The following is a 129,496-nucleotide window of genomic DNA, read 5'->3' on the forward strand; positions in this document are numbered from 1 at the left end:
TTTGAAGTGCTTCCAGCCCAGCAGGCCCAGCCAACGAGAACCTGAAAGTAGAGGTGATCACATGAGTACACACCTAGACCATGTTCTCCCAGCCAAAACCCCGTGAATGGCAACCCACACCAGCAATTTAATTAAAGCTTCTTGCCCACTGATTGTACATTTAATCCTGATTTTAATAATATACATATAAAATATAAATACATGTATATATGTAATTAATATATATTTATATAAAATATAATATTAAAAAGTGTGCCTAAGAATAAAGGAAATGCAGAGCAGGTAAGCATAAATGAGTCTGCTTTTATGTGCAATTTCTATTTTTAAGTGGAAGGCAATGCATTAACCATCTTGCAGACCCCATGAGATGGGTAATTTTAGACCCATTTTACAGATGATGAAATGAACTTCGGAAGGTTAAGTGGCTGGCCCAAGATCTGGTGATTGAAAGAGGTAAGAATTGAAGTTGGCCTGCTTGAGCCCCCCCACCCCCATCCCCCGCCTGTGGCCACCAGGTTCTACTGCCTGCCTGCTACGGGACAGATCCAAACCAAGAATGGGGAAGAAACCAAAGGGGGCTTCCTGGGGGTGGGGGCATCTGACTAGGCCTCAGAGGGAGGATAAGATGTCCCATCAGAAAGCTCTCTTGGGGCCGGGCAGGGTGGCTCACACCTGTAGTCCCAGCACTTTGAGAGGCCAAGGTGGGCGGACCACCTGAGGCCAGGAGTTCGAGGCCAGCCCGGCCAACATGGCAAAACCCCATCTCTACTAAAAATAGCTGCATGTGGTGTGCATATCTGTAATCCCAGCTACTCTAAAGGCTGAGGCAGGAGAATCACTTGAACCCAGGAGGCAGAGGTTGCAGTGAGCCAAGATCAGGCCACTGCACTCCAGCCTGGGAACAGAGCATGACTCCATCTAAAAACAAACAAACAAAAATGAGAAAGCTCTTTTGGAGTTGCTGGCAGTGGCAGAATCTGCAGGTTGAGAATCCTACCCGGAGGCCAAAGGCCAGAGGCTGAGAGAGGGAAAGCAGCCCAGCCCAGCCCAGCTGAGGCCGCTGTGTCCCAGCATGCTGACACCCCCTCTCAGTCTCCAGGGACTCTTTGCTCATCAAAGAGTGTCAGAGCCACATTCTGTGCCACCCAGGGTCCCCTCCAAATGACAACTCAGAGAAGAGCTGGACTTGCCCAGGGCTCACAGCAGGGATGCTAGAGTCCTAGACCACATCGGAAATCTTCCCAGCAGCCATGGCTTGGGGACAGTCCAGCCTCCATGGCCTGACCCCAATCCACTACTGTGGCCCTTTATCCCAACATGAACTCCCCTACAGCCTCCTTGCAGTTCCAGAGGCTCTGGGCTTCTGTCTGCCTCCAACCTTTGTTCAAAGCCTTCCTTTCACCAGAAATGCTTTTCCCCCACCTCTTCCTACCCAAATCCCACCCTCCATTCCAGGCAGGCTACTCTCAAGTCCTCCCATCTCCCCCCAGCTCTTCTCTCAAATCACAAAAACAGGGACCATAGCTGTCCTCGGGGCTAATTCACGCCCTCTGGCCCACCCTGGGCTCATTCACTGGCTCCTTTTATTCTAACTGGACCTGGGGCTCAGGAATGGGGCCTGTGGTCTTTTCCAGAACCAACACACCAATCAGGACTAAATTAACTACTACAGAGCTATAGTAGTGTCGAGTACAAAATCACCTGAAAAATGATGTCCTAACCCAGGGCCTGGGGCTGGCAATGGGGAGGTTCAGGGATAGGGTGAGGGTCCAAGCTGCGGGCAGGGGTGGGGCAGGGGTCAGGGAGAACTCGTGAACATCATATTTTGTACTAGATATCAGCAGTTTTGACATCTTTTTACTGTACCTTTTGATATACAAAAACCTCAAAACCGTCTCACCTGAAGTTCGTGCCTTGTGCCCTGTAGCACCTGCTCAGTGCCTGGCAAACAGTAGGTGCTCAGTAATGCTTGTGGATGAACAAAGGCAGGAAGGCAGACCCAGGGTGGGGACAGAGATACACAGTAAAGAAGGAGCCATCCCCTTGACTCCATTTCACAGCCCTGAGGAAGACTGTGTATTCTGGCTGGAATCTTTGTAGACGAGAAAATCAATAGTGGCCAAGGCTTTTCTAGGAAGCACCACCTTCAAGAAACCAAGAAGCCACCTGCATGAGGATCAGATGTGGAGCTCGTGGGAGAGCCTGGCCCTCCTTAGTCTGGGGGGCCTAGGGCCTTTGTGGCGCTACTTCTGTACATCTGGGAAGATGGAGCGCAGTGGCTTTGATTGTTCAAAGAGTTGAGAGAGGGCCAGAGGGGTTGGTTACGCCATCTGCCTGCTGCTGAAGAGCTTTTCTACTGCCCTGGCCAGCCCTGGACTGGTCCCGGCTATTGTTCCCGGCTTTCTGGCCAGCAAAGAGTGAGCAGGAGCTCTACATGGCTCAGACCCCACTGCCTCTCCACCTGTGTGCAGGTACCAGGCTCACCTGGCCAACTCCCACAATTCCAGGCCACTTTCATCACTGCATGGCTGTGAACAACCCCTGGACTTCCTAAGCATCTGCCCTGCCACCTTATAAGTATGGAATGAGGCTCAGACCTGCTGACGGATGGGAAAAGGCTTCTGTACGGTGTATGGCAAGGCCGATGGGAGGGCTCTCAGATGGGAGGGCTTGGCTGGCTTGCTCTTGCCTCTGACCTCCCAGCACTAGTCCTTCTGCGTGGATACTACGTGCCAAACATGTCACACAAATCATTCCACTGTGCCCTTACCCTAAACCTCAGAAGACAGCATTATTGACTCCATTTCACAGATGAGGACATTGAGGCTCAGAGAGTTTCAACAGCCTGCCCAAAGTCCTGGAACCAATGAGTGGTGAAGCGGGACTCTAGCCAGGGCTGCTGTGGTGCTCTGAACCAGGACACCACACTCAGTCTACTATTGTTCATGAGTACAGGTTCCACCCCCAGAAAGCAGCATCCTCTCCCCTGTCCCCTGCAGAGCTAAGCATGGAGCAAAGCCAGCGCATGGTGGGAGTTTGGAAAAGCTGTCAGGATGATGGGCTTCCTAAGAACATCCCCTTTGGTAGCCCAGCCTGCCCTGGCACCAACTTCTAGGACCCAGGAGAATGGCCCCCTCCCCTTCCCACTCCTGGTGTCTCTTTCACTAGCCAGGGGGAATGACTAACTCCCAAAGAGGAGGCTGTGACAGTCTCTCCCTCCTCCTTCCTGCTTCCTCCCAGCCCTGGCCCTCATCTAGATGTCACCCTCATCCTAAAACACCACACTTCCCATCCTCCCAGTGGTTGGGCCAAAAGGAATGATTAGCCAGAGACTGAAGATATAGTACTAGTTTATATTCGTAGTCACAACATCTGAAGCTTCCCTTTAAGATGCTATGCTTGGCCGAGTGCAGTGGCCTGTAATCCCAGCACTTTGGGAGGCTGAGGCGGGTGGATCATTTGAGGTCAGGAGTTCAAGACCAGCCTGGCCAACATGGTGAATACCTGTCTCTACTAAAAATACAAAAATTAGCCAGGCGTGGTGGCATGTGCCTGTAGTTCCAGCTATTCAGGAGGCTGAGGCAGGAGAATCACTTGACCCTGGGAGGCGGAGGTTGAAGTGAGCTGAGATTGCGCCACTGCACTCCAACCTGGGTGACAGAGGGAGACTCGATCTTAAAAAAAAAAAAAAAAAAAAAATGCTGTGCTGTAAGAGAAGGAGACACTCATCAGGTCTGGGAAACAGGAAATTGGCTGTCCTGTAGGTCAGCATTCCTGGGCCTATTGGTGGGAGAAGTACGTGTATGGCCAGGTGCAGTGAGCAGCTGCTTAAGCCGGTTTGTGCTGTTTCTGCCACTTACAACCAAGAGAGGCTAGTCCGAGATACCAGAGGGGAACAGGCTGGAGGCCAGGAGGGGCAGGGAAGGGAAAATGGGCCATGGGTTGATCCTGTCGCTTTCCCAGAATCAGAGCACCAGGCCTGCTGGTGGGGCACTGAGATGGGGAACTGAGGCCTGAGAAAGGGGCAGACAGAGGCCTCAGGCCATGTGTTACCAAAGGGCCTGGCCTTGAACCCAAACATCTGGGCTCCCAGACCAGGGCCCCATTGGCTGCCCTGGTTTAGGCCCAGGCTGGAGCCTAGAGGCTGAGGACCTGGTGGAGGTATAGGAACCCCACTGCTTTGTGAGGCAGGTAGGGGTGGGGACAAAGGAAGAAGAAGTCACTGCAGGCTCCACGTGAGCTCAGCCATGTCCAGCCAGGGCCCTTCCTATCCTGACCCATGCATGTTGTCAACCACTCAGGAGGGACAACCTGTGGCGGTAATTATAAAGCCTTACACACATGCTAGCACTTTCCAGGGGCCTCTCAGGATAGGTGGGTTTTGCCTAGGTCACATGGCGAGAAAGCAAGCTGGGGCTTGAGCCTGGCACGCAACCAAGGCCCTGGGCATCCTCTTCCTGGGAGGTAGAAGCCTCTGGGAAGGAACCACATGGTTTCTCAAGGGCAGGGTCCTCCCATGACCACCCGGAGGGAAGAAGAGGAACATGGGGTCTGGGTCACATCTGGGTCCCCTGGCCTTTCGCACCTTCTGTACCCAGCTTTCGGGCCACCTGCAGTGTAGGCAGCTCCTTGTCCTTTTAACTCAGGGCAAGGGGCCCCTACTGACCACTTTCCACTGGCTCTCAGGTACCCAGGCTTGGGAGGCTGTTTTTCCCTCTCTCTCCCCAGCCCCATCCCCACCTTTGAACAACAGACAGAGCCTGAGTTGCAGCTGGGCCATTGGGGCAGGGAAGGGGTGCAGGAGGAAAGGTGTGCTGGAGGGGCTCAGGTGGGAGGCAGCTGGGCTGGCCATGTAGAAGGGTCACTGTGAGACAGGGTGGGTGGTTGTGGGTGACAGCAGGTCCTCCCCCTCCTCTGGGGCAGGGCAGGGCTGGCTGCGTCTGCTACTGCTGCAGGCAGGCCCTTGGTTTTCCATCAGGGCTGAGCAAGCTCTCATGTTCACCAGGCCCAGTGCCTGGCTTCCAGCCTTCCATGAGCTGCTGCTCTCTCACAGGTCAGCTCCCACTTCAGGGGCTGTGATTAAACCCAAAGGAAGTCAGGAGGCCTCGGGCTCATTCCTGAAAGCCCTAGGTGTCCTGGAGTTGGTACTGTCAGCATCTTCAAGCGTCCCCACCAGGGACTCTCTATGGGGCTCTATTTAATTCTCAAAACAACCAAGCAAGGCAAGGTGAACCTCCCCATTTTACAGATGAGGCAACTGAGTCCGAAAGAGGTTCCCAGGGCCACACAGCCAGAACATTCAAAGCTCAGGATTCAAACCCAGCCCTATGCCCCAGTCCCCAAGCCGCCACTCGGACCTGTGCCCCCCTCTGCCTCTCCATGTCCATTGTTCCCCTGTGGAAGAAGGAGCAGAACAAGCAGTGCACTGGTCTCTGACGGTCAATGTCTTTACTTCTAAAGCATACATTGGACTCACTATATATTAACATCAAAAGTGGCTATCTAAAATGGAGTCATTCTTTTTAAAAATCCAAATCCTCACATTTTTATATAAGATCCAAAATGACATGAAATTAAACTCTACAGTGTTATGAATAGTATAACAAACTGCTTTCAGAAAGCAAAATGAAAGGAAGAGAATTAGCAGTTGGGACGGTTGTAGGCCTGGGTTCCGTGTCTTTTGAGGCATTGTGACAGACAGCCAGCACCGAGGGGAAGGACCAGCCCCTCCCTGTGGCCACAGGAAGGAACTCAGTCAGACAGAGGAGGTGGACGTGGCTGGTCAGCCTTACGGTGACAGAAAAGCACGGTGGCATCTCCCTGCCCCTCGGGGCCCTTGGTGTATCCACTGATTAGTCTTCTTTCAAGACCAGGGAGGGGTGGGGCTGGAAGAGGGCAGGGGATAAAGCAGGGTTAAAAATGATTATTTAATAATAAAGGTCCTTCTGGGCTTCCTAAGGAGGGCCGTGGCCACCCAGCGATGTTGGTCAACTCCATCCACCAGGTCCCCCACAGGCTTCCATAACCCACTTGCTCCTTCTGCTCCCTATGACCAGGACACCCTCTGCTCCATGAGCCTCATGGGCAGCCAGAGACCTAGGGGGACTCTAGGAGGACCCAAAGGACACTCTGGCCTTTGAAGTAGCTGGATGTTGTCCAGAACATCTTGGCAGCACCAGACCCCTGGGGTCCAGGCCAGCAGCCACATTGATGTAGGGAGGGTACTGGGGGGTCCCCACCCTGGCCTGGTCTTGGCTCTGAAGCAGGACTGGGGTGAGCTGACTGGGGCTGTGCCCCAAGCCCCTGACGCTTTGGTTCACACAATTCCGGGGAGGATACTTGTTCGCATCTGCTGGGGAGATCCTAGGCCTGGTCCTACTTCCTCCCAGCCTCAGGTGGGCTAACGATCCCTGCCTTCCACACCAGCAGTTCTGTCTGCTGAGAGCACACCGCATTCCCCACCACACCTAGGAACCGCGCTACAAAGGTGGGAGGGGCGCGTCCAAAACCGGAGGATTTGCCCTTAGCACAGACAGGCTGCTTTTCCTCCTGTCCCCAGGGATGGCACTGTCCCTTGGCCGAGGGTATCACAGGAACTTCTCAGCTTTCCCCCTTCCCCCTGAGCCCACTGGTCTCCAGGCAGACCTAGCCCCAAGACCCACCCTGCACATCTCCCCTGCCAGAAACCTGGGGACACATGACCCCTGGCTAGAGCAGACAGAGAGGGCTGTGACTCACCCTCTGCCCTCCCAGTCCCCAGGACTACGTCTTAAAGCTGGTTTTCTCCTCAACACAGCAACTGATGCCTCACACCTAGCCCACCTCTGGGACCCCAGCCCCACCATGAACCTCCGCTTTCATAACCTATGTGGCTGCTAATTAGGTTGAAAGATATGGGAAGGCTGGGCTGGCATCGCACTCTCCTTAGGGCAGGAGAGGCCACTTGATTTCCAGCCTGGTTCCAGTGCCCCGGAAATAAGGGGGGCTGATGACTCTCAAGAAAGCGAATCTTGTGATGGTAAAGAGGTTTGTGGAATCAGGATGGGCCACAGCAATCTGGCTGCCCACACTGCCTGCTGGTGCCTGGAGTACGAGCACCACACCCTCTCCCTGCCTCGTACCCCTGTGTCCTCACTCCCGAGGTCTCAGAACACCGAGCTGGGTGTGGACCTTGGTGCAAGGCAGCTGTGAGGAGCTAGGCTGCGTGAGGCCTGCGGGGCCCACGGCGCCAACTCAGGTCAGGCTGGTAGGGGCCACAGCCGCAGACTCAGGGCAGGCAGGCGGCTACCTGGTAGGCGCCCTCCGCTGCTGCGGCGGCGGCACTATGCTGCGCGCTGTGCTCCTGCAACAAGGCCACGTCTAGGAAGCGCTCCCCGCACCATACGCACTTGAACTGCTGCTCGCGGGCGTGCACGCCCTGGTGCTTGTTGAGATGCTCCCGCTGCTTGAAGGCCTTGTCGCAGTTGGGGCACTTGTAGGGCTTCTCGCCCGTGTGTACCCGCCGGTGCCGCTGCAGGTCTGACGCGTACTTGAAGCGTTTCTCGCAGTCCGGGCACTTGAGTGGCTTCTCGCGGGCCGGGTCGCAGCGGTGCTGCACGAACTCAGAAGAGGAGAAGAAGCGGCGTTCGCACAGCGTGCAGCGCAGGGGCTTCTCCGCCGCCGCACAGTGGGCCAGCTGGTGCTTCTGCAGGGCTGATGCCCGCTTGTAGGCCTTGTTGCACACAGGGCACTTGAAGGGCCGCTCGGCCGCGCCGGGCAGGCACTTGTGCCGCAGCAGCTCGGCAGACTGGTCAAAGCCCTTCTGGCACACGGGGCACTTGAAGAGAGTCTCGAGGGTGTGCACGTGCTGGTGGTAGAGCAAGTGGCTGGGCTGCCCAAAGCCCTTCTCACACAGGCCGCATTTGAAGGGCTCCTCGGTCTTGTGCGTGCGCCGGTGCCGCATCAGTGCGTACTGTTGCTTGAAACCCATGGGGCACAGGTCGCACTTGAAGGGCCGCTCAGCGCTGTGTGTGCGCTCATGCTGCCGCAGGTCCGAGGGCCGCTTGAAGGCCTTCTGGCACTCGCCGCAGCGGAAGGGCCGCTCCCCGCTTGGCGTGCACGGGTGCTGCAGCAGCTCCGACGACTCCTTGAAATGCAACTCGCACACGTTGCAGCGGAACAGGTGGTGCTCGCCCGAGTGCGCATACATGTGGCGCACCAGGTGAGAGCGGTGCTTGAAGGTCTTCTCGCAGACTGCGCACTTGTAGGGCCGCTCGGAGCTGTGCGTGCGCTTGTGGTGCACCAGGTGCGACGACTGACTGAAGCTCTTGTCACACAGCGTGCACTTGTAGGGCTTCTCACCGGTGTGGATCCGCTCATGCCGAGAGAGCTCCGACAGGTGCTTGAAAGGCTTTTGGCAGATGGGGCAGCTGTAGGGCTTGTCAGCCTGTTCAGCTGGGGTGACAGTGGAAGGCGGGGGTGCTGCGGGAAGCGACGGGGCGGCAGTGGTGGCCGGCTCCGCTGCCTCGGCTGGCTTGTAGGTTTTCTCACAGATGGAACACTTCACCAGGCCACTGTGGGAGCTGTGGTGCTGCGCCAGTGAGGTGAGTAGTGAGAAGCCCATCTTGCAGACCCCACAGACGAAGGGCTTCTGCTCGGCCTGCACGCACTGGTGCTCCAGCAGGTCAGTGGCCTGGTGGAAGATTTTGAGACACTGTGTGCACTGGAATGAGCGGTCATGGCCCGCCAGACACTGGTGCTCATGTGGACTGGACAGGTGTGCCAGGTCGTGACCACACACGCCACATTTGGGGCCTGGCTCTCCTGCTGCCTGCAAGGGCGGGTGTTGTGGGGGCTGCAGGCCCGGGTCTGGCTGCAGGAGGATGCCATAGACGGCACAGCCCAGGGGGTTCTCCGCCGTGCCCGGGGGCAATGTGTGCTCCGCCAGGGCTGGCGGTGGCTCTGCATGGTGCTGAGGCTGCGGTGGCTGTGGCTGCTGTGGCTGCGTCTGTGGCGGCTGTTGCCAGCTTTCCGACATGCTTGGGAAGATGAAACAGGGTTTGGAGAGTAATGGCTTCAGTTTCCCGCTTCACGTGACCCAATCCAGAGAGAGAAGCTGCCCGATCACAGAGATGGACAAGGACCTCAGACAAGGCACAGAAGAGGGGCTGGTCACACAGCCCGAGTCAGTAACCAAGTGAACAAACTACAAGGCTCTGCCTGCAGGACATGGGGGGGCTCTTCAAGGGAGGGTCCCAGCAATGCTGGGGAGGCTCTGCCTTCCCCAGTGATCTGTTCTGTAGAGAAGAGAGAAAGTATGAGATTGAGGAAGGGACAAGCAGCAATTTCCTGGGCTGTCTCCCTGTCCTGCCCGCACTCACCACACCATCACAAACCATGCATCGGGTAAGGCAGAGGTGCTCAGGGCTGCAGAACTGCTCCCTTCTTAGGCGATCAGAGAGGTCTGCAGCCAGCTCAGCTCCTCCAGGCAGTGGAAATGGCAGTGGCCTCCACTCCCACCCACCTCAGTGCCCCGCCCCTGGGCCAGGACATCCCAGCCTCCACAAGTCCCCTCCAGCTTCCTGCCAACCCTTTAGCTGAGACTCACAGGTGAGAGTATCTGCCTACAATACAGATCCTCCTTGAGGCCCGCAGCTCCTCTTTTGTCGCTACCCTGAGTCTCAATCCGGGACACCACTACTTACACCTGAGGAGGCCAGACCCCCCCAGGTCTGAGAGCCCAGTGGCAAATGGCCTCTGACAGTCAATATTTAGGATAACTTCATGGAACCAAGGACCATTTCAAAAACGCTCACCTATGAGGGAACTGACCACACCCCCTCAACTATCCCTGACCACAGGCCCATTCTCTCCCCACATGACAGGATGGTGGCCCTGCAGAGACCAGAGCCCATAGGTGATGGCGGCTAGATGACAGGGCCACAGAACCACCCAGGCTTGATGTCCACACAGCAGAACTTCCTCACTCTAGTTCTCTCTCAGAACTCACACACACACACACACACACACACACACACGAAGTCCTAAATCCTCTGAATCTCATAGTGTCAAGGCCTGCAGGAAAATGTAAGAAACTGCACTGGTCTGCCTTGGCAATGCAGGATGCAGCACGCTAACCACAGAGCATTTCTCATCACCTCTCTAGAGATAACTCCATTCTCTTACTCCAAGCCTATAACGTTCTGGGTAATTGTTGGAAGGTAAAGCCCACCCAGCCCAGGCAAATCTCTAACTCACCACTTTGTGGCAGCATACGGTAATGCCAGCGAGAGGGAGGAACTTTCAGAGTCAGATGCAACCCACTTCCAGGTTCCCAGCTCATCTGCCTCTTACATTTAAAAGTTTGTAAGTTTTCTCCTGAGCAGAGGAAGAAGGAAGGAGAAGCCTTCACAGGCCAGCCTGGCCTCTAACTGCTCTGCCAAAGAAACGTAAGAGTCAGGCTAAACGCTGTCATCCTCAGCATCTTCCGGAAGGGAGGGAAGAGAGGAGCGGCTGCTCTGGGTGGAGGCAGCAGGTTGCTTGAGCAAGCAGGTACCACTCGGTTCTCTAAGCCTTCCCGGGACAGAGAGGGGAAAGGTGGGCTTCTCTGAGCGCCTCTAGGTCCGCTGTGCCAACCCACTGTTTTGTTTGCTTTTTCTGGCATGAATGGCTGTCAGACAGTGTCCCCTGGCTTGGCCTGCAGCTCCCCCTGCCCACCCCAGCCCTCCTGCAGCAAGGTGCAGCCAGGAAGCCTCTGTGATCACTCCGCAAAGGGGAGAGAGGAGGCGAGGAGAGGCAGGGGAGGCTCCCCACCTGCGCCCCACCCCGGCTCTTCCTCCTCCCTGAGAAACCGAATGAAAGCCGATCACCTCCCGCCGGCCCTGCCTGCAGGCCCAGCTGGGCTGCGTCCTGTCAGCCCTCGCCCGGGATGGCCCGGCCGCTGCGACCCGAGGGCGGGCCCCGAGGGCAGCCGAGCTGGAGAAAGGCCCCAGGGCTGCAGGCCGGGCTCAGGAAGCGGCTGCGCGTCGAGGCCCGGCCTGGGCCTCCCAGGAGCTCAAGAGGCCGCCAGGTCGCGGCGGAGGGGCGCGGGGGGGCGGCCGGGCCTGCAGAGGAAGGGGTGCGGCGGGCGCGGGGGTGGCCCCCAGATGCGGCCCCGGGCGCCCCGCCGCTCACCTGCTCCAGGCCGCCTGCAAGGCAGGCGCGGGGCGAGCGGCGACCAGCTGCTCTCTCGGCCGCCCCTTTATTCCGGCTCCATCCGCGGCGGCGCGGCCTACGCGCGCTGCCAATCCCCGGCCTCGCGTAGCGGCGGCGGCCGGACCGGGGGCGGGGGACGGGCTAGCGGCGGCCGGAACGGAGGAAGCGACGCGCGCTGCCGGAGTAGCGGGGCCGGGGCGAGGAGCGCCGGGAGGGCGGGCGGACGGACCGATGGCCTTGCGGAGACGGGCGGACGGGCGGGCGGCGCGGGGGCCAGGGAGGCGGGGCCGGGGGAGGAGCGGCATCCCGGGCGGCGGCGGCGAATGCGGGAGGAGCGGGCGGCGCGGAGCGAGGCCGCCCCCTGCCGGGGACCCCGCGGCCGGGCCAGGTCGGACAGGCCGGGTGCTCCGGACGGTTCTCGAGTCGCCAGGCCTGGGCGCCTGGGCTAACCGTGGAAGGAAGCTCTGCTTCCGGCCACCCCATTCGGGCTTAAGGGAGGGGACTCCCGGTGACCACCCTCGGCCCGGCTATGCGCAGGAGAGGAGGGGCCTCCTAGAGTCTCTGGTCTTACACTATTGACCCGCCCCTAACTGCTCAACTTGGCTGTTAGGGGCTCCGACTTTGGGCTGGTTTGAGGAGGGGGCTCCAGGACCTCTGATCCTGGCCGGGCTCGGGGTAGGTGGGGGTCTCCGCTGGGTCTAGTGCGCTGACCCGGGACCGTCGTGTCTGGGATGTCTGGTCCCAGGTAGTTGCAGAAAGAGCAGCGGGCAGAAAGGTGACGGCCCTGAGCGATCTGTGAAATGGGTACACGAAGGCTGGGGGGTGCCGGGAAGCTGCAGGTGGCCAGAGCCGCGTGCGCAGCCTGCAGGCAGCGTGGAGTCGGTGGGCTGAATCTTGGTCCCTGTCCTGCCGGGTTCCGCCCCTCCGGCCCCGCCCCGAGGCGGGGGCCCCGCCCCTGGGAGGGCGCTTCCGGCACAGCGGAACTCCGGGTGCCGGATAAGGCTGCTGGTGGACCTCCTCTGTGGTCTTGGATGAGGCCCCATGAGCGCGGCGCCCCTGGTGGGCTACAGCAGCAGCGGCTCCGAGGATGAGTCCGAGGACGGGAGGCAGACCAGGCCGGAGGATGGGAGCCACCGTCGGTGAGGAGTGAGGAAGTCTCTCCGGAGGGCGCGCGCATTCACCCTGGACCCAGACAGGACCCAAGTGTCTGGGGGTGGAGTGGGAAGGGAGGGTGCGGGGCGGCTCCGGGAAAGGAAAAGGGGACGCAGGGAGAAAGGGGGATCCAGAAGGTACCCCCAGACAAAGCCCCAGAGTGGCCCCACCTGGCTAGGGCCAAGTTGGGAGGCTAGACCTGCGTTCCGGTCCGGCCTCCGCGCTGGCCCACTCTACCGCCCGGCACACATCCCTGTCCATCCTAGGTCCGTTTCCTGATTGAACACAATTGCGATAGTAATACTTGCTAAAGCATAGGGAGAGCCTTTTCATTCATCCAGTAAATATTCACTGAGCACCACTCCGTGCCAGGCTGGGGTCTGGGAATTCAGCGGTGAACAAAACCATCGGCCTCTCTTGCTTCCTGGGGCTTAGGTTCTTAAATACTAGGCCTTATCTTTGCTGAGTGCTTTACAAGCAGTAGCTCAGTTGATCTCACAATTGCTCTATCAGATAGACATATACCTTCAGATGAGGCATTTGAGGCCCAGAAAGGGGACATAACTTGCCCAAGATCACAGAGCTAGAAAGTGCCACTCCAACCTGTCCAGCTTGGGAATGTGACCCCTGAACCACATTGCTGCATGCTCCGTTGTTTCCCATGGGGACCTCGTGCCCCAGAGTTGGAGACCCCAATGAGACAATACTGGAGAAACAATTTTGCTGTCTAGAAGCTGCTTCCAGCACCAGGCTGGAAACACACCCTCAGAGCCACCATATATAAGGGGTTACAACTTTTGTGGTATGTACAAAGGTAGAGAATGCTAAGAGGATAAATGTCATTTTTCTTTTTTTCTTTTGCAGTGGCCAGAGCCCCCTTCCCAGGCAGAGATTTCCAGTACCTGACAGTGTGCTGAATATGTTCCCGGGCACCGAGGAGGGGCCTGAAGATGACAGCACAAAACACGGGGGACGGGTGCGCACCTTCCCCCACGAGCGGGGCAACTGGGCCACCCACGTCTATGTACCATGTGAGTGATGTGTAAAAGGAAAGTGGCCAAGACCCATAGACCCATAGGTGCTTCATGAAGGGTAGAATCGCCCCAACTAGAAGAAAGAAACCAGAAACCTCTAACACTGGTTGTGGGAAAGTCATTGACTTAGCAGAGAAAGAGCAGGTTTCAAGAATTGAGGATTTTTCTGTCATCTTGATTTTGAATTCATAGCCTGAAATAGTATTACCTCTGGGTATAATATTCTCCCAGTTCGTGAGGAGGTGACCAAAGGAGAATCTGGAGCAGGGTGTCAAGGTCATGCCAGGGCACGGCAGGCACTTTATTTCTGAGAGGGCCCTGGGTACGCTGGGTGTGCAAGGTTCAAATCCCACCCTAGCTCTGATCAGCAGGTGGCAGGCAGAAAATGCCCAGGCTTCAGAGTCAGACCTCACTCTGCTGCCCACTACTCTGGGTGCCCTTTATAAGATACTAGACTTCTCAGAGCTTCCGTTTCTTCAAATCTAAAAAGGGGGTAGCGCTGGCTAGACCAGGTAGCTCACGCCTATAATCCCAGCACTTTGGGAGGCAGAGGCAGGCAGATTACTTGAGCCCAGGCGTTTGAGACCAGCCTGGGCAACATGGGGAAACCCTGTCTCTACCAAAAATACAAAAAAATTAGCCAGGCATGGTGGCACACGCCTGTGGTCCCCACTACTTGGGAGGCTGAGGTGGGAGGATTGCTTGACCCTGGGAGTTAGAAATTGTGGTGTACCAAGATCGTTCCACTACACTCCAGCCTGAGTGACAGAGTGAGACTCCATCTCAAATAAAATAAAATTAAAATAAATAAATAGATAAAATGGGGAGAGTAGTAATACCAGTCTTCTAGGACTTTCATGAAGATTAAATCAGATAATCTATGTCAAGTTCTTAGCAAAGTACACAGAGTAAGTTTAGGTCTTGAAACCTCCATTTCCCCATCTGCACAAGGAGGATGACATGATTCTCTATGCTGCCTATCCACCAGGGGATTTGGGCAAATTGAATAGGATACTGGGTGTGAGAAGACTCTGGCTTTTTTTTTTTTTTTTTTTTGAGACAGAATTTCCCTCTTGTCGCCCAGCTGGAGTGCACTGGCGCGATCTTGGCTCACTGCAATCTCCACCTCCCGGGTTCAAGCGATTCTCCTGCCTCAACCTCCCGAATAACTGGGAGTACAGGTGCCCGCCACCACCCCTGGCTAATTTTTGTATTTTTAGTAGAGACGATGTTTAACCATGTTGGCCAAGCTAGTCTTGAGCTGCTGACCTCAGGTGATCCACCCGCTTCAGCCTCCCAGAGTGCTGGGATTACAGGCATGAGCCACCATGCCCGGCCGAGAAGATATGCAGCTGCAGTCACATATTTGGTAAATAGACAAATAATATGTGAACATACAAGGGTGGTCATTGTGGTATACATTGTGAAAAATTGGAATCATGCTAAATGTCTATCAATAGTAGACTGATTAGAGAAATGCTAATCTATTCTGATTAATAGATTACTATGGAGCTATAATAATGAACTTGACCTCTCTATACTGAGGGGAAGGATGTCCAACATGTAATGTTATATGTAGAAACTATTTCCAGAACAGTTTAAATGGTATACTCTCTGTTTTTTTTTTTAAACAAATAAGATATATAAATTAGTATATGCATATGGAAATAGGCACCAAAGTTTAACAGTCTTTATCTCTAGGGTAGTTGGTGTTGAAAGGGGGGTATATGCCACTAGGGGAGAGGTCAAGATGATCCCATACTTTAGGGTGTAGGAGAAAATTATTAGAACTTTTAAATGTATTTCTTTTTATCTCATCTTTTTATATTTCTGTTTTTGAGAGTGCACATTTTATAACACATAATTTTACAGAGTAGCACACACTTGTAATTTATAAATATATGTTTATCAGAGTATACATGCAAACTTGTTTTACTAATGGGCTGTGTGATCACAGTAGTTGGGAGACCATTGCTTTAGGTGACAGAATTTCAGGGGCTCCTGCTTTTTCCTTTGCATTTTTTAAAACATTTTTTTGTCTTAATAGACTTTATTTATTTGTTTGTTTGAGACAGTCTTGCTCTGTCGCCCAGACTGGAGTGCAGTGGCACAATCTCGGCTAACTGCTACCTCTGCCTCCCAGGTTCAAGTGATTCTCCTGCCTCAGCCTCCTGAGTAGCTGGCACTACAGGCATGCACCACCATGCCCAGCTAATTTTTTGTATTTTAGTGGAGATGGGGTTTCACCATGTTGCCCAAGCTGGTCTCAAACTCCTGAGCTCAGCCCATCCACCCAGCTCGGCCTCCCAAAGTGCTAGGATTATAGGCATCAGCCACGGTGCCCAGCCTAGACTTTATTTTTTAAAGCAGTTTTAGTTTCACAGCAAAATAGAGCAGAAGGTACAGAGATTTCCTCTGTACCCTGTACCCCCACACAGGTGTAGTCTCTCTTTTTATCAACACCCCCCACCAGATTGGTACATTTGTCACAATTGATGAACCTACAATGACACACCATAGTCACCTAAAGTCCATAGTTTACATTAGGGTTCACTCTTGGTGTTGTATATTCCATGAGTTTGGACAATTTTATAAAGACATGCATCCACCGTTATAGGACGATACAAAGTCGTTCTACTGCCCTGAGAATCCTCTGTGCCCTGCCTATTCATCCTTCCCTCCTTTTAACTGCTGGCAGCCACTGCTCTATTTCCCCTGGCGGCAGTTCTGCCTTTTCCAAAATGTCATATATTTAGAAGCATACAGTATGTAGCATTTTCAGATTGGCTTCCTTCACTTAGTAAGATGCATTTAAGGTTTCTCCATGTCTCATCATGGCTTGATAGCTCACTTCTTTGTATTGCTGAATAATATTCCATTGTCTGGATGTACCACAGTTTATTCATTCACTTACTGAAGGACATTTTGATTGCTTCCAAATTTTGGAAATTATGAATAAAGCAATCAAAACAGTTTGGTATTGATGAACAAAAACATGAATGGAACAGAATTGAGAACCCAGAAATAGACCCATATCATAATAAAGATATCCATGTGTGGGTTTTTGTATAGACATAAGTTTTGTTTTGTTTTGTTTGAGACGGAGTCTCACTCAGTCACCCAGGCTGGAGTGCAGTGGCACGATCTCGATTCACCACAACCTCCACCTCCCAGGTTCAAGCGACTCCTCTGCCTCAGCCTCCTGAGCAGCTGGGACCACAGGCGCGCACCACTACACCCAGCTAATTTTTGTATTTTTAGTAGAGATGCAGTTTCACCATATTGACCAGGCTGGTCTCAAACTTCTGACCACGTGATGCATCCACTTTGGCCTCCCAAAGTGCTGAGAGAACAGGCGTGAGCCACCGCACCCAGCCTGGACATAAATTTTTAACTCCTTTGGACAAAAACCAAGGAATGTACTGCTGGATTTTATGATAAGAGTATGTTTAGTTTTGTAAGAAACCACTAAACTGTCCTCCACAGTGGTTGTGCCATTTTGCTTCCCATCAGCAATGAATAAAAGTACCTGTTGCTCTGCATCCTCGTCAGCATTTGGTATTAGCAGTGTTCTGGAGTTTAGCCATTCTAATAGGTGTGTAGTAATATGTCACTGTTGTCTGTTAATTTGCATTTCCCTGATGACATATGATCCAGATTATCTTTTCATATGCTTTTTGCCATCTGTGTATCTTCCTCAGTGAGGTGTCTGTTAAGGTCTTTTGTCCACTTTTTAATCATTTTTGCTTATTAATATTGAGTTTTAAGAGTTCTTTAGGCCGGGCGCGGTGGCTCAAGCCTGTAATCCCAGCACTTTGGGAGGCCGAGACGGGCGGATCACAAAGTCAGGAGATCGAGACCATCCTGGCTAATACGGTGAAACCCCGTCTCTACTAAAGAATACAAAAAACTAGCCGGGCGACGAGGCAGGCGCCTGTAGTCCCAGCTACTTGGGAGGCAGAGGCAGGAGAATGGCGTGAACCTGGGAGGCGGAGTTTGCAGTGAGCTGAGATCCGGCCACTGCACTCCAGCCTGGGCAACAGAGCCAGACTCTGTCTCAAAAAAAAAAAAAAAAAAAAAAGAGTTCTTTATATTTGCGATAATAGTCCTTTATCAGATATGTCTTTTGCAAATACATTTTTTTCCCAGTCCATAGCTTGCCTTTTCATTCTCTTGACGTTGTCTTTCACAGAGCAGAAGTGTTTAAGTTTAATGAAGTCCAGCTTATCAATTATTTCTTTCATGGATCTTGCCTTTGGTGTCATATCTAAAGTTATCACCAAACCCAAGATCATCTACATTTTTCTCCTATGTTATCTTTCAGGAATCTTACAGTTTTGCATTTTACATTTAGTTCTGTGATCCATTTTGGGTTAATTTTTGTGAAAGGTGGAAGGTCTGTGTCTAGATTCTTTTTCTTATATATGGATATCCACTTATTCCAGCACCACTGGTTGAAAAGACTATCTTTTTCACATTGTATTGTTTTTGCTCCTTTGCCAAAGATCAGTTGACTGTATTGATGTGGGTTTATTTCTGGGTTCTCAATTCTGTTCCATTCATCTATTTGTTCACCAATACCACACTGTTTTGATTGCTGTAACTTTACATAGTAAGTCTCAAAGTTGGGTAGTTTCAGTCCTCCAAGTTTGTTCTTCTCCTTCAGTAGTGTGTTGACTATTCTAGGTTGTTTTTTTGTGTGGGCAAGGAGGGGGCTTCTTTTTTTAGAGGTAGGATCTCATTATATTGCCCAAGCTGGTCTTGAATTCCTGGGCTCAAGCAATCCTCTTGCCTCAGCCTCCCAAAGTGCTTGGATGATAGGGATGAGCCACAGCACTTGGCCTATTTTGGGGTTTTGCCTCTCCATGTACACCTTAAAATCTGTTTGTCAGTATCACCAAATAATTTGCTAGGATTTTGATTGGGATTGCATTGAATCTGTAGATCAAGTTGGGAAGAACTGACATCTTTACAATATTGAATCTTTCTATCTATAAACATGGAATATCTCTCCACTTATTTATTTCTTCTTTGATTTCTTTCATCAGAGTTTTATAGTTTTCCTGATATAGATCTTATACTTATTTTGTTAGATTTATACTTAAGTATTTCATTTTGTGGGGGTGCTAACTTAAACCCTGTATCTTTTATTTCAAATCCTACTTGTTCGTTGCTGGTGTATAGGAAAGCAAATATACAGAAATTGACTTTTGTGTGTTAACTTTGTACACTGCAACCTTGCTATATATAATTTATTACATCCAGAAGATTTTTTTTTTTGTCAATTCTTTTGGATTTTCTCCATAGACAATCATGTCATCTATAAAGAAAAACATGCTGGGCATGGTGGCTCACACCTGTAATCCCAGCACTTTGGGAGGTCAAGGCAGACAGATCACCTGAGGTCAGGAGTTCAAGACCAGCCTGACCAACATGGAGAAACCCCGTTTCTACTAAAAATACAAAATTAGCCAGCCGTGGTGGTGCATGCCTGTGATCCCAGCTACTCAGGAGGCTGACGCAGAAGAAAGGCGGTGGTTGCGGTGAGCTGAGTTTGCACCATTGTACTCTGGCCTGGACAACAAGAGTAAAACTTTGTCTCAAAAAAAAAAAAAAAAAAAAGGAAAAACAAGCCAGATGTGGTGGCTCACACCTGTAATCCCAGCACTTTGAGAGGCCAAGGCAGGTGGATCACAAGGTCAGGAGTTCAAGACCAGCCTGGCCAACATGGCAAAACCCCGTCTCTACTAAAAATACAAAAATTAGCTGAGTGCAGTGGTGCATGCCTGTAATCCCAGCTACTCAGGGGGCTGAAGCAGGAGAATTGCTTGAACCCAGGAAGTGGAGGTTGCAGTGAGCCGAGACTGTGCCATTGCACTCCATCCTGGGCGACAAAGCAAGACTCCGTCTTGGGGAGGGGAAAAAAAAAAGTCTTATTTCTTCTTTGCCTATCTGTATACCTTTTATTTCCTTTTCTTGTCTTATTGCATTAGCTAGGACTTCCAGTATGAGTTGAAAAGCCATAGTGGGAGGAGGCATCTTTACCTTGTTCCTGATCTTAGTGGGAAAGCTTTGGAGTTTCCCATCAGTTAGCTATAGGTATTTTTAGACATTCTCTATCAAGTTGACAAAGTTCCCCTCTATTCCTAGTTTTCTGAGAGTTTTTATCTTGAGTGGGCATTGGATTTTGTCAAATACTTTTTCTGTATCTATTGATAGGATCGTGTGATTTTTCTCCTTTAGCCTATTGATTGGATGGATTACATTATTGATTTTTGAATGTTCAGCCTGCTTTGAATACGTGGGATAAATCCCATTTAGTTGTGGAGCATTATTCTTTTTACAGGTTGTTGGATTCAATTTGCTAATATTTTCTTGAGAATCTTGCATCTCTGTCCATGAGAGATATGGGTCTGTAGTTTTCTTGTAATGTCTTTTTCTGGTTTTGGTATGAGGATAATGCTGGCCTCATGGAATAAGTCAGGAAGTATTCTCTCTGCTTTTGTCTTCTGAAAGACTGTAGATAATTGGTTTAATTTTTTCCTTAAATGTTTGGTGGGATTCTCTAGTGAACCGAACCCATCTGGGCCTGGAAGGTATTTTTTTTCCAGAGACAGAGTCTCATTCTGTTGCGGAGGATGGAGTGCACTGGCATGATCTCGGCTCACTGCAACCTCTGCCTCCCAGGTTCAAGCTATTCTCCTGCCTCAGCCTCCTGAGTAGCTGGGATTACAGGCACCTACCACCACGCCTGGCTAATTTTTGTACTTTTAGTAAAGATACGTTTCGCCATGTTGGCCAGGCTGTTCTCAAACTCCTGACCTCAGGTGATCCACCCGCCTCGGCCTCCCAAAGTGCTGGGATGACAGGTGTGAGCTGCAGAGCCCAGCCGGAAGGTAATTATTTATTCAGGCTGGGTGCAGTGGCTCATGCCTGTCATCCCAGCACTTTTGGAGGCTGAAGTGGGTGGATCACCTGAGCTCAGGAGTTTGAGACCAGCCTGGGCAACATGGTGAAACCATGTCTTTACTAAAAAAATACAAAAAAATTAGCCAGGCGTGGTGGCAGGTGCCTGTAAACCCAGCTACTCGGGAGACTGAGGCAGGAGAATTGCTTGAACCCGGCAGGCAGAGGTTGCAGTGAGCCGAAATTGTACCACTGTACTCCATCCTGGGCAAAAGAGCGAGACTGTGCCTCAAAAAATATATATATGTGTGTGTGTGTGTGTGTGTGTGTGTGTGTGTGTGTGTATGTGTGTGTATATATATATATGTATTCAATTTGTTTAATAGATTTAGGCCTATTTAGATTATTTCTTCTTTTTTGAGTTTTTGCAGATTGGGTCTTTCAAGGAATTGTTCCAGTTCATCTATGTTATCAAATTTGTGGACATAAAGTTATTCATGCTATTATTTGATTAAACAACCAGCTTTTGGATTTATTGATTTTCTTTATTGATTTCTAGTCTTCAATTTTATTGATTTCTTCTCTAATTTTAATTATTTCTTTACTTCTACTTACTTTGGATTAAATTTGCTGTTCTTTTTCTACTTTCCTAAGATGAAACTTGGATGATTGACTTTAGACTTTCTCTCTTTTTTTTTTTTTTTGTGAGGGAGCCTCGCTCCGTCGCCCAGGCTGGAGTGCAGTGGTGCAATTTCTGCTCACTGCAACCTCCGCCTTCCAGGTTCAAGCAGTTCTCCTGCCTCAGCCTCCCGAGTAGCTGGGACTATAGGCACACACCACCATGCCCAATTTTTGTATTTTTAGTAGAGACGGAGTTTCACCATATTGGTCAGGCTGGTCTCAAACTCCTGACCTCTGGTGATCCACCTGCCTCGGCCTCCCAAAGTACTGGGATCACAGGCGTGAGCCACCATGCCCAGCTTAGATCTTCTTTTCTAATATATGCATTTGATGCTATAAATATTCTTCTAAGCACCTTTTACTGCATTCCACAAGTTTTGATAAGTTATGTTTTCATTTTTATTTTGTTCAGAATATTTATAAAGTTTTCTGGAGATTTCTTCTTTGATCCATGTGTTATTTAGAAATGTGTTGTTTAACCTCCAGGTATTTGGAGATTTTCCAGCTACATTTCTGTTACAGATTTTTAGTCTAATTTCATTGTGGCCTGAGATCAGACATTGTATGGTTTCTAGTCTTTTATATTTAAAGGGTTCTGATGCTTACTATTTTTCTTCAAATTGTATTTTTGCCCTCTAGTATGTCTTATAATTTTTCCTCGATAGCTGGACAGGAATACTATGTGAAAGGAACTGGTAAACAGGCCTATATGAATGTGGTGGTGAGGTGGTGGGGGACGAGAATCATTCTGTACTCCTGTGATTGGGTCTCAATCTTTTGGTGAGCCGGTTCCTCTGGACTGGGAACTTCCCACATGCTTCTCAGAATTTTCGCCCCCTAGGTGGGACAGGATGGCCAGAAGGTGCTACAGTTTGATATTTCACGTCCCCCAGGTCAGTTATGAGTCTGATAAAATGCTTTCAGGTTAGGCTGTAATTAAATAAGTTTCTCCAGAGGGCAGACCTTGTTAAGAAAAACTGAATGCTCCCGGCTGGGCGCGGTAGCTCAGGCTTGTAATCCCAGCACTTTGGGAGGCTGAGGCAGGCAGATCATTTGAGGTCAGGAGTCGGAGACCAGCCTGACCAACATGGTGAAACCCTGTCTCTACTACAAATACAAAAAAATTAGTTGGGCATGGTGGTACATGCCTGTAGTCCCAGCTCCTCGGGTGGCTGAGGCGGGAGAATCACTTGAACCCGGGAGGCAGAGGTTGCAGTGAGCAGAGATCGTGCCACTGCACTCCAGCCTGGGCAACAGAGTGAGACTCCTTCTCAAAGAAAAAAAAAAGAAGCGGGGGAGAAAAACAGGATGCTCCTATATGTTTCCAAATGGTTGCCTTCCCCCTTCCCCAGCCAGAAGCACAGGCTATTTTTTCCAGTATTCACTGCGATAACCTGGTAGACCTCTAGGAGGTAAACCTCACAAAAATGTGGGTCCCCCCACCGACAGAGTTCCCCTGGCGTTTTTAACTCAGATTTGTACACCCTGAGTCTCCAGCAGGTTGTCTTTTACAGCTCAGGTTTCCCTACCCTGCTGCTGGTTCCTGCAGAGCTTTCAGCTTGTTGTAGGTTTCTGCTCTGGTAATTTGTGAGTCTCTGTATTTGCCTGTTGGTCTCTCTGATTTGGGGGGCAGCAGTTTGCCCTGTGACCTCACGTCTCTTATACAGCTAAGAATAGTTGTTGCTTTTTCAGTTTGTTCAGCGTTTTGCTTGTTGCTAGGATGAGGTGGCGACTTCTAAGCATCTTACATGCTGGACCGGAAACTGGAAGTCTCCTGCTTATTGCTTATTAATTTCAATTTTTTGCTATAAGCGTGTGTTATTTCTATAACCAGAAACACCTATTTTTTAAAGAAAAAATAAAACTTTAAATTTTTTTATTTTTAATTTGTTGGGTACATTGTAGGTGTATGTATGTATGGAGTACATGAGCTATTTTGATACAGGTATGCAATGTGTAATTATCCCATCAGGGTAAATGGAGCACCATCATCTCAAGGATTCATAATTTCTTTGTGTTATGAACATTCCAGTTGTACTCCTTTATTCTAAAATGTACAGAAAATGATTGCTGAGTGTAGTCACCTGTTGTGCTATCAAATACTAGATCTTATTTATTGTATTTAACTATATTTTTGTACCCATCAACCATCCTCATTCTTCACCCTACCTGCCCCACCCCCACTATCCTTCCCAGCCTCTGGTAACCATCCTTCTGCTATCTCCGTGTGTTCAATTGTTTTAATTTTTAGCTTCCACAGATGAGTGAGAACATGGAAAGTTTATCTTTCTGTGCCTGTCTTATTTCATGTAACATCATGTCCTCCAGTTCCCATCTGTATTGTTGCAGATGACAGGATCTCATTCTTTTTTTGTGGCTGAACAGTACTCCATGGTGTATATGTGCCACATTTTCTTTATCCATTGTCTGTTGATAGACACTTAGGTTAATTCCAAATCCTGGCTATTGTGAATAGTGCTGCAATAAACATGAGAGTACAGATACCTCTTCGAGACACTGATTTCCTTTCTTTTGGGTACAAACACAGCAGTGGAATTTCTGGGTCATATGGTATTTCTATTTTGTTTTTTGAGGAACCTCCATACTGTTCTCTATAATGGCTGTACTAATTTACATTCCCACCAACAGTGTTTCTCTACATCCTCACCAGCATTTGTTTTTGCCTGTCTTGGATAAAAGCCATTTTAACCGGGGTGAGATGATAGCTAGTTATAGTTTTAATTTGCATGTCTCTGATGATCAATGATATTGAACACATTTTCATATGCCTGTTTGCCATTTATATGTCTTCTTTTGAGAGATTATCTATTCAGATATTTTGCCCATTTTTAAATTGGATTATTAGATTTTTTTTCCTATAGAGTTGTTTGAGCTCCTTATATATTCTGGTTATTAATCTCTTAGCAGATGGATAGTTTGCCAGTATTTTCTCCCATTCTGTGGGTTGTCTCTTCACGTTGTTGTTTCCTTTGCTGTTCAGAAGCTTTTTAACTTGATACGATCCCTTGTGTCCATTTTTGCTTTGGTTGCCTGTGCTTGTGGGGAATTACTTAAGAAATCTTTACCCAGACTAATGTCCTGGAGAGTTTCTCCAACGTGTAGTAGTTTCATAGTTTGAAGTCTTAGATTTAAGTCTTTAAGCCATTTTGATTTGATTTTTGTATATAGCGAAAGATAGAGGCCTAATTTCATTCTTCTGCATGTGGATATCCAGTTTTTCCAGCACCTTTTATTGAAGAAACTATCTTTTTCCATTGTATATTCTTGGCACCTTTGTTGAAAATGAGTTCAGAGTAGATGTATGGATTTATTTTTGGGTTCTCTATTCTGTTATATTGGTCTGTGTGTCTGTTTTTAGGCCAGTACCAGGCTGTTTTGGTTACTATAGCTCTGTAGTATAATTTGAGGTAATGTGATTCCTCCAGCTTTGTTCTTTTTGCTCGGGATGGCTTTGACTATTCTGGGGTCTTTTGTGGTTTTATATAAATTTTATATTATTTTTTCTATTTCTGTGAAGAATGTCGTGGGTATTTTTTTTTTTTTTTTTTTTTTTGAGACGGAGTTTCGCTCTGTTGCCCAGGCTGGAGTGCAGTGGCTGGATCTCAGCTCACTGCAAGCTCCGCCTCCCGGGTTTACGCCATTCTCCTGCCTCAGCCTCCCGGGTAGCTGGGACTACAGGCGCCCACCACCTCGCCAGCTAGTTTTCTGTATTTTTTAGTAGAGACGGGGTTTCACCGTGTTATCCAGGATGGTCTCGATCTCCTGACCTCGTGATCCGCCCGTCTCAGCCTCCCAAAGTGCTGGGATTACAGGCTTGAGCCACCGCGCCCGGTATTTTGATAGAGATTATATTGAATGTGTAGATGGCTTTAGAGAGTATGGACATTTTAACACTATTGATTATTCCAATCCATGAACATGGAATATCATTTCATTTTTTTGTATCCTCTTCAATTTCTTGTGTCAGTGTTTTATAGTTTTCATTGTAGAGATCTTTCATTTCTTGTTAGGTTTATTCCTAGATATTTTATTTTATTTGTAGCTATTGCAATTGGGATTGCTTTCTTGATTTCTTTTTCAGATTGTTCATTGTTGGCATGTAGATATGCTACTGATTTTTGTATGTTGATTTTGTATCCTGCAACTTTATTAAATTTATCAGTTCTAATAGTCTTTTGGTTGAGTCTTTAGGCTTTTCCAAATATAAGATCAGGCCAGGCACAGTAGCTCAGGCCTGTAATCCCAGCACTTTGGGAGGCCAAGGTGGGCAGATCACTCGATGTCAGGAGTTCAAGACCACCAGCCTGGCCAACATGGTGAAACCCTATCTGTACTAAAAATAGAAAAATTAGCCAGACGTGGTGGCACACACTTGTAGTCCCAGCTACTCCGGAGTCTGAGGCAGGAGAATTGCTTGAACCTGGGAGGCAGAGGTTGCAGTGAGCTGAGATCAAGCCACTGCACTCCAGCCTGGGCAACAGAGTAAGACTCTCAAAAAAACAAAAACAAACAAACAAAAAAGACAAATAGATCATATCATCCTCAAGCAAGGATAATTTTACTTATTCCTTTCCAATTTGAATGCCTTTTGTTTCTTTCACTTGTCTGATTGTTCTAGCTGGGACTTCCCAGAAATACCTATTAAAATACTATTAGAAGTGGTTCATGCCTGTAATCCCAGCACTTTGGGAGGCTGAGGCGGGTGGATCACCTGAAGTCTGGAGTTCGAGTCCAGCCTGGCCAACATGGTAAAACCCCGTCTCTACTGAAAATATAAAAACTAGCTGGGCATGGTGGTGGGTTTAATCCCACCACCCAGCTACTCGGGAGGCTGAGGCAGGAGAATTGCTTGAACTTAGGAGATAGAGGTTGCAGTGAGCCGACATGGTGCCGCTGTACTCCAACCTCTGCGACAGAGTGAGACTCTGTCTAAAAAAATAAATAAATAAAATAAAATAAAATTATATTAGAAGACATAGACATAGACTGCTGTCCAAGTAATTTTCTCCCCAAACCCAGAGTAATAAGGACTTCCGTCTGCCTTCTGGGCTTCTTCATTCAGCCATGGCACCTTGGCTGAGAGAACGGCCCGCCCTCTTTACTCTTCTCCTCCAGATGAAGCCAAGGAGGAGTTCCTGGATCTGCTTGACGTGTTGCTCCCCCATGCCCAGACCTATGTCCCCCGCCTGGTAAGGATGGAGGCGTTCCACCTCAGCCTGTCCCAGAGTGTGGTTCTGCGCCACCACTGGATCCTCCCTTTGTGCAGGCTCTGAAAGCCCGCATGGCCTCCTTCCAGAGGTGAGTGCTTCCCTCTGCCGCTCCGCTCCCTCCCCTCCACGGCTTCTCCTCCTCTCCTGAGCTACTGTGGGCATTACCCCAGCAGACAGGCCAGACCTAAAGATAGAACACGGCCCCTCTCCTGGGGCTGCCTGCTCTACTTCTTGTCCTGCGTGACCTTGGGCATGCCGTGGAAGCTCTTGACACCCCTGATGTCTTATCTGCTCTGTAGGAAAAGCCAGCTGTTTTTCTGTAAGCTCTTGCTCAGTATTTCCAGCACTTCTGTGACCAGATGTGTAGAGTTTTTTTCCGCACCAACAAATTATCCAACTCTACAGACACCCACTGGGTGTCCTATAATCGAACTCAATTCTGACACTAATAACCCAGGGTTAGTGCAGACTTCATAGGCTAAGGGCTCAGTCCCACAAGACTGCGCTCCATGTCAGACACCATCTGCAGTGTTGAGCTCTCAGGTTACCCACAACATCTGTCTGATTTCACTACAAATCAGAGATTCTATGGACCCCCTCGTCAGGTTTGATCATTTGCTAGAATGGCTCACAGAATTCAGGCAAACAGTCCACTTACTAGGTCGCCAGTTTATTACAAAGGATATCTTAAAGGATACACATGAACAGCCAGATGAAGAGAGAGGTAGGGTGAGGTCTGGAAGGGTCCCGAGCATGGGAGCTTCTGACCCTGTGGAGTTGGGGGTGAGCCACCCTTCCAGCACATGGGTGCATTCTTATTCACCAGGGGAAGCTCCTCAAATCCTATAGTTCCACATTTTTACAGAGGCTTCATCATGTCGGCATGATGGATTATTAACTCAGTCTCTAGCTTCCCTCCCATCCCAGGAGGATAGGGGGTGGGGCTGAAAGTTTCCAGCTTCTAATCATGCCTTGCTCTTTCTGTGATCGGCCCCCATCCAGGAGGCCACTGAGAGTCGCCTCATCAGAAGCAAAGATGCTCCTGTCACCCAGGAAATTCCAAAGGATTTAGGAGCTCTGTGTCAGCAGCCAGGGTCACAGACCAGATCATAGAACAAAAGATGCTCCTAGCACCCCCACTGCTTAGGAAATGACATAGGTTTTAGGATCTCTGTGTCAGGAACTGGAGGCTGAGACCAACACAAACGTTATCATTTCACAATAATAGGTCAAACAGGTCATGGTAGTGGTGGGGGCTACCTCACTGGGGGCTTGTGGGGGTGAAAGGAGATCATGGGTGCCCTCAGCACACAACTTGGGTGAAGGCTTAGTACCAGACCCCACTTCTGATTTTGTCTGCCAACCTGGGGCTTTTTTTTCCCCCTTACCTATTGCATTATTTTATAACTCTTTTCCTAGTAGAAATGCACCTCCTGCTAGACTGGTCCAGATCAAAATCCTGCTCTTTCACGGAGGCTCTGCCAGTTAGCATCTCCTGCAGAATCCCTCCATCCAGAGATCAGTCGGTCCTGTGGTTGTTTACCCCTGGTGGTCATTTCACTCACCCTCATATGCAGTCATTCCTGTGTCCATCTTCCCTCCTGGAAGCCACATTCCTCCAGGCCAGGACTGTGGCCTCTCTCTGAATTACCCCACAGCTTTTCCCTAGTGCTGTGCTCACAGAGACATCAAATAAATGCTTGTGGAGTCATGAGGTGGGAATGAGGGAACCCAGAGAATATCCTTCTGGATCCTCTACTGTTGGTACTAGAAGGAGCCTAAGAAGCCGCCCAGCTGGTGGTTTTCTGACCCTGCCTTTATCAGCAGAGCCTTTTTTCAAATGAGGTGTTGTACAAAAGCCTGGTGTGTGGCTGTGTAAAACAGAAATAAACAGTCTTCTAGCCAAAGCCCTACTCCCACAGTTCAGGGGGCCATAGGCCCAGGAATTCCGTAGGATGTCACTACCCAGCTGGGAAACTGCTCAGTTAGTTGAACCCCTTCTGAGGGCCAGAGGAGGACAGGGTTTGTCCCAATCCGGTCACTTGGCCAGGGAATCAGGACTGAAACTCATCTCTCAACCTAGTCCAGCCCTCCCACTCTTTGGATTGTCATTATCAAATTGATTGAGCCGTATGTACATTATCAGGACTGTCTTAACCACAGGTACCAGAAACCCAACCCAAAGTGGCTTAAACCAAAGAGAAATGTATAGGCTGGTATAACTAAAAGATTCAGAGGTAGCACTGGCTCATGCATGAGTGTACCGGGGTAACAAGATATCAGATGGCACCTGACTGTCACCATCTCAGCTCTGTCCCCTTCCTTTGTCACAATGATGAAGCCACTGCATCTCCGGGCTGATGGTGTACCAGCCTGGAAAGACAGCCTCCCTCTCTGATTGGCTTCAGCACAAGTCACAGAAATGACTGCCTGGTCTGACCCGGCTCCTGTGCGCTTTCTTTGGGAGTAAAGAGTTAACAGGCCCTTCCGCCTTCCACACAGAGTGCTTCCCTTATCCTGCAGAAGCAGCTTCCCTGGATGAAGGAGGAGAGCTAGTGCTGATGACTGGCATACTGCACCTGCGCTGGGAAGAGGCGTGAACTGCGCCCCTGCAGGGACGCCATGGCCTGGGCTCCCCTGCATACAGTGGTTCCTTAACTGGGCACGAGTCCCTTGCTGGGACTTCTGACCACTCTGCCTAAAGTCCATTGCAAGAAATTCTGATACCTGTGGGATGTATATGTGGCTGATTCCCTTGCTCACTAGGAGACTAGAAAACAGCACCTGGACCGGACCCCTGGGCTGGTTCCCTCTGAGGAAAGGATCTGTAGCGATGAGTGAAGCCTGGCCAGGTGTGGTCTCTTCAACTTTGATCATCTGGTTGAGCCTAAGGTGACCAAGAGTGGGCAGTGCAGCCCTGATTCCGTTGCTGTGACTGAGGAGATGCTAAGCTCTGCTTGGCCAGCCCTGGGCAGCCTGCCTCTGGAGTAGGGATGGAGAGCCATCCTGCAACAGGAGGTTACCAGGAGAAGGGGTGTTGGTTGGGCACAGACATCCAGTGTCCACTCCAGGATGTTTGGGAGACACCTTGAGAACTCTTCCTAAAACTGCGCTTAATTGAGCTCCTGGTGGTTCTGTGATCCCTTACATTTTCCCCAGAGGCAGAGAGTTGGCTGACTGACTTTTGCCCTTGTGCAGATTGTGAGACTCTCCCTAGCATGCTAGTATATTATGTTCCCTCAAATGGGGGTGAGCCTCTTGGCCTGGGGGCTGTAAAATGATCTGTTTCTGTGACGGGACTTTCCACCGTGAGATTGCTAGTGTCTCAGAGAACAAAGGACAGAACCAGTCCAAGTCAAAGCACTTACCTGGCTGAGCCTGACTCTCTGTGTTATTGATCTGAGGGGTGGGTGGGTGGGGGCATCTGTCTTGATTTCACACCAACAGAGACCTACTTCCCCTCACTAAAGGGTCATAGGTGACAGCAAGGACTCTGGAAACAGGCAGACTGACTGTGCAAATCCTGGCTCACCAAATTCAGCTTCACCATGCCTCCGTTTGTCTGTAAAATGGGCATAATTGCAGGCCTGCTCACAGAGTTGTGTGAGGATTCGAGAAACGGATGTGTGCAAAGGCTTGAGCTCAGCTCTGACACACGAAGAAATGTTCTCGTGATTGCTTAGATGAAATCGGAGTTGTCTATTTTTTTAAAAAACTGCAAGAAATGAATCAGCTATTAAGTGGTCCATTATCAACTACTTGATAAATAAGGCTTTCTCAGTTCCCATCAGTAAAGTTGAGATAGTCTCAAATTGTTTATCAAAATGAACTACTATTAACAAAGTAAAATTTTTATTAGCACCTGGATGATGTTGTGTATTACCCGGACTGGGTGATTTCAAGGTCTTGTCCAGCTCTAATGTTTTAGGATTCAGTATACTACCTGTATAATGGGGTGATAATATTAAGTGCAAAATGAGTTAACTATATTTTCAAACTGCTGTTTGTTTGTTTTTTTTTTTAACATAAGCTGTTTTTTCTGCTTTTTTTCTTATGATTTTTCCTGAAATATGGTCTTCTACATTTCAGATTCTTCTTTACTGCCAACCAGGTAAAGATTTACACCAATCAAGAGAAAACCAGGTGGGTCCTCCCAACCCCCAATCACTATTAGAGGAAGATTCTTTGGTGCAAAAATTGAGTGCTTTGTTTCTGGACTTGTTTGTCCCATTTTTTGTTTGCTTTTAACCAACTCAATGACAACAAAGGCAGCTATCCCCAAATCTGAACCTTTCATTAAGAAAAATAACTGGGAGATCCCAGGTGCAGTAGCACATGCCTGTAATTCCAGCACTTTGGGAGGCTGAAGCAGGTGCATAGTTTGAGCTCAGGAGTTCCAGACCAGCCTAGGCAACATGGCCAAACCCTGTCTCTATGAAAAATACAAAAATTAGCTGAGTGTGGTGGTGTGTGCCTATAGTTTCAGCTACTTGGGAGGCTGAGATGAGAGGATCACTTGAGCCCTGGAGGTCAAGGCCGCAGTGAGCCACGATTGCACCACTGCACTCCAGCCTGGGCAACAGAGTGAGACCCTGTCTCAAAAAAATAAATAAAAAGGCCAGGTGCAGTGGCTCACGCTTGTAATCCCAGCACTTTGAGAGTCCAAGGTGGGCAGATTGATTACCTGAGGTCAGGAGTTCAAGACTAGCCTGCCCAACATGGTGAAACCCCATCTCTACTAAAAATACAAAAAATTAGCTGGGTGTGGTGGTGGGCGCCTGTAATCCCAGCTACCGGGGAGGCTGAGGCAGGAGAATCACTTGAACCCTAGAGGAGGAGGTTGCAGTGAGCCAAGATCATGCCACTGTACTCTATCCTGGGCGACAGGAGTGAAACTCTGTCTCAAAAATAAATAAATAAATAATGACTGAGGGAGCATGTGGGGGGTGTTGCACAGAGATTGAGAGAAGCATCTTGGTTTAGTGAAAACCTGTGAAAGTCAGAAAACCTGTTTCTGCCCAGCTCCATCCCAGTTGTGGTGTTTGGTCCGTGTCTTCATCTCTGTGACCTTTTGTTTTCACACTGGCATACACCTCCCAACATCCATTGTTGGGCAGTTGTAAGGCTCAAGTGAGCCCCAAGGCCTTTGAAAAGTTAAAAGTATTAAAGTGTTAGATGAACATAAGAAGAAATGATTATCCTGCCTTCAAAGCGAGCCTCCCTGTCTGACACACTCACTGGGCCACCTTCTCTGAGCACTTCTGAAAGGGGCCTCATTTATTCGTTCACTTATTCCATGCTGCACAAGTTTGTTAAGCACACACTTGTGCCAGGCATTTGCTGTATGCCAAGGATTCATCAGTGAAGAGGTAGACACAGCCCCTGCTCTTTTCAATCTCATATTCGGAGGGGAGACAGATAATAAGTAATGAGAGTGTTTGTTAATAACTGTGGTGTGATATGATGGTCAGGAGTGGGTAGTCTAGGAGGGTACCAGGGAAGTGACCAGGGAGATGGCATTTGATGGTGACCTGAGAATGAGAAGCCAGTCTTGGGAAGAGCTGTTGCAAGAGCTTCAAGCAGAGGACATAGCAAACTAAGTGACTCCAAGGCAGGGAAGATTTCAGTGTGTTTGAGGGGGCCAGTGAGGCCAACCCCAGAGAGCACGTGGGAGAATGATAGGAGATGAGATGGGCAGGGTTCGCCCATCCAGAGGCTGCAATGTCAAGTAAGGAGTTTGAATTTTCAGTATAATGGAAGCCATTGGAGGGATTTGAACAGAGGAGAGGCATGATCTGATGTGTATCTGGGGTTGTCAGTCTGGCTAGATGGTGTGTCTGTGGCCATGGAGTCTGGGGGCAAGATAGAAGGGAGCAAGACTGAATGCAGGGAAACCAGAGAGGAGCCAAGTGTCATTGTCCAGGTGAGGGACCATTGGTGGCCTAGATTAGGGTGATGGCCGTGGAAGACCAAGAGGTGGACACACTGGAGATACACTGAAGCAGAAGCAACCAAATTACCAATGGGGTGGATTTATGTGACGCAAGGGGAAGATGAACATTGATTCCTGGGTTTGAGGCTGGAACAACTGGCCCCATTTTCTGTGATAGGAGACACTGGTGGGATGAAAATCAAAAGTTCTACTTTGTACCTGTTTGTTTGTACCTGTTAGGTTTTGCTGCCTATTGGACCCCTAGGTGGAAATGTCACATATACACATATACATTTACACATATACATATACACATACACTCCTGGGTGTTCAGGAGTGGGACCAGCTGGAGATAGGAATGTTGGCCAGTGTGGGAAGCGGGGCTGGGTGAGAACAGCCTCCTGGAGAGGGCAAATGGAGAAGATCCAGTGATCTTCACCATGGGGAGGCTGGAGAGGAGAGAGGGTGGCAGAGGACACTGAACCGGGAGACAGGAGGCAGGATTAAACCAGGACTGCGTGGCAGGTGGTGTCTTGGGAGCCAAGAGAGAAAAGGGTTTCAAGGAGGGAAGAGTCCACTGTGTGAGATACTGATGAGCAGGTACGAGGCAGACAGCAAAGTATCCCTTGGATTTGGTAACGTGGAGGTTGTTGGCAACTTTGACAAGAGCACTTCCAGCAAAGTGGGTTGAAGATGGGAGGTGAGAAAGAGATAGTGATGGTGGACAAATTGTCTTTTTGAGAAGTTTTACTGAGAATGGGATGGGGACTGGCTGAAGCCGTGGGTTCAGGGGAGAGTTTTTAAAGATGAGAGAGAGTATGTGTGAGTGCTTGTGGGAGGCGTGGCAGATGCCAGGAAGCAAAGTCCTTGAGAAGAGGCCTCCTTGAGGACAGGAGTCGTTTGTAGTTGGAACGATGATGGAGAATGGAGATGGAGAAGCTTCTGGGTTTGTGTCTTGGCAGTGGTGGGTGAAGGCATTCCTGGAAGGGTTACTAGATCCAGGAGAGGGAGGAGAGCTGTGTGGGTGAGAACTGGGAAAGGAAGGTTTACAGACAGAGAATCTGAGGACTGAGAGAGTTGGCTCATGGAGCAGGAAAGCGAGTGTACCAGGGAGACAGGGTGAGACCCATGGCCCAGATCTCTTGGCTTTCTGCCTGGCTCCTCCTCGGCTGCATAGATGGCTGGTGTTCTCAGAGGCTGCATCTCATGCCTGTGTTGTCTTCCTCTCCCCAGGACCTTTATTGGGCTCGAGGTCACTTCAGGGCATGCCCAGTTCCTGGACCTAGTTTCAGAGGTGGACAGAGTCATGGAGGAATTCGACCTCACCACTTTCTACCAGGTAATCAATGGGGCTGCTGCTTCTCCATTGACCCATTTCTAATGAGAATAAAACTGTCTTTAAAGAGGCCCTCATAAGAGGCAAACTGAAGACCCTTCAGAACCTCCCGTGTCAGTGCTCTGAATGCCAGCCTTCTGAGGATGCACACCTTGGGAGGTGAGGGCTTTGAGGTATAGTCAGATGCAGCCCACCCAAAGTCTACCATTTCTTAGAAATCTTGCTTTATATCATAAATATGCCCGAGATTTGTACCTTCTGCTCCATAATGTTCCCATGTTGTTTTCACATTTTTAAGTAGATGTCCCTAATAATTTTTGGTCAAATTGACCCTCAGAGAAGAGTCGTAGCTTCACACACCTTCCTGCACCTTGCCCAGGCCCTCTAAGGGCACTTGGGCTCTAAGTCAACTATCAGGGCTTTGAAGGGCCATTCGTTTTATTTGATATGTGTTTTTAAACCGTGCTGAGGGAGGTAAGTATGAATTTGAATGGAGACAATTATTGTTGCTTCAAAACTTGAGACTTTGGGGATTTTGTTCATGTCATCTGAAAAGTATGGTGTATACTGGAATGTCCTAGATCAGAATAGAGGGTGGATTTTCTTTCACGTCACAGATGTAATGACTCTCTATGATACTTCAAGGAAAGCCTCTGTGAATAGGACTGTCTTAGCTCAGGCTGTCATAACAAAATACCATAGACTGGGTGGCCTAAATAACAGAAATTTATTTTTGCACAGTTCTGGAGGCTAGAAGTCCAAGATCAAGGTGACAGTGTGGTTGACGTCTTTCTTTTTTTTTTTTTTTTGGAGACAGAGTCTCATTCTGTCACCCATGCTGAAGTGCAGTGGCGCATTCTCAGCTCCCTGCAACCTCCGCCTCCCATGTTCAAGCAATTCTGCCTCCGTCACCCGAGCAGCTAGGACTACATGTGTGCGACACCACCCCAGCTAATTTTTGTATTTTTAGTAGAGACGGGGCTTCACCATGTTGGCCAGGCTGGTCTCAAACTCCTGACCTCAGGTGATCCGCCTGCCTTGGCCTCTCAAAGTGCTAGGATTACAGGCGTGAGCCACTGCGCCCGGCCAAGTGTGGTCGGTTTCTGGTGAGGGTTCTTCCTGGCTTATAGATGGCTGCCTTCTAGCCATGTCCTCACATGGTGGGGCAGGGGTCGGGGGCTGCAGGGAGAGAGCAGTGCCCAAGCTCTCTGTGATTAAAGGGCACTAATCATGAGGGTCCTGCCCTCATGACCTCATCTAACCCTAATTACCCCTCAAAGGCCCCATCTTTACATACTATCACATTGGGGGTTAGGGCTACATGAATTTGGGGGAGGGGACATGATTCAGTCCATGGCAAGGACCAGTCCTGTGCTATTTTGTCTGTGGAGGGTGCTTGGGATCAACACTGAGGATCTTGTCTCCCACTGGGCAGGCCAGGGATCCAGCAGGGATGTCACAACAGCTCTGTCACAGACCTGCTGTGATGGCAGGGCCTGCCAAGGTGTCCAGGTGACCGCCTGCCTCTCGTTTCCCTCCCCAGGACCCTTCTTTCCACCTCAGCCTTGCCTGGTGTGTGGGTGATGCACGTCTCCAGCTGGAGGGGCAATGCCTGCAGGAACTACAGGTGAATTTCCAGGGCAGGAGCACAGAGCGCACTGAACTCTAGAAATGACGGGACAGATGCTGGGGAGGAAGAGGATGAGGCACCCAAACCCGAATCCCTGGGAAACAAATGACATGGCAGGAGACCCCAACACCTTCCCTTGCAACTCAAGGTGTGGCCCCTGGACCGGCAGCTTCAGCATCACCTGAAGCTTATTAGCAATACAGATCTTTACCCCCCTCACCCCCAACCTAAGAAATCAGAATTACATTTTAACAGATCTCTAGGGATTTGTGTGCACATTACAGTTTGGGAAGCACTGCCCTAGAACCCTGATCTGCGAGAAGGCTGCAGGCTTCCCCTGAAGTCCTAGCCACTTGCCCAGGGGTCAGAGGCTTTGGCCTGGCACTGCAAATGGGTGAAATGTACCAGGTGTAAGGAATATCCAGCCCCCAGAGTCTATCAAATTTCAGTAAGTAGCTGAAAGATTCCACTTTCCCATGTGCGTTCTTAGAGGAGAACCAGCAGGTTACATGAAGTGGTAAGTGGTGGCTGATACTCCAGCCCTGGATGGGGAGACAGTAGGGAGTGTGGCCATGCAGGAAGGTTGGCCTAGAGTTGCCAACACTTCTGCTTCATAAGAGAAGCCAGAAACCTAGATTTTTACATGTAATCTTGTCAGTTTTCAAATGTCAGCAACTAATTTGGATGTTTAAAAAACATTTTGCAAGCCAAACCAAACATGTGCAGGCTGGATGCAGCTGTGCTCCCTCATTAAGGAGCTGCCTTGCTGTTGGCCTGATGTTGCTGGAGGTGGCAAAGAGCTCTAGTTTGGGCTCCGGCAGACCTGGGTCCCAGGCCTGGTTTTATTGGTTTCTGTAATCCAGGGCTCTGAGCGTCTGTGTCCTCATCTGTAAAGTTGGGATGATAGGACCAACCTCAGATATTACAGAAGTGATCAGACAAGATCAACAGTGCAGAGCCTGGAGCCTGCAGCTTCAGCCTCGCCCAGCCTCTGAAGTTGGGTGAGCTGGTTTTGTTTGCAGTGCCCTCTGGGTCCCAGATGCCCCTTAATGTGACTGTCCTCCCCTGGCTGCTGTTTTAAGGCAATCGTGGATGGGTTTGAAGATGCTGAGGTGCTGCTGCGCGTGCACACTGAGCAAGTCCGCTGCAAGTCTGGGAACAAGTTCTTCTCAATGCCTTTGAAGTGAGCACCTGAGGCCTTCCTCCTCCAGGGCCCTCTGCAGACCAGGCTGAGATGGAGGAACCTGCTAAAATCAATGGAGATGCTTCTAGCCTCCCAGTAGGAGGTCCTAGCCATGCCTTCAGCCTGGCAGAAGGTGTAGCCACTCCTCATCCTCCCTGAGTGTTCGCTCTCGCTCTCTCCCGCTCTCTCTCTCTCTGTCTCCTTTCTCTTTCTCTTCCCCTCCCTCTCTCCCTCTCCTCTCTCTCCTCTCTCCGCTGTTGTGGGTTGCAGGTTGGGTGCGGCTGTGTTGTGGTCCTTCCCAGAAACTGCCAGTAGAGGGCAGCCTGGGCATCCTAATTCTTACTCTGGTTGTTACGCAAAGAAAATATTGGGGTCAGTGGTGAGCCCACCCACACTTGCCAGAATCTCCACTGTAGTCCCCCTAACAGACAGCCCTTCACTCCCTCTCCCACTTCAGCAATTTGTATTTTGATGCCATTGGCCTCAGATCAGAGTGTTTTAAATCATCACGCCCTGGCTTATCCCTGGCCAAGCCAGGACACGGGGTGCTTCAGTGGGTCTGTCACCCTCTCTCCTTGAAGCATGTCGCTTTTATTTATTTACTTTTACTCTTACCCTGCTCCTGTGCCAGCAGGGGCTACTTCAAGGCCAAGGTCCAGGATGAGAACTTGTGACCCAGCCTCAGTTTTCTCCACTTCTTTCTCCCGCTTACCCTAGCAAGGTGCCTGGGGAGACTTGAACAGATGTTTCATTTTGGCCTGGACAGTGGCTGAAAGCCAGGCCTCCAATGCACTGTGACCTCTGGCTTCCCCAGCAGCTTTCCCAGAGAGGCAGAGGGGCCTTCTACAGCCTGGGTTCTCCTGCTCCCTCCTGCCTGCTGCAGCTGCAGCATTCTGAGGGGCAACGTGGAGGAAGGGCCAGGGATGCATGGGATTTTAACTTTTTCATCAAACCTTCCGCGTGGCAAGGAAACAGTCAGTCCTCTTCAGGTGTCTTCTGGATTTCTGGTGATGGATAGAGAAATCTTTTTATGTTACAGTTTTAAATTATGTTCAACAAATAAAAAATTACATTTTTTTATTTTGGATCTCTTTTGGACTACTTGTATTTAACCCAGTGAAAAGATGACTTTCACCTTCGCCTACCCTGTCCAGCTGTGTCTCACAGCTTGGGGGGACTCTTGGAAGTCTCTGCTGTGACTTCCAAGGTGGTCTTGAGAGGCATTAATGATGCTTCGGTAAAATAAGGGTAGGGAGGAGTCACCCGGCCTGCCAGGTCTACACACAGTTCTCACATAGCACATCTAGCCTGGAGCTAGGCGCGTGGCAGGGGTCACCACCCTCATCCCTCACCCACATAGGCAGACATTGACACCTTATACTGCTGTGACACTGAGTGCTTCCCGGAACCTTCTCGTGTCTTCCTCCCAGTATCCCCCCTGAAAGGTAAACAGGATGGCTAGTCCGCTGTTAAAAGAACAGGTTAAGTGACTTGCTTGACTTGCTTGTATGAGAAATCACAAGGAAGGGCTGTACTCAGCCCTAACCTCAGGTCCTGTGCTGGGGCAGCCTTGATCCAGCCCAGCACACCACCTCATGGTCAGGCCTGGCATCTGAGTGCGGACACAGGGCTTGAAGGAAAGGTGTGGGGAGAGGGGCCTGTTGCCCAGGCTCCCATGGTGGCCCCCACTGCCCCGCCTTTCCTGAAAGGGGCAGCCTCCCAGCCGCTGCACTGAAAGACCCAGGCACATTCTGTGCCTTGTTCCTGCTCCCCACTGCATTCATCTGCTGACTCCAACTCATCATTAGGTTGGTTCTTCTGGAGGGGAGGAAGATGCTGGGCATACTTGCTGGCTTGCAAGCAACACGGCAACTCTGGCTGTGCAGCCTGTACTTGACTGACACCTACCCTGTGCCAGGCCCTGAACTGGGAACTTGGTGAACCAGACTATGTCTGCCCTCTGGGTGCTCACAGCAAGGCTGAACAGGCAGGGAGCACAGAGAAGAATCCGCATCCTCAACATGGCACTTCCCCAAACTTGGGTACTGGCTCTTATTGGGAGGGGGGTAGGTGTGAGGTAAGACCTCCATCAACAAGCCCAGGAAGAGGGACGGGGCCATTCCCCCGGGGGAGGATGTGGCTGGGGAGTCCGTCTGTGCTGAGGATGGAATTTGAGTGCAGCAACTTTGAGAAATGGGCCAAGATCAATAACCGGCTCCTCAATGGAGAATGGAAGGTGGCAATGGAGGAAGGAAGCAGGAGCCTCGCTGAGGGGGAGGGGTGGGCAGGCTGGGCCTGAGGAGGAGGCTGGCGGCAGGAGCTTGGCGGGCACCCAGACACTGAGTGTGCCTCTGGAGCAGAGTGAACCCGTTGAGCAAGCGCTCCCGCTGACAGTGCAGAAGCAGCCGGGGCTCTTCCATAAGAGGAGATACTCCATAAGAGGAGAAACCTCGGAGACAACTCTGGAGACACAGGGAAGACCAGAGCAGGCTGCAGTCCCGGCCAGGCAGGCTGGCCCAAAGAAATGCTCTTGATGAGGATTTTATCACACCAGGGAGAGTACAAAATCAACACATCTGGCCTCGGTGTCCTCAGATGTTCCCCACAGGGCAGGGAAATCATCTCACGCCTGTTTGGCTGATTTCCACCTGGCACTCTCCAGCGCCTCTCCAGACCACCCCAGCTTTGTTTCCAAGGGAGAGGGAAATTACCTTGGCTTGTTTGTTTATTCCTTGTCTTGGCACCAAGAGTCCCAAGGCCTGCTTCACCTTTGATGGTGTGTCGGGTGGGTGCATCGCCTGAGGGGCCCCTGGAGGGGAGAGCTGGAGGAGGGGGTGTCCTGGGCCTAGTTCCAGCCCACAGCTACTTTCCTTCACTGAACAGGAGACCTCCCCTACGACCTCAGAACTCTCCTTTTGCAAATGAGGAAACAAACCCAAAGAGGGGAATAACTTGCTCCGATTGCCCAGTAAATTACAGCTGAGGCAAAAACCCAGGGACCTGGCTTCTGATCCAGAGCTTTTTACAACCCCTCACACCACATTGGGACCTCTAAATGAAACTGCTGTGAAACACCATGTCTGGGCTTTCATTCAAAAGACCAAGAAAAAAAGGTGTGTGGTGGTGGGCGGGGGTGTCAGGGCATAGATGAAACGATATTGGCAAAATATGGATAAGGTTTAAAGCTACTTGATGGAAGGGCTGGAGTTCACACATCTCAGTCCCACTGACTAGTCCTTTCAGGCTTTGGGTGCTGGCCAGACCCAGTAGAAGCCCAGCTATCTTGGGTTGGATGTGGGTGCAAATCCACCTTGGATTCCCAAAGTACCTATAGGAGCCAGACCCAATAATTGGGAGCTTCAAGATATGGTCACAGGGGATGTCATTTCCTTAAGGCAGGATTGGACCCCAAGAGAGGAACCTCCAACAGAGAGAAAATCACCAGACTTGACTGACCCAGGCCTTTAAGAATGTTGCTCCATTCATTCCTGGGCTCCTCTCACTAATAGCTAGCCCCTTAAGCCCCACCTTTTTTTTTTTTTTTTTTTTTTTTTTTGAGACAGGGTCTCGCTCTGAGTCAGCTGGGTTGAAGGGCAGCAGCATGATCATAGCTCACTGCACCCTCAACCTCCTGGGCTCAAGTGATCCTCCCACCTCAGCCTCCCAAGTAGCTGGGCCTACAGACGTACACACGCCTGGCTAATTTTTGTATTCTTTGTGGAGATGGGGTCTTGCCATGTTTCCCAGGCTGCTCTTGAACTCCTGGGCTAAAGCAATTCTGCCACTTCGGCCTCCCAAAGTGCTGGGATTACAGGCTTGAGCCACTTTTCCTAGCCCCAAACTTTTTTAAATTGGCTAATCGGAACTAAATATCATGAAAGAGTGCAACGTGGTCGGTTAAACAAGGACAACCCTGTTGTCTGTGTCTGAAGACCACTGCACATTTCCCAAAAGCAAATTTCAAAGTGGAGAATTTAGAAACCCACTTCCCAGATGAGGGATCCTACAGAGAAGTGAGTCCGTGGAAATGATGAAATTGCCCGGTTCCTTTCTCTAAATTCCGACTTCCTTTCCCCAAGGACATCCCAGGAGGGTTCAAATGCGCGCTCTCTAAGGCGCTCTGCCAGGTCTCCAGATTTCCAGTTTCGGGGAGGTGAGGCCGGCTGGGGTGCCCCGCGGGCCTGCTCTAGAGAAAACCGCCCTCAGGTGAGGACAGCTTCCATTTCCGGGTCTGAAGATAAGGAATACGGTCTCCGCCCTCCTGCCTGCCGCCCTCACCCACTGACCACGCCGGTCAGTCTCCAGGGTTGCCCTTGGCCTGGCCCCCGGGTCTCGGTGGACCTTCGACCCGGGCCTCCCAGCTCTGGCCTCCTGCATCCACCCCGCCCCGACCTCAAGCTGCTTCCGGAATAGAATGAACGCCAGCTCATTAAGTTTCGCTGGGAGGTGTGTCCACCCGCCCCGCGCCGCGTCGGGCCGCACTGTAGCACTTCACTCGCACTAGCCAGTGGCCAAAGTGCTTAGGCACCTATTACGCCAGGCCAAGAACCAGAAGCCTTACCTCGCACTCACCCCAACTCTTTGCCCCACGTTCCCGATAAGAACATGGAGACTCGGAGAGATTAATTTGCCCACGTGCAAGCTTCAGCTAAGGGGCGGACTCGGAACTTGAACCGTGTCCCTCCTAAACCTGCCCCTTGTCCGCCGCAACGCGCCCTCGACGCGCACAAAACCCTCAAGATACTGAGGAAAGTTACTCAATGGCCAGAGACACCCTGGGGCTTTTGAAAAGAGGTTTCGGGCTGACAAATTTCCATATATATATATATAACGATTCTTTGGTCCCTCCCCTAAGACCTCCTTCCCGACCCCCTCGGCCTCAGTATCCCCCCCACCCACCAGGTAGGATCCCTAAGGAGGAGTCTTCATTCCTCCCAGGCAGGGAGACCACGCCTTCCCTGCTTCCTCCCTCCGCGGGGGGTCGCGTTGGAGGACACCCCTGTCCCTCAGACGCTGGGTTGAGAGTGACGCGGGGTGGGCTGGAGAGGTTTCCCGCCGTCTGGGAAGAGTAAACGGGCCGCCCACCTGCAGGGCCTCGGCCGCCCGCACCTGCTCGTGAGAAGCCTCTGGCTGGGGCACCGCCCCCGGTCCCCGCCCGGGTCCGCGCACTGGGAGCACGCTGGCCCTTTAAGAGCGCGGCGGCCGCGGCGCACGGGGAGGAGGGCTGGGAGCGCCCGGAGCCGCGCTGAACTCGCCGGGGACGTCGGGCGCCCGCTCCTTGGCTGGCTGGCTGGTTCGCTCGCTCGCTCTTTCGGGTGGGCTCCCTGCGCCTCCTCCCCGGACTGCCTGGGGACCCGGGCCCGGTCGGGCGCGGCGGCGAGCAGAATCCCCGGGCAGGAGGCACGCGCTCCGGGCAGCGCCCGGCCCCAGGCATGGACGGAGGGAGCTGGGCGCGCAGGGGGCGCCGCGGGACCGGGCGGCCAGAGCGCTGAGCCAGACAAAGGCTCCGGAGTTGCGCTCGCTCTCGGGAGCCGGGCCCCAGGCTCTGGGCGCCGAGGCTGCGGGACGCCGCGGGGGGTAGCTCCGGCCGGCCCCCTTCCCTCCCGCTGATTCCGAGCTCCCGGACCTGCCCTGCCCGCTTCTCCTCGGGCTTGGGAATTTGCCGAGCCGACCCAGGCGGCTCCAGCGGGGACCGGGAGCCTGAGGTGTGCGGCGCGCCCGCCTGGCCAGGAGCCAGGGAGCGTCGCAAGTTTCCAAGGCGCGTGCGAGGACCCGGCGTGCAGTGTTCCGGGCCGGGCTGGGCGCCGAGAGCATGGGCAGCAGCCGGAGCGCGCCCGGACGGCCGGGCTGGACTGGCAGCCTCCTCGGCGACCGGGAGGAGGCGGCGCGGCCGCGACTGTTGCCGCTGCTCCTGGTGCTTCTGGGCTGCCTGGGCCTTGGCGTAGCGGCCGAAGACGCAGAGGTCCATGCCGAGGTAAGACCCCCGCCCTGCCCTTTGGCTGCGGGCTGGGGGCTTAGAGAGGCGCCACGCCCGCAGCCTGGGACGTGGAGGTGGAGGGAGCGGAGACGCGCCCCCTGTTCTGGGCCTTGGCGGGGAAGAAAGGGGACTTGGCAGGCTGCCCCTCCCCGGCTCGCCCTCTGCAGCGCACCTCTTCCCAACCCTGGAGGGCGCAGGGCTCGCGCCTCCCCGCTACTCCGAGTACAGCCCTGTTCTGGGCACTGAGCCCCCACCCCGACCCCCCCACATTCAGCCTGTGTCCCGGGAGCCGCTTCCGCCGCCCCCAGCCCTTGCGTCCCCTCCTTCCCTCCAGGGCAGCCGATTCCTCGAGAGCCCGGCTGGCGCGCAGTGGCGCTCTTTGCGAGTGGGGAGGGGGCTACTCTCGGGGACAGCCACAGGCGGAGCAGGAGCTGGGCAGCTGGGCAACAGCGCTCCTACCCAGGTAGCCTCTCGTCTGGATGATACCGAGGCGCACACGGCGGGCCGGGATGCGGGGGGATGGGTGCAAACAGCTGAGGCAGCGGACTTGGGTTGCGGGGGCGCTTTGGCTACTTTCTTGCGCTCTTGAGAGGAAGTCTAGCCACGCCCGGGCGGGGTCCCAAGGACGGACCCTGCCTCCCACAGCGCTTCCTTCCAACAGCGCCCCTACGTCGAAGCCCCGGGTGGGAGAGGGTGGACCCCGCGCCTCTTTTCGCTAGGAGCCCGCTAGGCGTCCCTCCTGGGGCCCCGCTGTGGATGGCTTCCGCGGGTGACCAGGCGCGGCATCCCGGCGTAGAGCCGGGTCCAGCCAGCGCCCCAGCTCCATGGTGTCTCCCGAGCGAGGACACTGAAGGCGCCAGCTCTGTTGCCCCAGAGCAAGAGCAGGGTCCGCTCTTCCCCGACTTCTAAGACCTGCTCCCTGCCCCAGATAGGCGGGGAGAGGATTGGGCCGGGAGTAGGGAGAAAGAACCACCCCGGAGCCGCTTCTGCACGGTGCTCAGGCCGTGCCCTTGGGCTGCCCCGGCTGCGGGCCTGAGCGCCGTTTCTATTTGCAGCTAGGCTGGTGCTCCCTCCCTGGCCCACGGCGGCTTTCCCATCTCCCCGGGCTGCCTGGGAGATTTTTCCGATGGAAGCTTGCCCTTCCCCGCCCTACTTTAATAAAAGCATAGAGGAAGGGCAGGGAATTCCTCCTGGGCTCGAGTTACACCTCCCAGCCAGTTCCCCACCTGCTTTGTCCTCCCTCCCTGGCCAGGCCAGGGAGAGCTGCAAGGAGCCAGGATAGGAGCCCCGCCCCGACCCAGTCTGGCCACCCTCCCCCACCCCATTCACACAGGCAGGCAGGAGCTTTAGGGGGCTCCTGTTGGTGAGGATTACCCCTCAGCCAGTGACCCAAGTCGTGGGCGGAGAGTGCCGTTTGGGCCCACCTGCCACTCTGGGCTGGAGTGCCAAAGAATTTCAAGTCACAATCCCACTCTTGAGTTTCTCATTTACTTAGGGATGGTGTCTGTACATAGGAAGCAATGATGGAATTTGATGGCTGTGCATTGCTAATGGCATCCTAGCTGGCCAGGAGCTCTGGGGTGCAGGGACCTGTAGTCGGAGGGGGCTTCACTCTCTCTCTCTTCTGCTTTTCCAGTTCCATCTCACCCCTACCCCAACCCCCCAGTTCAGGAAGTGCCCACAGCTCAGTGCTGCCAGGGAAGAAGCTGTGGTTGCATTATCACAGACCATGCTCCTGATCTGGAGAGTGTGACTGTCCTGGAGCCCTACTCCTGGGGAAACACTTTGGTTGGACCTGGGCAGTGGCTGGAAGAGACCCCGAAAGGTTTAGGGAGCCCTGAATGTTGGCAGCCATGCAGATAGAGGGCTAGAGACAGGTGGAGTATCCCAGCTCCTACAGTTGGCTTTGGGTACAGGCCGCTTCTGGAGTCCCATCAGGTCTGGCCACATGTGGGCCCAAAGAGTCAAATGGCCTCAGCAGCCAGCCCATCTGCCAGGAGGCTGTGGCCTCAGACTCCTGGGCCTGGCCTACACCCTGTGTTGAGCCTCCCTTCCTCGGAGAAGGGCTGGCTCTCTCATCCTCACCCCAGCATCTGCACAGCTTTAGGCCTCCAGCTGGGTCACGACTGGGACCTTCTCAGAGCAGCTTGGCAGTTGAGCCAAGGCCAGCCCCTCTCCACTTCCTCTCGCCCCTCCCAGGGTGGAAGCCACAGGAGTTGCACAAGGCTGAGACATCAAGGAACCTGGCACGTGCTAGGAACTGAGAAACACCTGCAACCTGCCAGGCCCTAACCCACCACTGAGCTGCCTTGCCCTATCCCACATTCTCCCTTAGATGTCCGGTCCCAGTCTGTAGTCATTCCGGGCCAGATCCCCACCTGGCTGAGGTGCCCACTGTTGTTCCTGCCCTGCAGGGCTGAGAGTCTCCAGGTTCACCAGGGGAGCTCTTATCTCACCTGCCTCCCCCTACCGCCTCCTCCCAGGCACAATTCAGGCCCTCAGCCTGCTCTGTGGAGGTGACTCAGGCTGCCAGAGTTCACAGGTGTGGTGCCACCACCACCAAAACAGATCCACCCACCCTTCCTGAACAGGCCCACGAGTATCTTCCTAGCCCCTACGCAGCCACAGAGCAGATGAGGCGGCAGGGGGGTGGGGGATTGGGGGGGGGGGTCGGCGTGAATTCTCATTTCGACCTTCAGGTGAGCCACAGTCTCGGGCTTCCTGAACTTCAGTGTCTACTAGTACTTCCATGCTGGCTCCGGCGGGCCCCACTGGTCTCCTCTTTCTTTTAACAGAGCAAAACTACACATGCTGTCTTTGCCCACCAGCTAAGAAAAGGAGGTTAACAGCAGGGCCGTGTCATTGGGAATCTACAGAAGCTGAATCTTCTCCCCCTCCCCTCTTGTCTCTGCTTTTTACTCTGTTTTCTTGCTAGTAGCAAATCACTCCTCTCCATGCTCTGTGTCAAGACCCAGCGAGAACTGGCCTGATTGGCCCAGCCAAGGACCTAGATCTCATTGGGCCATGCACTTCACACCCAGCCCTTGCCATGTTTCTGAGTTGGGACTGCCCTTAGGTCCAGCCAGTCATTTATCTCCTTGCAGAGAACAGCCCAGTGTAAGCTCCTTGTCTGAGCAGTGTATTGGCCTGACCTTCCCATCATAACCTCTGAACACAAATACCTCCTTTGCCCAACCCCACGGGATGTCGATACTTAAAAGATATCCATGAATGTGGAGAGGAGCAACATGGAAATAACACGCTATCCCCACCCCCAAAAGAAGACTTTCCTCAAAAGCCCAGTGTCCACTGCTATCTCTTATGCCCACTCAAGATGGCCACACTGCAGGCGTGGAAAAGCCCCTCCCTGCCAAGCGGTTTGTTCTGGCTGTCTCTCTGTGGCCCTTTTGTTGTTTGTTCCAGATGTTCCCTGCCATCATCACCTCTGCCCCGCTGGGAGTTTGACCTCGGCCTCAGGCTAGCTGCGGTGGTCGCTGTGAGCACCACTGCTTTCCCGATCAGATCAGAATGGATATCCTCCATATCATCCCAAGGCTTAGGTGATTCCCTCGCTTGGACACTCCAGCAGGAGCAGTGCTTTGGTCCTGGAGATGTGTTTTCTGAGTCAGCAAAGACAGGGAGGGGTTGCGGACCCTGCTCCTATCTTTCTCCTTTACAAAGAGGGTCCTGGGTGAAGCCCACCATTGAGTGTGAAGACTGGGACCCAGGCGGCTGAACGCTCCAGATCTGAGACACAGTAGGCACCATCTGGCTGGACAGCCCTGAGTGACGGCTCAGATAGGGCTGCTTCACAGTGGGACACAGGTTCCAGGGATTCCTGAGACCAGAGGCCGTGGAGCTGGACCTGGATCTCAGAGGCAAAGAGGGATGCCTCTTCCCTAATCCCATGGCCTTCGTGGCAATAGAAGAAAAAGTGGGAAGAGACCCAACTCAGCCTCCAGTGACAGGACAGGTGGATGAGCCCCTGGTTCCAGCCATTAGCCAGCCCGTGGAGATGCCCCCCATCCTGCTGCCATTGGCTGGTGGTGATGCAGGCCGAGGTCTAGATTGCCTCTCCAGGGCACTGGCACTGGCACTGCCTTGTCTTTCCCCTAGGAGTGACTGTCACTGTAGGGGTGAGAGTCTAACTCCACGTTCAGCATTTATGAGCATGGCACCTGATACATAGTGCAAAACAGTGCACAACATGGTGGCCTACACCCTGTGTCCAGAGCCTCCCTGGCAAAATAGTGCAAAACACAGTGACAGAAGTGAATGGCATTTACTGTTGGGCAAATCACTGAACCTGTATGAACTTTAGGATCCCTATAAAAAGGGAATAGCAGTGGTATATCTGTTTGATGGAGTTACTGGGGAGATTCATTGCATTTATGTGCAAAACACTAAACGCTATGCACAGCACCCGGCACAGGGGGCCTAAGGAGTGCGGCGCAGGTGTTACTTTTGAGCATGTTCAACATATTTGTGTCTGTCCTGGACACAGCCTAGGGATGTTTTGTAAGCATTTTCACGTTTAATCTTTGTATTAACTCTTCAAGTGTATATGCTGTCATTACCCTATTGTACAAAAGAGAAAACTAATACTGTGAGTCGAGAAAAATGACCCCCGCATTCCATAGCCAGGGAGTGGCAGAGCTTGGATTTGAACCCAGCTCAGTCTGGCCTAGAGCCCAAGCTCCCAACCCCTATGTAGGGTTAAAGGCTACAGGGCAGAGCCTAGGGTGCCATCCTGTGGAAGTTCCACCACGCAGAATTCTGCTGGGCCCGATCCAGGTGGGAAGGAGGTTTCTGAGGTGGAGCCAGAGCTGCCTTAGCTGTGTGAGCCAAAAGCCCTCCCCAGGCCCACCCAGCCTTGCCCCCATCTGTCCAGCCAACCAAGCTCTGCCCTGTGGATAGCCCCGTCTAGGAGTCAGCACCTGCAGGGAGGTTTCCAGGTGAGGACCCAAGGCCGGGCCCCCAGCCAGGCCTGAAACTCCTGGCTAACAGAGGCCTCTTCACCCCGCCCACTGGCCAGGGAACCCGGTTGTTTTTTCCTCTCAAGTTAAGGAGTGTGGGGCAGGCTGGAAGGCTGCTGGGTAAAGAAGTGGTCAGACCTCAAGACGTCTTCCTCCTTCCTGCTTCTCCTGCTGGACTTCCCCACCACCCAGAGTCCCAGCCCCCACCTTCAACTCGCTTTAAGACCCATGGGAGGGAGAAGATTTAAGCCCAAACTAAGCATATGTGTCCTAGAACCGCTGAAATGTGGACCATACTGCCTCTAAAGGTAGTGTGCAATCCACCAAGGAGGACCTGGCTCAACGCCGCCTTTTTTTTTTTTTTTTTTTGAGACAGAGTCTCGCTCTTGTGGCCCAGGCTGGAGTGCAATGGAGCAATCTCGGCTCACTGCAGCCTCCACCTCCCGGGTTCAGGCGATTCTCCTGCCTCAGCCACCTGAGTAGCTGGGACTATAGGCGCATGCTACTACGCCTGACTAATTTTTTGTATTTTTAGTAGAGACGGGTTTCGCTGTGTTAACCAGGATTGTCTCAATCTCCTGACCTCGTTATCTGCCCGCCTCAGCCTCCCAAAGTGCTGGGATAACAGGCGTGAGCTACCACGCCCTGCCCATGCCACCTTCCTTTACTGGCCTTGGGGGTGCTCTCAACCCTGCTTGGTGGATCGGAGTGATGATCTTGGCCCTATTTTGCAGAGGAGGGAACTAAGACTTAGAAAAGTTATCCTAGCCATCTTCCATTGCCCGGGGCCCTGTTATGTGGACTAGCAGTCGGAACCAAGGAGCAGCCCTCAGGGGCTGACTTCCGCTCAGCCTGAGGAAGGGCTAACAGTCGTTGCTGTCTGGAGAGAGAATGGGCTGCCTTGGGTGGCAGTGAGCGCCCCCTGTCTGCAGTATGCAGGCTGGATGAGTTTTTGGCCAGCTGTAGTCCGTGGAGGCCTTGGGGGTGGCTGGGCTTTATGGTACTGGGGCCACCCAGCTGGTGAGTGGACTCTTGGCTCAGGTCTGCTGATCTAGGTGGACCCTGTGGGCCTGGAGTGCGCACCCTGCCTTCTGCAAGCTCCCTGGCTGTCCTAGGACTCATCCCATTCAGCATAGGCTCTGTGCCTAGTGGCCGGGAGTACAGAGCTGGGCACAGCCTTGGCCTGCTCCCTAGAGCCCTCAATACCAAGACTACAGGGTAGGGGAGATGAGCATGATGAGGACCTCACAAGGCCACAAAAGGTCTGGGGGCCGGATCCATCGCTGGCAGCCTTGACAAGGCTTCTTTTGTGCCTGGCTGGACAACTCTGCCTGGGTCTGCTCAGATTGCAGACAGAACCTGGGTGACAGAGGCAAAGCAGAGCCCAGTAGAAAGTGTCCTTATCTCCTGGGGTCTGATAAGGGCCCTGGGGGAGGGGGCTGCGGCCAGCTCCACAGATCTGAGGGCTGGAGGAGCTGGAAGGGCCGGCTGGGGCAGCGGCAGCAGACGCTTGCCCCCTCCCCCACCCCACCCCCACTCCCCCACTGTGGCGGCTGCTCACTGCGCAGTATTGATCTAGCGGCTTCTTACACCAACCCTCTCAGCAGCCTGTGGGGGAGGGTGGACTGAGATGGCCCAGCGCCCAGACCCGGCCGGAGATGTTGGGTGTGGGGAGAATTAGGCACCCTTCCCCGTGCTGTGCTGGGCACTGCTCCTGAGAAAGGCCTAGTGTCCCCAGCCTGAGGCCAAGAGGAGCTGGTGATACTTCAGAAGCAGCCTGGTCCGATAGTCCCAGTTCCAGCCCAGGTCAGCTCTGTGACCCTGGGTGAGGCACTCACTATCTCTGAACCTTGCTGTCTGTATCATGGGATTGGTCATAAATCTACCTTTCAGGAGTGGCAGTGAGCATTCACTGGAGGCTGGAATGGGTGGCTGGCCCTGAGTTGGGTACCTGCTCTCCTGGTAACTGTAAAAACTGTCCCTAATACAAGGAACCTCTTCCTGCCACCTAGAGTCACAGGTGGGGTGAGCCATGTGGGAGAAGCTTTGCTTCTCAGGTGAGGAAACTGAGGCTCAGAAAGTCTGTAAGTGGCAGAGTAGGGTGGGACATGAAGCAGGACTTGTTTCTTCTGCCACCAAGGCCACTGAGTCAACGCAGACTCAAGTGCTGCGGTTATGGCCTCTCCTGTGTACCGGGGTCCAGGAACCCCCCCTTCTGACTCCTGGTGACCCCATATCTCCTTGCCACTCACCTGAAGTGTCAATAAATACTAATGGGATGGGGTCTGGAAGTCAAGAAAGAAATTGGCTAGGTGTGGTGGCTCAGCCTGTAATCCCAGCAATTTGGGAGGCCAAGGTGGGCGGATCACCTGAGGTCAGGTACTCGAGACCAGCCTGGCCACCATAGTGAAACCCTGTCTCTACCAAAAATAGAAAAATTAGCTGGGTGTGGTGACGCACGCCTGCAGTCCCAGCTACTCAGGAGGCTGAGGCAGAAGAATCGCTTGAACTCAGGAGGTAGAAGTTGCAGTAAACCAAGATCACGCCATCCTGGGTGACAGAGAGAGACTCTGTCTCAAAAAAAGAAAAGAAATGGCTGAGAGAACCACAGTGGCTGGTACCCCCCATAGTAGCCCACACCCCAAGCTGCAGAGGGGAGGGGCCCTCATGGCCCCAGAGCCCTCCTTCCCTCCCATTGGACAGTGGCCTTGGTGGCAGAAGAAACAAGTCCTGCTTCATATCCCACCCTACCTGCCACTTACAGACTTTCTGAGCCTCAGTTTCCTCACCTGAGAAGCAAAGCTTCACCCACGTGGCTCACCCCACCTGTGACTCTAGGTGGCAGGAAGAGGTTCCTTGTATTAGGGACAGTTTTTACAGTTACCAGGAGAGCAGCAAGGGCTTGAACACTGGGACTGGGAGTCATGACCTGGGGACTCATCTGTGCCTTTTGCCCACTGGCAGCAAAGTAGTTCAGCAAGCTCCCCACACTGCCCACCTGGAGGCAGCAGCACCTCCGGCCCTGCCCTCACGTCCCCGCCCCCTGCTGTCTCTTCCCTCCTGTGTTCTCCCGAACATGTCCCACTTAGTGTGGTGGGAAGGTGCCGGGAAACTTCTTCCTGGACCCTGGGGAAAGGAGGAAGCTCCCAGTCCTATGGGTGGTATTGCTGCCACCCGGGCAGATTTATGGACACTTGGCATTCAGCCACCCTGAGCACGCTTTCACTGGTCAGGTGTGCTCTGTCAGCTTCGCCTTGTTATCCAGAGGTTTGGCTGGTCTGCACCAAGGCTGTGCATCCTTGGTGCATCCCCCAACTCCCCCAATCACTGCCCAAGGGGTGCCCCCATCCTCAGCCTCTGGCTCTTCACCCTAGGTGGCTGAGGGTTGAAGCTTGGCTGATAGCGAGTTGGAAGCTCTTCACTTTCCTGGAACTCAATACTGATTCTCTGTGTGGAAGGTCCATAGTGCCCTTGGGACCCTCCTGGAAGCCCCTGAACTGGCCCTGGGGTTGAAGGGGCCCCTCTGCTGGTCTTTGGAGCTCTTCACTGCAGACAGGCCAGCACCCTCGCTTTCCTCCCCGGGGCCCCAGACTGATCCCCCCGCCGCCCTCCCCTCCTATCACTCTGCAGATACTGCTAATCAGCCCCTCAGTGGCCCATGATTGCGCTCCCAGAGATATTTTTACCGTATGCAAATAGGTGATGTAGAGGTGCCGTAATCTGCCGGCAGCCAGTCCCTCCCCTGGCCTCTAGCTGCATTCCCTTTGCCGTTAGAGCTGGCTGAGCATCATGGCCTCGCCTTCTGGATCTCCCTAAGCACCTTCAGGGAAACTGTCCTTTAAGGATGGTGGATCTGCCACTCCACACCCCCCAGCACAGGAGCCTTGGGAGAGGTTTCCCATGCTTGGAAGAACAGGGAGGGTACCCACGACATTGCCAGGATCTTAGTGAGCTGTGGGAATGCGCCCTGGGCCAGAAGTGAGGAGTGCTGGTGGAGTGGCCCTGGGGGCCTCCTGCCTCCCTCCATTCTGGGGTTCTGGTGGAGCCTGGCCCATCACCAGTCTTAGAAGGTCCAGACCCATCAGCCCTCTTGGTCGACAATGGGTCAAGGAGGCCGAAGGCTGCCTGCCCCAGGGACAACCACACAGGCCTCGGGTCTCTGTCATTTGCACGTGTGTCGAGCACCATCTGCTGCCCAGGGTCGTGTCAGGCACTAGCGTGCACTGTCCATTTCCTCCTCATAGAAACCCGGGAGATGCAGCAGGTCCTGGTGCAACCCCCCTTTTACCGATGACCGACTGAGAGATAAGGAGGTGAAGTCACACCTCGGAAATAACCAAGCCAGGCTCTGCCTAGCTCTGCCTGTCCCCAGAGCTAGTGGTGGTTTCTCAGCTCCGTGTTTCAGCCCCATTGTTCTGGGGCTGTTTCCCGGGTCCTGAGAGGCCTCAAAGCTGTGGCCGCGCATCCAGACTGCAACCCCGGCAGCTTCTCCATGCTGCCTTCCTTGGCTCAGCAGCTGCTCCGTCTATCAGCAGCCTGGGTACCACTGAGCTGGCCTGCCCAGCCACACCAGGGACCTGGCTGGTTGCCAGGGCTGGGCTGGTGGATGGCACTGAGAGAGCAAGTGCCTGAAGTATTAGATGTGACGTTGGTGGCAGGCAGATATGGGAGCTGTCAGCCTAAAGCAACCTCTGTGTCCAGCTACTCCCCTGCTCCTGGGCCCTCGAGGTATAGTCCTCACCTTCCAGAGCACTCAGAGGGCCGGCCTTAAGGGCTTCTCATTCTAGATACTCCTAGAGACCCAGACAAGTCAGACACAAACACTTGCAGTGGCCAAGGTCCAGGGCAGCCCCTGGTCTCTGCTCACTGCCTCCCATGGTGGTCACCGTGCTCTTGAAGGCTTGAGGACATGAAGCAGGCAGGGCAGAACCCCCTCTCTACCACAGCTCGGCCTGGCTCTGCCCTCTGGCTTGGCCATGCAACTCGTGGGGTGTGGGTTCCTTGCTTTTTGGGTGGGCTGGGTCTCCCAGGAAGACTGTAAGTTCCTGAAGGCCGGGATGCCTCAGCCTAGTCCTCCCATGACCCCCAGCTGGCACAGAAGGTGTTCAGAAACATCTGGCAGAGTGGGTGGTAGATGGATGAGAAGACTTGCCAAGCAAGCCCTAGAAAGGGAAGGGCACACCTGTTGTATACCAGCTTTTTCAAAGGCTGCCTTCCTCAAACCTCACCCCTCAACAGCCCATGGTTCCCCATTCTATAGGTGAGGAAGCTGGGGCCCAGGAAGAATGAAGACTTTGTAGTAGACCAGGGCCTGAGCTTCAGGTTTCTGTCCCGCCCTCCAGCCTGGGTGGGTACCTGCATCTGTCCACTCTTTCCAGGAGATTTAAGGTCTTCGGGGAGCAGTGCCAAAGGGTAAGGCCTCAAGAGGTCCTCAATCCTTTTGGGTCCCCAGCAGTCTCCTTGGCCTGGTAGGGGCCGACCCTGGAGGGGCCAGCGCAGTTGTCAGCTGCTGTGGACCCGGCTTCTGTCTTAATGGGGGAAGACAAATAGCAAACGCCTAATCGAAATATACAGTACATTAGATGGGTGATCAGCATGGGGGGAAGGAGGAGGCTGCAGGGTATAGCTGATGGGGCCTTTTTAACATGTCAGAGAACACCTCTTAGATAAGGTGGTATGGAAACAACGACCTGAAGAAAATGAGGATGAAAGCCACACAGTTGTCTGGCGGGAGAGTGCATCAAGCAGCAGGGGCAGCAAGTGCAAAGGCCCTGAGGCAGGAGCGTGCCCAGCTGGGATGGATTGTGGTGAGGGCCGGCTAAGGTGGGGTGACAGAGTGAGAACCTTGTGGCTCCTGTACAAATGGCTTTTCCTTTGCAATGGGAAATCTTCAGGGGGTTCTAAGCAGAGAATTGACCAGATCTGACCTGGCCTTTGTTCTGGCTCTTATGTGAGGAGAGATGACAGGGAGGAGGGTGCTGAGGCTCACACGGTCACCTGGGCAGGAGGTGATGACGGCTCAGATAGGGCAGCAGTGGTGGAGGTGGTGGGAAGCAGTCGGCACAGGCTGTACATGTTTGGAGGTAGCTCTGCCAGGACCTGCTGACGGGATTGTGGCTTCTTTGCAGAACTGGCTGCGGCTCTATGGCTACCTACCCCAGCCCAGCCGCCATATGTCCACCATGCGTTCCGCCCAGATCTTGGCCTCAGCCCTTGCTGAGATGCAGCGCTTCTACGGGATCCCAGTCACGGGTGTGCTCGATGAAGAGACCAAGGAGTGAGTTCCCCCCTCATCCAGACCCCACAGACACCTGCCCTCCATCTGGCCTGTTCTTAAGAGGGCTCAGCATGTGGAGTTTCCAGAAAAGAGTGGCCCAGATAAGAGATGCCAAATGGTTTGGTCCTCCATGCCAGTTCTCATTGGTTGGAGTGGCTGCCCAAAGCCTTGTGTTGAAAAAGCTCCAGGGGCAGAATCCAGGCCTTGGCAGTAAGGAGCACAGTGATCGATTAGTGATGTCTGACATGGCCAGGGGAGTGTGGAGGTGCAGTCCAGGAGCTGTGGATGTCAAATCCTAGCTAGGCATGGCTATGAATCTAACAAGTGACATGACCTAAAGCCATGTCCCTGAAAAGAATGCACAGAGCATAACGTATCCAGGACAGAAGGCCTTGAGCGACCCTCCATTACTGGGTGATAAGGAGAGAAGGGCTCACCTTGACTGAGCCACTCCTGGGCACTCAGTCTTCCAATACAGGCATTTTGCCCATTTTACTGGAAGTTGAAGCTGAGAGTCCCCCATCCTCACCATGTCATAGGAGGGGCAGCTGGGAAGCCTGGAAGTGGCAGTACCAGAACAGGCAGGTGTGTGGAGGAGAGGCTCCGTGCTCACCCCTCTGTGTCTATGTCACAGGTGGATGAAGCGGCCCCGCTGTGGGGTGCCGGACCAGTTCGGGGTACGAGTGAAAGCCAATCTGCGGCGGCGGCGAAAGCGCTATGCCCTCACCGGGAGGAAGTGGAACAACCACCATCTGACCTTCAGGTAGGGGGCTCAGCTGCCCAGGGAGACGTCTGCCTCTTGGCAGGCCGAGCCTCAGGCCTCCTTTCCCAGAGCCCACCCCGGGGCACCCAGCCTCAACAGACCAGCCCACTCCCACACTGATGAGACCAGCCACACACACCAGGCAGTCTCCCTGGAGAGAAGGTCAGGACCCTTCAAGCTGCTTCCGCCCTGTCCTTCCCCACCTCCCACCGCCCTGCAGACAGGGGCTGGCCTCACTGGGCACAGCTGGGCTACTGCCCTAGCACGGACTGTGGCGAGGAGGGGGGGGATGGCTGGGGTGCAGGAATCCAGGCATCCATCAAGTGAACAGGCAAGTCGCCTGCAGAATCCTTGGATCAGGAGCCCTCATCCTTTTTGCTGAGTCCTTGAGCAAGAAAACCCCCCAGCCAAGTGTGCCTTGAGCCATGTGATTTTTCCCCAAGGGTTCCCCTTTTTGTTCCAGTCTGGCTCTGTCCCCACTCTGAGTTCCATCTCCCGAGGAAGAGTGGCTCCTATGGTCACTTAGACCTCAAGCCCCGAGAGTGAATTCAAGGTACAACCAACTAAAATATTCCCTTCAGGTTTAATGGAAGTCTCTCCAGCACACAGAGCTGAATGTGATTTATATGCGTAAGAGCAGGCTTCGCCATACTTCATCAAATGCAGGCTCTGGCTACAACTTACTTCCTCTAATCCTCGCTGGAACTCTGTGGAGAAAGTAACACACACACACACTCTTTTCTAACTTAACAAATAAAGAAACTGGCCAGGCACAGAGGCTCATGCCTGTAATCCCAGCACTTTGGGAGGCTAAGGCTGGTGGATCATCTGAGGTCGGGAGTTCAAGACTAGCCTGACCAACATGGAAAAGCCCAGTCTCTAGCCAAGCGTGGTGGTGTAATCCCAGCTACTCGAGATCCCAGCTACTCGGGAGGCTGAGGCAGGAGACTCGCTTGAACCCAGGAGGCAGAGGTTGCAGTGAGCTGAGATCACACCACTGCACTCCAGCCTGGGAAACAAGAGCAAACTCTATCTCAAAAAAAAAAAGAAGGCCAGGTCCAGTGGCTCATGCCTGTAATCCCAGCACTTTGGGAGGCCGAGGCAGGCGGATCACTAGGTCGGGAGTTCAAGACCAACCTGACCAACATGGTGAAACCCCGTCTCTACTAAAAATACAAAATTAGCCGGGTGTGGTGGCCCGTGCCTATAGTCCCAGCTACTCAGGAGGCTGAGGCAGGAGAATCCCTTGAACCTGGGAGGCGGAGGTTGCAGTGAGCCAAGATCGTGCCACTGTACTCCAACCTGGGTGACAGAGCAAGACTCCATCTCAAAAAAAAGAAAGAAAGAAAGAAGTTGGAAATAGACTAAGTTACTTACCCAAGGTCACACAGATACTGTTAGAGCCAGGCCTTGAACTCAGGTCTGTCTGACCCTGGAGCTCAACATTCAGAACTGCTCAGCCTGTGTTTCCCAAACCTCACCCATTTGCATCCCATTTTCTAGGTCTTTCCCCCAGCCACATAGTACCTGTATTTTAGTTTACTTAATGTCTCTCTTACTTAAAATCAGTTTATTTGCCACAGTGCAATCTTAATTTAATGATATCTTCATGATCTCCTGGATTTGACAAAATCAAATTATGATTTACATCAAAGCAAGCTGCCAATTGATACTAACGGGCTTGTTGGTGACCTTGCGTGCCCTCTTGGGAACATACCAGCAGGGGACAGTAGGCCCTTGGCCCTGTATCCGCTCACTCATCTCCCACCCACCCCCAGCATCCAGAACTACACGGAGAAGCTGGGCTGGTACCACTCGATGGAGGCGGTGCGCAGGGCCTTCCGTGTGTGGGAGCAGGCCACGCCCCTGGTCTTCCAGGAGGTGCCCTATGAGGACATCCGGCTGCGGCGGCAGAAGGAGGCCGACATCATGGTACTCTTTGCCTCTGGCTTCCACGGCGACAGCTCGCCGTTTGACGGCACCGGTGGCTTTCTGGCCCACGCCTATTTCCCTGGCCCCGGCCTGGGCGGGGACACCCATTTTGACGCAGATGAGCCCTGGACCTTCTCCAGCACTGACCTGCATGGTGAGGACAGCTAGCCAGGGTTGGGGGCAGGGCAGGCGGCGCCGGAGCTGGGCAACAGTGCCCTGCTGAGTGGGTTCAGCAGCCACAGGGCTGGGAGGAGAGAGTTCCCCTGTGTTTCTCTCCGGATCACTAGACTTGATTTCAGTCTGTTGTCCCACCATCTCCAAGGGGAGGCGAGAAAGGATGATTGTACCCATTTCTCAGATGGGGTTGTTGTAGGCCAAAAGAGCTCAGCCTCTTCCAAGAGGGAAGCAAGGGCAGGCGCTCTGGCAGCCTCAGCCTGGAGGGTCCAGGGTGGTTAGGTCCTGGGACTGGCCAGAGCTGACTGTGCTGCCTCCTCCTCTCCCCGAAAGGAAACAACCTCTTCCTGGTGGCAGTGCATGAGCTGGGCCACGCGCTGGGGCTGGAGCACTCCAGCAACCCCAATGCCATCATGGCGCCCTTCTACCAGTGGAAGGACGTCGACAACTTCAAGCTGCCCGAGGATGATCTCCGTGGCATCCAGCAGCTCTACGGTGCGTGGGCTGTTACCAGCAGGCTCTGCATGCCGCTTTCAAGTCCCTGCCCAATGAGGAGTAGGCATTACTGCCATCCCCATTTTGTAGATGAGAAACCCAAAGCCCAGTGAGGATTAGTGACTTGCCCACATCATTTGGGGAATAAATGGTGGTGCTGGAAGTGAAACCCAGAGCTGGCTGCCTCCAGGGCCTGGCCCTCACTCGAGGTTGTGGCTGCAGGCTAGAGGCCTTGAAGGGACACAGGTGGCACCATTGTTCCTCATGACCTTCCTCTCCTTACCCTTGGCGGTATTCTTACTAGACCACAAGTGCCTCGGGGACCCCAGGACCCGCCCCTCCCACCGTCACTTCCAGCCTGAGCCTGTCACAGCTCTGTTCACAGTGTTGTGGGTTTATCACTTCCCAGTGGCTTTGAGAAAGTGCCACCCCCCACCCAGGGCCCACCCGAGAAAAGTCTCCAGCAGTGAGGTCCCCTGGGCCAGCTCCGTGGGCCCAGGCCTGCACCCTGTGCTCACACCGAGCCCTGCTCAGGGCTGGCAGCTCCTGCCATGCTGGGCACTTGATGGGCACCCCTTGCTGCATCCCCCACAACTTGGAAATGCAGAGTCCAAAACGCCTGAAGCCAGGGCCTGAGCCTCTGCTGAAGCAGGCTGGCATCCCAAGGGGAATGTCCCCAAGGGGACATGCAGGCAGACACCCTCAGGAGCACAGTGACCCAAGGTCAGTGTGGGGAGGTTGAGGAGGGGCTAGAAGGAGGAGGACCCGGGTCCCACCGAGGATGGAGGCAGGTGTTGGGGAGGGGTCTACTGTAGATGGACAGGATTTTACTTTCCACCTGGGTGGGCCTGTGCTGGGGGCCCAGGGCCCCGGATTCTGAGTAGGAACATAGACCTCACTTCTGAACAGACTCACCGCCTCTCTGCAGGTACCCCAGACGGTCAACCACAGCCCACCCAGCCTCTCCCCACTGTGACGCCACGGCGGCCAGGCCGGCCCGACCACCGGCCGCCCCGGCCTCCCCAGCCACCACCCCCAGGTGGGAAGCCAGAGCGGCCCCCAAAGGCGGGCCCCCCAGCCCAGCCCCGAGCCACAGAGCGGCCCGACCAGTATGGCCCCAACATCTGCGATGGGGACTTTGACACAGTGGCCATGCTTCGCGGGGAGATGTTCGTGTTCAAGGTCTGGCCCTGCCTCCCATGCCTGTCCCTGAGCCTTTTCCCTGGCTGCTCTGGGCCCCCTGTCCCACCCTCACTCAGCAGGACCCGGGGAGCCATTAAGCCCTCAGCTCTAGACGAGGTGGAATCCAGCCCGAGAGGTTGAGGGACTTTTCCAGGGTCACATAGCAAGCCCTAGTGCCAACTCCCCAGCTCAGGGCTGTTTCTGTGCAGCCCTGAGTTTCCAAGCCATTGCCTGCCTCAGTATCTCAGTGTCCTCTCCCTGGGCCCACCCTCACCTGGGAAGGGGTGGTTTGAGGATGGCACCTCTCTTGGCCAAGGCAGCTTGCCTGTGCTGCCTGCTCACACCACGCCCTCCCCAGGGCCGCTGGTTCTGGCGAGTCCGGCACAACCGCGTCCTGGACAACTATCCCATGCCCATCGGGCACTTCTGGCGTGGTCTGCCTAGTGACATCAGTGCTGCCTACGAGCGCCAAGACGGTCGTTTTGTCTTCTTCAAAGGTGAGCAGGGGTAGGGTTAGGGGGCTGGGCACCCTTCCTGCCATGACCTCTGACCCTGCTGGACCCAAGGGAAGATGAGGTGAAGGGCTGCATTGCATGTCTGGTCCTGTGCCCCCACTGTGGGCTCACTCTGGGAGGATGGGGACATGGCAGCAAGGAGGGGACGGGAGGAAGATAGAGGCCGGGGGCAGGGTTGGACCTGCGACCCGGAAGTACCTGGTCACCTCGTGCAGCGCAGGGCTCAACCCTGCTTCCCTCTGTCCTTGCCTCTTTGCCTCCTGCAGCCCCATCCTCATAAGAACAGGTGCCGCCAGCCCACTCTGGGGCCAGATTTCTGTGGTCTGTCTTCAGAGACAAGGTCTTGCAGGGCAGCGCCCCGTGGTGGATCCACCGGGGCTCTAACCCCACTTTCCTGAGCTTCAGCGAGGCATGAGCGAGGCATGAGGACAGGGCTGCCCCACACTAAAAGCAGGGAGTGCTGGGCCACACACTGAGGGCTGCGAGTGAGCTCCAGGGACACAGCCCCCAGACCCAGAGGCCAGGCAGCCCCCTCCCCATACAAGAACTATATGTGTGGGGGGGTGCATGTGCACATGGAAGCGAGGGCCATGGGTGGCGTGTGGTGTGAGCAGGTGACTTGCTCATGGGAACAAGTGTGCCTCAGGTGTCTATGAGTGCGGTGTGTGATGTGCGGGTGACTGCACTGTATGTTGTCATGGATATGTAGAGGGGTGTGAGTGTGATTTTGGGTGCCTTAGGGGGACAGCAGTGGATGTGAATGGATTTGTGGGCCCAGAAGAGCATTCTTTTCCCACACACACCCCTCAGCCCCAGGCCTGTCCTCACTTTGCCTCCCACCTCTCCTGCAGGTGACCGCTACTGGCTCTTTCGAGAAGCAAACCTGGAGCCCGGCTACCCACAGCCGCTGACCAGCTATGGCCTGGGCATCCCCTATGACCGCATCGACACAGCCATCTGGTGGGAGCCCACAGGCCACACTTTCTTCTTCCAAGAGGACAGGTGAGCAGTGCACCCCACCCCTAAGGGTAGAAGGCCCCAGCTAGGCCCCCCTCAACCTCAGGCCTACCCAGAAAGAATCCACTGCCTATGGGGAATGGGTCCTGGCCCAAGCAGGGTCTCTAGGTCCACAGCCTGGTGCTTTTGGTCGCAGGTACTGGCGCTTCAACGAGGAGACACAGCGTGGAGACCCTGGATACCCCAAGTCCATCAGTATCTGGCAGGGGATCCCTGCCTCCCCTAAAGGGGCCTTCCTGAGCAGTGATGCAGGTACCTGGCCAGCCCCTCCCAGTTTGCCCAGCACCTGATAACCCCTGCTACACACACCACGGGGCAGGGCTTGCCCAAGGTCACCCGGCACTATGATGGTGTGTATGGGGGACACGTTGTGTCACGCTCTGGGCTGGGAGCTTACCTAGCTTGACACCCTGGTCCTTCCCGCATGGTTAAAATTCCTTTTTACACACAGGCAAACTAATAAACCAGAGAGCTTGAGCAGAGTGTCCAAATCCCACAGCCAGGACGGTACGGAGTCAGGATTGCAGGCCAGTTCTGCCTGCGTCCAGAGATGCAGCTCGGAACTGCCCTGATGCCCACAGAATCCAGCCGCCCCCAGGCAATCCTAGGGGAGCCTTGAGCCTGAGTGGGGCAGGCTTGGCTCAGGGTGTTAGGGGTGAAAATCCTCCCAGGGCATCGCTCATCTACCTAGAAGGAAAGCCCTGTCTCTGTCATTATAACCGAGAGACAGGGAGCTGTGCCTCTTCTATTTCTCTAGCAAGGTCTCTAGTACATTTAAGAAAAACCAGCCAGGTGTAGTGGCTCACGCCTGTAATCCCAGCTCTTGGAGAGGCCGATGCAAGAGGATTGCTTGAGTCCAGGAGTTCAAGACCAGCCTGGATAACACAGTGAGACTTGATCTCTACAAAAAAAATTTTTTAAATCAGCCAGGTGTGGTGGCTTGCACCTATAGTCTCAGTTATTTAGGGGGCTGTGGTGGGAGGATCGCTTGAGTCTGGGAGATCAAGGCTGCAGTGGGCCGTGATTGCGCCACTACACTTCAGCTTAGGTGACTCAGGGGGGACCCTGTCTGCCTTGCCAGTGCTCAGGCCCGTTACACAGCTTCTGTATGTGAGCTTGGCACTCTGCAGCCGCTCTGATCTCTTTTGCTCACCCCCTGATTGAAGCCTGGCCCTGCCTGGTGTTGATGGGATGCTGGCAAGGTGTCCAAGGCCAGAGAGCCAGCCCAAGGCAGCACCAGGTTCCTTCCGCTCTAGAACAACTGTGGGGTGCTGTGTGGCCTTGAGCAAGACCCTGAACCTCTGTGGTATGAGGTGAAGACAGTTCTGGGAAGGGGCAGCAGGATCCCTTACTGCAGCACCCAACCCAGCAGGCTGTAGGACCCTTCCAGGCCCTGCCCCAGCTACTGTCAGTCTGGTCAGGAAGCCCGGGATTCTAGTCGTGCCCTTGGCCCAAAACCCTCTGAGCCTCAGTCTGGCTCCTCCAAGTTGAGAAGGGGAAGATTTGAAAATGCCCAGGGAAGCAAATGACAAGAAGGGCGTTTTGAAGCCCTCGGCATGTCCTGGCCTTTGATGGTCTCACTGGTGGTTGGGCTCGACCTGAAGCCAATCTGGCCTCCTTGCCCCCACAGCCTACACCTACTTCTACAAGGGCACCAAATACTGGAAATTCGACAATGAGCGCCTACGGATGGAGCCCGGCTACCCCAAGTCCATCCTGCGGGATTTCATGGGCTGCCAGGAGCACGTGGAGCCAGGCCCCCGGTGGCCCGACGTGGCCCGGCCGCCCTTCAACCCCCACGGGGGCACAGAGCCCGGGGTGGACAGCGCAGAGAGCAACATGGAGGATGGGGATGGGGACTTTGGGGCCGGGGCCGACAAGGACGGGGATAGCCGCGTGGTGGTGCAGATGGAGGAGGTGGCACGGACGGTGAACGTGGTGATGGTGCTGGTGCCACTGCTGCTGCTTCTCTGCGTTCTGGGCCTCACGTATGCGCTTGTGCAGATGCAGCGCAAGGGTGCGCCACGCGTACTGCTGTACTGCAAGCGCTCACTGCAGGAGTGGGTCTGACCACCCGGCGCTCTTGCTCACGGTGCTCAGGGGGCACCTGTGGTTTTGAGATGGCTTCCAGGGGCTCCCTCTGCCCCCAGGTAGGGGCCCCTCTCAGCCCTCACACACCCTGTCTGCCCCACCCTCATTATTTATGCCCAGGTGTTTGTTTTGTTTTGTTTTTGGCACCTTACTTGACCATTTGTTTCTGTTTCCTCGACCGGGGCAGGGTGTTTAGAATTTTCTAAATGTAGTTCTGCTCCAGACAGGGAATTAGGCCCCCATCGCCCTCTGGCTTGGCCACAGCCAGGGGAGCAGAGAGGCAGAGGCCCACATTGGAAGAGTAGCCCCTCCTCAGCCTGAGCCCTGGGGCCATAACTGCAGACTCTCTTTACCCAGTTGGAGACTGGCTGGCCCCCCTGGTCTCCTCCCTCCCGAGTGAGTCTCTCTGGGCCTGAGGAAGAGCTTTCCATCCAGGGGCACCCCCAGGCCGAAGGGGACCTGGAAGGGAGGTGGGCCGTGGCCCCTGAGCCTGTGTTGAGGCTTGGTTCCTTCCCAGTCCATTTCTGACAGCCTCAGCAACCCTGGCTCCTTGTGCCTGAGAACCCAGCCCACCCCCAGCAGCAGCTCCCAGCTCCCACCTCCCCTTGGGCCCACACCTCGTTCCCTCTCTGGAGAAAGGGCCCTGGGCCTGCCTCACCACGGACCAAAGGGAGTATGCCGAGGCCCCTCTCCCCGGGGTAGCAGCAGCCTTGCCCCTAGCAGAGATGCCTCCCTGAGCTAGAACCCTCTGTTCCTTCCCTGCACCTCCTCCCTCCCTCTCACACTCACACCACCAGCTTCAGGGGCCTAAGCTCCAGCTCCCTCAGGCTTCAGCTGCCAGTGTCCTGAGCCCCAGGGAGAGGGAGCTGACAGGTGCCTAGGCCTGGGCAGTGGATGGCCGTGAATGGGTGCCCACCTTTTGGGTGCCCACATGCCAGGCACTAGGCATGCAGGGTTCCTCCCTTCCAGCTCCCTGTGCCCGCAGGGTCCTGGGAGGAGAGACACTGGTGGGGATAGGCCAGCCACACATCAGACTGTGAACCCCACTAAGGAGCCCATTGTGGCCTGAGGCTGCCCTCCTCCTGGGTTCAGCCCTGAGGACAGAGATGCCTCCTTCCTCTTTTCCTTCCCAAAGGAAGCAGGAGGCCGTGGCTGCTGTGGGAAATGGTACTGTACAGCTGGCTCTGCTTCCCCATGGCCCTGAGCGAGTGGGGTCTGCCACCCAGGATCCCCGAGGCGCTTTGGGGGCGAAGGGTTCTTCTGGCCTCTGCGAGTGGTTTCTCGTGCACCGGCACCAAGTGCGGGTCTGGCAGCTTCTGCCCCCTGCAGAACCGGAGAGCCAGCCAAGGGGTGGGGCTGCGGGGGTTCCGTGTCCACCCCCATACATTGATTTCTGTAAATAATGTGCACTGAATAAATTGTACAGCTGGCAAGTGTGTTCTTGTTTGTAAGGCCTTCGGCTGGAGCCTCCAGCTGGAAGGGCGTGCAGGTGGTGGGGGTCCAGCCCTTGCTAGGGTTAGGGGGCTTGACCTCAATGCCAAGGAGACCTTGTTCCAATTCCGTGGGGGCTCCTTCCCGATGGCCCTTGGAAACTAGGCCCTGGGAGGGGCAGAGCTTAGGGCTGCCCTCAAGAGTCCAGAAAAGGGAGAGGCAGGGCACCTGGGGTCACCCTGCCGGGGTGGGGCAGGGAGGGAGCATGGAGTTAGTTTGCTGTTTGTTCGTGCTGAGAAGACAACCCAGTTTGCCACAAGCCCTTCCCATCTAGGAGTGGAGGAAGAGCCAGGCCAGGCCTCCCAGGCTGGGTTCTGAACACTAATGGGAGCCCAGAGCCGGGCACAGAGAGAGATGGGAAATGGTGCCACTTTGATTCCAAAAGTTCCCTTCCCCACACATGCTGCTCAGAGTGGCAGACACCTAAGACCTGCCCTTTCATCTTTGAGAAGCAGAAAATCCCACCCAGGCCTGTGCAGTGTGGAAATGATACCCCAGGACGGCAGGAGACTGAGCATGGCTGTGGACCTGGGAGGTCCTCCTTAGCCCCCACATCCATGCTCTTGGCCAAGCCTCTTAGGTACTAGCCTGGACCCCCAGGAATGTGATGATTTGCCGCAGTAGGGGTCGCACCCCCACCACGGAGCAGGCCAGGCCTCTGCAAGTCCTCAGGCAGGGTCCTTCCTCCTGTTCCAGGCCCAGCCCCCACACCCACAACCGGTCCCATCCCATCCCGCCCCTTCCTCTCTTTGTGTTGAAACTGGCTGAGGAGAGTAGGAAGTGCTGGCCCTTGGAAACCTCGAAGGCCTCTCTCGGGCTCATCTAGGAAGCAGCCGGTGAGCTCCCCCACCACAGGGGCCTTGGCAGCAGCAGGGGGGATTCCAAGCAGCTGCCATCTTGTCAGCTTTCCTGTGGCAGAAGCCATGGGGTCCCTCCCGGGTCTACCTCCTACCTGAGTCCCTAGGGTCCCCCCAAAACCCAGAGGTCACCAGGCAGGTGAAGGGCAGTGTGGGGGCCCAGGGATGAGAGGAGAGTTTGAAAGGCCTTGAGTCAAGCCCTTCCTCACAGCCAAGGCCAGGGGAGAGAGTTGGCAGAGGCCTCAGCTCCTCAGGAAACTGCCTAATAAACTGCCTAATGAGCCTTCCTCCCTCATGCTGGCTGCTAAAATCTCAGAGGCCCAGTGGCTGAAGGCATGGCCCATCCAAGAGCCCTATCTATCCTTACAGGGGACTTTGCATGAGGAGGGGTGGGCAGGGCAGCTAGGCCCTGTTTCCCCCCCAACGTCCAGAGAGCCCAGAGTCCAGGCCTGTCTGAGGCCTAATCCCCGTCCCTTCTCCCCAGGATTAAACAGGAGCCTGCATCTTTAAATTGTTTTTTTTTGTTTGTTTTTTAAGGTGAGTGTAACCTAAACTCACCTTGGGCCCCTCGCAGCCCCCATTCCCTCAGCACTCATTTTTCCTTTACTTTTTTACCAATTCCCAGCTGCAAAAACTAAGACATTAATGATAAGCAAAAAGAAGAAAAGTCTCAGTCACCATAATCTCCCAGCCTGTGTTGACAATTTGACATGATTTGACACGTTTCCTTATAACTTTTTTTTCCTGCATTTGCACAGCTTGGGGTTTTAGAGTCTTAAATATCCGGTGCCTGAGCCCTGATGCTGCAGCCTGTGGGAGGTGGACAGAGGATGCTGGGTGGCTGCAAGGTGTTGGCAACAGGGCCTGGCACCAGGCACATGCTAAATATGTGATTGTGACCCCAAGGCTCACAAGTTTCCCATCTACATTTTACTCAGGAGAACAGAGGCTCAGAGAGGTGAAGTGACTTGACCAACATCACACAGCTAGGAAATGGCCATGCCCTTAGGACACAGCTGGACTAACTTGCACCGCAGCCCAGCTCTACCCGACCCTGGTGCTGCCACAGCATCGGGACGGGGCAAGGTGGCCCCTGCCCATCAGCGTTCCTCCTCGCACATTCTATGCATCGAAGACCCCAGGGCCACCAACAGAGCCTTCTTTCAGGCTGGGGCAGGGGCTGAATTGGCTGCTTCCTCCCCCTTCAACTTGGCAGAAAAGCCTTTTTGTTGTGGCTCACACAGAGGCCATTCTCCTCGGGCTCACGGGAAGGAATGTCGGCTTCCTGCGCATCCACAGTGCCCAGGCCACATGGGGTCCTGCGTGTAGGTCCCAGAGGAGCCCGTCTACACCCTCCAGCCCTGCCTCTGGGAACTTCAGCTCCCAGACTTTCCTCCTTACCCTTGACAATTTGAGAAACCATACAGGGAGGTAGGGGACAGCCCCCCTCGGCTACCTTGGTAAATGCCGGGGATTTTCAGCCTCACAGCACTTTCAAGACGCAGCAGTTCCACCCTCAGCTGACTTCTCAAGTGGCATCATGACCCACAAAGTGTTGGCAGAGGCTTCTGCCAGGCTTCTCGCCCTGTCTCAAATGTCCCCTGCACTTGCCTGCCTCTATGCCTTTCCTTACACTGTTCCCTCCCATGGAAAACTTTTCCCTGTACATCTCATCCAGTGCAAATGGCATAGACCCTTCAAGGCCCAGGGTGTGGCTTCCCCATCCCAGATTCCGCCTGCTTTCCTCAAGGTAGTTCTTTCCTTCTGCCTCTGGCTCCACAGCACATGGATCTCCTCAGCTCTGAGCCCAGCCTGCCCCTTGTTCCAGGCACCCAGACACTGACCACGGCTCCATCACTCTCAGGGTGGGGGTGCGTCCTTGGGCATGTACCTCCACCTCTCTGAGCCGATTCCCCACCGGTACAATGGGCACGTGGCCATGCCTCTTCCATCACGCGGCTTGGTGCAGCTGATGCTTAGAAACACATAGAACAGCTCCTGGCTTGTGAAAGGCTCTCGATGGTTCGTTACCAATATCCCTACTCTAAGTGCAGGTACCTGGTGGGCACTGGGGTGGTGTCCGTTTCCTGCCTGTGGGATGGGGTCACAGGTCGGCCAGCCTGAGGACAGGTGCCTGGGAAGAGGGACATTCCTGTCCCACCCGCTTACCTCCCAGCTGCCGAGGCCTCACCCCACTGGGCCCTGGGGACAGGGCTGCCCTGCCCCAGCTCCTCCCTCACCGAAGCACTTGCCCTTCTTCCCAGACTCTGGGCTCCAAGCCCCAGGCTCAGGTTTCCTCTCCAAGCACCTCTGACACCTCCCACCCCCACATCTTTCACCCACTCCAGGCTTCGCCAGAAATAGCCTTGCAACTCCCCTCCACTGACAGCCAAGCTCAGAGGCCTCTCTTGGACAAATAATATTACTCCTCTCTCAACATGGGTCACAGCATGATTTCTTAATGGGATCAACTGGATTCCATTTAAAACTGTTCAGAAACAGGGCAAGGTGGTACACGCCTGTAGTCTCAGCTACTTAGGAGACTGAGGCGGGAATTCGAGGCTGCAGTGAGCTAGGACCATGCCATTGCACTCCAGCTTGAGTGACAGAGCAAGACCGCGACTCTTAAAAAAAAAAAAAAGAGGCCGGGCGCGGTGGCTCAAGCCTATAATCCCAGCACTTTGGGAGGCCGAGGTGGGTGGATCACGAGGTCAGGAGATGGAGATCATCCTGGCTAAAACGGTGAAACCCCATCTCTACTAAAAATACAGAAAAAGTTAGCTGGGTGTGGTGGCAGGCGCCTGTAGTCCCAGCTACTCGGGAGGCTGAGACAGGAGAATGGCGTGAACCTGGGAGGCGGAGCTTGCAGCCGAGATTGCGCCACTGCACTCCAGCCTGGGCAACAGAGCGAGACTCCGCCTCAAAAAAAAAAAAAAAGAGAGAGAGAGAGAGAAAGTCTGGGCGCAGTGGCTCACGCCTGTAATCCCAGCACTTTGGGAGGCCAAGGCAGGTGGATCACCTGAGGTCAGGAGTTCAAGACCAGCCTGGCTAACATGGTGAAAGCCAATCTCTACTAAAAATACAAAAATTAGCCAGGCATGGTGGTAGGCACCTGTAATCCCAGCTGCTCAGGAGGCTGAGGCAAGGAGAACTGCTTGAACCCGGGAGGTGGAGATTGTGGTGAGCCCAGATCTCACCACTGTACTCCGGCCTAGGCAACAGAGCAAGACTCTGTCAAAAAAAAAAAAAAAAAAGTCAAACTAAAAATATTTGAAGAGATTTATTCTGAGTCAAATATGAGTGACCAATGGCCTGTGACACGGCCCTCAGGAGACCCTGAGAACATGTGCCCAAGGTGGTCAGGGCACAGCTTAGTTGTATGCATTTTGGGGAGAAACGAGACCAAATACAGTTAAGATAAATGTTAGTTTGGCAGGACAACTCAAAGTGGGGGCTTCCAAGTTATACATAGATTTTAAATTTTACTTTGTTGAAAAGAGTTATTATCAATAGAAAGGAATGTCTGGGTTGTGATAAAGGGTTGTGGAGACCAAGGTTTCATCATGCAGATGAAGCCTCCAGGTAGCAGGCTTTCCAAGAGAATGGATTATAAACATTTTTTGTTGTTGTTGTTGTTTGTTTGTTTTTAATCAGACTTGAGATCTGTGTTGATGCTAAATGCTGGTTGGCTTTTCCTAAATTCCAAAAGGGAAAAGGGTATAAGGAGGCATGTCTGACTCCCCACCCTTTCCGTCATGGCCTCTAGCACTTTTTCAGGTTAACTTTGGAGTGCCCTTGGCCAAAAGGAGGAAGTCCATTCAGATGACTGGCGGGAGGGGGATTAGAATTTTATTTTTGGTGGAAGAAAGGAAGGAAGGAGGAAGAAAGGAAGGGAGGGAGGGAGAGGGAGAGGGAAGGAAAGAAGGACGAAGAGAAGGAGGAAGAAAGAGAGGGAGGAGGGAAAGAAGGAAGGGAGGAAGAGAAGGCGGGAGGGAATAAAGAAGGAAGGAAGGAAGGAAGGGAGGGAGGAAGGAAGGAAGGAAGGAAGGAAGGAAGGAAGGAAGGAAGGAAGGGAGGGAGGGAGGGAGGGAGGGAGAGGAAGGAAGGAAGGAAGGAAGGAATTCCTCTGAGCCAGTGACGCAGCACTATCCTACAACCTGTGGACTCCAGCCCAATCAATCTCTCTTTACAGATGGGGATACTGAAGCCTGGAGAGGGAGTTGATTAGGTCATAGCCACCTACTGTTTGAACTGTGTCTTCTGATCCCCAGACAGCACTCTCCTCTCACCCTCCACTGTCTTACCCCCCCACCGCCCCACCCCTACGGAGGATCCCCCTCATCTGCTCTTCTGCAGAGAGCAGGGGGTTGTGATTAATTCAGCTTTCCTGATAAAGGGCAGTTCTGTGCTTCCTAGAGCACGGGTTTCCAGCGGCTAGTGAGGAGGAGCTCTGCTTGGCCTCCCCTCCCTCTGCCAGGGGCCCGTATATTGTCCTGCAAGAACAACCCCTCCTCCCTCTCAGTGCGTGGACTCTGGCAGAGCTGACTGCTCACCCAGTGGTGGCTGGATGGGCTTGTGCCCCAGGACCAGCCAGCAGCCCCCGAGTGCCTGGTGCAGCAGGAAACCCAAGCCTAACCCATCAGGGCCTCCCTGGGACTTTTCCTGGAGTCCCTGGGAGGAAGAAACCTGTGTCCACTGGGATTGCTGAGCTCCTGGGATGTGAGCCTGGAGCCCTTGACAGGCCATCTTGCTCCCACAGGGAGAGAGCCTGCCCCGGAGCGAAGCCAGTACAGAGGAAAACAGCCTTGAAGTGGCACAGAGCTGAGGAAAGGGGTCATCTGAGAACGTGGATCCAGCCATGCCTAAGGGCTCAGGGCCCGACTTTGCAATTTCACATACCAATCAACTCACTTTATTTCTGAAGCCAGTGTGAGCTGTCAGATTCTGGTTTGGTTTAGTTTTTTTGTTTGTTTGTTTGTTTGAGATGGAGTCTCACTCTATTGCCCAGGTTGGAGTGCAGTGGCACGATCTCGGCTCACTGCAGCCTCCATCTCCTAGGTTCGAGTGAGTATCCTGCCTCAGCCTCCCGCATAGCTGGGACTACAGGCACATGCCACCACGCCCACTGGCTAATTTTCTTTTTTCTTTTTTCTTTTTTCTCTCTCTCTTTTTTTTTTTTTTTTTTTTTGTATTTTTAGTAGAGACAGGGCTTTACCATGTTGGCCAGGCTGGTCTCAAACTCCTGACCTCAAGTGATCTGCCCGCCTCAGCCTCCCAAATTGCTGGGATTACAGGTGTAAGCCACCCTGCCTGGCCTCAGTTTGGTTTGGTTTTTAAATTTTTGCCTTGTCAATGTCCTAGGGTAACTTGAGTTCCAAATTCATGCCTCCCTTCATGCATTTTAATTGGCCACCCAGGACTCCTCAGGAGCTTGCCAAACTCCAGGACCACAAGGCACCCATCTCTTCATCTGTCAAAAGTATATTGAGAACCAGGGCTCCCTCTGGGGTATCTGGCACAACCCCCAAGTTGCTTATGATAGCAGAGGACACCTGGGTCTTTGCAAGAGCCCCTGCGGATCAAGTAGACAAAGGGTGGAAGGTAGGGGTTGGGGCAAGGCAGGGGATATCAAGTTAACTGCTACCTGGGCTTTTTTTTTTTTTTTTTTTTGAGATGGAGTCTCCCTCTGTCGCCAGGCTGGAGTGCAGTGGTGCGATCTCTGCTCACTGCAAGCTCCGCCTCCCGGGTTCACGCCATTCTCCTGCCTCAGCCTCCCGAGTAGCTGGGACAACAGGTGCCCACCACCATGCCCGGCTAATTTTTTTTGTTTTTTCAGTAGAGATGGGATTTCACCATGTTAGCCAGGACAGTTTCGATCTCCTGATCTCATAATCCGCCCACCTTGGCCTCCCAAAGTGCTGGGATTACAGGCATGAGCCACCACGCCCGGCCACATGGGCTTTTTCAGATTACAGAAAGTAATACATGGTCAGCCATCACCGACAGTGAGGAAGCCACGAAAAAGCCAAAAATGGCCAGGCATGACTCATGCCTGTAATCCCAGCACTATGGGAGGCTGCAGCGGGAGGAATCCTTGAGCCTAGGTGTTCGAGACCAGCCTGAGCAACATAGCGAAACCCCATCTCTACCAAAAAAAAATTGTTTTAATTAGCTGGGCATGATGGCATGTGTCTGTAGTCCCAGTTTCTCAGGAGGCTAAAGTGGGAGAATCACTTGAGTCCAGGAGTTTGAGTTTGTGGTGAACTGTGATTGTGCCACTGCACTCCAGCCTGGGCAACACAGCAAGACCCCGTCTCAAAAAAGAGAAGTCAAAAAAGACCATGAAAAATGCGAGCAATCTGGCCGGGTGCGATGGCTCACGCCCGTAATCCCCTCGCTTTGGGAGGCCGAGGCGGGTGGATCACGAGGTCAGGAGATCGAGACCATCCTGGCTAACATGATGAAACCTCATCTCCACTAAAAATACAAAAAATTAGCCAGGCGTAGTAGCAGGCGCCTGTAGTCCCAGCTACTCTGGAGGCTGAGGCAGGAGAATGGCGTGAACCCAGGAGGCGGAGCTTGCAGTGAGCCGAGATCGCGCCACTGCACTCCAGCCTGGGCGACAGAGCAAGACTCCGTCTCAAAAAAAAAAAAGAAAAATGCGAGCAATCTCTGCTCTCCCACCAAACATCCTTGACACTTTAATGTAAATCCTCCAGGCTTTTCCTTATGAGGAGATATATATATATATAGAGAGAGAGAGAGAGAGAGAGAGAGAGAGAGAGTCTTGCTCTGTCGCCCAGGCTGGTATGCAGTGGCATGATCTTGGCTCACTGCAACCTCCACCTCCTGGGTTCAAGGGATTCTTCTGCCTCAGCCTCCTGAGTAGCTGGGACTACAGGCGCATGTCACCACACCCAGCTAATTTTTGTATTTTTAGTAGAGACGGTGTCACCATATTGGCCAGGCTGGTCTCGAACTTCTGACCTCAGCCTCCCAAAGTGCTGGGATTACAGACATGAGCCACTGTGCCCAGCCATATTTTAATTTTTATGTGAGTTTGTACTGTACATATTGGGATTTTTTTAACCTGCCTTTTTCATTTAATATAGCATGAAATTTGGATGAGAAATTGTGGGATGTAGGAGACTTTCACTTTGTACTTGATTCATTGCTTGAATTTTTATGAGCATGCATCATATGCGCAGGACGATAAAATACGCGAGCAAACGGTGCAGTGAGTCTTCACTTAACGTCATCGGTAGGTTCTTGGAAACTTCAACTGTTAAGCAGAAACAACAGACTGTATAACAAAACCAATTTTACCGTAGGTTAATTGGTATAAACAAGAGTTAAGTTCCTACAGCATGTAGTTCCTCCTTTCACTTAGAGTCTGAGTTTCCAGGAACCTATTGGCAACATTAAGGACTCACTGTATACTTTAACTCTGTCTCCCAGGCTGGAGTGCAGTCGTGCGATCTCGGCTCACTGCAACCTCCACCTCCCAGGCTCAAGTGATCCTCCCCGCTCAGCCTCCTGAATAGCTGGGATTACAGACGCACACCACCATGCCTGGCTAATTTTTGTAATTTTTTTAGAGACAGGGTTTCCTCACGTTGGCCAGGCTGATCTCAAACTCCTGGGCTCAAGGGATCCACCCGCCTTAGCCTCCTACAGTGCTGAGCCACCACGCCCGGCCCGTAGATCATTTCCTACTACATCCTTTTGGTGGATGCACTCTATGGATGCCTGGAGTTCCTCAACCCATGGCAGGACAATTACAGATAAAATTCAGAGATGCCTGTAATTATCATAGATGATCCTCCAGGGCTTACACTGCACCAGACTTGATATGCTTCTGCACCCCCGTTGAGGGAATTCCTCTGCTTGTACTTCACAGCAGAGGAGCCCAAAGCTCAGAGAGGTGAAGGAACTTACACAAGGCTACACAGCTAACGAGTGATGGAGCTGGGACTCAAGCCCACACCTGCTTCTGACCCCAAAGTTCATGCTCTTAATCTTTCATGTATTCAGGGAACATCTACTGATGTCGGAGTTCAGGCCAGGGGTCTAGCAGCGAATAATATAGAGACCTTCAGCCAGGCATGGTGGCTCATGCCTCTAATCTCAGCACTTTGGGAGGCTGAGGTGGGTGGATAACCTGAGGTGAGGAGCTCGAGACCAGCCTGGCCAACATGGCGAAACCCTGTCTCTACCAAAAATACAAAAATTAGCTGGGCATGGTCACACGCACCTGTCATCCCAGCTACTTAGGAGGCTGAGGCAGGAGAATCACTTGAACCCGGGAAGCAGAGGTTGCATGTTGCAGTGAGCCAAGATCACGCCATTGCACTCCAGCCTGGGCAACAAGACTGAAACTCCATCTCAGGAAAAAACAAAACAAAATAAAGCAAAAAACATAGAGACCCTCCTACTGAGGTCACATTCTAGGGAGGTGAATATTCCAGGCAGATGGAGGAGCAAGCACAAAGATCCTGAGGCTGGACCAGGCCTGGCCTTTCTGGTTTGAGGACCAGAAAGGAGACAGGCAGTGGGTGAAGGGGATGGAGGTGGGAGGAAGACAGCAGGACCAGGCTACGTGGTAGAGTCGGAGTTGTTCTAAGCCTGATGAAGAGAAACTGTGGGAGTATTCTAAGGGGCAGGGGGAAGTTGACATGATCTGATTCATAATTTTAATAACACATCCTGGCCAGGCGCGGTGGCTCACGCCTATAATCCCAACACTTTGGGAGGCCAAGGCGGGCAGATCACCTGAGATCTGGAGTTCGAGACCATCCTGGCCAACATGGTGAAACCCTGTCTCTACTAAAAATACAAAAATTAGCCAGATGTGGTGCCATGCACCTGTAATCCCAGCTACTCCGGAGGCTGAGGCACGAGAATCATTTGAACTCCAGAGGCAAAGGGTGCAGTGAGCAGAGATCACACCACTGCACTCCAGCCTGGGCGACAGAGCAAGAATTGGTCTGAAAAATAAATAAAATAAATCATTAAATAAATAAAAGATACATTCTTTTTGTTTTGCTAAATGACTTTTGCAAACATCCACAATCCTTGCCTTCAGAGAGAGTCCAAGAAGCAGAATTGCCAGCCCACAGTGTTCCAAGGCTTAATACTGACAAATTACTCCCAGAAAGAAAATAACACCTGTTTCTATTCCTCCCTGAAGTGGCTGAGTGCCTATCCTCTCCACTAGGTGTGAGATCACCTTTATCAACATAATTGGTGAGACTGCTAAAAATAATGCTTTGTTGGCGTTATTTGCAGTTCTTTGATTACCACTGAATCCGAACATTTTTGCCTATGTTCATTGTTAACCCTTTTGGGTTTGGGAGTTTTGGGGGGTTTTTTGGTAGGGGGAGGGGATAATGGCCTACTCATCACCATTGCCCGATTGCCTTTTGCGATGTTTCTTCTTATTGATTTGTAAGCACTCTCTCTAGTGTGAGGAAATTGACCCTTTGTTAGTCAATGAATTTGCAGGGCTAGAAAGTTCTTAGCCCAAGCTCCTGGGCTCCTTGTGCAACATGTACAGATAGGGAAACTGAGGCACAGACAAGGATGGGTATTGGCTCTGGTCAGTTCAGTCAGTTCTCTGGAACCATGCTGGCTCCAGTAAGAACCTTCTGCCGTGGCCGGGCGCGGTGGCTCAAGCCTGTAATCCCAGCACTTTGGGAGGCCGAGACGGGCGGATCACGAGGTCAGGAGATCGAGACCATCCTGGCTAACACGGTGAAACCCCGTCTCTACTAAAAAAATACAAAAAACTAGCCGGGCGAGGTGGCGGGCGCCTGTAGTCCCAGCTACTGGGGAGGCTGAGGCAGGAGAATGGCGTAAACCCGGGAGGCGGAGCTTGCAGTGAGCTGAGATCCGGCCACTGTACTCCAGCCTGGGCGACAGAGCAAGACTCCGTCTCAAAAAAAAAAAGAACCTTCTGCCAACTTCATTCATTACGTGAGAGAGCCTGTCCCTTCCTCTACACCCTCCTGGTGTCTATAGGGCTCTTTCTCTGCTCCCACCCCCAATTTCCTACCACAGCCTCTTATTCAGTTTCTAGTGGAAGGGAAGACATTCTGCAGACAACTGACTCTCTGTGCAGATGCCTCCCATGGAGGAATGGGCTCCTGAAAGCAGAGCTTTGTTTCCTGGGGTGGGGATGAGCTGTCCTCCCCTTGTCCCCAGATAACAGGAGGGGGGCACAGAATGTGATTAGGAGGCTTGCTGAATGCATGCATGCCTGTGCCAGCAATCGGTTCAAGGTGATGCAGCGCTGCAGGAGCAGACTTTGGACATTTAAAGGAGCGTCGGAGAAGAAGCAGCAGGTGAATCTGACTAAGTCCTGGATCAGGGCTCAGAAATCCTGGATCAGAGTCCAGCTCTGTTTGTGCAACTTGCTTGAGCTTTCAGCCTCTGCTTCCTGTGTTATAAGGTGAGGATCCCAATGGTGCTAAGAATCAGTGAAAAGATGGGCTTAAGAATGTGCAGACATGAGGTTCCACTGACTTCCCAGAACCCATCTTCCCATCTCTTGGCTACACACCTTGATTTTCCTCTGGGAGCTGCCCCTCCTTCAACTCTGAGTTCATGAGTTGCAGAAAGGTTGCCTCTCTCCTCAGCTTCAGGGGCAGATGGGGCCCAGGTGGAGTCAGTTCCCTATCCACAAATCTATTCCTACCAGGGGTGGGCAGTGGTGCGAGTCATGTCTGGCCTTTGTCTATCTTAAAATGAGCACCACACAAAACAACAAAGGCACAAGACAGAAAGATGACATTGTTTCAGCCCCTGGATACAGCCAGACCTGAAGTCAACATCCCTTACATGTTTGCAAGAGCCAGTAAATACCATCTCTTTGGTCAATCCAAAGGGTCGAGTTGGAATTTCTGTAATTTGTAATGAAAAAAATACAAAATGCAATTGTCCCTTAATCAGATCCTTGCATTTCATCACCCAAGTCTGAGGATCAAGGAGGGCAACAGACCTGTCCCAGCTCACATAGCAAGTTAGCATCAGAGCTAGGGCTCTGAAAGTGCAGAAACTCCCATCCCAGTCACATTGTCTTGCCCACTGGGGTCTGCTGAGTTACACAACATGCAGCTGCATCCACTCTCCCTAGCACCCATGTGAACTTGCAAGTTAACAGCTTTGCAAACACGTCTTGTTCAGTTTCATAAACCAATCCTGCAGAGTTTAGAAATCAATATTCAGAAAGCATATTTCCAAAACATGGGGAATCCTTTGTGTACCAAACTGTTCATTCAGCTTTATTTGCAACAGCAGTAACTGGAAGCCACCAGCCCAATAATGGGACACTGGTTAAACAAGTTGCAGCATATTCTTTGATGAAATGAATATGGTCAGGTGCGGTGGCTCGCCCCTGTAATCCCAGTACTTTGGGAGGCCAGGGCAGGTGGATCACTTGAGCCCAGGAGTTAGAGACCAGCTTCAGCAACATGGTGAAACCCCATCTCTACAAAAATTAGCTGGGCGTGGTGGCTCACACCTGTACTGCCAGCTACTCAATAGGCTGAGGTGGCAGGATTACTTGAGCCTGGGAGGTCGAGGCTGCAGTGAGTCGTGACTGTGCCACCTGCACTCCAGCCTGAGCAACAGAGTGAGACCCTGTCTCAAAAAAAAAAAAAAAAAAAGGAAAAGAAATACCATACAATATTTATTTATTATTTATTTACTTTTGAGATGGAATCTCATTATGTTACCCAGGCTTGAGTGCAATGGCACAATCTTGGCTTACTGCAACCTCCACCTCTCAGGTTCAAGCAATTCTCCCCCCTCAGTCTCCCAAGTAGCTGGGATTACAGGCACCTGCCATCATGCCCGGCTAATTTTTGTATTTTTGTGGAGACTAGGTTTCACTATATTGGCCAGTTTGGTCTTGAACTCCTGATCTCAGGTGATCCACCCGCCTCAGCCTCCCAAAGTGCTGGGATTACAGGCATGAGCCACCTTGCCCGACCCCATGCAACAATTTTTAGATGATGATTCTGGAATTAGTTCATGCAACAACATGGAAATAGATTTGATACAACTTTAAGTGAAAAAAACAGGTTAGAAATTGAACAATGGTGGTCTTTAAAGTGTAAATGAGCAGGATAAAGACTGGGAAGAAAAATTGCTCACAGTGTTAGATTTTGTATTAGATGCGCTGGGATAATGGCTGGCTTTTCTGCCCTCTTTGATCTTTTCCAAACTATTAATAATGTGCTTTTTCTGCTTTTACTATGGAAAAAGTCCACTTGTCTCATTTTTTAGTTATAATTAGGCCTTTCATACAGACATATCAGCAAAATGATGCTTCAATTGTTTCATGGAATGAGACAGCATAAATACTTTGATATATAAATCTAAATAAAACAAAACGACCAATAAGTATAGATGTAACTGAAGACCAAAGTTCTCGGGGCGGTCAAGTCTGTGCTTCGGGCTGTCAAGTGGGGAGGTTTTTGGTGTGAGAAAGCCCTAGAGAAAGGCTTCATGGCCTGAGTCTTACAGGGTGGAAGGATCTGGAAGGTTAAGGAGAAAGACAAGACGGGCAGAAGAATGGTGTACATTAGTGCGTGGCAGCAGGAATGAATGGGGGATCTGCAGCCTGGCTGCATGTGACCCAGTGCTCATGCTGTGGGCGTATCAGAGGCACTTTGGGACATGTAAAGTTAGGCCAAAGTACTCAGGGTCTTCAAGGCTGTGCCAGCCCCTCCCACCTGCATTTTCTTTTGTTTTTTTTTTTGTTTGTTTGTTTTTTTAGACGAAGTCTCACTGTCGCCCAGATTGGAGTGCAGTGGCATGATCTCGGCTCACTGCAAACTCCGCCTCCCGGTTCACGCCATTCTTCTGCCTCACCCTCCTGAGTAGCTGGAACTGCAGGTGCCCACCACCACGCCTAGCTCATTTTTTGTATTTTTTAGTACAGACGGGGTTTCACCGTGTTAGCCAGGATGGTCTCGATCTCCTGACCTCGTGATCCGCCTGCCTCAGCCTCCCAAAGTGCTGCGATTACAGGCGTGAGCCACCACACCCAGCCCCACCTGCATTTTCAGAAGTGTGCAGCACAGCCCTGACTGGGGCTCACTCCCTGAACATCTTGCCAGAGCAGCCAAGGAGAGAGACTGGGAGGGAGGGAGACCCCAGGGCCCTGCAGGAGTGGGCCAGGTGAAGGCTCATCCCAGACAGTCCTACAGTGGTGCTTGATGCTCGGGCTGTGTGTGATGCCAAGTGGCCACCAGGGCAGGAGGGTTCTGCTGGCGACTAATAGAGGACAGAGGGGAGAGGAGACGAGAAATGAGCACCGTGGGGGCTCTAAGTGGAAAGGGGCCTTCAAGAGCACCTGATCCACTTTCCTCATTGGGCAAACTGAGGACCAAAAGGAGCCCATGACTTTCCCAGGGTCACTCAGAAAGTGAATGGCAGAGTTAGATTCAGACTTGGTCTCTGGCCCCGAGGAGGGTGCACCTGCTACTCTTCCTTACTCAAGTGCAGTATATGCATACATTCTGTGTGTCTAAAGTGAAGACATTACAGAGGCTGCGTGCAGTGGCTCACGTCTGTAATCCCAGCACTGTGGGAGGCTGAGGCGGGCAGATCACTTGAGGTCAGGAGTTCGAGACCAGTCTGGCCAAGATGGTGAAACTCTGTCTCTACTGAAAATACAAATATTAGGCTTAGCGCGGTGGCTCATGCCTGTAATCCCAGCACTTTGGAAGGCCCAGGTGGGCGGATCATGAGGTCAAGAGATGGAGACCATCCTGGCCAACATGGTGAAACCTCATCTCTACTAAAAATACAAAAATTAGCCAGGAGTGGTGGCATGTGCCTGTAATCCCAGCTAATTGGGAGGCTGAGGCAGGAGAATTGCTTGAACCCAGGAGGCGGACGTTGCAGTGAGCCGAAATCATGCCACTGCACTCCAGTCTGAGACTCTGTCTCAAAAAAAAAAAAGAAGAAAGAAAACACAAATATTAGCCAGGCATGGTGGCGGGCGCCTGCAATCCCAGCTGTGCAGGGGGCTGACGGAGAAGAATCACTTGAACCCAGGAGGCAGAGGTTGCAGTGAGCCAAAATTGTGCCAATGCACTCCAGTCTAGGTGACACAGCGAGACTCCATCTCAAAAAAATAAAAGTAAATAAAAATAAATAAAGTTAATACATTACAGATAAGGCTGAAACCTGGATCCCCTTTCACTCCCCAGAAGTAACCCCTTTTTCAGTTTGCAATATATCATTCCAGATCCTGTCTGTTCATTAAATATTATGTATCTATATATTCATAACATACATAGCATTTGTTTTGTGACTGGATTTTTTGTTATCATTGTGTGCAGTGTTCTGCAACTTATCTTTTCACTCAATATTTTATTCTGGATATCTTTCCGTGTCAGCACCTAAAGATCTACCTCATTGTATTTGTTGTTTGTTTATTTTGAGATAGAGCCTCGCTCTCTCACCAAGCTGGAGTGCAGTGGCATGATCTTGGCTTACTGCAACCTCCGCCTCCCTGGTTCAAGTGATTCTCCTGCCTCAGCCTCCTGAGTGGCTGGGATTACAGGTGTGCACCACCACACCCAGCTAATTTTTATATTTTTAGTAGAGATGGAGTTTCACCATCTTGGCCAGGCTGGTCTTAAACTCCTGACGTCAGGAGATCTACCTGCCTCGGCCTCCCAAAGTGTTGTGATTACAGGCGTGAGCCACCATGTCCAGCCCCTACCTCATTGTTTTTAGCTGCTACCTGTTTTGTGCAATAGACTATTAGGGATAAAGGTAGCAAGTTCTTCTCCCTCCCTGAGTACACAGGAAGGCATCCCACCTCCTTTGTAGGGGCCTAAATGACTACATATGGCCAATGGGCTACCAGCAGAAGTGACAAGGGTCACTTCTAGTGAAAGACAGTTAAAAGAAAGGGAAATTTATGGCCGGGCAAGGTGGTTCACACCTGTAATCCCAGCAGTTTGGGAGGCCGAGGCAGGCAGATCACGAGGTCAGGAGATCGAGACCATCCTGGCTAACACAGTGAAACCCCGTCTCTACTAAAAATACAAAAAAATTAGCCAGGCATGGTGGTGGGCGCCTGTAGTCCCAGCTACTGGGAGGCTGAGGCAGGAGAATGGCGTGAACCCGGGAGGTGGAGCTTGTAGTGAGCCAAGATCGCACCACTGTACTCCAGCCTGGGTGATAGAGCGAGACTCCGTCACACACACACACAAGGCGAGTTTCAAGCCCTTCCTCTTCCCCTGAGGCTTTTCCCGTCTCCTGATCCCTGAAGCCTCTTGTTGAGATGGTGGGTCATTATGAGATAGAAGAGACTGCCTCAGTCCTGCGCTGGCCAGCCTGTACTCAGCAGGGACCGATATCACGAGGTCAGGAGATCGAGACTGGCTACACGGTCAACCCCGTCTCTACTAATACAAAATCTAGAGTGGCAGTGTGTAGTCCCGCTACTCGGAGGCTGAGGCAGGAGAATGGTGTAACCCGGGAGGCGGAGCTTGCGTGAGCTGAGATCCGGCCACTGCACTCCAGTCCCGCGACGAGCGAGACTCCGCCTCAAAAAAAAAAAGAAGAGATGCCTCAGCTGAGCTGGATACATAGCCTGAGTTAAATAAAACTTTGTGTGTTACACTACGGAGATTTCAGAGTTAAGTTGTTTCTGCAGTTTAACCTTGTCTATCCTGACTGACACAGTTTTGGGTGTAATCGTTTTTCAAACAATTCCCTTCACCGATTGGTTGCTCCTGTTAACATTACAGACAGTGGTACAAGTAATTTTCATGTCTGCACCTCCTCATGCATTCTTGAGTGCCGTTCTCTAGTTTTTTTTCTGTTTACCTACCCGCGTGCATCTCCGCTCTGCTCCACCGTCCTGGGAGCCTGGCCCCTGTGGGTGGCATTTTCCTGCCAGCTCCCTTGCCCTCTGGCTTCTGGTTGGGTTCTACCAGTGGGAAGTGCCGGCAGGAGACTGGAAGGCTGGAGACGGAGGTCAGGGTATGTTCCCACTTCATCACTACTTCCCTGTGGAGTCTGGCAGTGGCTGTGCCTTTCATGAGTACAGCTCCAAGCAGGCAGATGCTCGCCCACAGCCAGCTGCAGCTCCCACTGTGGTCTCCCCTCCAGTTGCCCTCTAAGCCTGGGGTGATAATGGCACCCCGCTGTGCTGGTTGGGGGTGGTGAGTGCCTTGACAACCTTTGCAGAGTCTGGTGGCCCTGCCTACACCACATGAGTCATGAAAACTCTACTGTAGTTTATTTGGTCCACCTGGAGTGAATTGTGTAACTTGCCAGGAATCTAAGTAACACACCTGACATTGGTGTGTTGTCAGTTTCAATACATGCTTCCAGATTGCCCGTCCAGGTCACAATACAGCTTGTCTGACCAGGTCATCGGGTGGCCCTGCGGCGAGATGGGGACACGGGGCTTCCTCCATGGGGCTGGGACTCTGGCCACTAAGAAGCAAACTCCAGCTTTAAGCGGGTGTCCAGGCCAATCAATAGTCCTCACACTGGGACACCGGGCACCTTCCCCCTGTCCTGCTGAGAGGCAGGATAGAAACCTGACAAGGGTGTTTTCACCAACCTGAGAGTTTCGGCCCCTCTCTGGGGACTGTTTGCGTTTCGGGTCACACTGTTGGCTGCCCCCACCCCCTTCTTTCCTCTGCCAAATTGACATTCCCCAGGCTGCCAGGCCTCCAGGAAGTGGGCAGTTCCTGCCCTGTGCCGCCGACAGGGAATCTCCTCTTCCTATTCCAACACTTCCACATCCTCCGTGACATTTCATCTCCTTCACACAGTCCGGCAAATGAGAGGTATTGCCCTCATCCCACAGACAGAGACTGAGGCCCATCAAGGGGCGACAGCTTGCCCAAGGTCACAGAACAAATTAGGGGCTGAGGAAACACAAAGAAAACTGACCTCCAGCCCAGTACCCACTCCCTGTTACTCTCCTCCCTCCCCTAACTCAGCCACCGGACAGGGATCAACCTCTCTCTCCAGTTCCTTCATGCATTCAGCAAATACTGTGCTAGCATTTACTGAGCACCAACTGCACAGGCTGCAAACTACGGCCCTCTGACCAAACTGGGCCCACTCCCACTGTCTGCTTTTATTTTTTAATTTTTATTATTTATTTTATTTTATTAACTTTTTTTTTTTTTTGAGACGGAGTCTCACTCTGTCACCCAGGCTGGCGAGCAGTGGTGCAATCTCGGCTCACTGCAACCTCTGCCTCCCGGGTCAAGCGATTCTCCTGTCTCAGCTTCCTGAATAGCTGGGACTACAGGCACGTGCCACCACGCCCTGCTAATTTTTGTATTTGTAGTAGAGATGGGGGTTTCACTATGTTGACCAGGATGGTCTCGATCTCTTGACCTCATGATCCACCCACCTCGGCCTCCCAAAGTGTTGGGATTACAGGCGTGAGTCACTACACCTGGCTTTCTGATTTTATAAAGTTTTATTGAAGCACAGTCACTCCCACCCATTTGTGTATTGTCTATAGCAGTTTTCTGCTACAAAGGCAGAGTTGAGTTGCAGCAGAGACCATCTGGCTCCCAAGCCTGAAAAATGTATTACCTGTCACTTTGCAGAAAAAATTTGCCCATGAACCACATTATGATTTTCAAGGCCATTTTGTCTTCATGAGCCCTTCCTAGTGAAAAAAAATTTACAAATATATGTAATACATGTTATATATATATAATTGTACAATTTTTAAATTATAAATATATATAATTTGTATAATTTTTGTATGCATATACAAACAAAACTATATCTTATGACTGTGTTGATATCAAAACAAATACAACCCAGGCCGGGCACTGTGGCTCACATCTGTAATCCCAGCACTTTGGAGGCCAAGGCAGGTGGATCATCTGAGATCAGGAGTTTGAGACCAGCTTGGCCAACATGGTGACACTTTGTCTCTACTAAAAATACAAAAATTCTCTGGACATGGTGGCGCGTGCCTGTAATCCCAGCTACTCAGGGTGCTAAACTAGGATAATTGCTTGAAACTGGGAGGCGAAGGTTGCAGTGAGCCGAGATCATGCCACTGCACTCCAGCCTGGGTGACAGAATAAGACACTCCGTCTCAAAAAAAAAAAAAAATTACAGGCTGGATTGGATTCTTTCTTGTTTTGTTTTGTTTTGTTTTTTTGAGACAGAGTCTCACTGTCGCCAAGCTGGAATGCAGTGGCACCATCTTGGCTCACTGCAATCTCCACCTTCCAGGTTCAAGCAATTATCCTGCCTCAGACTCCTGAGTAGCTGGGACTACAGGCGTGCGCCACCATGCCCAGCTAATTTTTGTATTTTTAGTAGAGACAGGGTTTCACCATGTTGGCCAGGATGGTCTTGATTGCTTGACCTCATGATCCGCCCACCTCGGCATCCCAAAGTGCTGGGATTATGGGCATGAGCCACTGTGCCCAGCGGAATCTTTTTTTTTTTAGCTGATTAAAAATACATTACAGGCTGGGCACAGTGGTGACTCATGTCTATAATCCCAGCACTTTGGGAGGCCGAGGCAGGCAGATCACTTGGGGTTAGGAGTTTGAGACCAGCTTGGCCAACATGGTGAAACCCTGTCTCTACTAAAAATACAAAAATTAGACAGGCATGGCAGTGTGTACCTGTAATCCCAGCTATTTGGGAGGCTAAGGCAGGAGAATCATTTGAACCAGGGAGGCAGAGTTTCCAGTGAACTGAGATCATGCCATTGCATTCCAGCCTGGGCGATAAAGCGAGACTCAGTCTCCAGAAAAAAAAAAAAAAAAAAAAAAAGTTACTTGTGGGTCCTTAGAAGTATCGTAGGCCCTAAGCACTGGGCCTGCTGGGCCTCATGGAGAAGTGAGCCCTGAGTTTGTCACACGGGGGTCCTTCCATTGCTGAGAATAGAGCCCCCAAAGGAGACACCCCCTGTAGTTAGCCTCTCTCCTTAGTTCTTATCCCAATCAATAGCAGGGGGCAGGGGAAAATTTTGACAGCTTTGAAGGGAACCATTAAGGGCTTAGACAAAATGATTGCATACAATTCTTGGGATGAAAATTTTAATTATTTTTCAAACGTCTATATTTCATAATTTTTAAAAAATGTTTTGAGACAAGGTCTCACCGTGTCACCCAGACTGGAGTGCAGCAGCAGGATCACAGCTCACTGCAGTCTTGAAGTCCTGGGCTCCATCGATCCTCCCACCTCAGCCTCTCAGGAAGCTGGGACTACAGGCACGTGCCACCCTGCCTGGCTAATTTTTTAAAAATGTTTTGTAGAGATGAGGGCTCACTTTGTTGCCCAGGCTCGTCTCAAACTCCTGGGCTCAAGCGATCCTCCTGCCTTGACCTCCCAAAGTGCTGGGATTAAGGCATGAGCCACCATGCCCAGTCTTTTACATTTTAAATTAGTTTTTTTAGAATAAATAATAAATGTATGTGGGTAAAAACATGTTTTGAAAGCTCCAAATTATCTGCAAAGCTACGTAACTCTCCCTCCCACCTCTGCAACCCTTCCCCTTCCCATCACCGACTACAATTCCTTCCTTCCAAATAGATTGTGTATATACAAAAAGAGATGCATACTTCTTAAGTCTATAGTCCTGTGCAAAAATTCACCTTGACTTTGTTTTTTGTTTTGTTTTTGTTTTTTGTTTTTTTTTTTTTGAGACAGAGTCTCGCTCTGTCGCCCAGGCTGGAGTGCAGTGGCCAGATCTCAGCTCACTGCAAGCTCCACCTCCCAGGTTCCCGCTATTCTCCTGCCTCAGCCTCCCGAGTAGCTGGGACTACAGGCGCCCGTCACCACGCCCGGCTAGTTTTTTGTATTTTTTTTAGTAAAGACGGGGTTTCACCGTGTTAGCGAGGATGGTCTCGATCTCCTGACCTCGTGATCCGCCCGTCTCGGCCTCCCAAAGTGCTAGGATTACAGGCTTGAGCCACCGCGCCCGGCCCCTTGATTTTGTTAAATGGTTCTTTAGTATTCCACTGAAACAAATAATTCAATTAGGATATCTGGGCATTTCCAATCATTTTCTGTTACAACAATGGAACAACAAATACTTCTGTACAGACCAGCTGTTCCTGAATATTAGGCACGCTTTTTTTTCCCCTTCCAAAATAATTACTCAGAAAAGAGAGAGTCCCTGTATGTACAAGTTCTCATAGAAGGTCTTGCATTACCTGATGTTTTCCGATTATTTCAAACAAGGAAGTACTATTTGGGGAAGACACAATAGCCTGAAATGACCTCAGAGAATTCTAATTTGGGATGTTTATGGCAGTCATCCAAAAGAATTAGTTGGGGCAAAAAAGAGGCAAATTTAATGCAGATTTGGTAATTTTTCCTGGGGATATGACTTCACAATTGCAAGTGTTAAATAACACTGTAAACAAATCCTTTAAAGATTACTTTGAGGCCGGGTGCGGTGGCTCAAGCCTGTAATCCCAGCACTTTGGGAGGCCGAGACGGGCGGATCACGAGGTTAGGAGATCGAGACCATCCTAGCTAACACGGTGAAACACCGTCTCTACTAAAAAATACAAAAAACTAGCCGGGCGAGGTGGCAGGCGCCTGTAGTCCCAACTACTCGGGAGGCTGAGGCAGGAGAATGGCGTGAACGTGGGAGCCACAGCTTGCAGTGAGCTGAGATCCGGCCACTGCACTCCAGCCTGGGCGACAGAGTGAGACTCCATCTCAAAAAAAAAAAAAGATTACTTTGAAAGGGGTACTTGAGGCCAGGCATAGTGTCTCACACCTGTCAATTCCAGCACTTTGGGAGGCCAAGTCGGGTGGATCACTACAGGCCAGGAGTTCGAGACCAGCCTGACCAACATGGTGAAACCCCATCTCTACTAAAAATACAAAAATCAGCCAGGCATGGTGGCAGGTGCCTGTATTCTCAGCTACTTAGGAGGCTGAGGCAGGAGAATCGCTTGAACCTGGGAGGTGGAGGTTGCAGTGAGCCGAGATCATGCAACTGCATTCCAGCCTGGGTGACAGAACGAGACTCTGACTGAAAACAAACAAACAAACAAACAAAAAACAGACCAAATAAGGTAAAAGGTAAAAACAATCCAAGTGTCCAGGAACGGATAAAATGTGATCCAGCTATAGAAAGGAATAAAAGTGATGAAGTTCTGATACATGCTACAACATGGACGAACCTTGAAAACATTATGCTAAGGGAAATACACCAGACACAAAAGAACAAATATTGTGAGAACTACCTAGAATAGGCAAATTCAGCCCGTGCGGTGGCTCATGCCTGTAATCTTAGCACTTTGGGAGGCCAGGTGGATCAATTGAGTCCAGGAGTTCAAGACCAGCCTGGGCAACATGGTGAAACCATCTCTCTACCAAAAAAAAAAAAAAAAATAATTAGAATAGGAAAATTCATGGAGATAGAAAGGAGATTGCAAGTTCCCAGGGGTTGGGATTATGGAGAATAAGGAGGTATTGCTTTATGGTTAAAGAGTCTCTGGGGTGATTTAAAGTTTTGGAAATAGTGGTGATGGTTGTACAACACCATGAATGAAATTAACACCATTAAATTCATTCTAAAAATGGATAAAATTGCAACTTTAAAAATATATAAAAACCACAATGTAAAACTTATTTTAAAAGAAACCTATATAAAAACAAAAAATAAAGAAAAACAAGGCCGGGCACGATGGCTCACGCCTGCAATCCCAGAACTTTGGGATGCTAAGGCGGGCGGATCACGAGGTCAGGAGATCGAGACCATCCTGGCTAACATGGTAAAATCCCGTCTCTACTGAAAATACAAAAAAAAATTAGCCGTGCACTAATTTTTTGGCAGGAGGCTGTAGTCCCAGCTACTCGGGAGGCTGAGACAGGAGAATGGCGCGAACCCGGGAGGCGGAGCTTGCAGTGAGCTGAGACCGCGCCACTGCACTCCAGCCTGGGCGACAGGGCGAGACTCTGTCTCAAAAAAAAAAAAAAGAAAAGAAAAAAACCAAAATCCTATATCATAAATAAAGAAATGAAGTCAAGGCCGGGCGTGGTGGCTCACGCCTATAATCCCAGCACTTCGTGGGACCCAGGCAGAGGATCACCTGAGATTAGGAGTTGCAGACGAGATCACGAGTTGGAGACGAGATCACACAGCTGCACTCCAGTCTAGGCGACAGAGTGAGGCCCTGTCTCAAAAAAAAAAAAAAAGAAAAAGAGAGAAAGAAAAGTAGAAAGAGATAAAGAAGAAAGGAAGGAAAGGAGGGACGGAGGGAAGGAAGGAAGGGGGAAGACAGAAAGGAGAATGAAAGAGAAAGAAATGAAGTCAAAAGGGAAAAACAACAACAGGCCAAACCAACCGCGACGTTAGAAGTAAAGACAGTGTTTCCCCTTGTGGTGGGGGATAGTGACCAGGAGGAGCATGAGGGGCATTCTGGCGAACTGGGCATGTTCTGTTTTTTTTTGTTTGTTTTTTTGTTTTTTGTTTTTTGTTTTTTTGAGATAAGTCTGGCTTTGTCCCCCAGGCTGGAGTGCAGTGGCACCATCTCGGCTCACTGCGAGCTCCGCCTCCCGGGTTCACGCCATTCTCCTGCCTCAGCCTCCCGAGTAGCTGGGACTATAGGCGCCGCCACCACACTAGGCTAATTTTTTTGTATTTTTAGTAGAGACAGGGTTTCACTGTGTTAGCCAGGATGATCTCGATCTCCTGACCTCGTGATCTGCCTGCCTCGGCCTCCCAAAGTGCTGGGATTACAGGCGTGAGCCACCTCGCCCAGAGAATGGGTTCTATTTGTGAAAATTCATCAAATGGTTTGTGTATATGAAAAAATGAAGCATACCTGCAGGACATAATATTTTGCAAGTAGATAATTGTGACTTGTGTTAAATTTCCAGGGACAGCATCTTAGGTGTTACAAACACTTAGATGGCAGTGACACTGGAAAGCTGAGGGACACTCAGAGAGTAAGGACAGTGACAATGACGAAGAGAGGGCGGATGCATGTGCAGAGAGTGATGTAAAATGTAGACATACTCATTTAATGGAATATGACAGAGGGAACAAAGTTTACATTTCTAAAGTTGTACCTAATATGTGATTTTAAAGTATATATGTGGCTGGGCGTGGTGACTCATGCCCATAATCCCAGCACTCTGAGGGTGTGAGGCGGGCAGATCACTTGAGGTCAGGAGTTCAAGACCAGCCTGGCCAACACAGTGAAACTCCATCTCTACAAAAAATACAAAAATTAACTGGCCTTGGTGTCACAGGCCTGTAGTCCCAGCTACCAGGGAGGCTGAGACAGAAGAATCGCTTGAATCCGGGAGGTGGAGGTTGTAGTGAGCCGAGATCACACCACTGCACTCGAGCCTGGGTGACAGAGTGAAACTGTGTCTCTAAATAAATAAATATAAATAAAAAGAAATGCAGGAGCTGGCAGTTGGGATTTGGGCCAGCACACCTGGGCCAGTAAAGGCAGGGGCCTGACTGTATCAGCCACACCCTAAAATCATGTCTCCCTAGTGTGTCTTCTTGAGTGAATGAGAGAGCCAGCTGATGCAGCAAAGTGTGTTCCAGCAACTCATTTCACATTAGCCACAGGCTCAGTGACAAGAGCTGTTTCTGGCTCATGGCTTTCCAGAACCCATCCTGCCTTCTTCTCATACCAGTAGCTGGATTTTCCTTGGAGGAATCAAAGCCATGCTCAGTTTTCAGTCCCCTTGGTTGGGGGAAGGGTTGGCTTGACCTCTCAGATGCAAGGCTGGTCACGTGATTCAAGCCTGGCCAGTCAGCAGATTACACCCTGCTGGCTATAGTGATTGGTTCAAAGATGACTGCATGACCCAAGGTTGCCGTGCCCCATCAAAGCTAACCTTGCAATGGCACGATCTTGGCTCATTGCAACCTCCGCCTCCTGGGTTCAAGCGATTCTCCTGCCTCAGCCTCCTGAGTAGCTGGGACTACAGGTGCCCAGCACCACGCCCAACTAATTTTTGTATTTTTAGTAGAGATGGGGTTTCACCATGTTGACCAGGCTGGTCTCGAACTCCTGACCTCAGGTGATCCACCCACCTAGGCCTCCCAAACTGCTGGGATTACAGGAGTGAGCCACCGGGCCCACCAGAAAGGTGGTTTTCTGATGGGCTTGTAGATTCAGGACTGCTGGATGCCATCCCGCCTGGCTGAGTGGTGTGCGTGTTGGAGTTGTGGCCTGCCTGAGAGTCCCTGCAGGGGAAGTGAGACGGATTACTGGTGACACTGAACCCTGGATGCACTTAGGCCTAAAGTGAGATCTACCTCGCCACTGTTCAGATACCGGGACCAATAAGTGCCCTTTTAAGCTGAAGTCAGTCTGAGTTGGGCTTCAGTTGCTTGCAAACAATAGAGGGCTGACCAGTGCACCTTGACATATGTGGTCACTGAGAGTAATTGTGGGGCTTCCCTGTTTCAGATATGTTTGGGGAGGAATCACCAAATTTCATCTCCTACTGGGAGGTGCCCGGACATGGATGTTCTCTCCCATCATGGAGGTTCACAGCAGCAAAGCCTGGGGAGACTGGCAGCCCATAGGCCAAAGAGGCCCCTGCCTCACCTGCACCATTCCTTCCCTTTTCTCTCCTTCTTTCTCTACAGGCCATTGACCAGTGGCAGCAGCCTCTTCATCCTCTCCCAGACACACTCTGGATCTTAGTTCCACTCTTCTTGCCTCTGGAGAGCCCCAACACTCCCCATTCCCACTTGGTTCAGCTCAGGTATGTCCTCTTTGTGATGCTTACAAGACGCCCAAACAGAACCAGAACCACGGATCCCTCCTTTGTGTTCCTACTGCACTGTTTGTATCCTTCTATTTAATGCAGAACTTGGCACTCACTATGATCAGTCATTTATTTCTTCTTTCCTGTTATTTACTGAGTGTCTTCTGTGTTCCCAGGATTGTTTTGTGCATTGGGAATACAGCAAAGAACAACACATAGACAATCTATTTTCATGGAGTTTATATTCTAGTAGGGAAACAGACATAAAAATCAATACATCAGTGAACTACGCATGGTGTGCCTGAGAGTAAGTATTACTGAGAAAAATCAAACCAGGAGAGAGGACAGTGATATGGCTTGGCTGCGTCCCCACCCAAATCTCATCTTGAATTGTAGCTCTTATAATTCCCACCTGTTGTGGGAAGGATCCAGTGGGAGATAATTGGATCATGGGGGCAGTTTCCCCCATACTGTTCTCATGGTAGTGAATAAGCCTCACAAGATCTCATGGTTTTATAAGGGAAAACCTCTTTCACTTGATTCTCATTCTTTTTGCCTGCCACCATGTAAGACGTGCCTTTGTTCTTCCTTCACCTTCCACCATGATTGTGAGGCCTCCCCAGCCAGGTGGAACTGTGAGTCTATTAAACCTCTCTCCTTTATAAATTGCCCGGCCTCAGGTATGTCTTTATTAGCAGCATGATAACAAACTAATATAGACTGGGAGGGCTGGAATGTGGAGGGAGGATATGCTTTTAAATAATGTGGTTGGCCACACAGTGGCTCATGCCTGTGATCCCAGCACTTTGGAAGGCTGAGGTGGGCAGATCACTTGAGCTCAGGAGTTCAAGTAGCCTGGCCAACATTTAGTAGAGATTTAGTAGCCTCAATCTCTACTAAAAATACAAAAATTAGGCTGGGCATGGTGGCTCACACCTACAATCCCAACACTTTGGGAGGCCAAGGCAGGTGGATTGCCTCAGGTCAAGAGTTCGAGACCAGCCTGGCTAACATGGTGAAACCTTGTCTCTACTAAAAATACAAAAATTAGCAAGGCATGGTGGCATACGCCTGTAGTCCCAGCTACTCAGAGGCCCAACACTTTGGGAGGCCAACGTGGGTGGATTGCCTGAGGTCAGGATTTCGAGACCAGCCTGGCTAATATGGTGAAATCCCATCTCTACTAAAAATACAAAAATTAGCTGGGCATGGTGGCGCATGCCTGTAGTCCCAGCTACTTGAGAGGCTGAGGCAGGAGAATAGCATGAATCCAGGAGGTGGAGATTGCCTCCTGGGTGCAGTGAGCTGAGATCGTGCCACTGCACTCCAACCTGGGAAACAGAGCAAGACTCCATCTCAAAAAAAAAAAAAAAAAAAAAAAAAATTAGCCGACCATGGTGGTGGGTGCCTATAATCCCAGCTACTTGGGAGGCTGAGGAAAAATCATTTGAACCTGGGAGACAGAGGCAGCAGTGAGCCAAGATCATGTCACTGTGCTCCAGCCTGGGCAACAGAGTGAGTGAGAGTCCATCTCAAAATAAATAAACAAATAGATAAATAAATAATGTGATCAGAGAAGGTCTTCCTTAGCAGATCATCTTTTAGTAAAGGCCTGCAGGAGATTAGGAAGTATAGAGGGTTGAATGGTGGCCCTGAAAAGATGCATCCACATCCTATTACCCAAAACCTATGAATGTAACCTTATTTAATAAAAGGTCTTTGAAGATGTCATTAAGGATCTCAAGATGAGATTATCCAGAATTATTCACGTGGGCCCTAAGTCCAGTGACAAGTATCTCATAAGAAAAACACACAGAGGGGTGGGCGCGGTGGCTCACGCCTGTAAGGAGGCCGAGGCAAGGGATCACCTGAGTCCGGACTTCGATACCAGCCTGGCCAACATGGTGAAACCCCAACTCTACTAAAAATACAAAAATTAGCTGGGCATGGTGGTGCGAGCCTGTAGTCCCAGCTACTCCGGAGGCTGAGGCATGAGAATCGTTTGAACCCAGGAGGCGGAGGTTACAGTAAGCTGAGATCGCAACACTGCACTCCAGCCTGGGTGACAGAGCAAGACTTCATCTTTAAAAACAAAAACAAAACCGAAGCAAAAAAACCACCACACACACAGAGATACACAGAAAGGCGAAGACCAGGTGAAGATGGAGGCAGAGATTGAAGTGATGCAGCCACAAGCCAAGGAACACTTGGAGCCACCTGAAGCTGGAAGGGACAAGGAACAATTCTCCCCTAGAGACTTCAGAGGAAGTGTGGCCCTTGATGTAGGAATCTGGGGCTCCAAAACTGAGAATAAATTTCTGTTCTTAAGTCACCAAGTTTCTGGTAGTTTGACATGGCAGCCTGCCTTAGTCCCTTTGTGTGGTCATGGGGGATTACCTGAGGCTGGGTAATTTATTGAGAAAAGAGGTTTATTAGGCTGACACTTCTGCAGGCTGTACCAGAAGCATGGCACCAGCCCCTGCTCAGCGTCTGGGGAGGGCTTTGTGCTGCTTCCACTTATGGCAGAAGTCTAAGAGGAGCCAGCATACAGAGAGTGAGACTCCAGCCTGGGCAACAGAGCAAGACTCCATCTCAAAAAAAAAAAAAAAAGAAGAAGAAGAATGGTACCAGTATCTATCTATATATATATATAGATATTAAAGATACTGATGTTGGCTGGGTGCAGTGGCTCATGCCTATAATCTCAGCACTGTGGGAGCCTGAGACAGGCAGATCACTTGAGGTCAGGAGTTTGAGACCAGCCTGGCCAACATGGTAAAACCCCATCTCTACTAAAAATACAAAAATTAGCTGGGTGTGGTGGGGGCGCATGTAATCCCAGCTACTGGGGAGGCTGAGGCAGAGGCTGAGATCACACCACTGCACTCCAGCCTGGGCAACAGAGCGAGACTTTGTCTCCAAAATAAATAAAATAAAATAAAATAAAAATAAAGATTCTGGGTGGGTGCAGTGGCTCATGCTTGTAATCCCACCACTTTGGGGGGCTGAGGTAGGCCGATCACAAGTTCAGGAGTTCAAGACCAGCCTGATCAACACAGTGAAACCCTGTCTCTACTGAAAATACAAAAAGTATCCGGGAGTAGTGGCGGGCACCTGCAATCCCAGCTGCTCGGGTGGCTGAGGCAGGAGAATCACTTGAACCTAGGAGGCGGAGGTTGCAGTGAGCTGAGATGGAACCACTACACTCCATCCTGGGTGCCAGAGCTAGACTCCATCTCAAAAAAAAAAAAAGAAAAAGAAAAAGAAAAGATGCTGATGTTGAGGGCTCAGAAGGAAATTAGGAGCATGGAAGAGAAAACTTCCATAAACGCAAATAATATATAGTTATGAACAGAATGTTGGTAGAAATATGAACATTAAAGGCATTTCTGGTGAGAGTTCAGAAGGAAAAGAGGAACATCGTTTTGTTCTGTTTTGGTTTGTTTTGTTTTTGAGACAGAGTCTTGCTCTGTTGCCCAGGCTGGTGTGCACAGTGGTGTGATCGCAGCTCACTGCAGCCTCAACCTCCTGGGCTCAAGCAATCCTCCCACCTCAGCTTTCTGAGTAGCTGGGACTACAGGCACAAACTACCATGCCTGGCTAATTTTTTTTTTTTTTGTAGAGAGAGTCTCCCTATTGTGCCCAGGCTGGTCTTGAACTCCTGGCCTCAAGCAGTCCTCCCACCTTGGCCTCCCAAAGTGCTGGGATTACAGGCAAGAGCCACTGTGCCCAGCTAAGAAATGAGGAACATGTTATTGAAAACTGGAGGAGACCAGGCGCGGTGGCTCAAGCCTGTAGTCCCAGCACTTTGGGAGGCCGAGACGGGTGGATCACGAGGTCAGGAGACTGAGACCATCCTGGCTAACACGGTGAAACCCTGTCTCTACTAAAAAATACAAAAAACTAGCCGGACGAGGTGGTGGGTGCCTGTAGTCCCAGCTACTTGGGAGACTGAGGCAGGAGAATGGCATAAACCCGGGAGGCGGAGCTTGCAGTGAGCTGAGATCCGGCCACTGCACTCCAGCCTGGGTGACCGAGGGAGACTCCATCTCAAAAAAAAAAAAAAAAAAGAAAGAAAGAAAGGAAGAAAACCGGAGGAAAGGAGATCCTGTTTATATGGTGACAGAAAACTTGGCTGAAGTGTGTTTTACTGTTGTGTGGAAAGTAGAACTTGTTAAGCAATGAACTTAGTTAGTGAGGAGAATTCCAAGCAAAGTGTTAAAGGTATGGCCTGATTTCTCCTTGTGGCTTCAAATATGAGATGAAAGAAATAAACTGAGGAAGGAACTGTTAAACAAAAAGGAACCAGTGCTCGTGGATTTAAAAGTTTCTTGGCCTATCCAGATTGCAAAGGATGTTAAAATGAGGAAATTTACTGTTGGAAAAGTGTGCTGCAGAGAGAGAAACAAAAATGTATCTAGAGAACTTTGTGCTGAAGAGATTAGGTATGTGACTTAGGCATTTACTCAACCATTTTCACAGAAGCCAGGGATAAAATAGAGGTGAACTCAACCAGGAAATATATGTGGAGGTGCCTCTTGTCTTTTTTTTTTTTTTTTTGAGGCGGAGTCTCGCTCTGTCGCCCAGGCTGGGGTGCAGTGGCCGGATCTCAGCTCACTGCAAGCTCCGCCTCCCGGTTCACGCCATTCTCCTGCCTCAGCCTCCCGAGCAGCTGGGACTACAGGCGCCGCCACGTCGCCCGGCTAGTTTTTTGTATTTTTTAGTAGAGACGGGGTTTCACCGTGTTAGCCAGGATGGTCTCGATCTCCTGACCTCGTGATCCACCCGTCTCGGCCTCCCAAAGTGCTGGGATTACAGGCTTGAGCCACCGCGCCCGGCCAGAGGTGCCTCTTGTCTAACGGCATGAATCCCTATTAAATACATGGGAGACCCACAAGGTTTTTGAAAGTATCATACCAGCAGAAACAATGCCAGCTTAGACTGAAAGAGATGGAGACAAGACAAAATGAAAGAAGGCTATCGGACCTGCAAAATTCTACAGACAGCAACTGGGCTAGACAGGGCTGCTGAGAGTGGATCATTGAGCCAAAGAGAATCATCCTCAGGCCTTGGAACTTATCAGAATTGGCCCTGATGGATTTTGGACTCGCTTGGGACTCATCACCTATATACTCCTTCTGCTGTCTCCATTTCGGAATGGAAATATCTGTCCTATGCCTGTCCCCCATGATATTTTGGAAGCATGTAATTTTTTTCCGAGTTTCATATGTCCATAGGTGGAGAGGAATTTTGCCTTAGGATAAAACATATCCCAGTTCTCACCCATTCCTAATTAACTAATGAGATAAGGGACTTTTTTGAGATAATTATCTTTAGATGAAATTTTGGATTTGAGTTAATACTGTAATGGGCCCACATGTGGTGGCTCACACCTGTAATCCCAGTAGTTTGGGAGGCCAAGGTGGGTGGATCACCTGAGATCAGAAGTTCGAGACCAGCCTGGCCAACATGATGAAACCCCGTCACCACTACGAATACAAAAATTAGCTGGGTATGGTGGCACATGACTGTAATCTCAGCTACTTAGAAGGCTGAGGCAGGAGAATCACTTGAACCCGGGAGGTGGAGTTTGTAGTGAGCCAAGATCATGCCACCGCACTCCAGCCTGGGAAACAAGAGTGAAACTTCATCTGAAAACAACAACAACAGCAACAACAACAAACTAATGGATGGAGACTTAGGGGATGTTGTGATGGGGTCAATGTATTTCACTCATGAATTTGGGGGCACTTGAGAATGGACTGTGGTGGGTTGGATGGCAGCCCCCAAAAAGATATGTCAGTGTCCTAGTCCCCAAAACCTTTGAATGCAATCTTATTTGGGAAAAGAGTTCTTGTAGTTAAGGATCTCTAGATGGTAGATTATCCAAGTGAACTCTAATCCAACAAGAAGTATCATTATAAGAAACACACAAAGGAAAGACAGATGGAGAGGAGAGGACCATGTGAAGACAGAGGCAGCCATAAGCCAAGGAACATGCAGCTACCAGAAGCTGGAAGATGCTGGAATTCTCTCTTGGAGCCTTTGGAAGGGGAGTGATTTTGGAACTCTGGACTCCAGAACTGTAAAAGAAAGAAATTATTTTGTTTGAGCCACCACGTTTGTGTCATTTGTTATGGCAGCCATGGGAGACTAATACAGGAAGAAAATAATGTGGCCCTCTGGGGAGGAATGTTCCAGGAAGAGGGACTGTCATGGCCAGAGGCCCTGAGACAGGGATTGTGCTTGGTGAGTTATGGAAAAGCGAGGAGCCACAGCAGCTGGAGCTGATTGAACGGCGACAGTAGTGGGGAGTGAGGTCAGAGCAGCTGCAGGGAACCAGATGATGTGAGATCCTGTAGAGCCTTGTTGGCTTTTACCTGGAGTGAGGTGCGGCAGATGAGTGACACGGTTGGACTTTCAGTTTAAATAAACAAAGGAATAAATGAGTGCACAGCAGCCACCCCATCACATCCCTAGTTATGTCCCCGTCTGTCTACCCTGCTAAACTATGGGTGCTCTGAGGGCAGGGCCTATGCCTTAAGATTTTCTCTTTTGCATCCTTAGGGTCCAACACTATACAATCAAAGTGCTCCTACAAACCAATAAGAAAAAGAAATAGGCAAAAGAAAAAGAAATTCAAGTGTCTAACAAACATGAAAATAGCCTGGCTCGGCCAGGTGCGGTGGCTCACGCCTATAATCCCAGCACTTTGGAAGGCCAAGGTGGGTGGATCACGAGGTCAGGAGATTGAGACCATCCTGGCTAACACGGTGAAACTGTGTCTCTACCAAAAATACAAAAAATTAGCCTGGTGTGGTAGCGGGCACCTGTAGTCCCAGCTACTCGGGAGGCTGAGACAGGAGAATGGTGTGAACTGGGAGGCGGAGCTTGCAGTGAGCCGAGATCGCACCACCACGTTCCAACCTGGGCGATAGAGCGAGACTCAGTCTCAAAAAAGAAAAAAATTGGGCGGGTGTGGTGGCAGGTGCCTGTAGTCCCAGCTACTCAGGAGGCTGAGGCAGGAGAATGGCGTGAACCCAGAAGGCAGAGCTTGCAGTGAGCCGAGATCAGGCCACTGCACTCCCACCTGGGCAACAGAGCCAGACTGTGTCTCAAAAAAAAAAAAAAAGAAAGAAAGAAAAGAGGCTGGCTCAATTATATTCCTAGAGAAATTGCATCCCAAGAGATACAAAAACATGTGCTCACAAAAAGACTTGTACATGAATGTGCTTATAGCAGCTTTATTAATAAGTAAAAATGTAAGCAGAATAAACAATGTGTCTATCTATACAGTGAAACACTGTTTAACAATAGTAGTTAACTATTGCAATGACTATCACAAATGGATAAACCTCACAGACATAATGTTGAATGAAAGAAGCCAGACAAACAGGCACAAGTGGCATGATTCCATTTATGGGAAGTTTCAAAATAGGCAAAACTAATCTATGACGAAAACGTAAGAGCAATCAGGCATTCCTGATTGCCTCAGGAGAGTGGTGGGTTAGATATTGACTAGGTAACAGGTGGTGGGGACACAGTTTTTGGGGGATCATGTTCTATATCATGACAGGGAACTGGGTTACACAGGTGTATGCATTTGTCATCACTAATCAAATGACACACTTAAGATTGTTACATTACCAGACCAGGCGTGGTGACTCATGCCTGTAATCCTAGCACTTTGGGAGGCCAAGGTGGGAGGATTGCTTAAAGCCAAGAGTTCGAGACCAACCTGGGCAACATAGTGAGATCCCGTCTCAAAAAAAAAAATTGTTACATTACTATATGTAAAATTTACCTGGGGTGGGGGAGGAACTATGAACAAATATTCAATTCTAGTGAATAATATGCATGCTCAAGTGTTTAGGGACGAAGTATCTGATGTCTGTAATTTACAGTGAAATATACATTTAAAAGATAGTCATGGATGGATAGATAGATATGTGCTAAAGCAAATCTAGTAAAATATTAGTTGCAGAACCCATATGGTGGTTAGATGGGTGTTCACTGTACAATTTTTTTTTTTCTTTGAGACAGAGTCCCACTGCCGTCGCCCAGGCTGGAGTGCAGTGGTGTGATCATGGCTCACTGCAGCCTCAACTCCCCGGGCTCAGATGATTCTCCTACCACAGCCTCCCTGGTAGCTGGGACTACAGGCACACGCCACCACTCCTGGCTAATTTTTTGTGTTTTTAGTAGAGACAGGGATTTGCCACATTGCCCATGCTGGTCTCAAACTTGTGGGTTCACATGATCCATCTGCCTCAGCCTCCCAAAGTACTGAGATTACAGGCATGAGCCACTGTGCCCGGCCCATTGTACAATTCTTTCCACTTTTCTACATGCTGAAAATTTTCATAATGAAGCATTGGGAAGAAACACGGGGCTCAGTGATCAAGGATGTGCAAATTACAAGACACTACGTTCCGTGCACTGGATTGCCAAAACTGTTAAAAACTAGTGGTATGCAGTGTATGCAAGGGTGTGGGCATTATCCTATACTATAGATGACAGGGCCTGTGGCGATGGCCCCCCTGAAGTCAGTGGCTCTAATCTTGTGTGCTTCCTTCCTGTCCCCTCCTGTCCTGAGCATCCTCTGCTTTACATACCATGTATACAATGTCGCATCCTGTTTTCCCCTCAGTGTTACAGTCTCTATCAGCATTTATTTCCCCACTGCTTTAAAAATTATTTGTAAACATGGTACTTAAAAGAAAACAGGTATTGTAGGATTTCAGTGTTTTTTTCTTTAAAAACATTATTATTATTATTATTAGACACTCTTGCTCTGTTGCTCAGGCTGAAATGCAGTAGCATGATCATAGCTCACTGCAGCCTCTATCTCCTGGGCTCAAGTGATCCTCCCACCTCAGCCTCCCAAGTAGCCAGGACTCCAGGCACACCTCACCACACTCAGACTTTTTTTCTTTTTTTCTTTTTAAAAATGATTACAAAGTTCACTGTAGAAAATTTAGGAAGTCCAGAAAAGCACAAAGAAGAAAATAATAATCCCCACTACCTTGACATGTGATGCTTCTCCTTCCTGCCTTTTCCGTGCACATGTGTGTATACACACACGAACACAGATTGCTGTTTGTACTTTTTTTTTTTTTTTTGAAACAGAGTCTCACTCTGTCATCCAGGCTGGAATGCAGTGGTGTGATCTCGGCTCATTGCAACCTCTGCCTCCCGGGTTCAAGCAATTCTTCTGCCTCAGCCTCTTGAGTAGCTGAGATCACAGGCATTTGCCACTAAGCCCGGTTAATTTTTTTGGTATTTTTTAGTACAGACAGGATTTCACCATATTGGCCAGGCTGGTCTTGAACTCCTGACCGTGTGATCCGCCCACCTCAGCCTCCCAAACTGCTGGGATTATAAGCATGAGCCACTGCGCCCAGCCTGCTGTTTGCATTTTAACAGCATTGGGAGGCCGGGCGCGGTGGCTCAAGCCTGTAATCCCAGCACTTTGGGAGGCCGAGACGGGCGGATCACGAGGTCAGGAGATCGAGACCATCCTGGCTAACACGGTGAAACCCCGTCTCCACTAAAAAATACAAAAACTAGCTGGGCGTGGTGGCGGGCCCCTGTAGTCCCAGCTGCTCGGGAGGCTGAGGCAGGAGAATGGTGTAAACCTGGGAGGCAGAGCTTGCAGTGAGCTGAGATCCGGCCACTGTACTCCAGCCTGGGTGACAGCAAGACTCCGTCTCAAAACAAACAAACAAACAAACAGCATTGGGATCCTATAGGACTTTGTGTTTTGTTACTTGCCTATTTAATAGAATTTTTCTAGAGCATAGTTTTATAGGATACCTGGTTCTCTATTGAGGGACTACATTATGCCTCTGTTGTTGGGGTCCAGGGAGGGTCAGTTTGGGGCTTACTGTGCCCTTGGGGGAGCCCTGGTTGGAGACAGGTCCACAGACACAGACATTAGAGGTGTGCAGGCCCCTGGGCTTGGAAGGCCTGGCAGAAGCACTCACTGACCCTGGAGGGAGTTCATCTATTCCCTGGCCCCCACCTGGCTACCGAAGCAGCTCCCACCAGTGCCTGGTGCCAGGGCTCAGCTGGGAACCGGGCAGATAATCGGTCTCCCCTCAGTGGGACCCTGCCTGTCCTGGCTCCTCCTGGGCTGTCCTGAGCTGCCCTCACTGGGCTGGGTGGGGTGAGGCTGGGCCTTGAGTCCCCCTGAGAGCTGTGGGAAGAGCTGGTGCCTGGGGCCAGCAAACAGGAGTCTTGCTTCAGCAAGGCGTTTGGCCCAAGAAGCATCCTCAGTCCGGCCCTCAGCCCGGAGGAAACCCCTGCACAGCAGGGCTCATTGTGTTTCAGGATTTCCCGTTTCCTGACCGCCTAACCTATTTATGGGCCACAATGGATGCTTCCCCAGGGAGACCCCTACTGTACTCAGGCCCATTTTCAGGAGGCCTCTGGACTCAGCCCACATCTCATAGGTCCAACCTGGGCTTGGCCCGGGGCAGGGATAGTCAATGGGTGTCACCTCATGGTAATTCCATCAGTAGATAGAACCTGCCAGGGTACAGCGTTGAGGATTCTGAGGCTCTGTCTGGGCTCAACAAGAAAGAGTGTGATGGTCCATCAGCCGCGACTATGTGTGTGCAAGACAGAGGGGTGGTGGGTGGTGTGAACTCACAGCTCCTGGCTTACATGGTGACAGGCATTCTCTCTCTGTGCTGGCACTAAATTCCTTATTTTTGAGACAGAGTCTCGCTCTGTCACCCAGGCTGGACTGCAGTGGCGCGATCTCGGCTCACTGCAACCTCCACCTCCCTGGTTCAAGCGATTCTCCTGCCTCAGCCTCCTGAGTAGCTGAGAGTACAGGCTGACACACACCTGGCTAATTTTTGTATTTTTAGTAGAGATGGGGTTTCGCCATGTTGGCCAGCCTGGTCTCAAACTCCTGACCTCAAGTGATCCACCCACCTCAGCCTCCCAAAGTGCTGGGATTACAGGTGTGAGCCACCATGCCTGGCCTAATTTTTGAAGTTTTTAGTAGAGGCAGGGTTTCACTATGTTGACCAAGCTCATGTCAACTCTTGGCCTTAAGTGATCCACCCACCTCAGCCTCCCAAAGTGCTGGGATTACTGGCTTGAGCCACAGTGCTCAGCCTAAATTCCTTTCTAATCTCATCTCCTACCTCCCTTCCATATCCCTGCCTTCCAGCCACAGGTCCAATCTCTTCCTGTCTGTGCCCTGCCTCTCCCTGTCTCAGGCCCTTTGCTCAGGCTGCTCCTTTTCCTAACCTGCCTTCCCCTCATCTTCAGCAATTACAGCAGGCAGCTTTATCTAACGCAGCAGGCAACTTTCAACTGAGCAATTCCTTTTTTTTTTTTTTTTTTTGACATGGAGTTTCACTCTTGTTGCCCAGGCTGGAGTGCAATGGCGTGATCTTGGCTCACCACAACCTCCGACTTCCAGGTTCAAGCAATTCTCCTGCTTCAGCCTCCCGAGTAGCTGGGATTACAGGCATGAGCCACCGAGCCCAGCTAATTTTGTATTTTTAGTAGAGACGGGGTTTCTTCATGTTGGTCAGGCTGGTCTCGAACTCCTAACCTCAGGTGATCCACCTGCCTCAGCCTCCCAAAGTGCTGGGATTACAGGCATGAGCCGCCGCACCTGGCCATTTTTTCTTTTTTCTTTTCTTTTTTTTTAAGCTGGTCAGGTGAAGCAGTGAGAGAAGAGAAGGAACAAAGAAATCTGCTACTGGTTGTGACTGATTAGTTGTAAACACCACTGGACTTGGACCAGCCCACTGGGCAATTCTTACTGAACCTTCAAGACCCAAATTCAAATGTCACCTTTTCTGGGAGGCTTTCCTGTGCCCTCAAGTTTGGGCCACACTCCCCACTATCTTTTTTTTTTTTTTTTTGAGACGGAGTCTTGCTCAGTCACCCAGGCTGGAGTGTAGTGGCGGGATCTCGGCTAACTGCAAGCTCTGCCTCCCAGGTTCACACCATCCTCCTGCCTCAGCCTCCCGAGTAGCTGGGACTACAGGTGCTCGCCACCACACCCGGCTAATTTTTTTTGTATTTTTAGTAGAGACGGGGGTTTCACCATGTTAACCAGGATGGTCTTGATCTCCTGACCTTGTGATCCGCCCACCTTGGCCTCCCAAAGTGCTGGGATTACAGGTGTGAGGCATTGCGCCCGGTCACTCCCCCCCATCTCTGATGTACAGTCAGTGGGAGAGATCGCCAAATTTGTGGGCATCAAGTCCCCCAGAAACAGAGCCAGAGATGGGAATTCTTATGCAGGAGTTTCACTGCGATCTCAAGAAAACTGTAAGAGTGAGAAGCAGGGCAGGGCTGGGCCAAGATGTGGTTTTGGGAGAAATCTTGCCCCAGCCTGATCTGAAGGGGAGTTTCAGGGCACAAATGGCACCAAAGAGGCTGTGAAATCAAGAGGCAAGGGGACTAGGTTGCTCTACACCCCTACCCCACACCCCCACCCAACCCACACTGCTGGCCTTCAACCATCGCTCATAACCTCCTGGGCAGGTCCAGTAGCATGGCTGCCATCAATCAAAGGCATCCTCTGGAGAGCTTCGAGCTCCTGGCAGCTCACAGCTGCAGCGGCTGAGGGAAGGGGGCACCAACCCGGGGAGCTGGGGGCAGTGTCCGTGTCCCCGCCAAGTGTCAACTCCCCAGGGCAGGTACAGTGTCCGCAGAGCTCAGACTGGGCACCAGAAAGCACAGAGTTTAGCGTCTGATGAGCTAAGCTGAGTCCAGGGAGGGCAACAGCTTTGGGGCTGCTATTGAAACTGCCTTTGCAAAATTAATGACTGAGACAGTGAAACAGATCTAACTTAACCAACTCCATCTTGCTTCTAACCTCTAAGCTGTCTTTGTTCATTCCTGGGTGTAGGCTGAACTAACTTTGGGAGAAACTTAGTTCATAGTTTATAGTTTAAACAAAGATGGTAACAGCACTTTCCCAAAACAGACCTCCTTCTTGCCTGGGGACTAGCTTGCCTTTGTAGGACTAACATTAGCCACAAGATTAGAAATTATGGTTTAGGAGTCATGCAGCTGGAGATTCTGACAAGATTCTGACCTTCCCTAATCTGCTCTGTGCTTGAGATGTTTTGCAGACTCTGCACTTGATGGATCAATTGGCACCACCCAGATCAATAAACCGGCTCATCTGATCTGATCCCTATGATTTCATCCCTGACCAATCAGCACTCCTGGCTCACTGGTTTCCCCCACCCACCAAGTTATCCTTAAAAACTCTGCTTCCCGAATGCTCGGGGAGACTGATTTGAGTAATAACAAAACTCTGATCTCCCGCACAGCTGGCTCTGTGTGAATTACTCTTTCTCTATTGCAATTCCCCTGTCTTGATTAATTAGCTCTGTCTAGGCAGCAGGCAAGGTTGACCCCTTGGGAAGTTACAGTATTGGCTGACTCCATGGCTGGTGGAGGCCCCCTTCCACCCTAGTACCTTCCCAGCAAGCCTGGGGCCTCATCTTGTGGCTGCATCCCATCCTCCCTGCCCTTGGTTGTGCTGGCCAGCCTGGCTGGGTGTCCAGCAGGCTCTGGGAAGGCCATGGGCCTCTGGGCGGATGTTCTGGTTCTGGATCTTTCCCAGGCCCTGGCCACCTTCCACTCCCCTCCGTGCCTTAGGCATCATCCCTGAACAAGTCACCTCTAGACGGGCACACAGCTCCCCAAAACCCCTCCTCCTGGAAGCCTCCCCATATTGGCTCAGCCAAGGGACTGCTCAGCTCCATTCCCCGCCCCAGTGACAGCTTTAGGGTTTACACCATAGAAGACTATGCGTATGCAGGAGCCTCAATATTAGAAGTTTCAAAATAGTTTAAAAGGCATTTTTCTGGGTCACCCATTTTTACAACCATACACTGCAAAGGTAGATAGCCCTGCTGTGGCCACATGAGGTGGTTAGGCCAGCCCACCTGGGGCGTGCTGGCCCGTGAGGCCGGTGTCGGGCAGGGGGAGCAACCACCCAGCATCCTCTGACACAATCCATGTGGCGCTGGCAGGTTGTTATATGGGCTTGCAGGGGTAATGGCTGTTGAGAGGCCGCATGGCCCCGGGCGGATATATATCACTGGCCTAAGCATTGCCTTTTGATATTTACAGTGCTCATTTGAAGTCTAGGTCTGTAAAATTCAGAAATATGTTTCTTTTTCTTTTCTTTTTGAGATGGAGTCGGGCTCTGTCACCCAGGCTGGAGTGCAGTGGCGCAATCTCGGCTTACTGCAACCTCTACCTCCTGGGTTCAAGCGATTCTTTTGTCTCAGCTTCCCAAGTAGCTGGGATTACAGGTGTCCACCACCACACCCAGCTACATTTTTTTTTTTTTAAGTAGAGACGGGGTTTCGCCATGTTGGCCAGGCTGGTCTCGAACCCCTCACCTCAAGTGATCTGCCTGCCGCAGCCTCCCAAAGTGCTGGGATTACAGGTGTAAGCCACCACGCCCAGCCCAGAAATATGTTTCATCATGGAAATAAGGACTATATGATAACAGATCTAGTCTTCATGAGCCCGTTTCACCTTCTAGGACCTGGGCCAGACCCTGGCCCTTAGTACATATCAAGAAGTGAATGGACGGGTGAGTGAGTGAGTGGGTGAGTGGATTCACAGGTGAGTGGATGGATGAATGCGTGGATGTGAATGAATGGATAACAGCCTGCTTTACAAATGAAGAAACAGGTTCTAAGAGGTAGTATTGCTTGCTCGAAATCACAAGTAAGTGGCAGAATCAGGATTCCAATTTAGTTCTATGGAGTCCAGAGTTGAAATCAATCAACATAATGAATCAATGCAATCCTGTCTCATCTTTATGGCACCCGCAATCTCACCAGATAAACCCTAACCTGTGGGGTGTACCAGTATGGCGAGAAGAGGAGAAAAAACCTCTGGGGCAGGGGAGTGGTGGATTGGACTCAGGGAAAAGGCAATAATGGGTAAGGCGACACTGTTTTTTTTTGGGGGGGTTTTTTTTTTTTTTTGAGACCAAGTCTCATACTGTTGCCAGGCTGGAGTGCAATGGTGCAATCTCAGCTCACTGCAACGTCCGCCTTCCAGGTTCAAGCAATTCTCCTGCCTCAGCCCCGGAGTGGCTGGGATTACAGGCACCTATCACCACGTCTGGCTAATTTTTTTTTTTTTTTTTTTTGTATTTTTAGTAGAGATGGGGTTTCACTCTGTTGGCCAGGCTGGTCTCAAACTCCTGACCTCATGATCCGCCCGTCTCGGCCTCCCAAAGTGCTGAGATTACAGGCATGAGCCACCGCACCTGGCCTTTGGGCACCACTGTTCTTGCCACTTCCTGCTGGCCCAGCATCCCCCCGACCCCCAGTGGTGCTGGGTTGGCTTCCAGCCAGACCAACCAAGGGGCTGCTTTCAAGTACCTAGGTTTACATGATAGAAGACGATGTATGCAGGAGCCTCAACATCAGAAGTTTCAAAATAGTTTAAAAGGAGTTTTTCTGGGTCACCCATTTTTACAACCATACACCATAAAGGGAGGTGGACCTGCTGTGGCTGTGCAACGCAATGAGGCTGGCCCACCTGGGGCGTGCTGGCCCGTGAGGCCCGTGTCAGGCACAGGGCACTAATGTCCCAGCAGTCCTCTGACACCCTCCATGTGGCGCTGGTTGGAAGTTATGGGCTTGCTGTTGAGAGGCTGCGTGCCCCTGGGCAAATATACATTATTAACCGTGGTGTTTATACTGGGAGGAGTGGGCAGACATGGGGGCTGGGGAAGGCCTGTGTCCCTCAGAGCAGCCTATGGGATCCATGAATCCCAACAGGGATCCATGCCCAGGGACAGGGAGGGATGTCCGGGAACCTCAGCTTCTCCCCGCAGCTGAGCCCCCCATTTGAGGAGGGCAGGGAAACAGCGGTGGGGCTTGGGGACGGCGGAGGAGAGAGAGGAAGGGGGGTGTGTCTATGCTGACAGCCCCTCCAGGAGCCAATCTGCCTGGGAGAAGGAAGGGAGAAAAACAGCTCATTCCTGGACCACCAGGCAGGGGGCTGGAGCCCCAGCTCTGGCCGGATGTACTTTGCAACCTTAAGCACTAGGCCTGGGGCCTCGGGGTTAACCAAATGAATGACAAGGTGTTGGACCAGGTGACCTGAGGAGATTTTTTGGCCTGGGACAACCTGCTGAACATCCCTGAGTCAAGGAAGGGCCTCAGGCCCTACAGGCAGAGGAGGAGCGGCTAATTGCCCAGGGAACAGGAACTGAATCCCAGAGCCTGGAGGGAAGATGAGGTGGTCAGGCCTCGGTGTGACCTGGGGCAGCAGCGCAGGGTTGGGAGAGATGCCCTGAAGTGAGGCAGACCTGAGTTCTGGTCTCAAGTCAGCTACTTGCCAGCTGCAAGCCACTTGACACCCCTGAGCCTCGGACTCCCCATGTGGGATGAAGGGACAATAGCAGTGCCTGCTTCGAAGGTTGCTATGAGCACAGTTGGTAGCCAGGAGGACCAAGACCTGTTCCTGCCCTTTCCACCTTGGCTTCCCTGGGACACATCAGCCCTAGCGAAGCAGGGCCAGTGCCACCCCACATACAGGTGGCAAAACTGAGGCTCCAGGGGGTGGATTCAGGCCCGTTTCCTTCCCCCTTTATGCACCCTGCTTCTCTCCAGCATCTACTACAGGTGATGGCCACGCTACTCCCATGTCCTCACATGCACCTGGGTTATGTCAGCGGCAGCCATGCGTGCACATGCACACTCACACACAAACACACACGCACACTCACAAGCACACATGCACGCTCACACTCACACATGCACACTCACACTCAAACACACACATTCACGCTTAAACACACGCACACTCACACTCAAACACACATGCACACTCAAAGACACATGGACACTCACACTCACACACATTCACACTCAAACACACATGCACACACACTCAAACACACATTCCCTCACACACATTTACTCTCACACATGCACACACACTCACACATTTACTCTCACACATGCACACACACTCATACACACACTCTCACACACACTATTCACACACACTCTCATACACTCGCACACATACACTCTCACACACCCCTGCCCTGCCCGCAGGCGCCTGGAGTTGGGCAGTGCTAAGGGTGGGAGTTGGGAGAAGAGCATGGTTTTTCCAGCTGCTGGGCTCCTTCTGCCAGAAAGTGAGGGAGGAAGAAATGGAGGCGGCGGCGGGAGGGGAAGGGTGGGAGTGGGGTGGAGTGGGGGAGGTGGCACTGGCTGGCCGTTCAGTGGAAAGATCACTTTTTCCCTGGAAACACTCTGCGGGCTCCAGCCCTCCACCCTTCTCCTCCAGCTGCCTTTTCCTGCCTTTCCTGGAACAAAGGCTGGGGGTGGGGAGGAGGAGGCCTCAGGGCCCACCTGGACATGGACACGCAGAGACATCGCCCCCCAGGCTTGGGCTACACATCCCCCACCCTTCCCTGTCATTAAACCCAGGGCACTAAACACAACTCTGCCTTACAGAGGGAAACTGAGGCACAGAGCAGAAAACCCACCTTCCCCATGGGGTGCCATCAACCCCAAGAAACACCATGCAGCCTGTGCCCTTTGAGAGGTCATGGTGGCCAGTCCCTTGCCTCGGGTAAGGCCAGGGCTCCTAGGAGGAGGTCCCTTCCCTGTGGGACAGTTCTGCTGCTTATTTTATTTTATTTTTGTAGAGACAGGATCTCATTATGTTGCCCAGGCTGGTCTTAAACTCATGGGCTTAAGCAATCCTCCTACCTCAGCCTCCCAAAGTGCTGGGATGAGTGTGAGTACAGGCGTGAGCCACGGCACCCAGCCCATGCTCTGCTGTTTAATCAAGAAGTTCCTGCTGTGTCCTACCAGGTCTCCTGGTTGTGACTCATCCCCACTTTCTCCTCTGGGAGGTGGGAAACAGAGCCACACGAGGCCTGTCCCAGCCGCCCTCCCTGGCCTGTGATCCTGGGCTGTGTGTGCAGGACAGGGCGGCGAGAGAACTGGGGAGATGGCCCCTGCCTTGTGCTCCGCCTGGCTCTAGCCTAGGCTTTCTCATCCCTTCTTTCTCTCCCTCCCCTCCCACTTCCCGTGTATACTAAAAATACAAAAATTAACTGGGCATGCGCATTGCCAAGACAATCATAAGCTAAAAGAACAAAGCTGGAGGCATCATGCTACCTGACTTCAAACTATACTACAAGGCCACAGTAACCAAAACAGCATGGTACTGGTACCAAGACAGAGATATAGATCAACGGAACAGAACAGAGCCCTCAGAAATAATACCATACATCTACAACCATCTGATCTTTGACAAACCTGACAAAAACAAGAAATGGGAAAAGGATTCCCTATTTAATAAATGGTGCTGGGAAAACTGGCGAGCCATATGTAGAAAGCTGAAACTGGATCCCATCCTTACACCTTATAAAAAATTAACTCAAAATGGATTAAAGACTTAAATATTAGACCAAAAACCCTAGAAGGAAACCTAGGCAATACCATTGAGGACATAGGCATGGGCAAGGACTTCATGTCTAAAACACCAAAAGCAATGGCAACAAAAGCCAAAATTGACAAATGGGGTCTAATTAAACTAAAGAGCTTCTGTACAGCAAAAGAAATTACCATCAGAGTGAACAGGCAACCTACAGAATGGGAGAAAATTTTTGCAATCTACCCATTTGACAAAGGGCTAATATCCAGAATCTACAAAGAACTTAAACAAATTTACAAGAAAAAATCAAATAACCCCAACAAAAAGTGGGCACAGGATATGAATAGACACTTCTTGAAGACATTTATGCAGCCAACAGACACATGAAAAAATGCTCATCATCACTGGCCATCAGAGAAATGCAAATCAAAACCACAGTGAGATACCATCTCACACCAGTTAGAATGGGGATCATTAAAAAGTCAGGAAACAACAGGTGCTGGAGAGGATGTGGAGAAATAGGAACACTTTTACACTGTTGGTGGGACTATAAACTAGCTCAACTATTGTGGAAGACAGTGTGGCGATTCCTCAAGGAATTAGAACTAGAAATACCATTTGACCCAGTCATCCCATTACTGGGTATATACCCAAAGGATTATAAATCATGCTGCTATAAAGACACATGCACATGCATGTTTAATGCGGCACTATTCACAATAGCAAAGACTTGGAACCAACCCAAATGTCCATCAATGGTAGACTGGATTAAGAAAAGGTGGCACATACACACCATGGAATACTATGCAGCCATAAAAAAGGATGAGTTCATGTCCTTTGTAGGGGCATAGATGAACCTGGAAACCATCAGTCTGAGCAAACTATCGCAAGGACAGAAAACCAAACACTGCATGTTCTCACTCATAGGTGGGAACTGAACAATGAGAACACTTAGACACAGGATGGGGAACATTACACACCAGGGCCTGTTGTGGGGTCGGGGGAAGGGGAAGGGATAGCATTAGGAGATATACCTAATGTAAATGATGAGTTAATGGGTGCAGCACACCAACATGGCACATGTATACATATGTAATGAACCTGCACATTGTGCACATGTACCCTAGAACTTGAAGTATAATAATAATAAAATACAAAAAAAAAGTAGCTGGGCACGGTGGCTCATGCCTATAATCCCAGCTACACAGCAGGAGAATCGCTTCAACCCAAGAGGCAGAGGTTGCAGTGAGCCGAGATTTCACCACTGCACTCCAGCCTGGGCAACAGAGTGAGACTTTGTCTAAACAAACAAAACCTCCAACTTAGTGAAAACAAGGCATTCAATGATAGATCAACTGCAGAAACTGCTTATTACCTACTACTCATTTTATGTTATTATTATTTTTCTTTTTTGAGACGGAGTCTCGCTCTGTTGTCCAGGCTGGAGTGCAGTGGCGTGATCTCGGCTCACTGCAAGCTCTGCCTCCCAGGTTCACGCCATTCTCCTGCCTCAGCCTCCTGAGTAGCTGTAACTAGAGGCTCCCGTCACCATGCCTGGCTAATTTTTTGTATTTTTAGTAGAGATGGGTTTCACCGTGTTAGCCAGTATGGTCTTGATCTCCTAACCTAGTGATCCGCCTGCCTCAGCCTCCCAAAGTGTTGGGATTACAAGCGTGAGCCACTGCACCCAGCCCTAATCATTTTATAAAGTAATATCTATATAAAAACAAACATTAAAGAGAATAAATAGATCTATCTAAAGTGACAAGAATAAGTATAAATAAATACCAGATTTTAAACAAGAATCTGTAAAAATTTTACTACCTAAGGATTTTCACTCAAAGAAGAAAAAAATATGGCCAGGCACAGTGGCTCATGCCTGTAATCCCAGAACTTTGGGAGGCTGAGATGGGTGGATCACCTGAGGTCAGGAGTTCAAGACCAGCCTGGCGAACATGGTGAAACCCCGTCTCTATTAAAAATACAAAAAATTAGCCAGGCATGGTGGCAGATGCCTGTAATCCTAGCTACTCAGGAGACTGAGGTAGGAGAATCGCTTGAACCAGGGAGGTGGAAGCTGCAGTGAGCAGAGATGGTACCATTTCACTCCAGCCTGGGCAACAAGAGTGAAACTCCATCTCACAAACAAACAAACAAACAAACAAAAAACTACAATAAAAAAAAACATAGTAACACCAAGCTTGCAGGATGGTGAGTTAACAGATACATTTTATCTTAATGGAAACTTATGTAGCAATTCAGTAACATTTCTGGATGAAGAATCAAGTTACTGGCCGGGCGCGGTGGCTCAAGCCTGTAATCCCAGCACTTTGGGAGGCCGAGACGGGCAGATCATTAGGTCAGGAGATCGAGACCATCCTGGCTAACACAGTGAAACCCCGTCTCTACTAAAAAATACACACACAAAAAAAAACTAGCCAGGCGAGGTGGCGGGCGCCTGTAGTCCCAGCTACTTGGGAGGCTGAGGCAGGAGAATGGCGTAAACCCAGGAGGCGGAGCTTGCAGTGAGCTGAGATCCGGCCACTGCACTCCAGCCTGGGCGACAGAGCGAGACTCCGTCTCAAAAAAAAAAAAAAAAAAAAGAATCAAGTTACTGTTGCACATTTGTGAAAACTGATCCAGGAGTGTTTCCTCTAGTTTTAATTCCTCCTCTTCATTTAAAGTATTAGCAGGAGCATCATTATATGGAATGTCTAGCATGTCTTCCCTTAATCCAGTTGACTCCTCCTTTTGATCCTCATCAGTATTAACCTCAACTGTCTACGCCCTGGGTGTATTCATTAACATATCATTTCCTAGGGACTGACTATTACTTAGCAGCTTTGCCTGCCTTCTTTCTAAGGCCAGTTGTTTATTTCTCTCAATTTTTTGTTGTTGCTCTTCTATGAGGCTTCTACTTGACTCAGAAGCAAACATCTCACTTTCAGATGAGTTTGTCAGAAAGGGATCTAATTCAATAGCAGTTACATCACGCCCATTATTTTCCACAACTTCATCATTATTGCTAATAAAATCTTCAGGTAAAATAGGGAGATCGAGTCGAATTTGTTTTAAACAAATCTGAACTTCCTTTTCACTTCCCAGGTATTCAACTCTGTCAATACAATTCTCAAACTACAGTTTAGGGAATAGGCTATGTGCCCAGTGTTCCATGTGTCTGATTAGGATCTTCAAATCTTCAGCCTCATGACTTTTACCTTTGAATTTTGCCTTATCAAATACATGCCTTAAGGCTGGAAGTCTTATCTCTGAAATTAATCTCTAGCATCCAGCTTGGGTATATTTCTTTTAACTGTTCTCTTTGGAGGTACAGGAACAGGTGCTCCACTTCCTGACTCTTCATCAGGTTCAGCCTCTTCATCATCTTTTCTGTCTGGAGAGACTGCAGGTGGGAAAGGAGGACAAGTTTCATCTCCTACATACTCATAATCTGGTAGGTCAATCATGCCATTCTCCTGTGGTTCTAGCATCTTTTCCTCTCACGCAGAAAGCAGGGGTCACAGTGCACAGCTCCAGGGTTCTCACTTTCACTTTCCCCTTTGCTTTCTTTTCTTTTCTTTTTATTTTTTATTTTTTATTTTTTATTTATTTATTTATTTATTTTTTGAGACGGAGTCTTGCTCTGTCACCCAGGCTGGAGTGCAGTGGCCGGATCTCAGCTCACTGCAAGCTCCGCCTCCCGGGTTTACGCCATTCTCCTGCCTCAGCCTCCCGAGTAGCTGGGACTACAGGCGCCCGCCACCTCGCCCGGCTAGTTTTTTGTATTTTTAGTAGAGACGGGGTTTCACTGTGTTAGCCAGGATGGTCTCGATCTCCTGACCTCGTGATCCGCCCGTCTCGGCCTCCCAAAATGCTGGGATTACAGGCTTTAGCCACCGCGCCCGGCTTTTTTTTTTTTTATTTTTAAGACAAAGTCTCGGGGCCGGGCGCCGTGGCTCAAGCCTGTAATCCCAGCACTTTGGGAGGCCAAGACGGGCGGATCACGAGGTCAGGAGATCGAGACCATCCTGGCTAACACGGTGAAACCTCGTCTCTACTAAAAAATACAAAAAACTAGCCGGGCGAGGTGGCGGGCGCCTGTAGTCCCAGCTACTCGGGAGGCTGAGGCAGGAGAATGGCGTGAACCTGGGAGGCGGAGCTTGCAGTGAGCTGAGATCCGGCCACTGCACTCCAGTCTGGGCGACAGAGCGAGACTCTGCCTCAAAAAAAAAAAAAAAAAGACAAAGTCTCGAGTCTCACTCTGTTGCCCAGGCTGGAGTGCAGTGGTGAGATCTTGGCTCACTGCAAGCTCTGCCTTCTGGGTTCAAGCAATCCTCCTGCCTCAGCCTCCCGAGTAGCTGGGACTACAGACTCCCGCCATCACACCCAGCTAGTTTTTGTATTTTTAGTAGAGACAGGGTTTCACCACATCAGCCAGCCTGGTCTCAAACTCCTGACCTTGTGATCTGCCCTCCTTGGCCTCCCAAAGTGCTGGGATTACAGGTGTGAGCCACCGTGCTGGCCTCACTTTCCTTCACTTTCTCCATTTTTTTTTTTTTTTTTGGAGTCAGAGTCTTGCTCTGTCGCTCAGGCTGGAGTGCAACATTGCAATCTCGGGGCTCACTGCAACCTCTGCCTCTCAGGTTCAGGCAATTCTCCTGCCTCAACCTTCCAAGTAGGTGGGATTACAGGTGTGCACCACCATGCCCGGCTAAGTTTTGTAGTTTTAGTAGAGATGAGGTTTCATTATGTTGGGCAAGCTGGTCTCAAACTCCTGACCTCAAGATCTGCCCCCTCGGCCTCCCAAAGTGCTGGGATTACAGATGTGAGCCACTGTGCCCAACTTCTCCTTTGCTTTCTTGCTCTCTTCTCTCTCTCTTTCCCCTTTCCTCCATCTCCCCTTACTTTTCCTCCTCCTTTCCTCCCACCCTCATCCCCTCATCCCACTCTCCTCAAGCTCTCCAGCACTCCTAGCCTCATACCCATCCTGTAGGCATCTCCCCAAGTTGTTCTACCGGCTCCTCAGACTGCCCCCCAGCCACCCTGCTCCTCCCCAAGTGCTCCCAGTCCCATTGGTGGCTCCTCCAGACCCCTCCATTGCTCAAGTCAGAACCCAGGGTTCATCCTGAGCTGGTCAGTTGACTCAACCATTGGGCCCATTACTGGCCAGGCTCATCCACCTCCTCACCTTCGCCAGGTCCCTGCTGGCTGCTCTCTTTCTGTGCCTGCTCCTGGCTCCCATCTTCCCCAAAAATCGCCTCCTAAGGGTGGACATGGGACCGTGGGTGAGGGCCTGGTGCTTTCTGGATAAAGCCCCTGCTCTGGAGCAAGCCCTGTCGGCCCCTCCCCACCCAGCCAAGCACCCGCACCACTCCCGTGTGTCTGTGGTAGGCCTGGTCTCCCCAGGCCTCTGCACATGCTGCCTGCTCCTCCTGGGAAGCCCTGTCCCTCCTCTCACCCCCGTCATAGGCACACACTCTGTCCCAGGCCACTCGGCGGACCAGCAGCTCCCCCTCTCCATAGCCCCTGGGTTGTCCCTCTGTGCTCCCCGTTTCCTGCCCGCTTCCCCTCCAAGGGCAGGTCCCTGTCCAGCACAGAACGTCACACTTCAGTGTGAGGGACTTGACCCAGGTTAGGAGTAAGAAATCCAAGTAAAGGCCAGGCTCGGTGACTCATGCCTGTAACCTCAGCACTGTGGGAGGCTGAGGCAGGAAGATCACTTGAGGCCGGAGTTCGGGTCCAGCCTGGGCAACATAGCAAGCCTCATCCCTACCATAAAGAAAAAAGAAAAAGAAAAATTAACTGTTTGCGCTGGTACACACCTGTAGTTCCAGCTTCTCGGGAGGGTGAGGTAGAAGGATCGCTTGAGCCCGGGAGGTGGAGGTTGCAGTAAGCTATGATCGTTGTACTCCAGCCTGGGCAACAGAGAGAGACCCTGTCTCTAAAAATAAATAAATAAATAAAAATTTAAAGATCCAGGTAAAGACTGGCCAGGAGGAATCCCTAATAGAGCCAAGAAGCGGCCACCGATGTGGAACCCCAGAAGAGCAGAGCTGGGAGGTCTCTGACATTACAAGCCCGCCCCTTCACGCCTCGGCCTGGAGGCTTATCTCCTATCCCAGGATCCTAGGCAGGTACCCCTAGACCCACAGGTGCTGGGCTGTTTGCTGTGAGGCACTCCCTGAGGCGGAAGCACCGCTGCTGGTTGGGCCACTCCGAGGGCAGTCCGAGGCTGGCAGCCTGTAGTCCTTGCCGTTGTTTGGACCATCTCGCCCATACACTGAGAGAAGGATGATCATCTCCCTGCACTCGGCCTCTTCTCCTGCCAGAAGGAGCCGAAGCTGCAGAAGAGAAAGGGGATCTTTATGCCCGCAGGCAGAAGGGCACCGCTCCCCTCCTGGTCCCCCCAGGATGACCTCTGTTGAAAGGACTCTTTGTGAGGCTCCCCGAGTCTGGCCAGGGCTGACACAGAGTCCTCCCCAAGTAGGGGGTGGTGGCAGCCAGCTGGGGGGCTCTGTCCGGGTGAGGTCACAGGGCATGGCTGGGGAGGCCTCTGAGCCTTAAGACCTGAGGAAGAGGCCATCTGACGGCAGGAAATGAGAGAGGACACGCCCCCCACAGCATGTAGGAGTGGGGTTAGACTTGCTGCCGCCTGAGTCCATACTGGCCCTGGTCTCTCAGCAGCTACTGCAGAGTGAGTTCCTTGTGGAACTGGTCACACAGGAGGCGATGTCCACCCCACCTCCTTGTCACCTACTCTCCCCTCACTCACTATGTTTTGTTGTTTGTTTGTTTTTCTAAAGATGGGGGCTCCCTATGTTGCCCAGGCTGGTCTTGAACTCCTGAGCTCAACCATTCCTCCCACCTCAGCCTCCCAAAGTGCTGGGATTACAGGCATGAGCCACCACGTTCGGCCACGCTGTTTGTTTTTGTTTTTGTTTTAAGAGACAGAGTCTTACTGGAGTGCAGTGGCACAACCACAGCTCACTGCAGCCTCGAATTCGCAGGCTCAAGTGATCCTCCCACCCCAGCCTCCTGAGTAGCAGGGACTATAGGCATGTGCCACTGCAAAGGACTTTTTCTCTTTCTTGAATGCCCACTCCCAGGGACTTTGCAAATGCTGTTTTTTCCACTTAGAATGCTATTCTCTGAGATGTTGGAGTTGCTCATTGCTTTCTCAAAGGGGCCTACTCAGCCCACTCCCCATCCGATGCCCCCTCCTGGCTCTTTCCTTTGCCCTGTCACCTTCCAGCCTACCATGTCATAGATCGTGCCTAGCCCCTCATCCCCCATCTAGAAGTTCAGTGAGGGAAATTCCATTCACTTATTTCACGTCCCAGTGCCTGACATCCAGTGGGTGCCCAGTGAACATTTGTCTGAATGAACAAATAGATCATTTCATTTAATTAATCCTTTCTCCCACCCTGAGACGGAGGCACAATGATTCCTTCACAGACAAAGGCTCTGGGAACTGAAGGATGTTTCCCAAGTTACACAGTGAGAAAGAGCTAGAGGCCGGGCGCGGTGGCTCAAGCCTGTAATCCCAGCACTTTGGGAGGCCGAGACGGGCGGATCACGAGGTCAGGAGATCGAGACCATCCTGGCGAACACTGTGAAACCCCGTCTCTACTAAAAAAAAATACAAAAAACTAGCCGGGCGAGGTGGCGGGCGTCTGTAGTCCCAGCTACTCGGGAGGCTGAGGCAGGAGAATGGCGTGAACCCGGGAGGTGGAGCTTGCAGTGAGCTGAGATCCGGCCACTGCACTCCAGCCCCGGCGACAGAGCAAGACTCCGTCTCAAAAAAAAAAAAAAAAAAAAGAAAGAGCTAGAATTGGGATCAGATTCGGGGCTGTCTGCCCCCTCCCCACCCCCACCTGGCTTTCACCAATGTGCTTCCTACCTCGCTGGTGACAGCCACCCACACACATCATGCCCCCCTGCCTGGCTAGGCTCCAAAGAGAGAAGGGCTTGTCCCTTAGCTTGTCCCTTAGGGAATGTTCCCAAAGATGCCCATCAGAGGCAGCTCTGAAGTTCAGGACCACCCAATCCCTCCCTTGCAGGGTGAAAGGATCCCAACTCCAGGTCCTCAGGCAGAGCCCAGCCTGCAACCCTGCCTTCCTAGGAGAACAGGAGAGCAGCCACATCCGTCCCCAACCTCACCCCTGCAAGCCTGACACTACCAAGCTTCGTGCCAGCAGGCCAGGCTTTTTTTTTCTTTCTTTCTTTTTTTTTTTTTTTTGAGACGGAGTCTCGCTCTGTCGCCCAGGCTGGAGTGCAGTGGCGCGATCTCGGCTCACTGCAAGCTCCGCCTCCCGGGTTTATGCCATTCTCCTGCCTCAGCCTCCCGAGTAGCTGGGACTACAGGCGCCCGCCATCTCGCCCGGCTAGTTTTTTTTTGTATTTTTTAGTAGAGATGGGGTTTCACTGTGTTAGCCAGGATGGTCTCGATCTCCTGACCTCGTGATCCACCCGTCTCGGCCTCCCAAAGTGCTGGGATTACAGGCTTGAGTCACCGCGCCCGGCCCAGGCCAGGCTTTGACTCTCTGCAATCTCAGCACCTCACCTGTCAAATAGGGCAGTACCACCTGTCCAGCAGGTGCATCTTTGAGGAACAGGTAACAATGTACAGGAAGGGGCCCCCAGGACCTGAGCTGCAAAGCTGCAAGCGTAAATGTCACCCCTGCCCCGCTGCCAAGGCTGGAAGCCGGCAGGAAATGAGGAATGGGAATGCCAGAAAAGAGCTCACCCCTGCCCACTCCCCCAAAGCTGGAGGAAAAGGCTGAGTGAGGGGCCGCCAAGGCCATGAGTCAGCCTCCCCTGAAAAGCCAGGCAGGGGGCCCAGGTCCTTCTCCATGGGTGGGGAGGGTCTCCCTGGGGAACAGCAAAGCCACCCAGGCCAGGAGCCATGTGGTATTCATCTCTCTCAAGCCTATGGAAGGGTCTAGAGTGATGCTGACAGCAGCCAGCGGGACTGCACTGGCCCCTCGAAAAGGGGATTTCCTTACAAAGGCCAAGCTTGGTGCCCCCTTGAGGGACACCTACCCCTTTCTCTCAGACTACTTGGCATGGCCCCCTCCATCCTGCCGCCCTCATCCCCCGGCAGCCCCCACAGTGCCCAAAGGGCACCTCTGAGCCAAGGACAGGGCTTCAGAGAACAGCAAGGCAGTCCCTTCCCAGTGCAGATGGGGAAATCGCCCCAGGGGGCAGCACGGCCAGCTAGTGGCAAGGCTGGAGATGGGGCCCAGCTTAGCCTGGCCCCAAGGCCTGGCTCTTGGCTCTGCTCTGAAGACAACTCACTCAGGTGCATCCGACCCCTGGGCTGCTGGGTTGAACCCTCTGGCACAGGCAGGCTCTGACCCCAGAGTGGGGACACCATTCATTGCCCCGTTTCACCGGATCTCTCACCAACCCCCACCCACCCTTTGCTCCAGCCATAGGAACTTCTTGCAGTTCCCTCAAACTGGCCAGGCTCTCTCTAGCCTCTCCAGCTCCAGGCCTTTTCTCTCTCTTTCTTTTCTTTTGTTTTCTTTCTTTCTTTCTTTTTCTTTTTCTTTCTTTCTTTTTTTTTTTTTTGAGACAGAGTCTTGCTCTGTCACCAAGGCTAGAGTACAGTGGCATGATCGCTGCTTACGCAGCCTTGACCTCCCAGGCTCAAGTGATCTTCCCTCCTCCGCCTTCCAAATAGCTAGGACTACAGGCGTGCCACCACACCCAGCTAATTATTTTATTTTTTGTAGAGATGGAGTTTCACCGTGTTGCCCAGGCTGGTCTTGAACTCCTGGACTGGAGCAATCCACCTGCCTTGGCCTCGCAAAGTGCCGGGATTAAAGGCACAAGCCACAGTGTCCGGCCCCTCCAGGCCTTTGTCCATGCTGTTTCTTTTGCCTGGAAATGTGTTTCTTCTCCTTTCCCTGGTCAGCTTGTACCCATCCCTCAGCTCTCAGTGCAGACAGTAGACATGGCTTCCTCCGAGAAGTGCTCCCTCTTTCCTCCCACCCACCCTCATGAAGGTGGGGTTACAAGCCCCTCTCTGGACTCCCATTCAACAGGAAAGCTACTCTGCAGGGCCCATGGCTCAGCCCCAGATCCCAGCAGATCCCAGCAGCACAGCGGTACACAGCAGTGGCTCACTGTTCGCTCACTGAGGGAACCAGTGAACAAGAAGGAATGGGCAGCACTCACGGTGGAGGGGCTCCAGGATGACAGCAGGGGCAACCCCTCATTTCCCACTCCCTCCTCTGGCCACTCCAGGTGCTGGGGAGCTGGAAGGGAGACTGAGAGGGGCAGGAGCTGCCACTCTCACCCTGACTGTGGTCTCCCCTTGGAAGGGCCAACTCCACCCTCTGCTCCTCAGATTCTTTCTCACTTCTGCTCCAGAGCCCCTGCGGCTCACCTCTTCACTCTCTATTTTCCTCTTCAAATTCCAGAGAGAGGAATCCGACAGCCGTGGCCTGGCACTGGCCGGCCCAGGAGATCATCTTGCAATCATCTTCACCCAGCAGCCCAGGGAAGGTCCATACCCCAGGGTGATTCACTCAGAAATCCACTCATTCTTTCATCCCTGTGCCAGGCACTGTCCTAGGGGCAGGGGATCCAGCAGGGAAGAAACAGATGGAGCCCTGCCCTCCCGGGGCAGACAGTCCAGGGAGACTCTTCTCTCCTCCCCATGTTTCTAGGAGCCTCAGTCTTCCTACCTGGTAAAGATTTCTTCATTTCTCCTCTTCTCGCCACAAAACCCTTCTATGCAGCAGAGACACAGTCGGGGGCCCAAGAAGGAGGCCAACCACAAGGACCACATGAGGACCCTAAGACAATGACAACTATTGTTACCATGACAACACTCACTGTGGGCTGAGTCCTGCCTCAAGCCCATTCCATCTGCTATCAGTGAATCCCCGCCATGCCTTAGGAAGCTGCACGTGGCTGTTATTCCCATTTCTGTGAAACGGGAAAGCACAGTGAGGTTAGTGTCACATCCTCAGGTCGCAGAGCTCAGGTTGGTAAGCACCGGAGCCAGGTTTAGTCCAAGTCATCACATCCTGAAGGGAATGGCTGAGCCACTGAGCCAGTTGGTTTTTCCCACTCAGAAATGATCCTGCACCATCAGAGGTGGAAGGCCTCCATTAAGCCTGCCTTCTGGACCGAAGAAGGTGTTGGTCAGGGCCTGCCTGTAAGATGGAGACAATCATCACCCTTGCCTAGCCAGCCCTTTACAAGGAGAGACACCACCCTCCCCCAGCAACCCAGCCTCAGTCTCAGGGACCTCTTTTCCTTCTCTACTGTTGCCAGTGGCACAGGGGCCAGTGCCAGGAGCTGTGCCCACTTTACCATCCCATGCTCAAGACACTAGCTCTATTTCCTGCAACCCCCACCTCTGGCCTCTGGCCTCCCTGGCCCATCTCTATCCTCTGCAGCCCCCATTGCAGCCAGGGCGCCATCCTGCTCCCCAGCGCCCCCTGTGGCCATGTGGGCTGCCCTCTTCAGGCTCACCCCACTGTTGGGCCCGACAAGGCCATCCATGTGTCCCAGCTGGAAGCTAGTGGTCAACTCAAAATAACTACTCCCCTCCATTCTGACACAACTGTCTTCCCCAGAAGGATGACAGCTGCAAGGGATTAGAGCTGGGGACAGAAGGAGAGAACCCCCCACCCACAGCCCCAAGCCCACGGAGCTGGAGCAGGTGGCAGCGGCATGGGGTGAGGAGCCTGCTCTGCTCCTGCGTCTAGTGCTGCCCTGTCTTCTGGAACAAATTCCTCTGCCCCCGGAGCTGGAGAAGGTGAAAGAGGGGATCTGGAGGGTGCAGACTCCCCTACCCCAGCACCCCAGCCTGGCCCACCTGTGGCTGGAAGCCGCCCACCTCCAAGACTGGGGCTGCAGCCTGGAAATTGATGGGAAGAAACGACGTGCTCCTGCTTAGCCAATAGCTGGCTGTCCCAAGCCTGGGCCTCTTGATTCACTCCACTTGGTTCTCCTTCCCCCCACAGTCTGGTGCCACACCTCCTAGTCCTTCCTCCACAAAGCATTCCTCCACACCACCACCCAAAGTCCAGAATCACACAGTTCACCCATCCCCTACTCTCTCTAACCATATTTCTAGAGGGGAAGAGTTCCCTGGGTGAGGATGACGCTCCTGTCCCTTTCCTGGGAAAGCTTGATCACTTTCTCCCTCCAGGTCACAAGGGTTTTCAGGGACACATTTTCAGGCCACCTCCCAAGCACATATGAAGAGAGGTGGCATCAAAACAGACCTCCACCTGGCAGGTAGCCCTTGACCTTCCCGCCTTTACTGAGCCTTTTTCCTCCCCCTCATCCTTCTAGCTTTAAGAAAACATCGGCTGGGCGAGGTGGCTCCCACCTATAATCAAAGCCCTTTAGAAGGGCGAGGTGGGAGGATTGCTTGAGGCCAGGAGTTCAAGACCAGCCTGGTCAACATAACAAGACCTCATCTCTACAAAAAAAATTTTTAAAACTTGGCCGAGTATGGTGGTGCATGCCTGTAGTCCCAGCTACTCGGGAAGTTGAGGTGGGAGGATTGCTTGAGCCTCTGAGGTTGAGGCTGCAGTAAGCTGTCATCGTGCCACTGCACTCTAGCCTGGGTGACAGAGCAAGACCCTGTCTCTAAAAAAAGGAAAACTTCACATTATATGCACTTTTGGCAAACCACATATCCTTTTAGGAACTGAGATGAGATACACATTAATAAATTAATAAATATTACCTGCTTTCTCCAGACTATGCCTTAATGTATCTTTTCCTCTCCTTGCTCAAGGGCACTTGGGGTCTGAGGAGAGGGGCAGGTACTCAGACCAGGGTACTGGGTGCTCCTCTAGGACCTGAGCCGCTCAGGATTTTGTAATCAGCTGCTCCCTGAGGAACCACCTGAAACTTTGTGGCTTAAAACCACCACCATCGTATTTGCTCCCAATTCTTGTCTTTTTTTTTTGAAACGGAGTTTTGTTCTCGTTGCCCAAGCTGGAGTGCAATGGCGCAATCTCGGCTCACTGCAATCTCCACCTTCGAGATTCAAGCAATTCTCCTGTCTCAGCCTCCCAAGTAGCTGGGATTACAGGCGCATGCCACCATGCCCGGCTAATTTTTGTATTTTTAGTAGAGATGGGGTTTCATCATGTTGGCCAGGCTGGTCTCAAATTCCTGTTCAGGTGATCTGCCCACCTTGGCCTCCCCAAAGTTCTGGGATTACAGGCATGAGCCACTGCACCTGGCCTTGTTTGTTGTTGTTGTTGTTTTATTTTTATTTTATTTTATTTTATTTTTTTTTTTGAGACGGAGTCTCGCTCTGTCACCCAGGCTGGAGTGCTGTGGCCAGATCTCAGCTCACTGCAAGCTCCATCTCCCGAGTTCACGCCATTCTCCCGCCTCAGCCTCCCGGGTAGCTGGGACTACAGGCGCCGCCACGTCACCTGGCTAGTTTTTTGTAGTTTTTAGTAGAGACAGGGTTTCACCGTGTTAGCCAGGATGGTCTTGATCTCCTGACCTCGTGATCCGCCCGTCTCGGCCTCCCAAAGTGCTGGGATTTATTTTTATTTTTTTGAGACGGAGCCTCACTCTGTCACCCAGGCTGGAGTGTAGTGGTGCAATCTCAGCTCACTGTAACCTCTGTTGCCCAGGTTCAAGCGATTCTCTTGCCTCAGCCTCCTGAGTAGCTGGGATTACAGATGTGCACCACCACGTCCAGCTAATTTGTGTGTGTGTATTATTATTATTATTATTTTTAATAGAGATGAGGTTTCACCATGTTGGCCAGGCTGGTCTCGAACTCCCGATCTCAAGTGATCCACCTGCCTTGGCCTCCCAAAGTGCTGGGATTACAGTCGTGAGCCACTATGCCCAGTTCCCTTTTGGCTGAACTCTCTGGGCAGTCCTTCTGCTGGGCTGGCTGGTGACCACCTGTGTACCTGTATTCATGGATAACTGAAGCCTCCACATGCCTCTCCCTGTGGTCTCCTGACATGATCTCTAGGGTAAGTCTAAGGTAGCCGGACTTCTTTTTTTGTTTGTTTTAGACACAGGGTCTCACTCTGTCGTTTAGACTGGGGTGCAGTGGCACGATCACGGCTCGCTGCAACTTCAACCTCCTAGGCTCAAGCAATCCTCCCACCTCAGCCTCCAAAGTAGTTGGGTCTACAGGTGCATGCCACCACACCTGGCTAATCTTTTTTTTTTTTCTTTTTTTGAGACAGAGTCTCATTCTGTCACCCAGGCTGGAGTACAGTGGAGCGATCTCAGCTCACTGCAACCTCTGCCTCCCATGTTTAAGCTATTCTCGTGCCTCAGCTTCCCGAGTAGCTGGGCTCACAAGAGTGTACCACCACACCCGGCTAATTTTTGTAAAAAAAAAAAAAAAAAAAAAAAAAAAAAAAAAAACTAATAATAATAATAATAATAATAATTTAAAAAATTATTTGTAGAGACAGGGGTCTCCCTATGTTGCCCAGGATGGTGTCAAACTCCTGGGCTCAGGTGATCCTCCAGCCTTGGCCTCCCTTAGTGCTAGGATTACAGGTGTGAGCCACCATGCCCAGCCTATGCTAACCAGACTTCTGATGTGGCTGCTCAGGGCTTCTGAGAACACAAAAGCAGGAGCTGCTAGGCCTCCTGATGGCTTAGGCTGGGACCTGGCACAGAATATCACTTCCGCCGTGTTCTGTAGTTAAGCATGTCATGGGGCCAGCCCAAACTCAAGGGGAAATACATGAGGCGAGACATGAATACTAAGAGGCCGCATTCATTGGGGGTCAACAAATTGACAGACTATAATGACATACATGGAACTGAGTGGTGCATGAAAAATTCTAACAATGGTAATTTGGGGCCGTGGGAATAAGGGTACTTTGTGCTTTCCTATTTTTACATTTGAAAACAGACAGGAAATAAAGGGGAGGCTCAAGCAAGGCATCTAGCTCAGCATCTGAGCAGAGCTGTCTCAGGCAGCTGTCACTGCAGGCCCCCTCGGTCCCCAGGGAGTTAGGGCCTCCTGGGGCCCCAACATGGGAGAGGGCAGGGGAGCTGTCCCTGACTGTCAGGGCCTATCAGGGTGGCAAAGGGGCCCTTGTGCTGGGCCTGTCATTCACAACAGGCCTGATATGAGACATCGTGTGTGAGTGAGGTTACTCAGTGGCCAAGGCATCCTGTCAAATCCAAAGGTAATGTGTGTCACTCATCACATAGGTCTCAACTCGGGCCTCATTCCTAAGGCTCAATGCCTATAATGCACTTTAAGTGTTTATTTATTTATTTATTTATTTATTTATTTTTGAGATAGAGTCTCACTCTGTCACCCAGGCTGGAGTGCAGTGGCGTGATCTTGGCTCACTGCAACCTCCGCCTCCCAGATTCAAACGATTCTCCTGCCTCAGCCTCCCAAGTAGCTGGCACTACAGGCATGTGCCACCATGCCCAGCTAATTTTTATATTTTTAGTAGAGATGGGGTTTTGCCGTGTTGGCCAGGTTGGTCTCAAACTCCTGACCTCAGGTCATCCACCTGCCTCAGCCTCCCAAAGTGCTGGGATAACAGGCATGAGCCACTGCTCCTGGCCTGTTTTGATTTTTTTAGAGATGAGGTCTCACTCTATGACCCAGGCTAGAGTGCTGTGGCACGATCAGAGCTCACTGCAGCCTCAGACTCCTGGGCTCAAGTGATCCTCCCATCTCAGCCTCCTGAGTAGCTGGGATCACAGGCATGTACCACCATGCCTGGCTCTCTTGTTTTTCAATGGATCTTCTAATCTCTTCCTTCTATTTTTTTTTTTTTTTTTTTTTTTTGAGACGGAGTCTTGCTCTGTCGCCCAGTCTGGAGTGCAGTGGCGCAATCTCGGCTCACTGCAAGCTCCGCCTCCCGGGTTTACGCCATTCTCCTGCCTCAGCCTCCCGAGTAGCTGGGACTACAGGCGCCCGCCATCTCGCCCGGCTAGTTTTTTGTATTTTTTAGTAGAGACGGGGTTTCACCGTGTTAGCCAGGATGGTCTCGATCTCCTGACCTCGTGATCCACCCGTCTCGGCCTCCCAAAGTGCTGGGATTACAGGCTTGAGCCACCACGCCCGGCCATCTCTTCCTTCTAAAGAGTGGTCCATGGACCAGCAGTGTGGGTATGACCTGTGAGCTTATTAGAAATGCAAAATCTAGGGTCTTATCCCAGACCTGCTGAGTCAGAATTTGTATTTTAAGGCCGGGTGTGGTGGCACACACCTGCAATCCAAACACTTTGGGAGGCCGAGGAGGGTGGATCACTTGAGGCCAGTAGTTCAAGACCAGCCTGAGTAATATGGTGAAACCCATCTCTACTAAAAATACAAAAATTAGGCCAGGCGCGGTGGCTCAAGCCTGTAATCCCAGCACTTTGGGGGGCTGAAACGGGCGGATCACAAGGTCAGGAGATCGAGACCATCCTGGCTAACACGGTGAAACCCCGTCTCTACTAGAAAAAATACAAAAACTAGCCGGGCGAGGTGGCGGGCGCCTGTAAACCCAGTTACTCAGGAGGCAGAGGCAGAAGAATCGCTTGAGCCCAGGAGGCAGAGGTTGCCATGAGCTGAGATCATGCACCTGCACTCCAGCCTGGGTGACACAGAGAGACTCCGTCTCAAAAAAATAATAAATAAATAAATAAGAATTAGCATTTTAATAACATCCCTAGGTGATTCCTGTGCATATTAATGTTTGAGAAGCCCACCCAAATCAGCTTATTAAGGTCACCATTATACTACATTGAATTTTTTTGGTGGTGGTGATAACATCTCATTTTGTTCAATGCAAGCATTTAAAACAGCATTGTCCAGTAGAAATTGCCTTTACCTGCACTGCCCAATGTGGGAGTCACCAGCCATGTATAACTACAGAACGCTTGAAATGTGTCTAGTATGATAGAACTGAATCTTAAATTTTATTTAATGTTAATTAATAAAATCTTAATTCAAGGCTGGGTGCAGTGGCTCACACCTATAATCCCAGCATTTTGAGAGGCCATGGTGGGAGGATCACCTGAGGTCAGGAGTTTGAGACCAGCCTGGACAACATCGTGAAACCACGTCTCCACTAAAAATACAAAAATTAGGCCAGGCGCGGTGGCTCAAGCCTGTAATCCCAGCACTTTGGGGGGCTGAAACGGGCGGATCACAAGGTCAGGAGATCGAGACCATCCTGGCTAACACGGTGAAACCCCGTCTCTACTAGAAAAAATACAAAAAACTAGCCAGGCGAGGTGGCGGGCGCCTGTAGTCCCAGCTACTCGGGAGGCTGAGGCAGGAGAATGGCATAAACCCGGGAGGCAGAGCTTGCACTGAGCTGAAATCCGGCCACTGCACTCCAGCCTGGGTGACACAGAGAGACTCCGTCTCAAAAAAATAAATAAATAAAAAACAAAATACAAAAACTAGCCGGGCGAGGTGGCGGGCGCCTGTAAACCCAGTTACTCAGGAGGCAGAGGCAGAAGAATCGCTTGAGCCCAGGAGGCAGAGGTTGCCATGAGCTGAGATCATGCACCTGCACTCCAGCCTGGGTGATAGAGCAAGACTGCGTCTCCAATAAATAAATAAATGAAAATAAATTTTAATTTAAGTAGCCACACAGCTAATGGCTACCATATTAGACGGCATGAATTAAAAATCTATTTGTGTTTTGGCCGGGTGTGGTGACTCACACCTGTAATCCTGGCACTTTGGGAGGCTGAGGCAGGCAGATCACAAGGTCAAGAGATCAAGACCATCCTGGCCAATGTGGTGAAACTCTGCCTCTACTAAAAATGCAAAAAATTAGCTGGGCATGGTGACACTTGCCTATAGTCCTGGCTACTTGGGAGGCTGAGGCAAGAGAATCGCTTGAACCTGGGAGGTGGAGGTTGCAGTGAGCCGAGATGGTGCCACTGCACTCCAGCCTGGGTGACAAGAGCGAGACTCTGTCTCAAAAAAAAAAAAAAAAATCTACTTTGTGTTTTAATGGCTCATAAACTGCCTGGGTGTGATGGCTCATGCTTGTAACCCCAACATTTTGGGACTGAGGCAGGCAGATCACGAGGTCAGGAGTTCGAGACCAGCCTGGCCAACATGGTGAAACCTCATCTCTACTAAAGATACAAAAAACTAGCTGGGCATGGTGGTGCGTGCCTCTAATCCCAGCTACTCAGGCGGCCAAGGCAGGAGAATCACTTGTACCCGGGAGGTGAAGGTTGCAGTGAACTGAGATCACTCCATTGCACTGCAGGCTGGGTGACAGGGTGAGGCTCTGTTTCAAAGAAAGAAAGAAAGAAAAGAAAGAAAGGAAGAAAAGAAGAAAGGAAGAAAATTGCCAGCAGCCTGGCCCCTCCTCTGTCTACAGGGGGATTTGCATGGCCCCTGTACCCCTTGTTACAGTTTTACAGACAAGGCAGGAAAGATTGTGTCACTGAGTGCCACAGAGCGTCAGGAAGCGCCACATCCTCCACGTCCTTCTTTGAGGTTGCTGGGATTTCCTGGGGTGGTGGTGGCCTTGGGGTGGAATTAGGAAAGGGGCTTTGGGTACAGAGCATCTTTCTCCCTCCTGCCCCTCTGCCAGCATGCTGACCAAAGTGATCACAGCCTTCTGGGAATGAATCTCTGCTCCCCTATCATTAGTACAGGGATCTCAGCAATACCTTTCCATTAGTGAAATGAGTCAAATTCAAAATAAATGACTGGCTAGAATAGTTATGTAGGTACCTCTGTCACCATTAAAATGGGACGTAAGAATTGGGTGAGCCCAGGCTTGTAAGAGTTTTGGGACATCTTAGTGCAGAACTCCTGCAGGACTCACCCCTCACTCCCACCCACCCACACACTTAAGAAGGAATTCCCACCTGGTACTGCTCTCTCATCCAATCCTGCTGTCCATGTGTATTAGTCTGTTCTCATGCCGCTAATAAAGACATACCCAAGACTAGTAATTTATAAAGGAAAGAGGTTTAATTGATTCACAGTTCCACATGCCTGGGGAGGCCTCACAATCATGGCGGAAGGCAAAGGAGGAGCAAAGTCACATCTTGCATGGTGGCAAGCAAGAGAAAGCATGTGCAGGGGAACTCTCTTTTTTGGGGGGGGGGACAGAGTCTTGCTCTGTCACCCAGGCTGGAGTGCAATGGCACAATCTCAGCTCACTACAACCTCTGCCTCCTGGGTTCAAGCGATCCTGCCTCAGCCTGCTGAGTAGCTGGGACTGTAGGCACCTGCCATCACGCCCAGCTAATTTGTGTCTTTTTAGTAGAGGCGGGGTTTCACCATATTCATCAGTCTGCTCTTGAACTCCTGATCTCAGGTGATTCACCTGCCTCGGCCTCCCAAAGTGCTGAGATTACAGGTGTGAGCCATGGCATTTGGCCAGAACTCTCCTTTCTAAAACCATCAGACCAGATGGGCATGGTGGCTCACGCCTGTAATCGCAGGATTTTGGGAGGCCAAGGCTGGTGGATCACCTGAGGTCAGGAGTTTTAGACCAGCCATGCCAAAATGGTGAAATCCCATCTTTACTAAAACTACAAAAAGAGTTAGCTGGGCATGGTGGTGTGCACCTGTAATCCCAGCTATTCCAGAGGCTGAGGCAGGAGAATCACTCCTGGGAGGCGGAGGTTGCAGTGAGCTGAGATCATGCTCCAGCTTGGGTGACAGAGCAAGACTCTGTCTCAATAATAATAATAATAATAAATAAATAAATAAAACCATCAGATCTCATGAGACTTATTCACTATCACAAGAAGAGCATGGGAAAGACCCATCCCCGTGATTCAATTACCTCCCACCAGGTCCCTCCCACAACACAGGAGAATTATGGGAGCTACAATTTGAGACTTCGGTGGAGACACAGCCAAACCATATCATCATATATCCTAAAATTTGCCATGGAAAAGGCAGTGAACATGCACTTCCACTGAGCTTTAGGTTTAGGGGGCATGAACCTATTTTGCATGCTCACTAATAATTTTTTTCTCCTTCCTTTTGGGCTGAGATTTGCTTTCTTTGTAGCACACTACCAGCAGTCAGGCGGAGGGAAATGAGAACTACAACTCTCCCTGCCTTTCACTGCTGGGGGCTTAGGTCAGTTTCTAACACCAAGAAAAGAGGTCTCGGGCTTGTAAAGAGGCTTTAGGTTCAAGTAAACATGAGGGCGGTCTTGGAGGATGGGAAGGAGCTTTGGAGAGTGACTTGGATCCCAAAGGCTAGTGTATTTATGGCCCGATTTTACTGTATTTATTGATTTTACTATATTCACTCAAAAATACCAGAATTTACAATTTAAGACTTTATGGAAGCAGGGGCTGGGGGATACCCGAGTGATGAGAGAACCCACGGAGGCTCATACTGATATTTATTGCTGTCATTCAATAGAACAGTAGAGGCGCTTGGTGACCTTTTATACCCCTTTAACAAGGGGTTCTGTTCAATCCCTTCCCATATTCACCCCTTGCACACTGTTTTGCTTTGCTTCAGGCACCATGGATACCAAGAGGCACGATTTTTCCAAGGCTCATGCTCTATCCAGATGTTCAACGTCTTGTGGATTTACAATTTGGAGTGCCTCTGTCATAGCCCAGAGGCACTCGTGGTTTGCATTACAGGACCGCACACTTTCAGGTTATGGAAAATGTATGAAGATGTAAGTGACATATTAGAATTCCGTATAAAAGGAGGAACTTAAGGGTTTTTTTGTTGTTTGTTTGTTTGTTTTTGGTGGGAGGAGGTTGCAATCTGCAGATGTGCCTGGGTGGCAGGCTGGGGCGGGGGAGGGTGGTGTTTTATGTTTCTTTTCTCTCCCAGCAGTGTCTGACCTCTCTACGCTCAGATGCATCATATCCACTTGCTCACTTCAACGTGGAGCCACCCTCAGATGACAGAATCACCAAAAAAACACTAGGAGAAGGTATTAAAATGCAGATTTCTGGGTTGGCTTTAGACAGAGAGAATAAAAATGTTCTCTCTTGGGGTGGGGACAATTGTCATTTTAATAAGCTGGGTCCCAGGCCAAGGAATCTGAATTTGCTGGATTTTCTTTTTTTTTTTTTTTTTTAAGAGTGTTGCTCTGTCACCCAGGCTGGAGTGCAGTGGTGCAACTGTAGCTCACTGCAGCTTCCACCTCCCCGACTCAAGTGATCCTCCCACCTCAGACTCCCCAGTAGCTGAGACTGTAGATGCATGCCACCACGCCTAGCTAAGTTTTTTATGTTCTGTAGAGATGGGGTCTCGGTATGTTGCCTGAGCTGGTCTTGAATTCCTAGCCTCAGGTGATCATCCCGCCTTGGCTTCCCAAAGTGCTGGGATTACAGGCATGAACCAGCATGGCCTGGCCCAGAAACATAATTTAAGAATATGAATTAAAATTCAGCAGATTCAAAGGTACATTGTGGCCCCCTCGCCACCATCAGGTCTATCCTTATTTATTTATTTATTTAGAGACAGTCTTGCTCTGTTGCCCAGACTGGAGTGCAGTGGCACAATCTTGGCTCGCTGCAACCTCCACCCCGTGGGGTTCAAGAGATTTTCCTGCCTCAGCCTCCTGAGTAGCTGGGATTACAGGTGCCCACCATGCCCAGCTCATTTTTATGTTTTTAGTAGAGACAGGGTTTGGCCATGTTGGCCAGGCTGGTTTTGAACTTCTGACTTCAGTTGATCTGTTCGCCTCAGACTCCCAAAGTGCTAGGATTACAGGCGTGAGCCATTGTGCCTGGCCTATTGAAGTCTATTCTAGATATCTTATGAGCAGACACTTGATGTGCTTAACAGGAGGAGCCTGACCTTATAGCAGGAAACCCTAGGTTTTATTCCCAGCTCTGGCCCATGTGAGCAATACAGCCCTAGTGAGCCCTTTAACTTCTGTGCTTGTCCATAGATGGGGGCAGCACCACATATAACCTTCCAGACAGGATCCCAAGGGCACCACATGCAACAGCTATGAAAGCATGCTGCCTTCTGAAAAGCACTGCCATGTACCACGCAGGTCGCCATCTTGCTTAGAAGTCACCCACAGTGCCAAGCCTTCCCAGGCCCCTGCGAGAACACGCATGATCAGGAAACTGAAAAAGCTGTTCATTCTAGGAGGCTGGGTGCAGGAAGAAAGGGTAACTTCATTCTGTTCGTACATTCAGGTGCTGCCATTTCAGCAATGGGAAGTAGGACTTAATATCTCACTTACTTTATACTTTTTTTTTTTTTTGAGACCAAGTTTCACTCTTGTTGCCCAGGCTGGAGTGCACCGGCGTGATCTCAGTTTACTGCAGTCTCCACCTCTCAAGCTCCAGCGATTCTCCTGCCTCAGCCTTCCGAGTAGCTGGGATCAGCAGTGCGCGCCACCACGCCCGGCAATTTTTTTGTATTT

General features: G+C 51.4%; 4 protein-coding genes and 1 pseudogene across 7 annotated transcripts; 2 read left to right on the forward strand and 3 right to left on the reverse strand.

The window, feature by feature from the left end:
• Positions 1-5,421: 5,421 nt before the first annotated feature.
• ZNF319 (zinc finger protein 319) lies at positions 5,422-11,285 on the reverse strand. Of its 4 annotated transcripts, none has more exons than XM_033218610.1 (3): positions 11,152-11,280; positions 10,237-10,414; positions 5,422-9,275 (listed from the first exon to the last, which is right to left on the reverse strand). In XM_033218610.1, the coding sequence occupies exon 3, from the start codon at positions 9,014-9,016 to the stop codon at positions 7,268-7,270; it is 1,749 nt and encodes a 582-aa protein (XP_033074501.1). In that variant the 5' UTR covers positions 9,017-9,275; positions 10,237-10,414; positions 11,152-11,280; the 3' UTR covers positions 5,422-7,267. The 4 variants fall into 4 exon arrangements, with proteins under 4 accessions (XP_033074501.1, XP_033074502.1, XP_033074503.1 ...); XM_033218611.1 differs by having other exon boundaries at positions 10,237-10,409; positions 11,152-11,277; XM_033218612.1 differs by lacking the exon at positions 10,237-10,414 and having other exon boundaries at positions 11,152-11,285.
• Positions 11,286-12,130: 845 nt separating this feature from the next.
• Positions 12,131-37,344, forward strand: USB1 (U6 snRNA biogenesis phosphodiesterase 1). The gene is given in 8 exon segments (XM_033218613.1): positions 12,131-12,311; positions 13,189-13,355; positions 26,082-26,216; positions 26,219-26,264; positions 30,266-30,319; positions 33,342-33,447; positions 34,988-35,071; positions 36,157-37,344. Coding segments are annotated over 8 exon segments (795 nt in total). The 5' UTR covers positions 12,131-12,213; the 3' UTR covers positions 36,262-37,344.
• Positions 37,345-37,515: 171 nt separating this feature from the next.
• Positions 37,516-42,225, reverse strand: LOC117088605 (translation initiation factor IF-2-like). Its single transcript, XM_033219850.1, has 2 exons — positions 41,157-42,225; positions 37,516-37,695 (listed from the first exon to the last, which is right to left on the reverse strand). Exons 1-2 carry the CDS (start codon positions 42,223-42,225, stop codon positions 37,535-37,537), a joined length of 1,230 nt encoding a protein of 409 aa, XP_033075741.1. The 3' UTR covers positions 37,516-37,534.
• Positions 41,284-63,089, forward strand: MMP15 (matrix metallopeptidase 15). The gene is made up of 10 exons (XM_033218614.1): positions 41,284-42,231; positions 53,339-53,487; positions 54,122-54,250; positions 56,029-56,336; positions 56,690-56,851; positions 57,780-58,033; positions 58,392-58,530; positions 59,400-59,550; positions 59,702-59,817; positions 61,196-63,089. Exons 1-10 carry the CDS (start codon positions 42,070-42,072, stop codon positions 61,633-61,635), a joined length of 2,010 nt encoding a protein of 669 aa, XP_033074505.1. The 5' UTR covers positions 41,284-42,069; the 3' UTR covers positions 61,636-63,089.
• A 2,119-nt stretch (positions 63,090-65,208) lies between these two features.
• On the reverse strand, positions 65,209-110,667 carry LOC117088606 (annotated as a pseudogene).
• Between the last annotated feature and the right edge of the window lie 18,829 nt (positions 110,668-129,496).

Source organism: Trachypithecus francoisi, unplaced genomic scaffold, assembly GCF_009764315.1.
Source record: "Trachypithecus francoisi isolate TF-2019V2 unplaced genomic scaffold, Tfra_2.0 Lachesis_group10, whole genome shotgun sequence".
Classification (NCBI taxonomy): Eukaryota; Metazoa; Chordata; class Mammalia; order Primates; family Cercopithecidae; genus Trachypithecus; species Trachypithecus francoisi.

Coding starts and splice junctions, on each gene's coding strand:
- ZNF319 (XM_033218612.1), bottom strand. CDS start 9,016: ATGTCGGAAAGCTGGCAACAGCCGCCACAGACGCAGCCACAGCAGCCA.
- MMP15 (XM_033218614.1), top strand. CDS start 42,070: ATGGGCAGCAGCCGGAGCGCGCCCGGACGGCCGGGCTGGACTGGCAGC. Junction 56,852..57,779: donor TGGCATCCAGCAGCTCTACG/GTGCGTGGGCTG, acceptor GCCTCTCTGCAG/GTACCCCAGACGGTCAACCA. Junction 58,034..58,391: donor GGGAGATGTTCGTGTTCAAG/GTCTGGCCCTGC, acceptor CGCCCTCCCCAG/GGCCGCTGGTTCTGGCGAGT.
- LOC117088605 (XM_033219850.1), bottom strand. CDS start 42,225: ATGGACCTCTGCGTCTTCGGCCGCTACGCCAAGGCCCAGGCAGCCCAG. Junction 37,696..41,156: donor CTCCTTAGGGATCCTACCTG/GTGGGTGGGGGG, acceptor TTTACCTTTCAG/GGGGGATACTGGGAGGAAGA.